The following is a 144,179-nucleotide window of genomic DNA, read 5'->3' as shown; positions in this document are numbered from 1 at the left end:
GAAGTTACAGACTAAATCCTCAAGAATGATTGAATCCAATTCTTGAGGGATGTTTACATGATCAAGCAAAACAAAAAAAATCCTGAGAAAGGGACCCCTGTTTCGCCAGCCAATCAGCCACTCTTTTCAATTCCTGCCAAACAAATTCAAATTTGACTTCACGGAATTTATTCACACAATCGCGGATTAGACGAACAATACCAATATGCTTCCAAGCCGGCTCCCAAACATCATTCAAGGCTTGAATTGCATATTTGGGATACACAAAGATAAAGATCTGCGGTTCTGTGCCCATGATATTATGAGCTTTGATCATCCAATTAGACTTAATTTCCGTAGCCTACGCCAAGAAAAAAAAAAAAAAAAAAAAAATAGGCTTGATTTCTGTTCATGATTCAAATAATAGGGACATATTATTGAATGGCCTTGATCAACAACAGAGACCAAAATGCAATCCGACAGTTCAAAAGGCTTCATTCCTTGGAGAAAATATACATAATTCTTCAAAATTAAATCTCAGAAAAAAGAAAAAGAAAACATCAAAATAGAGATACAACAATCAACTTAGCCAGAATTAGTCTCACAATTCCCACCACTAGTAAAGAATTCAGATTACTACTTACCTTGGCATCACAATTTCTATTGATCCCATCCAAGTTTTGTTCATTCTTCTTGAAATTCAGACACTATAGTCTGTTAGTGTATTATAAATCTTATATATTGTTTAATTTTAAGTTGTTCTCATTTTGAATAAAGTTGGAAGGTTGAACCCCTTTTGTTCTACTTGTTGATCTATGCTTTTAATGTTAATGGTAGGTATGTTCAAATTTACCAACGTTATTTTGGTGATCTGGGAAAAACTATAAGTTTCATGAACCTAAAATGGCAAAGATAAAATTTGGTAATAAACAAAACTCGCAGAAAATATCAGTTTTATTATTGAGATACGAGTCAAAAAGCATCAGTGGTTCCTAAACTCTTTCACGTCAATTCTGTTCAGCTAAATCATCTATTTTTTTTCTACATCTCCTCTTGTTGTTTTTTCATCTCTTCTAATAGATTCAAGAAATTAGTTTTCATGGTGGGTGCAACAAGTAGAGGAGCGCTTAAGTTGGTTGATCTGATGGTTCTCGTCATTATTTCAACTGAAATCAATTTGTTGTGGTGATTCCCACGGATAACACCAAATTTGTAGAGGCGAAATCGAGTTTTACCTTGATCAACTCAGTCCTACGGATCCAAAGTAGCTCCAAAGTCCTTCCTGTAAGCATTGATGTGGTACCTGCCAATAATCCTCAGATGCTCAAGTTAGAGTTGCAAAAATTACAGTAGTCAAGAAGCAAAAAGTTTGAACCCCCTTTCCTCCATTGATTACTATATTTATCGATCATTCATTCGAATCATGGTTTCCCCTTTAATCAGGATCCGATCATGATGAATTCCCTAATTTCAAGGATCCTAAATGGAATTTGAATCTCTGAGATTGAGTCCATGATTCTTGGGAGACCTCTTCTGAGATATCCAGACTTGATATGCGTAATATAGGATTATGCAGATATTCAAAGCAGGCCTGTATTGTTAAGTAGATCAGATTTCTATTTATGTTGTCTTGCCCTACCAGTCAAGTTAGACACCATTACCTTGGTTTACCTTACTACTAGTTAGGATTAGATTTACTAACTTACTCAAAGTACTACTTACTCAGTTAGGACACGTGTAGTGTTTAGATAACGTGCCAATATTACCTTCTACACCACAAATCCACAATTGCAACTTCTTAAAACAACGAGGAAATTGGTAAGCCTTCCATGAAACAGAAAGATGAGTAGAGACTATCCTTCTATGGTTCATGGCTTAGCTTAGATTTAAAAAGAATTTAAAAAAAAAAGAGAGGCTTATTTTACACCTCATTAAAGGTCACTATAGGGAATTACTTACAATTATCATTTTAAAGGATCCACGCCCATCAATGGGAGGATTCAACCTAACTCGGTCATAAAGAAGCGAAGTCGTATTTAGACTGAGTCCTATATTCGTATTGGACCACCTAAATTTGTTATATTCGAACTTGACCTCATCTCCATATTGTATAAAAATATGATTGGTGGTCATAGTGGATCACAAAATTTTAAAATAAAAAATAAAAATCTTTCTCTGCTTTAATAAAAAAAATATAAAATACATTAATAAAAAAAAATTAATATTTAAATCAACAAGTTTGGTAGTTGTCATTCTCGAAATGCCAACTTTTTTTTCCCCCAAAATTCTACAGGGCTATGGTGGTCAGGTGGTGTTTGGTCAATATGGTAACCCGTGTGCCATAACGATAATTGGTCAAGCTTACTTAACTCTTTAATTAAAAAGAGAGTTCAGATCTTAGGCACCCTGAGTGACGACTGATACCCTTCTCTTACACCTCAAGCACGTGCCACCCAAGTCACAATAAAAAAAAACTTTTAAAAAAATAATTATAAAAGTACCCACGAATTAATAAGAACAATCCATACATAATAAAATTATTGTCTTATATGAGTTAAAAAATTTTAGAATAAGATAATTTTTGGTGAGGATGATCTTTATGATAAGGAGATCATTATCACCAAAAATCAGTCCATTCCAAAATTTTTAACCCCATCAAAATAAGTTCAAGAATCGTAAATTATTCATTTTTTTTTTTTTGTAAACCAGTTTTGATGGGATTAAAAATTTCAGAATGGGCTGATTTTTGGTAGGATGATCTCCAAATCATAGAGATCATCCTCACAAAAAATCAGCTCATTCAGAAAATTTTAAACTAGATAAGACAAAAACATTGACTATGGTGTGGGTTGCCCTTATTAATTCATGGGACGCTTTTATAATTACCCTTTTTAAAATAAGAGATAATTTAAGCATAAATCCCTTAGGTCCTACGATTGCATGACGACAAAATAAGACATCACATTCATGGATCCAACGATTGTGTGTAGACAAGATATTTGTGAAAATTTGAGGTACTACTTCATCAGACATTGATAAGAAAATGGATCTCTTGAAACGTCTCTATATTGGAAGGATTTGAATTATGGATGCACTGCCATAAGCCATGTGACACCTCAATGCTCACTACTTGCCACTTGTCATTATTTCTTATGTATATTTTAGATCCAGAATCTAACGAGTCGTCTTCTACCATGTCCGCCCATAATTCCTTCGTGGTAAGTGTCATTTTTGTGACACGTTTCTTAGAGTGATGCTGGAGAAGCTCAACTAGCTTGTATCCACCAGTCTTTGTCATTATTCGTGTTACATGATGATCGCGACTAATAACCTGAGTAGATTCAATATTGGAAGAAAGGATTTTCTTACATTTCTCAATAGCGGCAGATACGATAGCATTGATGTTGCGAGATGTCATCGATGCTTTAGTTGATGTTCTTGCAGTTAATTGAAAGATGAGAGGTTTAGACTGTCCCACCGGGAGTGTCAGAAATTTGTCGATAATAAATTTCTACGGATCTACCTCGAGATTCGTGAAATATAATCGCAAATGATTTTATTGATTTTTGATGAAAAATAGATACAGATCTCAGTGTTTCCTTTGATTAATAGTCAAATACAAAATAGTGATGATGACGTATGTAGCTTTTCTTCTCTCCGAGCTTCGCACTTTATCGGCTGCGAATGATGCTTTGACGTTGTCTTTGCTTTGTGTTTGATCTTCTGTAGAGGTTTCTGTAGATTTTCTTATCTCCAGGCTTCGCGCTTTATCGGCTGAGAAGATTTTCTTGGTTTTCGGAGAAGGGCTTTATGCTTGATCTTTTCTTTAGTTGGAGTCCGGATCTCTAAAGAACCTTGTTTTGTCTCTAGAAGAGGGTTTGAGAGCTTCTTCTTCTCTAGAGGAAGAGCTTTTATCTTCTGAGATAAAGTGATCCAGATCCAATCTCAATGAGAGAGGCTCTTGTATTTATAGACTTAAAGGTATTTTAACTTTCCAATTATACCCAAACTTAAAGACATTTAATTGATTTATTTAAAAGGTTAAATTTGTCCAAATCCCATTTAAGGATTCTATGAATTATTAATGGGCCAAACTCATTTATTTGGGTATAAGACTCAATATTTAATGTGTGAATCACTTGATTTTTATTTAGATTATGGGCTTTATTTGCGAAAGCCCAAATCCAAATAATATGTGACCTGTAAAATGCATTTTCCATTTAATGGACTCAATTTGGATTTGAGGTTCATTAATAAAATTAGGAATTTTTTTTTATTTATAAATTTGTAAATGCCTTTTCAAAATTTTGGTGTTTATAGGAATGCTTTTATAATTACCCTTTTTAAAATAAGAGATAATTTAAGCATAAATCCCTTAGGTTCTACGATTGCATGAGGACAAAATAAGACATCACATTCATAGGTCCAACGATTGTGTATAGACAAGATATTTGAGAAAATTTGAGGTAACACTTCATCGGATATTGATAAGAAAATGGATCTCTTGAAACGTCTCTATATTGAAAGGATTTGAATTATGAATGCACTCCCATAAGCCATGTGACACCTCAACGCTCACTACTTACCACTTGTCATTATTTCTTATGTTTATTTCTTTCTTAAATTCTTTTTTTTTTTTCTTAATATTCACGTCTTACAAAAAGTTTAGAGTCCGGATAACCTGAAGCCGCCCTAAAGCGGACGCTCCCTGATGTGACAGTGCATAGAATCATAGATCTGTGTTCCCTCACAACACGATTTGAAAGAATAAACCATAGATCTACATTGGTCGATGACTTTCACTGTAGGGTCTCATTTCATTAGACTTCATCATTTGTACAGTGTCTCATTTCATTTGACTTCATCATTTGTCTATGGGTCTATGCTTTGTCATGTCAGAGAGTATACAAAGACTGTCAGTTTATCATTATTAAAAAATTTAGTACTAACTCATGGAGTTAGAGAAAAAAATATCGTAAGATGATACATGAAATTAAGTTTAATCAATCAGCGGAATCTTTCATGAAGGAATATCTCAAGAATTCCCTATAGTAGTGTGTTGAGTGGCCAACCAATATTTCCTAGAGAGAGGCAGTAATTAACTCTTCTAACTTAATCCCCAAACATCTAAGCATTCTTTAATTAGAATCTTCCTTTCAGAAAATAATTTTCCATCTTATAAAGAGTGGGTTAGATGAAGAGGATAAAAATGGCCCAACAGGAAGTGGATCCACAAAAGTTTTGAAATATTCTTTTGTCGAAACCATATGGGTCCACCTGTTGACATATAGTTGGCAACTCCTTAACTTGAGGCTATGGCTGATTGTGCCATTTAAAATTTCTTTCCGCTAGTGATATGATCTAATCAAGAACAAGGTAGTCGTAAACCAGAAATTGGAATAAGAATGATATTATGTTGCTTTGCCTCACAAAATTATTGGATTCCACTATATGATTTAGTAAATAATACACAATCCTGATAATGTAAGCACAACATCCAACGGTAATGATTTTATGCATATCCTAATCATGCATATCCTAATGATATTTATCTGGAGGATAATTTCCTATTGTTGGATTGTGTATTGTCATGTGTTATTTCTTGAGTCAATAGAACCTATATGGGTTGGGATCCATAGACTCACGAAAAGTGAACTTGAATATTCACACAATTCCGTTCCGGATCATCTATATATATGTGAAATCTTATGGTTGGGATGATAGATGTATCTCTAAAACATATTATGGATCTCTAAGATAAATCTCAATCATTGATCTAACATATAAACGGTTAGGATTGTGAGTGAACATGAGCTCACTTTTCATGAGTTTACAAGTCCTACCCATATATATATATATATATATAGGGTCCCGTTCGCCACCCTTAGTTTTACCACACACTTTAACAAACGCGTTTTGTCCTACATAGGTTAGAAGTTTCGGAATGAGCTGATTTTTGGTGAGGATGATCTCTATGGTGAGGAGATCATCCTCACCAAAAATCAGCTCATTCCAAAACTTCTAACCCCATCAAAATTGATTTACAAAAAATGGACGGTCCACGATTTTTCAACGTGTAAACATGGGGCTAAACATTTCGGAATGGGCTGATTTTTGGGGAGGATGATCTTCTAATCATAGAGATCATCCTCACCAAAAATCAGCTCATTCCAAAACTTCTAACCCATGTAGGACAAAAAACGTTTGTTAAAGTGTGTGGTAAAACTTAGGGTGCTGAACATTTCCCATATATTGGGGAGGATGATCTTCTAATCATAGAGATCATCCTCACCAAAAATCAGCTCATTCCAAAACTTCTAACCCATGTAGGACAAAAAACGTTTGTTAAAGTGTGTGGTAAAACTTAGGGTGCTGAACATTTCCCATATATATGGGAAATGTTCAGCACCCTAAGTTTTACCACACACTTTAACAAACGTTTTTTGTCCTACATGGGTTAGAAGTTTTGGAATGAGCTGATTTTTGGTGAGGATGATCTCTATGATTAGAAGATCATCCTCCCCAAAAATCAGCCCATTCCGAAATGTTTAGCCCCATGTTTACACGTTGAAAAATCGTGGACCGTCCATTTTTTGTAAATCAATTTTGATGGGGTTAGAAGTTTTGGAATGAGCTGATTTTTGGTGAGGATGATCTCCTCACCATAGAGATCATCCTCACCAAAAATCAGCTCATTCCGAAACTTCTAACCTATGTAGGACAAAACGCGTTTGTTAAAGTGTGTGGTAAAACTAAGGGTGGCGAACGGGACCCTATATATATATATATATATGGGTAGCGTTCAATGGCAAACTTTTTAGCAAATTTTTTGGCAAAACATTTTTCAAAACATGAGTTAGAGGTTTTTGGAATAGGCTGATTTTTGGTGAGGATGATCTCTACAGTGAGGAGATCATCATCACCAAAAATCAGCCCATTCCAAAACTTCTAACCCCATCAAAAACAGTTTACAAAAAATGGACGGTCCACAATTTTTCAGCTTGTAAACATGGGTTAGAAGTTTTGGAATGGGCTGATTTTTGGTGAGGATGATCTCCTCACCGTAGAGATCATCCTCACCAAAAATCAGCCCATTCCAAAACCTCTAACTCATGTTTGAAAAATGTTTTGCCAAAAAGTTTGCTAAAAAGTTGGCCATTGAACGCCCCTATATATATATATATATAGAGTCACGTTCAAGGGCCAACTTTTTGGCAAAACATTTTTCAAAACATGGGTTAGAGGTTTTGGAATGGGCTGATTTTTGGTGAGGATGATCTTTACGATGAGGAGATCATCATCACCAAAAATCAGCCCATTCCAAAACTTCTAATCCATGTTTACAAGTTGAAAAATCACGGATCGTCCATTTTTTGTAAACTATTTTTGATGGGGTTAAAAGCTTCGGAATAAGCTGATTTTTGGTGATGATGATCTCCTCACCGTAGAGATCATCCTCACCAAAAATCAGCCCATTCCAAAACTTCTAACTCATGTTTTGAAAAATGTTTTGCCAAAAAGTTGGCCATTGACACCACCCATATATATATATATATATATATATATATATGGGTCAGGTTCAAGGGCCATGTGAGAAAACATGTAAGAAAACTTTCGGCGGTAAATAAAATTTTAAAATATGGGTTAGAAATTTTAGATTGAGCTGATTTTTTGTGAGGATGATCTCTATGATGGGAAGATCATCCAAAAAAAAAAAAATCAGCCCAATCTGAAACTTCTAACCCCATTAAAAGTGATTTAGAATGTGGACTGTCGTTTTTTTTTCAATTTTTATCACTAATTTGTAAATCACTTTTGATGGATTTAGAGGTTTCTGATTGAGCTGATTTTTTGTGAGGATGATCTTCTCATCATAGTGACCATCCTTGCAAAAAATCAGCTCAATCCAAAACCTCTAACCCTTATTTTGAAAAACGAAAGTTTTCTTACATGTTTTCTCACATGGCCCTTGAACCTGACCCTCTCTCTCTCTCTCTATATATATATATATATATATATATATATATATATATATATATATATATATATATATATATATATATATATATATATATATATATATAAATGTTAGTGTAGCGTTAATTTTCCTGTAAGTTTTATCTTATCGACTTTGTCAGAAAAACATTTCAAATAATGAGTATTGAGATCGGAGTTGAACAATGAAAATGTAAAATCATTAAAGGACATAGTTTTATTTATTTATTAATTAGTTGTTTAGTCTTTTTAAGATTCAAATTTAAAATAGTTTATTTTATTTTGTTATATTAGTTTGAATGTAATAAATACCCAACAAGTATTATTACATTTGACGTTTTGATTGAATTTTATATTGATATTCTCTTTTTTAATAAACATTAATTTCTATTTGTTTTATTTGTTTTTCTTAAATTTTTAGTTATTATTATTCAATGATTATTGGTTCCTTTCATATCCTTAAATTAAGATTTTGAACCGAGTCATGAATCGTATTAAGATTCGAAATTTAGGGTGTGACATCTGACCTTCAAAAAATGGGCATGGACTCATGTGATCCAAAGATCAATTTGAATTAAGTAATTAACAAGTAAACTAAATAGATGGGGTCGTTCGCAATTAAAAATAACAATGATAATAATAATAAAATTCCATTATAAAAGAGTTGGGTTAAACCTACATCTATTTTCTAATCCCCTAATTGAGTCATATAGGATTATGTCGCACAATCAAACCGTTGGTACATGAGATTTTCTTCTAGCATGTTGATCATTGCCAAAAATTAGTCGATTTAGGTATTAGTAACCAATTTGAAACTAAGCTGAAGTAATAACTTAATTGGATTTGGTGTATCAAATTCAAGTAATCTAGTTCTGAGTTCATGAAAATCCAAATGAATTAGCATGCACAATTATTCATGCACACTTGGGGTTTTCGAGCAGCATCTCTTGCTGCAATTAAAACCATGCTGGGTTTGACTTGGGCAACCATAAATCAGGTTCTTAACACAAAATAGGACACTAATCCTAAGTCAGTTGATGGGGCAATCTACCAACATTACGTGAAAAAATGGATAAATTCAACGGCTAGGTCCATTGAATTTGCTTGGATTTAGCCAAATTGGACCGACCTTGACGTCAACTTTACCCCTGCTTTCACGTAGTGCAATTGGACCATATTTATCAAATTGTGATACGCTCTAGGCCCTATTGGGTCTGGTGAAATTATAATTCAAATTAAGGGTGTCAATGGATAGTAGAAAATTCGAAAATTTGGATATCGGATTCGAATTTGGATAGTTTTATACATTTGAATCCTTATTGTATACGGATTCGGATATTAACATTTCAAATCCGAGAATATCCAATTTGAAATAATATATATTATTTGATTTGATTTATTTATTATATACATAATATAATATATAATACATTTTTTTAATAATAAAAAATCATTTGGATAAGAAAAAATTATGGTTTTTCTAATATACAAAATTTTCAAATTCTAATCGAAAATTATCCGATATCTGATAGGATAATCGGATTTGAATTTGGATAGAATTTTAGAACATCCGTAAGATTTGAATTCAAATACCAGATAAAAATTTCTAATTCAAATTTGGATATTGTTATTTTTCAATCGATAAACATCCGTTGACAGCCCTAGTCGAAATGCAAGTTTCTATTTTGTTTAACCATAAATAGTCCCCCAAAACTAGTTCTCTAATAAAGGATAAACTTCTTGTCATAAATAGAATACTATATAGGGTCCATTTTCCATACAAATTATCTTAGGAGGTTCATTGTACTTTAGATAACTCAATCGGTCCATAATTTGATTTGATCTTGAGTAGAGGGTTTGGGCAACCCAGCTCAACATGAACCCAATGCTACATAAAAAATGGTATTTACAAGAAGTAGTTAATTTATATTTCGAAAATGAGAAAGTAGCCTGTTGGGCATTTATGAATTAAAATTTAATAAATATAAGCCTGATTTCAAGAATTTCTACTCAATTATATCAAAGTGCTTCAAACTTGGTATCTCTAGAAAGATAAAGAAGCATATAATTTAGGAAAAATCATTAAAAGAAAAAGTACTGAATTTTTTGTTCGGGAAAAGAGTGAAAAATACAAACTATACTAAAATCATTTTCTATTGTTCCCATAACAGATTTTACATAAAAATTATTATAAATTGTAAATAGATTGAAACAATGCAAGACCCAATTTCTAATTAGAGTAACTTCTAGAAATTTGTTCATATAAAAAATGGTTAAATTTGAGGGAAAACTTAGTGCAATTTCTACTACAATATAGTACCCCAAATTTCTGGTTCAAGTAAACTAAAGAAGGAACTTGGTGAATTAATTTGATTTAAAGCTACTAACAATCCTAACCACCCAAACTAAGTTTAATCAAGATAAAAAAAGGATTTAAATCAACTAAAAAACTTATTTATGATCTCGTACACCCAATAATAATAGAACAACATAATTCCTAATCATGCTTAATAAAATAGAATGAATCCTCCACTCAACTCTTCCATTGTTGTGTCGTCTCCCTCTATTGTATCTAAAACATTAAAAGCATGAGCTACAAAGCTTAATAGAAGTGACATAACACCCCTGCAGTACATATAACAATAATAAAAAGAAATCTAATAAGATGAATAGGGTAATAATGAAATAATGCAAACCAAATAATTCATCACATGAAAAAGAATAGTCACAGAACAATTTTCTTATCACCCATTTTATCAATTGTATCCCTGATTTAGCTAAATGATCAAAACATTCATTTTGACCATGTTATCCCCTGTCGAGCTAAATTGGAACTACCCCATTTAAAAGATCTTCCTCAAGGTCTTATGGGTATTGCATCCAAAGGGCCTATGCCTTCCACTACCATTTTTTCCTTGTAAACATACAAGACATTGTCTCTTATTCAATTAAAAATCATGAAAAGCATCCGTCTCCATCATGGAATCAACAAAATCATACTAATATCCACACACACAACATCATTCGATTTATAGTTTCACCAGAATTTTGTAACAAGGATTGTGGCTGACCTACAGTATATATAGCTATACATAGATTATTTCCTTCGTATCATTATTAAATTACATTAAGGGGTCAAATCCTTCCTTAATTAGTGATAATGCCCTCTACTTACGCTCTTCATCTTGACTTGGTGAAGCTAATTTTTCTTTTATAATTTTTAAAATTTTGAATTTTAAACAAACAAGGTTAGAACTCCACGATCTTTGTTAGGAGGATTACATTGATTCCTTTATTTTATGCCAAAAATAATTCCCACAATATATCTATAATTATGCTCATGGTTTTGGTTGGGTTAGATTCTCCACAATATTCTAAAATAATTTGAATGCCATAAAAATTAATTTATTTACTAATTGTGCCATCCATCAACGATAAAATAGATCCTACATGCCCTTTACTACCCCGATTTTGAAAATAATTACATAGGCCTTGGGCCTCAGAACTGAGTTTTTTTAGGCTTACCAAAAGAGTTGAAAAAAAAAATCCCAAATTTAGCTCAAGCCTTAGGGGGTGTTTGTTTAACGCTGATTTCAACACTTAATGCTGAATGCAATTCAGTTTCAACAATCAGCACATTTGTTTACTCCATATTTTTAGCACTTATTAGTAAAAAATAAGTGAAAAGCATTAAGTGAAGTTGGATCACTTAATTTTTTTGCTAAAGCGGTAAGCACCGGTCTTTTTCAACACGGACAAGTATGCCCTTATATTTGAAATGATATTACCTCTTATATCCTATGGATAATGATATAAGCACCCCACAAATTAATAAGGCAACCCACACCAATATTATTTCTCTCCTATTTTCTCTCTCATCTATGTATTTAAATAATATTAATTGAAATTAAAAAAATAATATTAATTCAAATTAAATGATATTAATTCAAATTAAATAATAATATTAATTCAAATTAAAAATAATAATATTAATTTAAATTAAAAAATAATATTAATTCAAATTAAAGAGAGAAATTTTCTCTTTCCTTTTTTATTTTTTTGGAATATTTAATATTTAAAGAAATATTTATATTTAATATTCTCTCTCTTTAATTTGAATTAATATTATTTTTTAATTTGAATTAAAAGAATTTAAAATTTACCTTTTAAATGATGTGAAGGAGAGAGAATTTGTTCGGCTAAGTTCCCAGAATGAATTTCATTAAATTTAATATTTTTTTAATAAATAATTTTTATTTTTGGATTTTATTAATAATTTCCCCTTAAACATATAACTGTTGAAAAGGATAATATAGTTAATTTACCAGTTTTCAGTATTAAGTAACAAACAGATTTATGTGATTACAGCGCTTAATTTGTATCAGTTTAGCACAACTCAGATCGATAAACAGACAATAATTTCAGTACTTAAATTCAACGCTTATACAATTTCAACAATTATAATCATTCAGCACTTATTTGTTCAGTATAACAAACAACACCTTAGTTGAGCTTGAGTTAATAAGCTTGGGCTTAATGCTCGGATTGAAGATTCTATCATTTCAAGCTACCATCCAATTCACCCAACTTATCCAAGTTGCACCCATGCTTTAATTTGGGGGTGAGATTTGGAGGTGGATTTCATTTTCCCGTAAGAATAAGTGGGATAGTGAAATTCAATAGAAAAATGAAATCCAACCTTCACAAGATTTTTGGACGAGGTTGAAAAATTATTTTCCTTTGAAAATGACCAAGCACTCAATAAAGAGATCATGATGGGCATCATCATCACACATCGTGTAATGTGAAGATAAACAAGTTAACCCAAGGATACCAAAATTCCCAAAATATAGTATGACCAATATACACTTCTACAGGATAGTTTTTTGCCCATTGCAATTTTAAAATAAAAAAATTGAAAACATCCCCTTGAACTTCCTATTTTCACAATGGCAAGTCAAAATAGGTTGGTTTTCAAGTGGATGTTTCCAAGTTTTATTTAAAAAATATATAAAAATTGATAAAAATGTGTTTCAATGCCATGTTTTAGAGGGTAAAGTTCAAAACTTCAAACCCAATGGTCCAAACGTTGATTTGTTATCGTTTTTAAAATTTTAAAAAATAATTATTTTTAATAATTAATTATTATTTTTAATACTTTTACTTATTAAGAAAGAGGGAGAAGAAGACATACAATAAAATTAGATATGTAATATTGAAAAAGAGTAGAAGAAGAAAAAGAAAAAATAAAAAATTAAATCATATTCTTAAGATATATTGTTTATATGATATAAATCTAAAGAAAAAGAGAGTGGGACCTACAATTATATTTTATAATATAAATATGATTTTGATAGTATATAGATTTTGACTCATTTTGATAGTAGATAGATTAGTTTATAAAACTTCCTACATTACATCCTCATGACAATCAATTATTGGATGCAACGTGTATCAATAATCCTTGACAACCATATTATTCTTTGCAGTGCGTGTCTTATCTAACAAATATCGTGTGGTCCACGTGCATATATGCACCAATTATGAGTGGTGTGTATAGGAAGACTTTATTTTCCTTCACTATTGGAACACCCGCCCTACCACTGCTGTTTGCACTGAAGTTAGGTACAACTGTAGTTTTTAAAATTCAAAAACTCAATTCGACTCGCCTAGCACGCCTATCGAGTGGAGTCAACTCATCTTTATTGAATGTATTAAGTATTTAAAAATAATTTTTATAACCCATAACTCGGCCCAAGCTTCTAACTTGACTAGGAAAACTTCCATGTACTCACCCAAGTTTTGAATTAACTTGGCGAGTTGTTTAAAAGGAGTTTCAAGGATGAGTCAACTCGAAATTCAATCAGAGTCTAATCGACTCAACCGGTTTTAAAACTAATAATGCAAAGTGGAGGGCAGAGGGTAGAGGTTAGTTCTTCAATGACGACAAGTTCGAAAATTTGGACAAACCTTCTTCCTGACATGACACGTTACTTTTTTTTTGTTTTTTTTTATAATTTATTTCAAACTCTTAATCTTTGTTAATATTTAATATACCCCCTCAAAGACACTACCTGTAATTCAAAGGAGAGGGTCTACCAAAATTTTGACGCGAGTTGGCTGTTTTAAAGTTTTTTCCATTTTTCTTGAACGAGAAACACACCCTTCACTTTGACAATGACAAAACATATCGAACCTTTCTTCAATAAACATTTTAGATATCTTTGAATTTTTAAATTCATGATAAGTACCTCTAAGATTTTTGTAATTATTTGAGATACCTCCTTATGTTATAAGTCCTTCTAAGCTCTAAGTTAGTAAGATTTCAACTCTTATTAAGGGTCGACCTCAACTTTTGTCACCCACTAGGGGCTAGTTGAGATGGTAAGGGCGACTAGATTTGCTCCCCAGGCCACATCTTCAAGTCTTTATATAATTTTCCACATAAAGTGGTATATTTACCTATTGTACATGTGCATATGATTGGTACGTGTGGCCTGTCAAAGCCAAAAAAAAAAAATACTTAGCTTGTGGCATCCAAAAACATTATCCGATGTCATAGGTTGTATAGGAAATAATTCTATGTACTTTGAAAAAAATTTAAAAAAAAATAGTATTTTTCACCATTCAATTTTAATTTTAAATTTGGGAGTTCTAGGGAAGTTCGATAGCCATCCATTTTCAAAACTTTCGATCAAGCCTAAAAAATGTATTTTGAACGTCTTTTTTGGGGATATGAGATCATCTATGAAATCTAGAGGGTTGTAGTGTTGGATTGTCAATGTGATAATCCATTTGAGCTAAAAGAGTCTTACTAAGACTTAAAATCTTACAAGTTGGCAAGGAAATAGTTTTAGCACATTACATGCATTTCCATCCAACTCTTAAATTTATGTCATATCCCTCCACATTTTTAATGAATATGAGTTTTTTTTTTTTTTTTTTTAATATTGGAAAATGTTGGAGTGATTGCTTAAGACAATACGTTTGACATTGAGTTGATGTGGAGGAGTGTAGGGAATCTTAAATGCATTGTATTGATAAGTCATTCTATCAAGACCCTTTTGTTTTTTGAATTATGAATGCAACCCGTAGAGGATAATAATGGTATGTTATCCAAAACATACATGTGTCCAAGCTGATTAAGTGGTACTTTGTGTAAGTCAATGCATCCAACCCTACCCAGCAATAGGACAGACCAAGGTAGAGATGTCTAACTTGGTTGGTAAGGTAGGACAACATTAGTGAAGACTTGACCTGCCTGGTAGGATAGGTCTGGTCTGAGTATCTGCGTAATATTGGTTTACGTGTATTAAGTCTTGAGATCTTCCTTAGAATCAAGGATTCAATCCCAAAGATCCCAATTCCGTTTAGGATCCTTACTGTTCAGGGATTCATCGTGATCACATCCCAATTAAAGAAGAAATCCTAATTCGAGGGAAGATCTATAAATAGAGAGATCAACAGAGACAATAGAGGTTTTTTTGACCTATCTAAGATAAAAAGAGTTTGTATTCTTGTTGTTCTTCTACAACTCTAACTTAAACGTTAGAGGGTCATTGGCGAGTACCACATTAGTGCTAACCAGAAGGACATGGAAGCAACTTTGGTTGAGTAAAACAGAGTCTATTAAGCCATCACCAGATTCCTCCTCTACAAATTTGGCGTCGTCCATGGGAATTGCCACAACAAATTAATTTCAGACAAACAATGGCAAGATCCACAAGATCAACTGAAGTTAATGCTCCTCCACCCATTATACCAGTAGCAGATGCCAATCTCTTGAATCTATTAAAAGGCTTGAGAAAGCAACATGAAGAGATGTAGAAGAAAATGGACGACTTGATAGAACATAATCGAATGTTGAATCGATGAATAGAAAACCAACAAAAAAAAGACAAGATCTTCTACCGCGAGATCCTTCACCTCCTACCGGAGGCAATCATGTTTCAAACTTAGATGACAACTCTTAATCGCAGGTTGTAATTAAGAATGAGGCTATTGAAGTTGTTATTGCTACAATAACTCGAGGTGAGCTTATGACAGGTTTGATCCAAGAGATGATCAGAGATATGATCCGGAAAGAGAATGAGACAATGAAGAGTGCAGATATAGGCCTGGTGGCTACGCAAGCCATTAGGAGAATTCAAAAGTCCCTCTTTACAATTGAGATCTTGTTTGAGGAGACTCCAAAGAAGTTTGTGCTGTCTCAGTTCAACCCCTGCCCAAGGACAAATGATTTAATTGAGCACTTATTCCACTTCTGATAGATGCTCACACTATGAAAGGTGAGTGAAGGCTTGATGTACAGGTTATTTTCTTTCTAGTTTGTAGGTGAATGCCCTGACTTTATTCCATAAGCTATCGAAAGGGACAATAGCTTCTTTTGATAAGCGTTGCACTGTCTTTGTGACATGTTACATCAATAATAGAAAAGTTGGCAAAGATGTGGATATTCTACTAAACATGAGGATGCAGCCTAGAGAAAACCTTAGAGAATTCACAAGGAGATTCAAGAAAGAAGTTATAGGCCTAGATAGCTTTGACGAGATGACTACAATGATAGCATTCAGGAACTCCTCGCCATCTAACTCGGGGTTTGTTCGAGCTGTAGATGATGATAAAATAAGAACAAAAGAAAACATTGGCAAGCAAGGGTCGAATTACAAAGACAACGTTAATCCAATGTATTTTTACTTCCAATCCAATTCAAGTTTATGTAACCGATTAAAAATAGTTTTTGAAAGAGATTTATCAAAAAATAAACTATTAAAAGAATGACTTCAAAAATACGATAGAGAAGTGTAGACCAATTGGATCCACATTCACAAACTTTATCAGTGAATTCTGGTTCTCTATTTATCTCGATCTACTAAAGAAAATTAATATTTGTGAATCGAAAAATCAAATAGTTATAATAGAAATAAGATCAAAAGTATGCGATAAATTAAGTCGAGATTATTAGATAAACATTAATTATTTTTTGTAAAGCATGATTTTTCTTGAACTTATTAAAGAAAGAAACCGTTAAAACTTTGAGAAACATTTAATGTTAGACCTAATAATAAATACCTAATATTATCACAATAAAATTATGAAGCTATTACGAGAATAGTAAAACATTAATAAATCTTACTCCAGCCTCCTCAATCGATCTAATGGAGATTTAGCCAACAGTCATCGCAAGAATAATAAAGTAAATAAAATATAAAAAAAAAAGTAGAAATGAGAGAAAGAAAATATATTTCATTGCCTTCTTTCAGTTAGGGCAACTCGCTAATGACCCTAAAAAGGAAAGATATGTGAGAGCTAGAGCAAAACGTTACATTATCCCTAGAACATTACACTATCCTTGTATGGACTCAAACAATCTCCCTACGTTTGGTTCGAATGATTCACAAAGGCTATAAAAGGTATGGATATTTTCAGTGTCAATCTAACCATACCACATTTGTGAAGGACTCCACAAAAGGAAAGTTAGCGATTATCATTGTGTATGTAGACGACATTATTCTGACAGGTGATCATGAGGAGGAGATTGGGCTGCTCAAATAATTCTTTGCCAAAGAATTTGAAATCAAGAACCTAGGGAATCTTAAGTATTTCCTCGGGATGAAAATTGGTCGGTCAAAAAAGGGTATATATGTTTCCCAACGTAAGTATGTCCTAGACATGTTAAGTGAAATATGAATGCTTGGTTGCAAGCCTGCTGAGACTCCCATGGATTCAACAATAAAATTAGAAGCCAATGATGGTAGTAGTCCTGTCAATAAAGGAAGATATCTATATCTTGTGGAAAAACTCATCTATCTCTCCCACACAAGACCTAACATATGCTTCTCTGTCAATGTGATTAGCCAGTTTATGAACTATCCAAGTGAAGAACATATGACTGTTGTTTACAGAGTGCTACGATATCTCAACATAACGCCCGATAAGGGATTATTCTTCTAAAAAACTCTTAAGAGGGATATCAAAATATTTTCAAATGCAGACTGGGCAAGATCTGTTACTGATTGACAATCAACTTCAGGATATTGTTCTTATGTATAGAAAACTTGGTTTATTTGAGGAGTAAGAAGCAATCTGTTGTAGCTTGCAGTAGTGCAGAAGCTAAATTCTGTGCTATGGCTCAAGGTATATGTGAAGGTATTTGGTTACATAGACTACTGTCAGAATTAAACATGCCCATAGAACACCCTATGAAGTTATTCTGTGACAATCAAGTAGCAATCAGTATTGCAAAGAATCTTGTTCATTATGACTAAACAAAACATGTGGGGATAGATCGACATTTCATTAAAGAGAAGATTGAAGAAAGAGTATTCATAGTTAGTTACACGCCGACACATTGTCAAACAACTAATATTATCACAAAGGCTCTCGCTAGATCCAACTTTGATAGCTTAACTGAAAAATTAGGAATGATAAATATCTACAATCCTACTTGAGGGGGAGTGATTGAATTCAAGCCTTAATTCTCATGCTCACCATATTTAACTTAGTTGTAATTATTTTTATTTCCTTAGTTGGTAGGATTGGATTGCCTACTTTCCCAGTTACTGCAATTACATTAATAATATTTCATTTATTAGCATGATTCTCTTCTGTATTAAGGTTAATTTCCGGAACGGACAGTTACTGTAATCTATATATTTGCTTCTCCTATTCATAATCAATAAGATGAATTATAAAATGAATTGAGTCTGTGCTCCTCTACTCTCTTCTTATTTTCTTCAAGTTGCACTACTACACCAAACGGAATAGGAGGCGCTCATGTTTTAATCTTTAACGTTGACTTTCAAGTAAAACGACGTTATCAAAGTTTAATTTTCGTGCAAAGTTGCCCAAAATTTTTATAAAGATATATAATGTCAGTTTTTCATAAAACTGGCATTATAAATTGTACTTAAAAGTTTATAATGTCAATTTTACGACAAACCAACGTTACAAAACTTTTTCTTTTCGTGGTTTTTTGCGCGAACTCTAGAAAGGTTTATAACAACAATTTTTACTTAAACCAACGTTATAAACATATTAATTATATTATATTATATTATATAGATATATAATTTTTCTAAAAATTGCCCATAAGGACACTTTTGTCATTTCAATTTATAAATTCATAGATACTCATTTTAGGATTTCTACGAAGGATTTTCAGTTTTTCTGAAAGAAAGATTGATTGTAACCCTAGTCACTTGTCAAAGTAGGCAATCTTACCGAATCACATTCATTCTATGTCACGCCTCTCTTTATTTCTAATTTGTGAATTTCTATTTTGATTGTTATATTGCCGATTCTTGCAATGATTTTTTTTTACACAATAAAATTTATATTTTAGTTTTTTGCTTTGGTATCTTAATCACCATCTGTCTGAGCTTCATCAATGTCTCATTTGCAAAACAAAAGAAAAAGCACCAACAACCGATTTTAACTCCATAAGAAGTGGTTTAAGGTAATGCATATGAGGTTCATCTATATATTTGCTTCTCCTATTCATGATCAATAAGATGAATTACTAATTCAACTAAACTCGAAGATAACCTCCACAATCCAAAAAATAAAGTTCTCCACTCCAAATTTAAAATTTAAAACTCAATTCCTTTAGTGCTCATCAAATATAACTTCAATCTCTATCTAGGCCTCTAATCATGCCCTCTGATCCCGCAATCTATAGCTCTTCATAGTTATTCTAACCTCTCCCCTTAAGGATCTAAAAACCTAAGGCTTGCGTAGCACAGATAAATTTCTCAGCCTGGGATAGGTGCTCAAAGTATATGGAGTAAATCATATATCCTTCATCTCAATTCTCACAAGGATTTTTATTAAGATATTTTATGTACTTTTATCTCAGCCCTAGGGATTTAATTCGTAAAACTCTAGTACCAAACTGTCACGCCCCAATTTCTGGAATCCATAAATTAGTCTATGATCCATTATCTCACCCGTGGTCCAAAATCCAAGGTGTGAAAATACATTTAAAATAACAATTAAATCAACAGTTTTCACTTATTTTTTCATTAATATTTAAATCATCAATATAACATGCTCTTCAAATGTAAGAGTTCTTTTTTTTCTTAAAAAAAAAAAAAAGAAGAACTAATCATATAATCACCCATAGCAAAATCATGAATATCTTCTAAAACTGAGAAATGCGAAACATCCTTTAATTTGAATTCTTCAATCCTTGCTGCCCTCATTCAATTAAATCCGGAATATTGAAAGGATAAGCCACAAAGTCCAAAAGAAAAACATAACATTCTTCTTCCAACGACTCAATTATAATATGAAATTAAGAGCACATGGTATAATAAAAAGAAGGGATTGACTAGTTGCACATCACCAATTACCATTTGCCCTTCATCACTTAAAAATTACCCTTTGCACTCCATTTGGATGATTACACTCCAAATAATTTTAAAATGTTGCACTCCTTTTTTTTTCCTTCTTCCTCGACCATGCTTACAAAAATTATTATTGGATAGAAATTTTTACAAGAAATACTTGGTCATTTTGGAACCATAAATGTTTTGAAGTTGTAGGTTTTGAAACCATTTTGCAAGAAATACATTAGTGTTCCCTTAAAAAGTTGTACGACTTGTGAAACAAACATAAACAAAAGAACAAATCATTGGTAGGAGAGTGACAAAGATTTTTTACAAAGAACTTTGCCAACAATTATTATAAAAGTGTATATGGACTTGACCTCTGCAATCCAACTATAATAGCAACATAAAAAATATTACACTAAATAAAACCACCATACAATAATACACTTGATCCTAATAGAAATTAAGCAACACATGTTCTTTTGCAGTGGAAGTTACATGGAAAGTTACATAATGACAAAAAATGGAGAACACGAGCAAAATCAATCACAAGAAAATAAAGAATGAGTAGAGTTCACGAGTAAAGTAAAGAATGAGTAAAGAATACACAGGATGATGAATAAGCCTAAACCCTGAAGGTTACGTATTGAAGTGAAATAAGTATGTTAAATTGTGATTTTTCTTTATATAAAAAAAAAGAATTTTTTAAGATTGGTGTGCAACTAGTGGATCCCTAAAAAAAGAGATATGATTCAAGCAATTTATCTTTCGACATGCAACAAAATTCACAATGATTTTCAATCACCCAATCCAGCCATTATATCCCCCGTATGGCTAAATTAACCACAACCCCACATTGCAGGGCCTTCCTCGAGGGTTTTAGGGTTTTACACCCAAAGGCCTACTCTCTATTTGCTCCACACATACATCAATTTCACATGATCACATGAAGTACCACTCATTCATCTCATGCTAATGCAATGGCTACAACTTATCATTTTATCAATTTTCACACATTTGATGTGCAAGAAAAGAATATCAACTTATATTAAATATCAACTTTCACATTATTCTTCCTTTTCCTCTTATACTAAAGAAACATAAATTATATATATATATATATATATATGGGGGGCGTTCAATGGCCAACTTTTTAGCAAACTTTTTGGCAAAACATTTTTTCAAAACATGAGTTAGAGGTTTTGGAATGGGCTGATTTTTGGTGAGGATGATCTCTATGGTGAGGAGATCATCATCACCAAAAATCAGCCCATTCCAAAACTTCTAACCCCATCAAAAACAGTTTACAAAAAATGGACGGTCCACGATTTTTCAGCTGGTAAACATTGTTTGAAGTTTTGGAATGGGCTGATTTTTGGTGAGGATGATCTCCTCACCGTAGAGATCATCCTCACCAAAAATCAGCCCATTCCAAAACCTCTAACCCATGTTTTGAAAAATGTTTTGCCAAAAAGTTTGCTAAAAAGTTGGCCCTTGAACGCCACCCATATATATATATATATATATATATGGGTGGCGTTCAAGGGCCAACTTTTAGCAAACTTTTTGGCAAAACATTTTTCAAAACATGGGTTAGAGGTTTTGGAATGGGCTGATTTTTGGTGAGGATGATCTCTACGGTGAGTAGATCATCCTCACCAAAAATCAGCCCATTCCAAAACTTCAAACAATGTTTACCAGCTGAAAAATCATGGACCGTCCATTTTTTGTAACTGTTTTTGATGGGGTTAGAAGTTTTGGAATGGGCTGATTTTTGGTGATGATGATCTCCTCACCGTAGAGATCATCCTCACCAAAAATCAGCCCATTCCAAAACCTCTAACCCATGTTTTGAAAAATGTTTTGCCAAAAAGTTTGCTAAAAAGTTGGCCCTTGAACGCCCCCCTATATATATATATCATAATTACTCAATTACATTACCAACTATCTACCATTATGAATCTTTAACATGCAAGCTAGTACTCTTTAACTCTTATTATTAATAAATCAAAAGAAAAAAAAAAAAGATTTTAAACCTACTAAAATTTTTAAATCAATTTCTTTTGAAGTCTCATTTTTCTTAATAGCATATTTCAGTTGTTAATTTTCTTCTAGTAATTTGAAGTTGAACAAATAGATAGAGAGATGTGAGTATGATGATGGAGATGAGAAATGAGAGAAATATGTGAAAACGAATAGATGGATAGAATAGGGGATCCTCTTTTTGATGGGTTAATTTCTTTGAATCAATTCAAAAGGGGAAAAAATCAAGGATTGCCATGTGTTCTTCTATAAGATTTCCTCCCTCAATTTTCAATTTTCAATTTATTTATTTTATGTGTTCCCCCATTCTTGCTTATAAAAATAGAAGAAGAAATAATTAAAAATAAGTCATGACATTCTCATTTGAAGGATATCAAATAAAAATTTCTTAAGAAGATTAAGCCCATTAGGAAAAAAGAAACTTTAAAGATAAGAAAGAATATTTCAATTTATTTTCAATTATTTTCTTCTCACACACTAATTAATGGTGAGATACCCCTATCTTTTAAAATTGTCTTTCAATCAGTATTAAATGAACTTTAAGATCTATATTAAAACCTTTAAGATATTCTTAACTATAAACATGACATGCTCATAAATTTCTTTATTATTAAGTCAGAAATATCTTTCAGGTTTAAATAACTAAAAAAATAATGATCTAGATTTATTGAGCTTTGGATTAGGAATTTTCACAAAGGATTTATTGGATATTTTTTCCATTTAAAAGATAAACTTTTTAAGTGATGTGTAGTTTGGATGTAAATGTTGTTCTTCGATCTTGAGAAAGTGATTTGAAATATTTAAGAATAAAAAGGTGTGGGTAAAATATACTAAGGGTATGTTTGATTGCACATGGAAAATAGGGTGGAAAATCAATTTATATGGAAAATGACATTTTTCAAGTGTTTGATTGCACATGGAAATGGAAATTCATTTTCCACCCTATTCAAAAAGTCCACTAAATCATAGATTTCACTTTCCCACCTATATGGGTGGGAAAATGAAATCCACCTATATTTTCCATTCTCAATTCTTCCCTACCACCACCATTACACTAATCTCACCGTCGTCGTCGTCGTCATCGCCGTCGTCGTTGGCTCCGTCTCCGACCACCTTCTCTCTTTTCTTTTTTTTTCGTCTCCTTCTTCTTCATCCCTCACCTCTTCCGCCACCACCACCACCACCACGACGTTCTCCCCCCATCTTCCTCGCTTATCTCCGTCGTCATCACCGTCGCCGTCATCGCCGCCATCGCCACCGTCGTTGCCACCACCTTCGTCACCACCCTCACCACATCCTTCCCTCTCCCTCTTCCTCGTCATCTTCTTCTTCCTCTCCTCCTCATCTCATCTTCTTCCTCATTTTCCTCTTCTTCTTTTTTTTTTTCCTCATAATTTTCCATGATTTTATCCAAGTGAAATCAAACAATGGAATTTGATTTTCCAACCCTATGTATTTTTCACAACTAATTTTCCATGGATTTCAAATTCCATGGAAAGTGACTTTCCATGCAATCAAACATACCCTAAGGGCATTTTGAAAAGTTTGTATTTTTATAAATAATATATTTTATAAGGGTTATTTTGAAATCTCATTATTAAAGTTACTAAATTTTTATGAGAATATTTTCTTCAATTCATATACTTTTTTATATTTAAAAATAAGGGCATTCTTTAATTTTAAATATTTGTTTTGATGAGGGATAATTTTATAATTTTAAGAGATTTTGGAAGATAGACTTTCTAGCGTCTACAGCACTTATGAATTTTCCGCGTCTAAATGTTTGTGGTACATATCATTTAACAATAATAAAACAAAAAAGTCACCGTCCATTAGAAATTGCTACCTACCACAGGGTTTATTAAGTAATTTCCTATATAATCATTGTATCGCATCTACTCAGCAGACCCAACTTTGCATTTATTGCAAAAAGTTTCTTAAGAGTTTTAAACCACATCAATTTGGCGTATTTAAAAACATGATCTGATCTGATATCATAGGATTATATAGAAAATAAAAAAATAAAAAATTAATAACTTAAAATAAAATTTAGAAAAAAAAGAGATAACTTTCACAGTTGAATTTGAGTTTGGAAATTTAGAAGCCATCCATTTCAATACTAAGGATGAAGCTAATAAAAATTTTAGTTTTTGAATATTTTTCTTTTTTTATTATGAGTGTTTTCATGAAACTTAGAAGGACATGTTATTGGAATTCTAATTTGATTATCCATGTCGGTCTATTGACTCCTTGCTAAGACTTATTAAAGTCTTACTAAGGTAATCATAGTAAAATGATTCATAAAAGAAAATAAGGTTTGTTGAAGTAACAAATTTGATAAAGTAGAGGTATTTTTGTAATAAAATTGTAAGAGGTTGGTCTACCTACCTACTAAAACTCTATATAAGTAGTCCTCGCTCCTCTCAAACCACAAAAAAAAAAAAAAGAAAAGCTCATCATCTCTCAGTCTTTCACGACTCTTCCTTTTATCTTTAGCTTTTCAAAATCCAAAGATGGCTCTTATCTTTCCACAATGTTCTTTAACTTCATCTCCCTTAACTCAATTAAACAAAGGAAACCTTCAACTTGTTAATGGAGGTCAGATGAGAGTATCTCTTTTGAAAAAGGGAGGAAATCGTCATCTTATAAGATGTGCGACTTCTCCATTAGTCGGAGGAGTTCCAGGTGCAGATATTGCTCCTGCAGATTATCCTGCAGTTAAAAGAAGCGATTTTCCAGTCGATTTTAAGTTTGGAGGCTCTACTTCTGCTGTTCAGGTTTATATTCATTTTCTCATGATTTCGGACCGCTAGTATTAAACCTCTATTGGAAGAGTACCCTTAAATCTTTTTTTTTTTTATATTTTTAAAGTGCTAATTTTTTAATTCAGCCTGACATAGTGACTCAAAAATTCACTGATGTGGCGTTGGCAAAGTACCGTCCCTTCGGATACACAACCCTGCGAAAAAAAATCTATGAATCTTTTGCACACGGACATGTCCATTAGTTTTTGAGTCAAGCTGTCAGATTGACTTAAAAAGTCATTATTATTTTTTTTTTTTTAAATTTCCTGTTATTGTGTCTTACGTGGCATGGGTTGAGGTGTGGGAGGAGAGTTTCAATATGATCTGGACTCTTATTGGAATACATATTTCATATAAAGTATAAGAGTCATGAAACTCAATTGACTACTTGACATGATAAATTTCGGAATCATAGATTTATGTTCCTCGGGATACGCATTTGCACTTTCTATAACAAAGTGTATCCTGATGGTACCATGATTCCCTAGGAGTAAAGATCTATGATTCCCAAACTTTTCACGTCAGATAGTCGATTGAGTTTCCCACGTTGGTCGGTAGTCAGATTATCACCACTCAAAGTATAAATCACTAATTTTATCCATAGATGCAGCAGACAAATTTTGGTTCGGCTGAGCAGGACAATACATGTGCTTTAAAAGAAATGGAATTAGCATACATTTTGAAGGACAGTGTCTGGTCTCCGAAATAAGTGACAGAAAGGACAAGGAAAAAAAAGATTTACCGGACAAACGCTGAGAATTTTATTACAAAGACTCCTTTACCTTATGAATCACTAGTATGATCATCTTAGTAAGATTTAAGGGTTGTTGGCTCACATGGACCGTCAAATTAGAAATTCTATTCCCGCATACTTGTAGATTCAATAAAACCCATATTAAAAAGGAAAACAAATCCTTATTTAATTTGATCTAAGCTGTTAAAAATGGATGGCTAATAAACTTTTAAATTCAATAATGAAAATTATTTGTTTTTTGAAATTATTTTGTCAAAGTTCTTAGAATTTTTTCCTTGGCACCGGATCATATTTTTGGATGTCATAAATTGATTTAGTTAGGATGAAGGCTGGGAGAAATTAGATAGTTCTAAGCCATCAACTCTAAGAATATTTAGAATTTCGACTGTCCTAGACCGTCAAAATTCAATTTCTAAAATTCGTGAGTCTTGGTCCATCAATTTTTTCTGTTGAAATTTTCAATTTTCACGTAGTGTTAGCTCAATGATAATACTTTGTGAAGGTTGCTCCCAAGGTCTTATGTTCAATCCCCTTGCATCCCTACTTATGCTACTATGGGTCTGCCCTTCTTATCTTGGTCTGGGTCTACCTTAATCCTACTAATCTTAAAAAAGAAAAAAAAAAAAAATTCTACTCTGCTTTCTTTGGTTATAATAGTAAAGATAACATGTGAGTTTGAAATAGTATTATTTTGGAGAGACTTTCGGCTCACAAAAAAGTAAAGTCAAGATTTCAAGTAATCTAAATCCACAATTGCCACTTCTTAAAAAGACAGGGAAATTGGCAGGCCTTCCATGAAACAGGCGGATGATTAGAGACTGTCATGTATGGTTCATGGCCTAGTTCAGATTTAAAAAGAATTAAAAAAAATATTATTTTACACCTCATTAAAGGTCACTATAGGGAGTTACATACGAGTATCATTCTAGAGGATCCATGCCAGTCCTGACTTGGTTGAGACCTAAGTCGGTCATAAAGAAGTGATGTTGTATTTAGATTCAGTCCTATAAAATTGGTTATATTCGAACATGCCCACATCTCCATATGGTAAGAAAAAATATGATTGGAAGTTACAGTGGCTCACAAAATTTTAAAAATTAAACAAATGATATTTTTCTGCTTTAATAAAAAAAATTATAAAATAAATTAATATTTAAATCAACGAGTTTTGTAGCCATCATTCTCAAACTCTTTGACCATGCCAATTTTTCTTCCCAAAAAATCTAGAGGGCGGTGGTCAGGTGGTGTTTAGTCAACTATGGCAACCCGCGATGATTAGGGAAGCTGACTAGCTCTTTAATTAGATAAGGAATTCAGATCTTATGCACCCAAATTGAGGTTTGAAATCCTTCTTTCACATCTCAACACGTGCCACGTAAGTCACAATTAAAAAAAAACTTTTGAAAGTGTAATTATAAAAATACCCTCACCAAGATAATTCACACCTAATTAAATTATTTTGTCTTATATGAGTTAAAATTTTAGAATGAGATGATTTTTGGTGAGGATGATCTTTAAGATGAGAAGATCATTATCATTAAAAATCAGCTCATTCCAAAATTTTTAACCCCATAAAAATAAGTTTAACAATCTAAAATCGTCTAATTTTTTGTAAATCAATTTTGATGGGATTAGAAGTCTTGGAATAGACTGATTTTTGATAAGGATGACAAAAAATCATCTCATTAAAAAATGTTTACACCATATTAGACAAAAACATTGATTTTGATGTGGCTTGCTTTTATTAATTTGTGAGGTACTTTTATAACTACCCTTCCTAAAAGGAGAGATAACTCTGGTCTTATGATTGCGTGAAGACAAAATGAGACATTAAATTCACGGGTCCTGCCATTCGTGAAGATAAAATATTTGTGAAAATTTGAGACATTACTCCATCAGACAAAGAGTTGAGATGGGACAATGGTGCTCGCCTCATTGCTAAGAAAATAGATCTCTTAAAACGTCTCCATAGAAGTCCATTTCAAATGTCAAGGAAATATTTTGTTTTTTCTTATTTCAGTCATATGTACGATAGATAACCTCAAACTTTACTTGTTGTTAGAAAAGTCCATGTTTATTAAATCAATTATTGAACCTTATTTTGTGGTTCTAAGGCTTTAATTTAAAATATACATATGAGTGGCGTTTGGAGGTCCTAAAGAGAGTCAAACATTTTTTCAAATTTTACCATAGAGATCATGCTCACAAAAAATCAGTTTATTCCAAAACTTCTAACCCCTATTTTGAAAAATGTTTGGCACAATGTTTGACCCTTTTTAAACTTCGGAACTAGGCCCGTATCTGGTCTTTGCTTGGATAAGTGAGGGTGTGCCCTCACAAGGGGGCCCAATATTGTAGTTTGAGATCCAAATTTATACCTAGAAGATGGTATTGGGCTCCATCACTCAATAAATACTAAAAACATCTAAATTCCCATGAAAATGATGTAGGTCCTCTCGTTCTTTTTTTCTTTCTCTCTCATATAATGCATGTATGTTCGCAAAGGTGTATTTTTAAAATTAAAATTTATGCATTATTAAAATTTTAGAATTATTTTAAAAAATATTGAATAGATGGTCTAATTTTTATGGTAAGTTATAATTTAATGTATTGCAAAATTCTTTTTTATAATTTAAAAATATTAATTAAGGTGATTTTGTAGATAACATAATAAAGGATATTTCTATAATTTAAAAGATTGTTATGAGATTCCTAGGATTGTAATTTTATTTATTTTTACGAAAATGACCTTGGTGATAGTAGGATTAAATGTAAAAATAACCAACCTTTTTTGTCTTTCAAATTTTGGTTTCAACAAACACATATTTGACCTTTTCTCATTATAACAGCAAAGTTATATATAAATTATTATGGATTCTTTTATTTGTTTTTTGGTGGTGTAGTCTGAAGGAGCAGCTGCCGTTGATGGGAGGACACCCAGCACTTGGGATTTTCTTCTTACACAAGGAGGACGTTAGTTACAAACCCTAGTCATCTTTTGTTCTAAAATGTCGGTCGAATTATATATCTAACTTTGATTTCCTTCTTTACAGACACCGATGGCCCTCTTTCCTACTACAACTATAAAGTAAGTATCTACTAACTATTATTATTTCATTTTATTTTATTTTTTAAAAAGATTGAGTGGGGGTGGGTGGGGCTATAAAGTAAGTATCTACTAAATTATTATTATTATTATTTTAAAAGATTAAAGTGGGGGTAGTGGGGTTGGCAGACCTCCAACCATGACTAACTATTCAAAGATAAAAAGTAGACACAATCAGGGTCCAATATGTTTTCTTTTCACTAACCACATATAAACAAATAATGGTTATTAAATAGTAAAAAATGGCGGGCGACAGCTATTTTCCAAACTTTTATATTATATGACAGCTGTTATTAGCGTTTTTATCTCCATTCTTTTACTGTGGATAAAATTAATACTGTAGGGATGCAAGTAAAAAACATTGGTTTTAAATTAAAAGAACATAAATAGCTGACAGAAATCACTATATAGGGGTTGCTAGTAGTAAAATTTGGTGTCGGAATAGAAGTTCTCGAATGTTAACTAGCTGACATAAATTATATTTAATTTTTAATACATCATATTGGTTGTGAAAAATCAATATTTGATGTTCTTCATAATAATCTTTACATAAATGTAAATAAAATTTAATCTTTAAATATAATATTTACTAATGGAAAATGACGTAGAGTCTCAACAAGAATCTTTTAATGTGCTATTTTTATTGCAAACCAAAATCAAAATTATAATTATATTATATTAAAGATCCAAAAAAGGAAATTCTTTATTCATCTAACTCTAAAATGATAGGTTCCAAATCGACCCTAAATAATTGGGTTTTGATTTGAGTCTATTCCATTTGATTCCAAATTCATCATATATACTATTAATCCCCTTCATGAAATTACAAAAGAGTCCTGATAATTTTGACATACTTTTTGGTGCATGCACTTGACACACACTGACGTGGAAGCACATAACTTATTTAAAAACAGAAAAGAGAGTGTCCCTTTGCTACCCATGGTGAAAAAAAGAAAATTTCAATTCTAATCACTTTGTGACATTAAAATCATGATTTGATGAAATATAGTCATAGAGGATAAAATCATATGAACTTTAAATAATAATAATAACAGAACAGTTATTTTCACCGTTGAATTTTATTTTTAAATTTGGGTGCTCAGTAGCCGTCCATTTTAAACACCTTGTATCAAATATATTTATATACATGAATAGTTTCATGACATCTAGATGGCTGTGTTGTTGGATTGTCAATGTGATAATCAGTGTGGGCCTAACAATCCTCTTTAAGATTTGAAATCTAAAAATAAATAAATATGTGGGCAAAGAACATACAAGAAAGAGAAATTTTTTCTAATTTTTTTTTTTAATAAGTTATGTGCTTCCACGTCAGTTTTTGTTAGGTACGAACGCCAAAAGTCCAAAGTCCGTCAAATTTCCAGCACTAATTACAAAACGACCATGAATCTTAATAAGATCTTTACTTTATGAAGGAAGGGCAAACAACAAAAAAAAATCAATAAATGGATAAAATCCTACCATCTCAAAAGTATATTATTTACTAGATGTGAAGAACTTAATACTGGCATTAATAACTTTATTATTTATTATAAATGCAGGAAGATGTGAAGTTGTTGAAGCAAATGGGAATGGATGTGTACCGATTCTCCATCTCTTGGAGCAGAGTATTGCCTGGTATGTTCTTCAACCAATTATCTTGTTGTAATAAAATTCTTAAATTACACTTTTACCCTTAGTTAAAAGAAAAACTATAGTAGTGATTATGAGTAATCTTTCTCAATAATTGATTAAAACCCGTGTCATGAAAATTAATAATCTATTTCAGTCCCTTCCCAAATAGTCCATTTGCATAACTTTCCTCATAGACACATAATTTTTCTGTTTTTTGAAATGGAGCCTCACTTCAACCCTATTTTCAACTCTATATTCTATAGTCAAATACGGTAATAAAAATTACAAATATATTTCCCATTAATTAACATGTTTGGCTTTCGGTCTTGCAGCGGGTAGGGGGGAAGTAAACCAAAAGGGTATCGAATTCTACAATAATCTCATAGATGAATTAATCGCAAATGGTAAGGATAAATAGTTCTTCATATTAATCGTAATTTGACGTGAATTTTTCTCCTTTTCGCTGTGATTTACTAAATTATTTCAAATTATTTTTTAGGGATACAACCATTCGTGACATTATTCCATTTGGACCTACCAGTAGTTTTGGCAAATGAATATAATGGCTTTTTGGATACAAGGATTGTGTATGTATCTCCTATTTTTAATTTATTCATCTTAAGGCATTTTATTTGATATTTTTAATTAAATTTATGTCTATTTCTTTGTCTATTTCCAGGGAAGATTATAAAAATTATTGTGACGTATGCTTCAAAAATTTTGGACAGAAAGTCAAATATTGGGGGACAATCAATGAACCAGATGTTTACGCCCAGTATGGGTATCTACAAGGACTTGTGGGAGAAAATGATGCTACCCGGTATCCTTACATTGTTGCCAAAAACATCATATTGGCCCATGCTACTGCTGTTAGACATTACAAAAACAATTATCAGGTAATTAATAAAATTTAATAGAAGAATGAAATTATATTTATAATTTTTATTGGAATTAAGGATATTTATTGATAACAAATTAGTCTAACTATGGATAAATTATAATTTTAAATAATTAAACACATGCTATGCTCATTATGATGATAATCTAGTGTCTTAAGGTAGACGTTAATTCAATGCTTCGTATATTATATTCGAATGAATTCTACTTCTCTACTTATTCAACTTAATTATTCATGATTCTTCCATTAAGGATATTCTTATACGTATTTGCTTATAGTGAGCTTAATATGTATAACTTGCTTAATTTACAATCTCCGGAAGGGGGCGGTTCATGGGACAACAATTGTAACAATGTTTTTTATTTTATATGACTTAGAAGTTTCGAAATGGGTTGATTTTTGGTGAATATGATCTTCTCACCATAGAGATCATCCTCACCAAAAATAATTTCAGTCCAAAACTTCTAATCCTATCAAAAGTGATTTACAAAAAAATAAACGGTTCACAACTCTTCAACTTGTAAATTGAGAGGAGATCATCCTCACCAAAAATCAGCTCATTGCAAAACTTCTAATCCCATCAAAAGTGATTTACAAGTAATTGTTGTCATAGATATTGTCACAATTGTTGTCCCATGAACCATACCCTTCAAGGAAATTAAAATAAATCATAGGCTGTATTTAAAATGATGTGTTATTTGCAATCGTATATTTCATTTTTCTTGTAAATGATGTGTTGTGTTTCCCTTTTTTAATTTGTCTTTTGTGACTGATTATTTTTCAGGCCACTCAAGGTGGAATAATCGGTATGACAGTGAGCCTTATATGGTTTGAGCCATTAGAGACGGGTTTGAAACTGGATAAAGAAGCAGCAAATAGAGCCTTCACCTTCCATACGGAATTGTTAGTGACTCTCTTATTATACTTCTAACTAAATAATTTGAATTGTCACATTTCATGCTTACTCAAATGGGTCTTTTTTAATAATAAATTCAACTCTAATGATAACCTTTATGTCCATTAACAATATTAATTAGGTTTGTGGAGCCATTTGTATTTGGAGATTACCCATTTACCCTTAAAAGTTTGGTGAGGGACAGACTTCCACAATTCACTGAAGACGAAAAAACATTGATTAAAGGAGCATATGATTTTGTTGGTGTCAATTACTACACTTCACAATATGCCCAATCCCTGCCATTCGATCCAAATGTGGCACCTGTTAGCATGGATTCGGACCAATATCTGATATCATCAGGTAATGCTAACTAATTGGCCTAATATATTCATTTTTCATATTTTTCTTCAGAAAATATTTTCTATTTTGCATCAGTTGCTCAGTTGAGACTATCTAATTTTTTTTTATCCTACTCTACGTGTGTGTGTGTGTGTGTGTATTTCTCACAGCGGACAAAGATGGGAAACCCATCGGCAAGGAAGTAAGGCTGATTACTGTTTCATAACATTTTTAAAGTTTTTGATTTCATTAATATTATAATCGCCTTCAGTAAGAAAGTTGGAATGAAAATTATAACTAGTGTCTAATTTCATAATTGTAATAATTTCATTACGTAGATCGCGGAAAATATTTACATGGCGCCTGCTGGGCTAAGAGATGGGCTCATAAAGCTGATGGAACAATACGGCAACCCTCCAATTTACATCACTGAGAATGGTTAGTTGATGATATATGGTTTATTGATCTACAAATCAAATAGTCTGGATTAGATTGAGAGATAGCTTAGTTACGAAAAGTGATCAACTTTAGACGAATTTATGATTCCTGCTCACTGTTCATATTAATTACCAAAATGTGAACAATAATGAATTCGGAGCTGATTGTTCACTTCAAACCAGCGAAATAGTCACTTTGTTCAGAATTTTTAACCAAAATGTGATTGTTCACGTTTTGGTAATTAAAATGAAAATTGGCTAGAATCGTAAATAACTCATTTTCAGCTCATGAAATAGTAATTCCCCCTTAAACTTATGTTTATGACTAGAGAAATTTCAATGGTAAATGCAGGGTGCGTTGATCTTCAGACACCTAATCACGTAGTAACCGATGATGGTTACCGAATCACATTCATTAGTAATCATCTCAAGGCAGTTAAAGATGCTATGAGGTAAGATCAAGACCCTTTTCCTTTTCATAGGATTCTTATATATTTTCTTCTATTAATGTTGAAGATCAAAATATTAATATGAATTTTTTGTTTGTTTTGTGTGTGTTATAGTTTGGGTGCGAACGTGAAATCGTACATCGTATGGTCTATGATAGACGTTGTGGAATTGGGAGGTGGCTATGATGTCCGCTTAGGGCTTAACTACACAAATTATGATAATTTCGAAAGAACCCCCAAAAACTCTGCAGAATGGATGGGAAAGTTCTTGGAGAAGCCCGTCGAAGCCAACACAAATTAGCTCGAAAACATTATCATGAGATGGAACGTAATGAGCTGTACTGGGGTCCCAAGGGTGACTCACTAGAGCTAGTTTCTTGTTCGTTTGTTACTTATTGAAAATAAAGTTGGCTTTAGTTATTTGCTGTCAAGTGGTTCTCAGAGTTGAACAATAATCACTCTCTCTCTCTCTCTCTCTCTCTCTCTCTCTCTCTCTCTCTCTATATATATATATATATATGTGTGTGTGTGTGTGTGTGTGTGTGAGGCGTTCAGCGCCTCACTGTTTAATAAACGGTTTCAAACCGTTGGATATGACGCAAACGGATGGGCAAGATTGAAAGTTGCATTTAAGTTATAATTTATCGATTTATTACAGTCCTTCAACTTTGCACTATTTAGTACTACCGCCCTATGTTCAATTAAAAAAAAACATAGAGTAGAACTCGCTCTCTCTCTCTCTCTCTCTCATCTCTCTCGCTGAAACTCTCTATCTCTCATTCTCTCTCGCTCTCACTCTAGCTGCAACTACCTCGCTGAAAGCCTCTCTCTCACTCTCTCATTCTATCTCGTTCGACATCTCTTCACTTCTTTATCTCTCTATATGGTACTGCATTAGTTATTTGAATTATTTGATTCTCTTTATTGATTTAATGGATTGAGATCCGAATTCAGGTTTAAGACCAAATAATGAGATTCTGTGTTTTTCTCTTTCTGTTTTTTTTCGCTAGATTTTGATATAAATTAGGGTTTTTGAATTGGATATGAGTTCGATTTGAACAGTTCAACTATTTATTCAGTTAATAACTATGATTCGACTTTTAAATTTGTGTTATTTGTGTGGAAGTGTTCCCACGTCTTAGGTTCGACTCTCTTAAAAATTGTCACAATTTTTTTGGAATTCCATTCAAATGAATGGATATTTTAGGTAAAGTTTTTCACTAAGTTTTTTTTTTCTCACTAAGGTAGTCCATCTCAACTATTCACTCCTCTTGCCTATTTTGATTAAGAATAGATAGATAAAATAGTTGTATGGGCATGTTGATGAAACAGTTGTCTTTAGAGGTGTCATGTAACTTATCTACTAATAATGAGTTATTTTAAACTTATTATTAGTGTAACTTATTTCATTAGTCATTTGAAGACACCCCAATTTGCATGGACCTATTGGAAAATTTTAAATTTTCTCGAATTGATTTCAATTAAGAACTTGAGCCTCTCAACGGGCCTGCATTATTACTTGGCATCATTTTCATACATAAATGTATCATGTCATATAGTTTGCATGTTCAACCTTGTCCCTAAGCCAATTTAATTTCATACTATTTCTCTAATCCAATAAATTGATACCTAACCTACATTCCTAATCATAGGCCAACCTAATTTCATATCCACTCTCCATTAACCAACCCATTATCCATAACCTAAGTCCATAAGCCAAATCCTACTGAACCAGCTTTCAAACCTATTCTTAATACCCAATGTTCATAACCCATTATTCATAAACTAAGTCCATCTCTAAACTCATTATCCATAAACTAAGTTTATCACCTAAGTCCAATATCAAATTCATTATCTCACTCCCCCTCAAAAGGTGACACATATTGATCTCTCATAAGCCCTTAATACCCAATGCTTAATCTAATTGGAGAGTCAACTCCTCCTTGTGAAAGTCCTAGAGTATCCTTCCCAAAGAGGGTGGTCAAACCGAAAAGGTTATTTGATCTTTGGTAATAATTTATAAAATTGAGCAAACTTTCAATCATACACTCAAAACGTGAGAATGTTCAAGTACATATATGGAACTCTTTCATTAATTCATTTAAAAATTATGCATCTACCCTTGCTTTATGAATTATTTACAAATGAACCAAGGTCTACTTTTCACCTACCATTTTACCTTTACATGTCACTCTCCTACACATCCTCCCAGAAGTATTTTTTTTCTCTCATTGGTTCATTTCAAAATATACATCCACCCCTTACTTTATTAGTTATTTACAAATGAATTAAGATCCATTTTTTACCTATCACTTCACCTTTACACATGTCACTCCCCTATTTACATTCCAAAAAGTACTTTTTGTTCTCTCACTTTATTTGCCAAAATACTAAAGATCAAATAGTATTTTTAGAGTTTGTTCACAAATGCCACATTTACCCTCATACAAATGAAAAATCTAAAAAGACATAACTTAAATCTCATGTTCATTCTCTTTATTTTTAGGGTTGGATCACTTTATCTCTCAAAAGTCCTCCAAAAATTCTATAAATACCCTCATTTTTTATGAACAATTTATGCTCTCAAGCCCCATTTCTCTACCCCAAACTCTATAAAATTTTCTACTCACCTCTCCAACTCTCTTATAACCCAACCTTCCAACTCCAGAACTCTTACCCATATCTCAACCTTCAAATCAAAAATCCTACAATCTCTAACCATTTACCATCAACCCAAACACTCAACTCTCAAAGTCCCCTCAAGACTCAAGCTCATTTAAGGAACCTCAAGGGACAAGGTAGGTTAGTTTAGGTTTATTTTTAAATCGCATCTTCTTCTTCTAAATCCTCTTTTTTATATTTTTAGAGATCCTTATGATGTAATGCATACCCTCCCTCATTTTCGATAGGTTAGACCAAGGTTTTATCAAAAGGGTAAGCCTTATTTTCCCTTGTTATATCATGCATCATGTTGTACACAATGCACATACTCACATATGTATGACAATGATGAAAAAATGTGTCACCTTCTTGATGGGGTGAAACACTAAGTTTCTAGTCATGCATATATGCATCAAGGTTGTAGCTACAAGGGAACACCATCATGGAGTCTCTCTAATGGCTCAAAACCAACATTCATATTCATCAAAGTAATGCGACTACATGGGTCATTCTCTTCCATAAGATATCCTTAATGTCCCATTGAAATCAAAACCCTTTCATAAGGGAACATTTTACTCAATGCATACACCACCCTTAGCATCCATTCACATGTATTTTATTGTTCATTTCCTTAAGTTTTTCAAAAAAAAATAGCAAAGCAAAGAAACCACCCTTAGTGGAGAGGATGAGGTGTCAAACACCTTTCTTATCCTCTAACTAGACCTCCTTACCTAGATCTTAGGTAGACATTGCCCTTTCCAACAAATGAGAGGCACTAAAATAGCACAAAAATCAATTTCAAAAATATTTCGGGTGCCCACTCATATCCATTTTAAAAAAGAATGATGGCGACTCCAAACAATGTAGCATAGAGGTTTTACATTGAATTTCTCATGTCTACATCATTTATTTGAAATATTGTATTTTTACAGGTATTTGTATACCTTTTACAGGTATTTTGGATGAAAAAATTTTATGTCCTTTTTTTGGGAGTAGACTTGGGATATACACAACGTGGAAAGAATGTCACAAGTATAAAAATAAATAAAAGGGTAGTTGTTTTAAAGTATTTCGCACATTTGAAGAAGTTGAGAGGCATCTATTGACTTACAATCAACTTCACTATGGAAACCCAACACAATTCCTTGAAGAAAGGCAAGGACAAGAGAAAAAATCACAAATCCTTTAAGAAAGTTAAGGGCCTACAAAAAGTTCGCATAACTGCGAATGTCAGTCGTTTTACATAATTTTTATTTTTGTTGTGTTTATGGTTGTGTTAATGATGTATAAATTTATCCAATAGAAGTTTGTTTATTAGTAGTGCTATTTAAAAGATTACATGTGGTTACTATTTTGTCATCCTTAACACAAATTGGACTATGGTTGAATGGATGATCTCGTCATGCTCACAAAATGGAAATATTTAGCTTTGCTATTTTTCTACCTTGCCATTTTAAGTCTTGTATTCTAACTTGGTGATTATGTTTAGCAATACCCCAGTTTGATAAATTCTAACTAGTGGCTTGAAAGGTTACTTTTTTTCTTTGTTCTTGCTTGTAGCTTAATACACAGGTTGTCCTTGCAAGCAAATGGCTCGTACTGACATATTTTAGATCGACTATCAAACAAATTTGGAGAACAAATACCATGCTTCCAATATTGTTTACAAACATCAACAAACTTGAAATCATATTTCACTACACATTTCACTTCTTTTCTTATTCACATTGAAAGCCTACTTAGATCATATGTCAAAAAATTGGGTCATATTGCTGGTTTTGAAAGACTATTTAGATCATATGTCAAAAAACTAATTAGATCACATTTCACCTGTTAGTTAATCCTTTTATAAAACTTGTTGGTTTCTTTTTCTTTTGGGAATTTTAATCGAATTATCTATCACTTTTTTTTATATGTTGAAATAGAGAGGGCACGGCTAATCAAGAAACTTGCAAAGATTAAGGAAGAATGGGGTCATATTGTTGAAGCTACTGATTTGATGCAAGAAAATGCTTCAGGGTCATATTGCTGCAGTTGCTGATTTGATGCAAGAAATTGCTTCAGGGTCATATTGCTACAGTTGCTGGTTTGATGCAAGAAATTGCTTCAGGGTCGTATTGCTGAAGTTGTTGATTTGGTGAAAGATTAAGGAATAATAGGGTTATAATGTTTTTGTAATATTGAGATTATTATTTGAGCCAAATCTTGTAATGTTTGAAGAGTGTATTTTAATCTTTAATATGGGTGTGATAAACAATTTAAGAAGTTGGGGTGTAATAAATAAAAGTTTTGGTGCCAATAGCAGCCATCTTTATATAATACATCTTAAAGGATATAGACATAATAATTAAGTCTTTTTTTCCTAAAACCCCTCTCTCTGTAGAGAATTATTGACTGAGAGTGAATAAGAATGTTGAAAGATTTTTTTTATAAAAAAAATAAGAGAAAAATATTATCCTTTCCTCTTGAGATCCACCAAATTCAATGGTGGGTGTGATAGAATAAAAAAAGTTGGGGTGCCAATATAAATTTTTTTATATAAATATGATGGGCAATGAGACAATCATTCCAATAGAAGCAATAGCAATTATAGTAGGCCTAGCCACAAATCTCACAAGCATCCTATAGACACCCAATTTTTGCATCTGCCTAATTCGACAATTCGTCACTCGGTTACTGTGAATTCCTAATGATGATCACAAAGAACTCGAAGACTTGTGAGTATTGTCCCTGATTTCCTTTTGTTTCCACTCTTTTCATTTCTCTTATTCGTTACGACTCGACATAGAAATTTACACACGTTTAGGATCGCTATACATCTCACCTGATTTAGCAAGCACGCACGCTTAGGCTCGCCACACAGTTCGATAACTTAGAGACCTCGCCACGCTAGGAAAATACGACTTTGAAACATAGAAATAATCACGTTAGAATTAAAAGAAATCTCATGCCAGAATTCGTAAACATTTGACAACATGACAAAAATACCCCTCATAAATTTTGGACCTCCGAAAGACCTTGAAAGTGCCTCCATTGAACTTAGAACATGATTTCGAGTCTAACGAGACCCAAACCGACGAAAACAGAAAAATTTAAGAAAAATCATAAAATGACCGAAATGCCCCTCAACCTTCAAATTCAACTTAGAGATTCCGATCCTTAGGAAAATGTAACAAGAATCAAATCTAATTAAAAATCCAATTTAAACTAAAATAAAATAAAATTAAAATAAAAATTAAACGATTCAAACAAAACAATTCTAAGCAATTCAAACTCAAATTTAAATTAAACAATTAAAACATATAATTTAATTCAAAATTAAACAATTAAAACCTAATTCAAAATTAAACAATTAAAAATTAAATTTTAATTCAAAATTAAACAATTAAAATCTAATTCAAAATTAAACAATTTAAACTAAAAAAATAATTCAAAATTAAACAATTAAAACTAAAAAATAATTCAAAATTAAACAATTAAAATTAAAAAAATAACTCACAATTAAACAATTAAATTAAAATTTTAATTCAAAATTAAACAATTAAAACGTAATTCAAAATTAAACAATCAAATTAAAATTAAACAATTAAATCTAATTCAAAATCCAAACAATCGAATAATTAAAAATCAAACGATCCAACAATTAAACAGTTAAAATTAAACCCTTAAACAATTAAAATTAAAATAAAGAAAATTAAAATTAAATAACTAAACATTTCAAATCAAACAACTAATCAAATCAAAATCAAAACAACCAACAAATCAGATTAAAATTGAATCAACCAATTAAATTAACACTAAAATTAATCGATAAAAAATTTTCGAACAAAAAATTGATTCATAAGACTCAAATCAAAACAATCAAAATTGACCAATCACAACTCGGAGATATCATGCTACGGGTAGCGGGGGATCACCCCACCACTATTCTCCCGTAGGAAGGGACGCGTAAAGAAAAAAAAAAGAAAGAAAATTTTTTAGAAAGAAAAAAAAAAAAAAAATGAAATTAGAAACTGACGTTCGATTTAAAAAAAGAGAACGTCTTCTCTCAAAAAGAGGCTGAAAAATTCTGGGGTGGCTAAACGTCTGTGGAGGGCTGTTTGCTTCTTCTTCGTTATATCTTCTTCTTCATCCTCTGCAAACCTGCAACCTCTGTTGGACAGTAAAGAAAGGAGAAAGAGAGAAAGTGAAGAAAGGCAATGGAGAAGGCTGGCTAGACAACTCTCCTTCTCTTCTTCATCTATCTACCCAGTCCATCTCATGTTCTTCTTCATAGCCCATCACAGCAAGCTCTTGACGTCTTCCTCTTCTCTTCTTCTTCCAACTCCTTCATCTTCTTCAACGTCTTCTTCTCTCAGGTTTTATTGGCCAACCAACATCCTCACCTCTCTCACGTTTTCAACCCATTACTGAATGCCTTATCCCTTGTTGCTCCATCTCCATTATATACTCCATAGCCTCATTACAACTTATCTCTCAACCCTCATCATTAACGCCCCAACAGACTTCTCTCTCTGATCTTTCCTCCACATTTTTCAGACAATGAACCTACTCTCTCTGTCTCCCATGTATTTCAACCATTAAACCTATTCTCTCCCTACTATGTTCATATCCTAACAGCCCTTTGCCGCCTTTTTTCTTCTTCCCAGTTAAGCCTACAACGTAGCCAGAACATCCTCCTTGCTGCCCGATCTTTCCGCACCACTACAACGCTTCACTCCTCCTCTCTACTCACAGCAGCGAATACTCGCAAGCCTTTGGATCAGACTTGAAGGAATCGACTCAGCATTATTTTATTCTACAGGTAAGTCGTTTTTTTTAAGTTTGTTTTTATGTATTTATTTTTTGTTTACTTTTACACGTCGATAGGATTAGAAGAATTTTGTTACGAATCTTTGTATATATTTTTCTTGTTTTTGCATAGTAATAAGATTAATAGAATATTTTTTATGCAATTTTTTATTTTTATTTATTTTTACATAGCAATAGGATTAATAGAATATATTTTCTATGCATTATTTTTTATTTTTATTTTTATTTCTTTTGCATATTGATAAGATTAATACAAATTTTTTATTTATTTATGCATTTTATTCTATGTTTTTTTTTTTTTTTTTTTTACCTTGATAGGGTTAGGAGAATCTTTTATTCTTTAGTTTTCTTACGCAGATTTCTAGGTGTTTTATTTTTTTATTTTTTTATTGTTGTTTTGCATGTTAGTAGAATTAGGGGATTTTTTCTTTAAATATCATGATCATTATGCTTGAGTTAGATTCGTACGATTTGTGATGATATTCAAGCTCATCTATTATTTTGAGAATTGGCCGAATATGATCTTTCCTCAAATTTTGAGATTGTGTATGCTTTGGTAATTGTGGATCTCCAATTTAATAAGTGTGATAACATAGATTCTCTGTTTTGATAAATTTTCAATTTGGTGATTTTTGACAAATCCATGATTTTCTAATTTGGGACTTCATTGTTTATATAATTCTCCTTTTTTGAGATTATTGTGGATTATTGGAAAACTCATATTTGAAAACTTTTTAATATGGGATTGCATAATTTCCTATTTTGGGAGAATATATTCATAAGTTTCTAATTCAGAAATTTCATATTTTATCAATTTCCCAATTTAGAAAATCCTGCATCCTTGTATTTAGAAGGTTCACATTCATGGAAATTTGGGAGTTTCAAATTTAGAAACTTACATTTTTAGAATGTTCCATTTTAGAAAATGTATATTTTTAAATTTTAATTTGGGAATTTGGTATATATCTTATGAATTCTAATTTAGGAAATTTTACGTTCCTAATTTGGAAATATTAAGTCTCAATTTGACAGGTTTCTATTTATAATATTCCTATTTATGATATTCTCATGATTTTTCCATTTGGACAGTTTGAGGAATAGTTGCAAGTGGAGTTTCTTAATTGATTTCAGGTCATGGAGCTAATTAGGGCTTTTTCAAACCCTTCCATATTTTGATGAATTCAAAGAAGGATCATGTAACAGTTGGGACAATTTTTAACCATGGGATTTTGTTGGAAAACCTGACATAATTGATGATGATGATTGGACTGTGACCTTGACTGTAATCTTTGTATGTTGACCATAGGATGTCTTTGGGTTGTAGTAGAGATCGATCATATTGATCGGGCGAGTTCGGTGCCTAACACCTTCCGAAACCCGTAATTTGACCCCTTACCTATCTCTTTGATCCACGGATCGACCCATTATCCATTTGGAGTTATTTATGGTTCCTAGACCTAAACTAGGTGGCGACTTCCTTCTTTTAAAGTCCCCCATTTAATAAATCGGACCCCTATCCACTATTTAGTGAAAAACGGGTCGAAGCGATTTTACCCATCTCTAGCATATTTTCACAACCACTGATCCTCGGCAATCATATATCATTATCTTTTATTCCAACACCCCAAATCAAAATTCAGTTAACCAATGGCAATCATATGTCATTAGCTTTTATGAGATTTACTATTTTTTACTGTCTTTAGATTGGTGATGGTATCAAGGACTCTATACTACTATATGAACTATAGTATTGTATGTGGTTGTTCTACTTTTGATGAGTTCCTACTCAAATCTTTTTTATTTTAATAAAGCAGTGTTGTGGGTTTGGCCATATTACTTGGTGACCTCACCTATTGAAATAACCTTGAGGAGACCACGAAGGAGGAGCTTAGGTCCATGATCGATGCTTTTGTAGATTGCAGAAATGTAGGATTGAGTAAATATTAAAATAAATTTTAATAAGTAAGATTCGTTCTATATGGACAAAGGTGATTCAACTTTTCCTTTGAATTGAAATCAAAACAGAATTTTAAAACAAATCAGAAGAATTACAAATAAGAAATGAATTAAAAACTAAATAAGAGTAAGAATAGAGATTGAAAACAATGTAAGAAGGCTTAGAGAGATCAAATTAGCTTTGCATGTCATCTTAATGCTGAATAATTCTCATTTTAACTCAATCCACGCAACAAATCATTGTTCGTGGATTGAAAGATAAATCGATTAATCACTTGAAGGTAATTAGAAAATAGTAATTATGAATCCTAAACTTATAAGAGATAATCCAACTTATATTTCGAATTCATTACAAAGTATGATTAAGCTTGAACTCATCTAAACAATAATCATCAAAGTTAGAATTAGAAATACAAATTGGATGATCTCACCTTAAGAGGCTTTATAAGAACACAATTAAAATATAAATAATGGAATTGAAATAACAATATTAAGATGAACTCGCTACGCAGTATCTATGTTGCAATTCGATTCCCTCTTGATGATCCTCCAATGGAGTTACAAAGAAATTTAAAGAACAAATATAAAAGAAAAACACTTTTAAGATCTCAATTTTAAAAATTCTTTCTCTCAAAAGAAAAAAATTAGAAAATTATAAAGAAATTAGGAAGAAGAAGAGGGATAAGAAGGACCCTTTCTATAAAGATTGAGGCTCTATTTATAAAGAAAAATGTATCTAGAAGAGTCCAAAAGTAGCCTTCAATTTTCATTTGCCCCTCCCCTCATCCTCACCCCTCCCCCCCCTCCCCCCCCCCCCCCGCCCCGCTCTTAAATTTTTTGTTGATGACAATGCCTCTTGACTGGCCTTCTCATTAACTGGAAATAACCTAAATATCTTTTTCTTCAACTTCTAATAAAATATCTCTGAATTTCTCTCTAAAACCATTCATTTTCAAGTTCTTCAACTATACAACTAACCATGGTAGTTAGGATCTTCAAGTTGTTTAATTTGAATTTTATGACGTGATCCCCACTACTTGATAAAGTAAGATTCTCTTGGAAATGTCAGGACTCCAAGGGAGTTTTTTTAATAAAAATGTAAGAGGTAATCTGCCATTATGATTTTTGCTAAGAAAACTCTACAATTCCTCCATCCACGGCTGCTAAGGATTTAATAAATAAAAAACTCACTTTTTCATGTAAGTTTTTTTGTTGAAAATTTAGATCTGTCCATGCTTCGATACTCTCAACACTCCTCTCAACTTTGATAACACTAACCCTTTTGATTTCTCTTCAATTCAACAAACTGCTCTATTGGGGATTTGAAATCTTGTGAACAGTTGCATCTGATCCAAACAAAGTCTTCTCTCTCATCTAGCATTCAAGCTCTCTGATGTATTAAGAAAGATGAGAGGGGAGGATAAGTTCGATTCTTCAAAATAATTGAGATGATAGGAAGGATGAGATCAAGGTTTCAAACAAACCAACAGTCTGGTACGAGTGGTCCATGCGGTTGAACCTTCGATTGGAAGAAAACCATCGATTTTGCCCCATTTATTGGTTCCTCATGAACCAAGCCCACAGTTTTAAAATTTTTGGTACCAGGTTCAACCGTCCTCGAAACACTGCTGAGGGATTTAATAAAGTTTCCTTTTTTTCTTTTTGGTTAAATTCCCAAATAATTACAAAAGTTTTCGGTATTTGTTGTTAATTACAAAACAGTAGATTGTTTATTTTAATTCTGAAAACCATAATTTATCATATTGGTTAAATTTGGAAAAAACAATTCTCTTCTATACTATTATGTTCTAATTCAGTAAAACAGTTGAAATTTTTTTTTTTTTATTATAAAATCTTTTTGTTTTTCACTTTAATTAAAATGTTATAATTTTGAAAACAGTAATTTATTTCCACTTTTTTTATTTTGATGACAGTGGTTCCAGACTCATAGGCTCGACTAGTAGGGATGAGGCAATTGGCTTCTTAGAGCATCATATCTCGCCCAAATCTCCTAGGCACATGTAATACCCCATAAACCACACATACTAGGTAAGAAAGGAAAAATTAATGTGGGTGGCCAATAAAGGGGGAGCTCTCCCTTTTTGGAGGGATGCCCTAACTACTGTACCATTTTTTGTAGTTAAAACAAACATACTCCTATGTTAAAAATATCTAAATTTTCAAGGCATGTTTTGATAAAGAGATTCTATTGCAACACCAACTTTTGCTAATGCCACCTCAATTCATATGTATATCACCAAAGAATTAGTAGCATAGTTTTAAATATCTTCTGAGATCGAGATGACTCATTCGATATGTGTTGGTATCTTTCACCAACGAGACAGATAGACAAGTAAAACGTATCGGATGAGATTTAAAACCATAGGTCATTTTTCTCACTGTTGAATGAGATGACTCAAGTATTGAAAAACTTGTCCGTGGCGACTTGGTCTCATTCATGGACAAGGCGAGACTGCAAAACGAGTTTTAAAATCATGATTAACATACACTTGAGGTGGCATTAGCAAAAGTCGGTGTGACAATAGTTTCTTTCTTTTTATAAAACAGCTCTATTTTAATTTTGATGGTTTTTATTTGGATAAATATTACTAAATAAACGACTGCTAATTGGGTTACGAGGAAGTTAGTCTGGAATAATGTCCTTTTGGACCTTTTTAGGCTCTCTATTAAACAGGCTGTCGTGATAAAAACAAATTTCCTGGAGATCTGTGACTGTCCTTATAGATATTAATTAGTATGCGATATATATATTTGTTTAGGAAAAATGCTGGAGTGACTGTGATATTCCCTGCATTTTGTACAGTGCTGATATGGAGGTATACATAGAACCATAGATCCTTTTCCTCAAGATACCAGTGAAAAAGATCTTGGTTCTGTGTACACCTTGTTTATTTGGTGGTGAGCCTCAACTACGTGGGGGGTCAAGGCCTAGATCTGATTTTTTTTTTTTTTTTTTTGTTTAGAAAAAAGATATAAAAAAAAATTAAAAAAACTTATTTTAAGCCTAATCAAAGGTTTTGAAGAGGGACACACTAAGCTCTAAATTTTTAATCAAGGGATTTTGTTATCTATATTCAATGTGGGATTCTCTTAGTAAAAGTTGGTGTGGAAATAGAAACACTCTTTATTTACGAGTTTGATACATGGGCGTTTGGCAAACAAGGTAGTAAGATTTGAAATCTTATTAGGTTGTCACACTAGCCTAACTTTTAATTAAAATACATCCAACATTTCTTAGGTGGCATCCATTACAAATTGTACGTCCTACACTCACTTCGTGCATTAGAGTACAGATAATCTGACTTAACCACACAACAATTCAATCCACTTACTTAATGTGACTGGCTTGGGAATAGTAGATGTGCTCTTATTGGATACAAAATTACAATTTCCCATTAAAAAAAATGCAGTTTTGTATCCCAAGAACAACACACAATTTGTGATCCTGTCACGTCAGGTAAGTCAATTGAGTATACCACATGCCTAAGTCAAAGTATCACGACTCCATTCATTAATATCTAGAGAAACATTTTCCTTACAGACTTTGTAAAGATTTTACCACATCAGCAATCCAACACCAAAGCCTCTCTTAGTGTCATTAAAAACTCAAATCCAAAAGAGATTTTTTATTTTTAAAAGACAGTTTCTTTTAAGCTTGATCAAAGGTTTTGAAAATGACCTTGATAATGGTAGTCCGGGGTTAAATGTAAATTTAGTGGCATTTGTCGTCTTTCAAATTTTGGTGTCAACAATCACCAATTTAAAAACTTGACCAAAAACTTGTTCAATTTTTATAGGAATTTAATACAATACTCCATTTTAAAAAGATGATCAAAACATCCATAATATAAAAATGCTAAACTAAAGAAATCTATGGTTCTTGTTCGTCGTGGATTAACATGCAAAATAAAATAAGAACAAATACAAAAACCTTGGCAAGCAAGGGTCGATCCATAGAGACAACGTTGATCCGACAATTTTTAACTTAAAATGATTAGAGATAAGGTAACTGATTTAAAACTAATTTAAAAGGATTAAAAATAGGAAAAATAGAAAAATAGAAATCACGACGTAAGAAGGTTTAGATTAGTTGAATCCACTAAGAACAATTTATCTCATCTGATTGTCCGCGTTTGATTTTTATCTCAATTTAATAAACAAATCTAATGTTATTGGATCAGAAGTTTGATCCCTTTTTAAACACAAATATAGATCTGAAGTTCGTGATTAATCATGAGAGACAAAATCATAAAAACAAAAAAATAAAAAGCTACATATGATTACTCTTAATAAAACATGATTTATCTAGAACTGATCTAAGTATAAATCATCAAAACTAAGAAAACCCTAAACTAGATTTAATAATTAGCTATTAAAACATCATCACATGTAAACATTGAAACACATATGCAAATAGAAACAAAATAATTAAGATAATCTTGCTCATGGTTTCATCGACCTCTCTAATAGAGGTGTAACCACAGATCATCGCAAGAATAGTAAAATCAGAGATTAAAGAGAAAATAAGAGGCTAGCAATGATAGAAGGGAGAAATAGTCTTCTTTTATTTATCTTGATCTGAAATTGACAGTATCTCCTTCCGATTACATAGCTTAAACTAAAAATAAAAAAAGTTGAAAACAGAAAAATGGAAGAGAGGTAGATCGAGATGATCTCAAAAGAGATGATATATTTTTGGCGCTTGTCTTGTTTCTATTTATAGGGACTATATTAGGGGTTTCATAGATTTAAAAAACTTCCATACAAAATTGAAAGCGCACTCAATCCATAGGTACAGATCTATTTTTTATTTTTTTGGGTGTCGCTACCTAGTTTTATTTTCTAAGAATCGAAACATGACTCTAACCGGACAAAAAGTACTGAACTACAAAAAAAATGGGTCTAAGATCACATTACGGGATTAGAAGCTCTTACGCACCAATCGCTCCCGGTGAACGCTAGTTTCCATTTTCTTCAAAAGTTTTACATTTCAAGAAAAAAAAATGGCCTACAAAATTAAATTATTTACCTAGATGATTACGACGATTGATTCCCTAAGAACTGGAGGAGAGCGTTCCCTGTGTGAATCTTTCCACTTTTGTTTTCGTCGTTAAATTCACTTCTAATCTCCCAAATGAGATTTTTTCCTCTTAGATCTAAAAATTTTATGATTTTTCAGGGTGTTTTTATAACTTTTGGGTATTTTCTAGGTGAAAAAATAGGATTTGGTGTTAGGTATGGACTTGAGACTTTAGATTTAGAGTTTTGGAAAGTTTTGAAAAAGTTTTTAGCCTATCTTTCCTATGATTTTTCTTGACCTACATATTTAAGTGGTAGAGGCTCTTTTTTATAAAAAAAAAATTTGGGAGATTAGAGTTTGATTAGGTCTCTTCAAGATAAAGTTAAGTTGTTTCAATTAGGATTTTAATTAGGATTTTGAATCTTACGTAGAATAAGAAATTTTTTAGTTTTTGGAGAACCACCCAATAGAGGGTTCCTTATTAAATTATATTTTTAATTCTTCGAGCCCCCGGTAGAGGCTTCTTTATTAAATATCATGTGGACCTCACTTAAATACATAGGCCACCACTTAAAATTTGACCCGTGGACTTAATTAATCAATTTTATTTATTTAAAATTTGTAAGTTAATTTATTAAGATTTCACTTTACATTAATTAATGTTTTAATTATTAGTTTCAGATTTTTGATTTATAAGATTTGAAAGATTATCATTTTACCATTAAAGAGGGCTTTTGAGTTGAGAGGTTAATTTTTGACATTTTAGAATCGATTTTTTATAAGGATTTTAATGAGAGTATTGGTTTTTGTTACTTATGGGTTTTCGACGTGAAATTATTCTAGACCCTATAAAGGCGTTTTCATAAGTTTATCGAATTTTATGAAGATTGACGAAAAGTTTATTTGATTTTAATTTGTTATTTTATGTGTTTGAAAGAGAGTTTTCCTAAGCATAATGTAGGCTCTAAGGATGTTTTGATGTAAGGGATATTTTAGTAATTTGATCATTTTGTAGTGATTTTTTTAGTAAAACTTCTTTTTGGCTGAAAATGATGATTTCTATGTTTTGAGTTATATTTTCCTAGTGTAGCGTGGTTTCTAAAATTTGCTTGAAATATCTCATCTGAATTTCTAAAACATATCTAATAGCAATAAAAAATATTGAAATATTCATCCATCATTGGGAACCGTCGAATTAGGTTAAGTAGTTAATTAATCGGGTAAGTGCGAAAATGGGGTGTCTACAATAATAATAACTTCAAACCTTAGTTTAACACACAACAATTTACACCATCATAAGTTTGCATGAATCCCGAGGCAATGCTTGCAAACTCACCGTAGCGCCATAGGGGTTCACTGCATCGCGGCCAATGTGAACCCAACGAGCCTAATCTTTGGTCTAGAACTTTATTTTGAGCTCTTGAGTGTAACGGACTCTTTTATCCATCTTGGTTCATTCTTCTGGATCTCATGACTTTGACCTATCACAAATAAGTAAGCGGATTTAGGTCATAAATCATAAATTATTTGAAAATAATAATAAACATGGACAATTATGAATTAAAGTCTCTGTAATTAGGATGTTAGCAATGGCTTTCTAGGCTTTGATTAGTTCTAACACATGTCACGTTGGAAGAGTATTTTGACTGTGGTATGTGGGGGAGTCAAATTATTATGACTCGTATATGAAAAATTGAAATCTTATAACGTCACATTTAAATGATTTATTTTAGACAATTGTCTCACTTGAAATCACTGCCCATTTGTCTTAATAGTATTAAATAAATGGTAGAGGATTGATCACATGGTGGTTAGATGTTATTAAATGAAAATAAATGTTAGCCTTGATTTGATGGTGGAGGACCCTACAGTGATAAACTACTACGGAAGGAAAAAATTTCCTACCACATAACATTGTAAGGACAACCACCAAGGGATATATCCATGTGTTTCAATCTCATGAGCCCAACACCTATCAATATTAATATGTAGCAAACAACAACTTGTTCCTCTTAATTACTAGGTCAGAAATATTTAAAGATTCACCAACTAAGGGTCCCAAATTACTGAACAATAGACAATAAGATATCAGTACTGCAAAATAATGAAAAGAAAGATTCACCTATAAAATAATGAATAATAGACGGTAAGATGTGGATATGGAAGTCTTGAAATCTGTGAAAATTGTCTGTTAATTGATATACCTACCACAATTCAATGAAATCCAATCAAATTAAAGTAGACATGCATTTTATCAAGCTTTTCTCTGTGCATGTTTCCGTTCAGGTAGGGTGTTGTCCTTAATATTTAGAATAATGATGAATGCAAGCGGTCTTGGTACGCAGTTGGGTACCTGGTTGACGTGGTAAGGGCACAGAGCCACACATCTTTTTTCTATGTATCCCGATGAAAACAATCTATGTGCCCTTGCCACGTTAGTTGCGTACCCAACCATATACCAAGACCACGTTCATTCATCACGACTTTTATATTTATGGTTTGAAACTTTGGGTTTCTTTCCCATCATAGAAATTAACTACCCAGTATTGTCCTAATTGGTTGGGAGAATAACAATTTATAAAAAAATGTTACAGTAACTTTGTAATACCCAAAGAAAAATATAATTAAGTATATAAATATAATTTATAGCATATAGATATAAATTTTATTTCTATCATTTTGTACACTTAAAATAATTTTTTTAAGGGTAAAAGGGTAATTTCACCTATAGATAGTTTAGTTAGTTTGAAAATATCATTTTCAAAAAAGTATTTCTCGTTTTACATGAGTTTGATAAACTCTTGAATTCGAAAAATCAGAATTTAATCGAAAAATAAGAATTGTTTTATATTAGGGACATAATCGTCATTTTCATTCAAGTAATTTGTATTTTTTGACATCCAAATTTCAAAATATTACTTCGGCCAAACTATAAAAGATGCTCAGAATATAATTTTACAAAATATATCAGATTTTCTAAATTTTAGGGGATAGGAAATTCTTGGACTATTTTTTCCTTCACGTATTTTTTATGACTTATTTATTTTCTATATAATTTTATATAATATTAAATTTATCATGATATATTATATAATAAAATTTTAAAATCAATGTGATTATATTTTGAAAATGATATTTTTGTCTTTTTACGTGAAATCGAACGAGAAGGGATTTTTCTGAAAATTTTCAAAAGTTAAAGGGTGCCTCAAAATATTATGTTTTGAATTTTAAATTGTTGTTAAATTGTGGGAAAGAAAATTGGATAGTTAATTGATGCTAATCCCATAAATTTGATAATTTTAAATTTGTAAAACTTTGTTATGCCACGTGTCGCTTCCTGTTACGTAAAACCCTATTTATTTTAATCAAAAAGTAATATGTGTTTTAATATCATTGGTTGATTACATTGAACTCTAAGATATTTTCATGTAGTTTAAAAAAATAATAATCAATGGCCATGATGAGGTAGAAAGTATTTTAACCTAAATAGGTGCAAATTATAAGATCAAGGTTACACCAATTTGTTGGGAATATAAGCTACTATTGGAGGATGAGAAAAACAAATTTTTGAACTTTGAAAAACCCCTATGCGTCTCCTAAATTCATTCTCACCTCACCCCACTCCAAAATATTTATAAAAACACCATTATTTGTTTAAAAAAAAAAATACCATTAGAGAACCCCCTAAAAGTTCTATCTGCTAAAGTCTTTTGCTCTTCGACGAAACACAAAAGTTCTTCATTTAATCAAGGTCTATTAGATCAAAATATTAGGTAGGTGTACATCTATATTTTTTCTTAATCTTTTCGTTATAATAGTATTCTCTTATTTTTTTTATGTTTTTGTGTATTTTTTCTTAATGTAAGAAGAATTGTGGATTTCTTCTTATATATCACTTATGGGAGAAAAATTCATTAATAATGAATAAACGATCATGGTAATAAGATTTGAAAAAGTGATGTTTTTGCATTGGTTTAACAGATTGTGTAGAGACCCCATTTTCGCACTAGCCTGATTAATCAACTCATCAACCTTATTACGACGATTCCCAATGATGGATAAATATTCTAATTTTTTTTATTTGTTACTAGATATGTTTTAGAAATTCTAATGAGGTATTTCAAGCAAATAAAACTTTAAAAATCACGTTGCGCTAAGAAAATATGACCCAAAAATATAGAAATCATCATTTTGAGGCAAAAAGAAGTTTTACGAGAAAAATCACTAAAAATGATCAAATTACCAAAATACCCCTGACATTAAAACATCTTTAAACCCTATATTACACTTAGCAAATTCTTTTCGAATATATAAAACAATAAATTAAAATCAAATAAACCATTTCGTCAATTTTAACAAAATTACCAAAATACCCTCATAGGGTCCATGATCATTTCAGGCCAAAAACCCATAAGTGATACAGATTGATACTCCCATTAAATTTCTTATGAAAAATTGATTTCAAAATATTCTAAAACATTAAAAAACGACCTTTCAACACAAAAGTCATTTTTCAAGGTAAAATAATAATTTTCCAATCTTAAAAATTTTAAAGGTCAAAATTAATAACTAAAACATTAATTAATGTAAAGTGAAATCTTAATAAATTGAATTAAAACTTTAAATAAATAAAATCAATTAATTAATCCCACGGATCAAATTTTAAGTGGTGGCCCATTTATTAAAGTGGGTCCCACATGATATTTATAAAAGACCCCTCCATCTAGGGTCACAAAGAATTAAAAATATAATTAGGGGGTTCTTCAAAATATTAAAAAAAATATTCTTTCATTGTACCTAAGAATTAAAAAACCCTAATTCAAAACCTTAATTAAACTTTAATGAGACCCAATCAAACTGAAAAACTCTACAACATTAATTAAACCCTAAACTCTATAAGAAGGGGCATTCACAACCTTAACTCGCAGGTCAAGAAAAATCCTAAAAAGAGAAGTCAAAAACTTTCCCCAACCTTCCCAAAATCATAAATTTGAAGTCCTAATTCCCTACCTAACACTCAAATATCATTTTTTACTTAAAAACACACAGAAACCTTCAAAGTACCTAGAATATCCAAAAAAATATTTAGATTTAGGAGGAGAATACCTCATCTTGAAAATCGAAAGTGAATCTAGTAACGGAGACAAAAGTAGGAAAACTCACACGATGAACGTTTTTCGTTAGTTCTAAGAGAATCAACCGTCACAATCACCAAGGTAAACTAATATTTTATTTACTTTATTGTTTAGGTTATTTTTTAGTAATGTAATTTTAAAAAAAAGTAAAAATCAACATTTGCTGGACATGATTGGTATCTAACACTTTCCAATCCCATAACATGATCTCCGAATCGTAGTTTCTTTTTTGTAGATCAGTATTGTTTATCTATTTAGAGTCATGATCCGATTCCTAAATCGTCAAACTAAGTGGCAACTCCCAATACACTAAAAAAATTATCCACAACCCGCGGATCGAAGGCCCTTTCAAATTGATAAAAAACTCTGATTGAGTAAGAAAAAGTTAGTGTCAAAGGGTGAAAAGCCTCAAATGTCCCACGGAGGGCCCCATGTTATGTGAGTGTATGACATAGTGCATGTATGCGTCGTGTTATGTAGGTAAGACTTTTGCATGAATTATCATTGCATAACATATTTTATTTATTTCATTAATTTTTATATATGTTATATAATAAAAGATTTATAATATTCTTCATTTACTTGGTATAATTATTTTCTCGATTGAATCATAAGGGAGTATAGTAGTACTTATAGAGATTTTTCTCACGTTGTTTATTCAAATTTTTTCAGATGCTCATCTCAAAGAAGTGACTTAGTCGGATTATTAAAAAAAATCATTTTTAAGTTTTTATTATTTCAATTTTATTTTATGTCAAAATAAATGGTGAAAACATTGATAAACACATGGTAGTTTATTTATTTAATTTTTATTTTATTTTATTTGTGAACTTTGTGTGATAAGTCATCCAAGAAGAATGTTAAGTTGATCTTATTAATTTCTTTAAATAATGGAAGGAGATTATGTTTTATTGCTATTTATTTATGAGTTTGGAGTATATTAGATATAAATTAAATTTCATTCAATAAATTATTAATTTTATAATATTTCACTATTGTGGTTTGATAGAGGTCGAAAATATATTTCTAAAATGTGCAAAATTATCGAAATCGGATGATTATTAAATTATATATATATATATATATATATATTTTTTAAATAAATCATTGGAATCTGAATTTCTGTTGTCTTTGCAAATGGATTCTGTTTTGGCCCATTTTTCTCTCAAAAATATTCTTTTTCTAGAAATTGTCAAAATACAAAACTTTTTGATTTATGTGTTAGCTTTCCAACCCCATGAACTGTTCACGAAAATACTATGCGTGTAGTCCACAGCGATCATTTTTTTTCAAAATGGGTATATTATGTTTACAATGGGACAATACACATTTATTAACTTTTTCTGAAATTTTCTCTCATATTTTCTTTTATAATGTGTAACTATTGTATTTTTATGAAAAATAGATTGAGTTGAAAATCAATGGTTTAGAGAATGCACCATATAGAGGGTCTTTGTAATTGAATAAAATTATACATTTAATATTATCAGTGTTTACTACTAGAATAGACTATATTATAGAGAGTTTTTTAAGTATTAATCATGAAATCCATTTTGTCAAAATCAATTTTTATTAATATCTTAAATAATTTATAATTTTCTAACCTTCAATATTCAGATCTACATCTTGACGCACGAGTTATGGGTAGAGTTGTGAACCCGAATTTTGGGGTGTTACAGACTTCCTACAATACTGCCCTCATCACTTCACTAACATGGTAGTGTGCACAAAATCATAGATGGTTTTCATCGAGATATGAGTGTTGTATCCCCAAGGAAAATCAACGATTCCCTTTATAGTGCTGTATAAAGTGTTGTAGGATGTTAGTATGACACAAGCTCCAATTTGTATTACTATTAATTAGATTGTTAAAATTAATTCCATAATTGGGATTATATTCAAATTGATTGTAGCCTACTGCTTAACCCAAATTAGAAGCTTGCATGTGTGTAGGGTGACAAGGGTTTTATTATTTTTTGAGTTGTGATAATCTGACTCCCCCACGTGGCATACTCAAAATGCTCCCCTAACGTGGCATGGGCTAGAACCATGGATTTTATGCCTCGGGGTACACATCCCCATAAATTTGTGCATTTGTGTGTCCCGATGACATAGATCTATGGTTTTAGCACATGCCACATCAGGAGAGTATTTTGAGTATACCACGTGGGGGAATCAAAAAATCATAACTCTTATTTTTAATGTGTAATGATTTTGTAACTCAACCTAACAAGGTAACTCAGTTAATGTATACCCGGTAAGAATTGTAGATTTTTCCCCTCAGGATATACAACTACGCATCCCCATAAAATATGTATAGTTGTGAATCTCGAGGGGAAAAAATATACGATTCTTAGACCTGCCACGTTAATGAGTTTTTGAGTTACCTTATCAGGTTAAGTTATAATATCAACACTCATTTTTAATAGTAGTAATAATATTTTTGTGATCAAGGCCTAGAAAGTTGTTTATATTCTTCTACCTCCTTTATTTTATTTTTCAATTTTTAGGTTTTTAATTTATTTTCTATTCAAGCTTTGTAATTGTAAGGAAATAATAACAATTTTATATCAAAATCAATAAAAGAAAATTATTTTCGCCTTCTCTTATCTCTAATCATTTATTTTCTTTTATCTCTGATTTTATGGTTTTTGCCTGTGGCTGGACCTCTATTAGAGAGGTCAATGAAGTCATGAGTAAGATCATCATAATCAGTTTATTAATTTATATTTGTGTTTCAATTTTTACATTTAATACTAATTTATTAAGTAGGGATCATCAGATCTGATTTGATTATTCATGATTTGATGGTTTATACTTAGATAAGTTCAAGCTAAATCATGTTAATTGGAATATCATGTTAATCTTTTGATTTTATCTTACTAACTTAAATCATAATTTTCTGAGTTTCTAATTGTGATTAATAGAATCACTCTCCGGTCCAACAACATTAGCTTTGTTAGTTGATTGAGATAAAAATAAACATTGATAAACCGATAAGATTACCTGCTTGTGGTGGATTTGACTAATCTTTACATTGTGATTTTATTTCTTATTGTTCTATTATTTTTAGTTTAGATTAAAATTCTTTCTGAATTGGTTTTAAAACTAGTTACCTTATCTTTAATTATTTTAAGTTAGCAATGATTGGATCAATATTTTCTCTGTGGATCAACCCTTGTTTGTCAAGATTTTTAATATTTTATTTTTATTAGTAATCTGCACCAAACAACTTCTTATCTAGCAAAACCTTCCCAACATTCTCAACATATAATATGACATTGTTTCTTATATTCTTTTACAATAATTGATAAGGTCCCAATTATTCAATTTTGGGACCACAATTGCACTAAGATTATTACCATTACATAAATGTTAGTTCCTTTAAATAATTGCAAAATTATTTTATTTATCCAAATTAATAGAGCTAATGATATATTAGTGTTAATTGTAGTGCACGTGGAAGCTAACAAATCGCGAAATAATTACGGTTACAATACACGAGCCGAAAGGAAGCATCCAGAAAAATCTCGATCGATTTGGGCGCCACGTCACCGCGCCGCGGCTAGGCATGACCGCGCCGTTGTCATCTCGAGGAATTTGTCCTCGAGATTTTCACAGAAGCTTCCAATTGCTTCGGTGGTTGTAACTGAATGGGTAGTTTGAAGCGAATCATTCGAAAAGTTGACCCAATTACCCGAATACAAATGTTATAAATTGGAGGGTTGATTTTAGAGAAGGGGTCTTCTCCTTGCTCTCTTCTTCTCTACTTTTTGATTTTTCCTCTCTTTAATTATCTGTAATTTTCTATTGAGAGATCTCTTGAGTGTAGTGAGAACATCAAGAGTGCTCAATTCTTTATCTTTGTAATTTGTTGGAGAGCTATAAATAAGGATTTTAGATTGATCATCATCTTCTTCACCCATGTTCTTCATTCTGTTATTAATTTCTGCAATATGAATCTTGCGATGATCGGCTAGACTCTCCGTAGAGAGGTCAAGAATGCCGGAGCAATTTCATCCTACTTATGTTGTTTTAAATTCTTTCTTTCTGCTTTATGTGTTAATTCTGAAATTCCTCTTAGAACAAGACTAGCAAGCTTATACATTCAAATCAAGCTTAGATGATTGTTACTTAGATAAGCTCAAGAACAATCATGCTATGTGAAGAATTGAAGTATAAGTCAGTTACACTTGTTTGAAGTTGGAATTTTCATGAATACTCTTTGGTTACCATCAATGTTTAACTCGATTTATCTTCCGATCCACGAGCAATGACTTGCTACGTGGATCGAGTTATAATTAGAACAAATCAGCATTTTGGATGAATTGCAAAGGTTGAATTGACCTCTCCACACCCTCTTTTCTCAATCTCTATTTGTAGTTTCAATTTCATTTACAAATTAGTTGTTAATTGCTTATCTATTTTAAACAAATCAATTTTGTTTTTAAGAAAAATCTGTTTTTCAATTCTGTTTTGGTGTGTTTATCCGAATGAGTTTTTGAATCCAAACTGTCCCTGTGGAACGAATTCGACTTGCTCAAAGTCTTAGTTCAAATCTTTATCTCTGCATCTCTATTGCAAGCTTTACAATCGATCAATAATTTTTAAAAATATTTTTAATTTTCTAAAATTGACATTTGATTTTACACTAATTTTAAAATATAATTTAATTATAGAGAGAATTCCCAAAATGAAGTACAAAAATTGATTAATTCCCAAAATGGTGCATTATTAAAATTATTTTCAAAAATGATAAACAACCATTTTCAGATATAAGTCTTTTTTTATCAAATCTATAAAAATTAAAATGAACAGTATTTTGATAATTTTTCATACCCAAAATGCCATTTTCTCTCTCTTTATTTTGAAACACTTTCCTTACTAACATAATAAGATTTTAAGCCTTACTTAGGGTTGTTTTGCTCAAATAGCATTTTGAGCAATCCGATACCACATCCCACTAAATTTCATTGAAAAACTTAGATTGAAAAAAAAAATCAATTTTTTTATATTTGTTTTGAGCTTGATTCAAAATTTTGAAAATGGACAAATAGCAAACTCCCAAACTTAAAATTAAAATTCAATGGTGAAAATAACTTTCAATTTTCTTTTTTTTGAAGTTCATAGAATTTTGTCCTCTACATTCTTGAATCATCAAATCATGGTTTTGAATATCAAAAAGTAAGATCAAGTACTTTATTTTCTTGGTCGATTCGTAGATGGCGACAAGCAACAATAGAGAAGAAGAAGAAGGTGGTTTGAAGAGGAAGCAAAAGAATTGTTTCTTCTTCAGACAACCTTGTGACATCCAAAAACACGATCCGATGCTTCAGGATTGCAAAGGATAAAATTCTACAAAATTTAAAAGAAAAAAATTCTAAAAACAGTTATTCCGTTGAATTTTAATTTTAAGTTTGGGAGTTCGTTGATCATCCTTACTCAAAAGCTTGGATCAAACTCTCAATTTAAGTTTGAGAGTTGAGACTACCTCAATTGAAAAAGGGAGGAAATTGTCATCTTATAAGATGTGCGGCTACTCCATTAGTGGCCAACGAAGGAGTTCCAGGTGCAGACATTACTCCTGCTGAATATCCTGCAGTAAAAAGAAGCGATTTTCCTATCGACTTTATGTTTGGAGGTTCTAGTTCTGCTGTTCAAGTTTGTACATCATTTCTTTGTACTTTAAAGTAAACGAAGGGCTTAAATGAAGTTTTTTTTTTCCCCATTTAAATTCTTCTTTAAAATAATGGTATCTACAATGTTTTAATTTTTATGGCTCCTATTTGAATAATAACACTATCTATTTTTGGTTATAAACAATTTTCTTGAGTTATGACTAAAATGACTTTGATTATATTAAATTTAAATGTTAAAGTAAGGGTATTTTTGAAATCCAAATTTTAGTGTCCAAGAACTTCTACTCTAAGGACCACTTAACTCAGTGGTAATACCTCGTGGAGGTTATTCCCAAGGTCTATGAGTTTGCCCTTCTTATCTTGTTCTAGGTCTACCTTAATCTTGCTAACCTTCATAAAAATAAAACCTTCTATTCCCCCTTCTCTTGTTATAATAGTAAAGATAACGTTTGAGTTTGAAATGGTATTATTTTGGAGAGACTTTCAGCTTACGAAAAAGTAAATTCAAGATTTCAAGTAATCTACATGACCAATTGCAAGAAGAGACGTTGTGTTGGAGTGACCTCAAGATTTTACCTCATAGCGCACATCTTGTTGTGATAGTGTGTAGGAAGCATAGATACTTTTTTATTGAGATAAAAGTCAAAAAGCATTAGTGGTTCCTGCACATTTTCACGTCAAGATGTGCAATGTGATGTACAATCATGAGGTCACTTCAATATTAGTCTTAGAAGAAACCTAATAAGGGTATTTTGATATTGGGGGATGTCCTTAGCCAACGTCCATTTGTGTGATTGATCAATCACGTAAAATATTGGATTGACTTTTGTTAACCAAAAAAAATTCCTACTGTGATTTGAGGGTCTCCATTATCTAAAGATGTGTGATTGCCCTTGAAGATTTATTAGTACATTTTTGGGATACAATTCTTTTAAGAATCCCAAACAGTGCAGTGCAACCGTATATTCAATGGTGAGGTCATGAATCATACATGTACATTTTTGGGATACAAGTTCTAAAGATGTGTTTTAATATATTTTTCTTTTGAAAAATAGTATGTTTAAAAAAAAAAAAATTCAATTAATACCACAAATACACAATTGCCACTTCTTAAAACAACAGGGTAATTGGCTGGCCTTCCATGAAACAGATGGATGATTAGAGACTGTCCATGTAAAAAAAAAATTATTTTACACTTTATTAAAGGTCACTATAGGGAGTTACATACAATTATCATTCTAGAGGATCCATGCCCATCGATGGGACGATTCAACCTGACTTGGTTGAGACCTAAGTCGGTCATAAAGAAGCGAAGTCGTATTTAGATTCAGTCCTATATTCCTATTTTCGGACTTGCCCTCATCTCCATATGGTATTAAAAATATGATTGGCGGTCAGAGTGGCTCGCAAAATTTTAAAAAATAAATAAATAATATTTTTCTACTTTAATAAAATAAATTAATAAAAAATTTAATATTTAAATCAACGAGTTTGGTAGCCGTCATTCTCAAAATCTTTGACCATCCCAACTTTTTTTTTTTTTTTTACAAAAAAAAAATCTAGAGGGTTATGGTTGTCAGGTGGTCAGATCTTATGCACCCAGATTGAGGATTGAAATCCTTTTTTCACGCCTTAACACATGCCACGTAAGTCACAATAAATAAAGAAAACTTTTAAAAAGATAATTATAAAAATAACCCCACGAGTTAATATGGCAATCCACACATAATCAAATTATTTTATCTTATATGAGTTAAAAATTTTAAAATAAGATGATTTTGAGTGAGAATGACCTTTATGATGAGACCATTATCACTAAAAATCAGTAATTTTGAAACTTTTAACCTTATCAAAATAAGTTTAACAATCGTAAATCATCTAATTGTTTGTAAATCAATTTTAATGAGGTTAAAAATTTCAGAATGGGCTGATTTTTTATAAGGATGATTTTTAGATCATAGAGATCATCTTCACAAAAAATTAACTCATTTAGAAATATTTACATCGTATAAGACAAAAACATTAATTGTGATGTGGGTCGCCCTTATTAATTTGAGGGATGCTTTTATAATTACCCTTCCTAAAAGGATTGATAACTTAGCCTTAAATCTCTCATGACAGAACACTCACGGGTCCTATGATTGCGTGAAGACAAAATGAGACATCACATTCATAAGTCCTACAATTGTGTGAAGATAAAATATTTGTGAAAATTTGAGGCACTACTCCATCGGACAAAAAGTTGAGATAGGACAATAGTGCTCGTCTCATTGCTAAGAAAATAGATCTCTTGAAACATCTTTATAGAAGTCCATTTCAAATGTCAAGGAAATATTTTGTTCTTTTCTTATTTCAGTCATATGTACGATACATAGCCTCAAACTTAACCTATTATTAGACAAGTCCATATTTATTATATCAATTATTGAAACCTATTTTGTGGTTCTAAGGCTTTGATTTAGAATATACATATGAGTGGCGTTTGGAGGTCGTAAAGAGAGTCAAACATTTTTGAAATTTTATTATAGAGATCATAGTCACAAAAAATCAGTCTATTCCAAAATTTCTAATAAATATTTAAAAAAATGTTTGACTCTCTTTAGATCTCCGAATTAGGCATGTATCTGATCTTTGCTAGGATAAGTGAGGGTGTGCCCTCACAAGAGGGCCCAATATAGTAATTTGAGATCCAAATTTATACCTAAAAGATGGTATTGGGTTCATCACTCAATAAATACTAAAAATATCTAAATTCCCATGAAAATGATGTAGGTCCTCTCTTTCTTGTTTCTTTCTCTCTCATATAATGCATGTATGTTCACCTAGATGTATTTTTAAAATTAGAATTTATGCAATATTAAAATTTTATAATTATTTTAAAAATATTAAATAGATGATCTAATTTTATATGGTAAGTTATAATTTAATGTATTGTAATTTTTTTTTTTTATAATTTTAAAATATTAATTAAGGTGATTTTGTAGATATTATAATAAAGGATATTTCTATAATTAAAAAAAAAATTAAACTAAGATTGTTATGAGATTCCTAGGATTATAATTTTATTTATTTTCAAGAAAATGACCTTGGTGATTTTAGGATTAAATATAAAAATAATCACCCTTTGTTGTCTTTCAAATTTTTGTATCAACAAACAAATGTTTGACCTTTTCTCATTATAATAGCAAAGTTATATATAAATTATTATGGATTTTTTTTATTTGTTTTTGGCGGTGCAGTCTGAACGATTTTTTTATTTCTTCTTTACAGACACCGATGGCCCTCTTTCCTACTTACAACTATAAAGTATCTACTAACTATTATTATTTTATTTTTATTTTTTAAACGATTGAGTGGGGGTGGGTGGGGGCAATAAAGTAAGTATCTACTAACTTTACCCTTTTTTTTTTTTTTATTGATTAAAGTAGGGGAGGTGGGGTTAGGCAGACCTCCAACCATTACTAACCATTCAAAGATAAAAAGTAGACACAATCAGGGTCCAATATGTTTTCTGTCACTAACCACATATAAACAGATAATGGTTATTAAATAGTAAAAAATGGCGGGAGACAGCTATTTTCCAAACTTTTATATTATATAATAGCTATTATTATTAGCGTTTTATCTCCATTCTTTTATTGTGGATAAAATTAATACTGTAGGGATGCAAGTAAAAACATTGGTTTTAAATTAAAAGAACATAAATAGTTGACAGAAATCACTATATAGTGGTTGCTATTAGTAAAATTTGGTGTCGGAATAGAAGTTCTCGAATATTAGCCAGCTGACATAAATTATATTTAATTTTTAGTACATCAAATTGGTTGTCAAAAATCAATATTTGATGTTGTTCATAATAATCTTTACATAAATGTAAATAAAATTTAATCTTTAAATAAAATATTTACTAATGGAAAATGACGAAGAGTCTCAACGAGAATTTTTTAATGTGTTATTTTTTTTGCAAACCAAAATCAAAATTAGAATTATATTATATTAAAGATCCAAAAAAGAAAAAAAATTTGTATTCATCTAACTCTGAAATGATAGGTTCCAAATTGACCCTATATAATTTGATTTTGATTTGAGTCTATTCCATTTGATTCCAAATTCATCATATATACTATTAATCTCTTTCATGAAATTACAAAAAAAGTGTTGATAATTTTAATATATTTATTGGTGCATACACTTGACATACAATGACGTGAAAGCACATAACTTATTAAAAAATAAAAAAGAGAAAAAGAGAGTATCCCTCTCCTCCCCATAGTGAAAAAAAAAACGAAAATTTCAAATCTGAGCATCTTGTGACATTCAAAATCATGATCCGATGAAATATAGTCGTAGAGGATAAAATTATATGAACTTTAAATAAATAAATAAAAATAATTATTTTTTATGATTGAATTTTATTTTTAAATTTGAGTACTCGGTAGTCATCCATTTTAAACACTTTAGATCAAACTTGAAAAATAATTATTTTTAATTTATTATTATTATTTTGAATATAAATATTTTCATGAAATCTAGATAAATATGTTGTTAGATTGTCAATATGATAATCAATATAGGCATAATTATCTTTTTTAAGATGAATATGTGAGGAAAAAACGGGTGAGAGAGAGAGGCTTTCTTTAATTTTTTTTAATAAATTATGATTTTTCAAGTCAGCGTGTGTCAGGAGGGCGTCAGAAGCGTGTCAAATTATGAGTGCTCATTACAAAACTACCACGAATCTTAATAAGATCTTTACTTGACGAAGGAAAGGCAAACGACAAAAAATAAAAATGAAAAGAAAAGAAAAGGGATAAAATCCTTCCGTCTAAAAAGAAAATTATTTACAATTTGACACCAATAATGTCAGTATTTACTTAGATGTGAAGTACCTGATACTGACATTAATAACTTTATTATAAATGCAGGAAGATGTGGTGCTGAAGCCGATTCTCCATCTCTTGGAGCAGAGTATTGCCTAGTATGTTCTTCAACTAACTATCTAGTTGTAATAAATATTTTAAATTACACTTTTACCCTTAGTTAAAAATAAAAAATTATAATAATTTAATAATTGATCAACCTGAGTTGAAATATAAATTTTAATAATGAACATTTTGGTCACCCAAAGTTCATTATTTGTGAGCAATCAGTAATCTTTCTCAATAATTGATCAAAACCTGTGTCATGAAAATTAATAATCTATTGCAGTACGTTCCCAAATAGTCCATTTGCAAAACTTACCTCATAAACACATAAAATATATTTTTTCTTTTTTTAAATGGAACCTCACCCTTCAACCCTATAAGCTATAGTCAAATACTATAATAAAAATTACAAATATATTCCCCATTAATTAACATGTTTGGCTTTGAGTCTTGCAGCTGCTGGTAGGGGGGAAGTAAACCAAAAGGGTATCAACTTTTACAACAATCTCATAGATGAATTAATTGCAAATGGTAAGGATAAATAGTTCTTCATATTAATGGTAATTTGAAGAGAATTTTTCTCCTTTTGTTGTGATTTACTAAATTATTTCAAATTATTTTTTAAGGATATTGTTCCATTTGGACCTACTGGTAGCTTTGGCAAATGAATATAATGGCTTTTTGGATAGAAAGATTGTGTATCTTCTATTTTTTAATTTGTTCATCTTGGAGTATTTGATTTGATATTTTTAATTAAATTTATGTCTATTTTCAGGGAAGATTACAAAAATGATTGTGAGGTTTGCTTCCAAAATTTTGGGCATAAAGTCAGATATTGGGGGGACAATTAATGAACCAGATGTTTACGTCCAATATGGGTATCTACAAGGACTTGTGGGAGAAAATGATGCTGCTCGATATCCTTACATTGTTGCCCAACACATCATATTGGCCCATGCTACTGCTGTTAGACATTACAAAAATAATTATCAGGTAATTAATTAAATTTGATAGAAGAATTAAATTATATTTATAATTTTTATTGGAATTAAGGATATTTATTAATAACAAATTAGTCTAACTATGGATAAATTATAATTTTAAATAACCAAACACATGCAATGCTCATTATGATGATAATCTAGTGTCTTAATGTAGACCTTAATTCAATGCTTCGTATGTAATGTTCGAATGAATTCTACTTCTCTATTTATTTAACTTAATTATTTATGATTCTTCCTTTACAGATACTGTCATACATATTTGCTTAGAGTGAGCTTAATATGTATGACCTTTTTAATTTACAATCCCGGGAAGGGGGTGGTTCATGGGACAACACATGTGACAACATCCATGAGAACGGATTTTGTTTTATATGACTTAGAAGTTTTGAAATGGGCTGATTTTTGGTGAAGATGATCTCCTCACCATAGAGATCATTGTCACAAAAAATAAGTCCATTTCAAAACTTCTAACCCTATCAAAAGTGATTTACAAAAAAAATAAACGGACCACTATTCTTCACCTTGTAAACTGGGAGGAGATCATCATCACAAAAAATCAGCTCATTGAGAAACTTCTAATCCCATCAAAAATGATTTACAAAAATTCGTTGTCATAGATATTGTCACAATTATTGTCCCATGAATTGTCCCTTATAAGGAAATTAAAATAAATCACAGGCTGTATTTAAAACGATATGTATTATTTGCAATCATATATTTCATTTTTCTTGTAAATGATTTATTGTGTTTCCCTTTATTAATTGGTCTTTTGTTATTGATAATTTTTCAGGCCACTCAAGGTGGAATATTGGTATGACAGTGAGCCTAATATGGTTTGAGCCATTAGAGACGGGATTGAAACCGGATAAAGAAGTAGCAAATAGAACCTTCACCTTCCATACCGAATTGTTAGTGACTCTCTAATTAAACTTCTAACTAAATAATTTGAATTGTCACATTTCATGCTTACTCAAATGGGTCTTTTTTAATAACAAATTTAGCTCTAATAATAACCTTAATGTCCATAAACAATGTCAATTGGGTTTGTGGAGCCATTTGTATATGGAGATAACCCATTTACCATTAAAAGTTTGGTGAGGGACAGACTTTCAGAATTTATTGAAGAAGAAAAAACATTGATTAAAGGAGCATATGATTTTGTTGGTGTCAATTACTACACTTTACAATATACGCAATCCCTACCATTCGATGCAAATGTGTCACCTATTAGCATGGATTCGGACCAATATCTGATAACATCAGGTAATCCTAACTAATTGGCCTAATATATTCATTTTTCATATTTTTCTTCAGAAAATATTTTCTATTTTGCATCAGTTGCACAGTTGAGATTAATCTATTTTTTTTGTCCTACTGTGTGTGTGTGTGTGTGTGTGTGTGTGTATTTCTCACAGCGAACAAAGATGGGAAATCCATCGGTGAGGAAGTAAAGCTGATTACTGTTTCATAACATTTTTAAAGTTTTTGATTTCATTAATATTATAATCGCCTTCAGCAAGGAAGTTAGTATGAAAATTATAACTAGTGCCTAATTTCATAATTGTAATAATTTCATTATGTAGATCGCGGAAGCTATTTACATGGTGCCCAATGGGCTAAGAGAAGGGCTCATAAAGTTGATGGAACAATACAGCAACCCTCCAATTTACATCACTGAGAATGGTTAGTCGATGATATTGATCCACAAATTAAATAGTTTGGATTAGATTTATGTTTATGACTAGAGAATTTTCAATGGTAAATGCAGGGGTCATTGATCTTCAAACACCTAATAGAGTAGCAACAGATGATGGTCAACTAATTACATTCATTAGTAATCATCTCAAGGCAGTTAAAGATGCTATGAGGTAAGATCAAGACCCTCGTCCTTTTCAGAGGATTCTTATATATTTTCTTCTATTAATGTTGAAGATCAAAGTATTTATATCTATATATCTATATATATATATATATATAGGGAAATGTTCAGCACCCTAAGTTTTACCACACATTTTAACAAACGTTTTTTGTCCTACATGGGTTAGAAGTTTTGGAATGAGTTGATTTTTGGTGAGGATGATCTCTATGATTAGAAGATCATCCTCCCCAAAAATCAGCCCATTTCGAAATGTTTAGCCCCATGTTTACACGTTGAAAAATCGTGGACCGTCCATTTTTTGTAAATCAATTTTGATGGGGTTAGAAGTTTTGGAATGAGCTGATTTTTGGTGAGGATGATCTCCTCACTATAGAGATCATCCTCACCAAAAATCAGCTCATTCCGAAACTTCTAACCCATGTAAGACAAAACGCGTTTGCTAAAGTGTGTGGTAAAACTAAGGGTGGCGAACGGGACCCATATATATATATATATATATATATATATAGATAGGGTCAGGATCAAGAGCCATATGAAAAAACATATATAAAAACAATGCAACGTTAATAATATTTTAAAATATTAGTTAGAAGTTTCAGATTGAGCTGATTTTTTGTGAGGATGATGTCTATGATGGGAAGATCTTCCGAAAAAAAAAATCAGTCCAATCTGAAACTTCTAACCCCATTAAAAGTGATTTAGAATGTGGACCGTCAATTTTTTGTCAACTTTTTTCAATAATTTGTAAATCACTTTTGATGGATTTAAAAGTTTCTGATTGAGCTGATTTTTTGTGAGGATGATCTTCTCATCATAGTGACCATCCTCGCAAAAAATCAGCTCAATCCAAAACCTCTAACCCATATTTTGGAAAACCATTGTTTTTTCATATGTTTTTACATATGGCCCTTGAACCGCCCCAATATATATATATATATATATATATATAGGGTCAGGTTCAAGGGCCATATGAGAAAACATATGTAAAAACTTTCGTTTTTAATAAAATTTTAAAATATGGGTTAGAAATTTTGGATTGAACTGATTTTTTGTGAGGATGATCTCTATGATGGGAAGATCATCCAAAAAAATATCATCCCAATCTGAAACTTCTAACCCTATTAAAAGTGATTTAGAATGTGGACCGTCGATTTTTTACCAATTTTTATCACTAATTTGTAAATCACTTTTGATGGATTTAGAAGTTTCTGATTGAGCTGATTTTTTGTGAGGATGATCTTTTCATCATAGTGACCATCCTTGCAAAAAATCCGCTCAATCCAAAACCTCTAACTCTTATCTTGAAAAACGAAAGTTTTTTCATATGTTTTCTCATATGGCCCTTGAACCGCCCCCATATATATATATATATATATATATATATATATATATATATATATATGGGAAATGTTCAGCAACAAACATTTTGACAAACATTTTGGCAAAACATTTTTGAAAATATGGGTTACAGGTTTTGGAATGGGCTGATTTTTGGTGAGGATGATCTCTACAGGGAATAGATCATCCTCACCAAAAATCAGCCCATTCCAAAACTTCTAACCCATCAAAAATGGTTTACAAAAAATGGACGGTTCACAATTTTTCAACCTGTTAACATGGGGCTAGAAGTTTTGGAATGGGCTGATTTTTGATGAGGATGATCTCCTCACCGTAGAGATCATCCTCACCAAAAATCAGCCCATTCCAAAACCTCTAACCCATGTTTTGAAAAATGTTTTGCCAAAATGTTTGTCAAAATGTTTGTTGCTGAAAGGGACCCTCTATATATATATATATATATATATATATATATATATATATATATATATATATGGGTCAAGTTCAAGGGCCATATGAGAAAACATATGTAAAAACAATGTAACATTAATAAAATTTTAAAATATGGGTTAAAAATTTCGGATTGAGCTGATTTTTTGTAAGGATGATCTTTATGATGAGAAGATCATCCAAAAAAAAAAAAAATTAGTCCAATCTGAAACTTCTAACCCTATTAAAAGTGATTTAGAATGTGAATTGTCGATTTTTTATCAATTTTTATCACTAATTTGTAAATCACTTTTGATGGATTTAGAAGTTTCTGATTGAGCTGATTTTTTGTGAGGATGATCTTCTCATCATAGTGACCATCTTGCAAAAAATCAGCTCAATCCAAAACCTCTAACTCTTATTTTGAAAGACCATTGTTTTTTCATATGTTTTTACATATGGCCCTTGAACCGCCCCCTATTTATATAGGAGAAGATCCATCAAAAGTTATTTACAAATTATTTACAAAAATTGATAAAAAATCAACGGTCCACATTCTAAATCACTTTTAATGGGGTTAAAAGTTTCAGATTGGACTATTTTTCTTTTTTTGGATGATCTTCTCATCATAGTGACCATCCTCACAAAAAATCAGCTCAATCTAAAACCTCTAACCCATATTTTGAAAAACCATTGTTTTTACATATGTTTTTCTATACATCCCTTAAACCACTCTCATATTATATATCTGGGTCAGGCTCAAGGGACATATGAGAAAACATATGTAAAAACAATGTTACATTAATTTGTGAGCCTATTGTCAAACGAACTATCATATGAACAATCCTTTCCATTGCTCTAGGCCAAGGCAGGTAAATCAAACAACTTTATGTTAACACCACCTTCCACGTAGGTGGGTTGTTGGGGGTGGGGGGAAGGGGTTTTAAGTAGGTGTAAATAGCACTTGAGACCTGATTGCTTAACGACACATGAAACAAATAATTGAACATCAATTATTGGGGGGTGTGGGGAGGAGGTTGGGTGTTGGGGGTGTGGGGAAGGCGTTTTAAGTATGTGTAAATAGCTCTTGAGATCTGATTGCTAAACGACACATGAAATAAATAATTGAACATCAATCACATGGATTTGTTGAATGTTGGATGTTGATGGATGGAAAAAAATATTGTTATTAACTTCATATTCAGAGTAGCTTGCACGAGTAGACCCCTCTGTGAGTAGATAAGATTGAAGTGTAGCTACTCGAAAAAAATATTATTATTGACTTCATATTCAGAGTAGCTTGAATGGTAGACCCCTCTGTGAGTAGATAAGATTGAAGTGTAGCTACTCGAAATAATCACACCTTGACTAAATAATTAACCAGTTGCCATCTCAACAAGACTTATATACTACAGATGAATTAGAAAGTTTCAAAGATTCGCCTATCTGTAATAGACTAGAAGTCATAAATAGACACACACATCAAAATTGGGGAAGCAGATTAGGAATGTGACTCTCATCCAGGACTTGAATTTTCACACATAAAATCAATTTAAGGGGAATTATAAAGACATCCTAATTATTCAGGACCACCTGTGTATAAAGAGGAACCCCATATTTTTTATTTTCGTGATTAGGACAACGTATTATATGAAACCAATCCATGATTCATGACAAGTATTGAACCCACACACCCATTTTTGGGCAAAGAAACCTACCGAATGGATTGATCCAAGAAACGAAAAAGTTTGATCATGGACCTCACACTAAATTTGATAGATGGGGCCACCAAAAGATTATAAAATAACTAAAATTAGGAAATTATTAATTTGAACTTTACACCAATGTTTTAAAATTCAGATTGGACCGACGATTCAACTTGGTCTGACTGGATTTCCTATAAAAATCAGTTCAGTTCTTAATGAGCTGATACTTAAATGAGAATAGACGGTTTTTTAAAGCCGGTGGTTCAACTGTCTAAACCATCGATTTTCAAGAACCGATTCTTGAAAAATTGAAAATTTCAATTGATTCTCTCTTGCAAAATTAGAAAATCTAGTCCCTAATTTACATGTTTAGATTTTTAATACTACATATAGAAATTTATCATAACTAAAATACTAACAAATAAAAACTAGATTTTTTAGTACCAAATAAATATAGAAACCTACCATGACTTAAATTTTAGCAAATAAAATCTATTAATCAACTAAACCAAATATTAGAGATCTTTAAATAACTAAAAAATATCCTTAACTAAATCAAAACTTTAACATTTTTTATTTTTTTATAAAATATAGATAAAACAATGAAATACTTTGAAGCATTGAAGAAAATGAAAGATTTGGGGAAAAAGAAAATTTCATATATTCTGTTTCTTAATTATTCATTTTGTTGATTTCAACATCAAGAAGTTCAATTTTTTTTTTTTATATTTTACTTTGATTTGATGGAAGTTGTTCATCAATATTTGTTGACAAAATATGTTACTGTTTTAGTATTCATGTAGATTTACAAATTGAAATTTAATTTTAAAATCTTATATTTTATTTATTCGTCATGAATATTTTATGAAAATGTAATGAGAAAACACATGATCAGTGTATATATAAAAATCGGCCCGATCGAATTGAACCTTGGTCGAACCCCAGTCCAACCAATTGACCAAAATTTCGGTTTGATTATTGGCTCGATTTTTAATACATTTCTTTACGCCATTGACTAAAGCCTATTAAGTTAGAAACGTAACTAGAAAGTCAATCCACCCTAAGCTTATAAGTACCAAAAACTAACTCATTTAGAAAATCTTGAAGATGATTTATTTTGGGGGAGGAGTTTTTTACTAAAAATTTGATAATGGAGATTTAGGTCATTTCTCGTTAGTCTATGAGAAAATAAGTAAGTCAAGGAAGCAATGGCATCAATTTAAAGGCATAGGGTATCTCAAATACATCCTGAACGCCTACATGCCCCCTTGACCTATAGTAGCAAGATTAATGCAAAATGACCTCTTGACCCTAACTCATCTTCAACCTGAAACCGGAAACCCTCTTCTCTTTCTAAAACCATCAATCTCTAATGTTGAGTCTATTAAGTCATTTCTCATTAGTCTATGAGAGAAGAACTAAGTCAAGGAAGCAATGTCATCAATTTAAAGGCATAGGGTACCTCAAATATACCCTGAACGCCAACATGTCTCCTTGACCTATGTCTTTTATACAGTCCTCTCTAGTAGTTAGATTAATGCAAAATGACCTTCTTACCCTGAGTCATCTTTAACTTGAAATCGAAAAACCCATTGATTTTTCTTTCTAATACCAACAATATTTAATGTTGAGTAGAATTTTTTTTACCTTAGTCTTCAACCTTAATATTAATCTACTTAAACTAGTTTAAACTTATAAATAAAGATAATATTTTTGAAGTAGATCGAAGATCAAATTTTTTGATAGAAAATTTTAGAATTTTCTCAAGGGATTAAGATGAGCTCAAAATAACAAATCGAAGATGTGGTTTAACATATTAAATTTAATGGATTAAGATGAGCTCAAAATAACAAATCGAAGATGTGGTTTAACATATTAAATTTAATTTAGTCCAATAATTGATGAGTTTGGAGATGACTTGTTTTAGGAAGAAAAATAAAAGGTATTTGGTTAAGGTTAGAATTTTTTTTTTTTTTTTTTGGAGGGGGGGTGTGGGTTTGTCTTAAAAAAGAATAATAAATTCAAAGGGGGAATATCATCAATTTGAAAATGGGGGTACCTAAATCATCTAAAATTATTTTTGTTGTGTGTTTGGGGGGGTAGGGCTTGCAAAAATTGGTTCGATATTGGATCACTACCACTCCAAACCGATTCGATCCGAATGGATTAATGAATATGTGAACCGGATCCGATCAGTTTCATTTCATTATTAATCTAAAATCAATCCGAACATATGCCTTATTTTCAAATGATCAATATTTATAAAAAAAAATTAAAAATTAAAAAATTTACTTTCCAACTACAAATATAAAGGAAAATAAAAAAGAGTAAAAAGTTCTATTTATATGTATTTATATGAACTTATGACTAATAAAAAACTATAAAACTATGTTCAGATCAAATTTTTTTCGGAGCGGATTTGGGTAGATCCGAAATCCTGATTTTTCATGTTTTTTAGGATTGGATCAATTCGAATTGTTTCAAACTGGTTCAGAAATCGGATATAGTTTGGATCATTGCCAGCACTAGCATGGTAAAGTAAGGGTGTCAATGGTTACCCAATTACCTAATGTACCTGAAAGTGATTAAACGGTTTTGGGTCCACATGAAAGATCCGAATAAATTTTTATTCGATTATGGGTAGTCATTTTAAGGACCTATTAAGAATCAGGTCTCCATGGGTAAATGGGTAAACATGGTATTTTTAATTAATTAAGGAGATGTTTATATTTATTATTTAATAGTATAATTAATTAATAGTAATTATTAATTATGGAGAGATGTTTAAATTTTTCAATATCTCCTCAAACAAGTAACTTAATTCTCAAGTCTCAATATTTTCTAAATACATGTCCATATTCTCTTCTTTCCTTCTCAAGTTTCAACTTCAAAGAACAACTGCACTCACATAGTCACAGTCTTACAGGTTAGATCTTCTCATATTTAATTTTTTTTTAAGATTAAAACAAGCCATTCAAAGTTCAAAAGTACAAAAAAAAAACAAAAAAAAAAATTGTCTACTAACTTAGTAAGGTTTCACCCTTACTAAGGCTCCTAGGACTCACCTTGTGATATCAAAAAACATAATCTGATGATTCAAGGTTGTAGAAGACAAATTCTATAAACTTTGAAAAAAAAAAAACTCATAAAGTTATTTTTTGTTAGCTACCATTCTCAAAACCTTGGATCAAGCCTAATAAAGGTTAGTAGCAAACGTTTTGTCCTATATGGGTTAAAAGTTTTGGAATGAGTTAATTTTTTGTGTGTGTAAAGGATGGTCTCTATGTAAGGAGATCATCCTCACAAAAAATCAGTCAATTCCATAACTTCTAACCCCATCAAAAGTGATTTACAAAGTAACGATCCATAATTCTTCAACTTGTAAACCACTTTTGAAAGGGTTAAAAGTTTCAGAATAAGTTGATTGTTTGTGAGGATGAAATCTATGGTTAGGAAATAATCCCTACAAAAAATTAGCCCATTTCGAAACTTCTAACCCATGGAAGAGAAAATGTTGGTTTTTTCATTGGTTGTTGAATTTGACCCACATATATATATGAGGGCATTCGGTTGACAATCTTCAGACGACAATGCTAGTTCACAAAATTTGTCTTATATGACTTAAAAGTTTTAGATTGGACTGATTTTTTGTAAGAATGATCTTTATAGCAACTTTAAACACCCTAAACCCTAAACAATATAGATCATCCTCACAAAAAATCATTCCAATTTGAAAATTCAAACCCCATCAAAAGTGATTTATAAATTTACAATAAAAATCAACAATCCACAATTCTTCAACTTTGTAAACCACTTTTGATAAGGTTAGAAGTTTCAGATTGGACTGATTTTTTTGTGAGTATGACACATAAAGTCATGATCCGTAGACACATAAAGCTACAATGTTTTTTCTCTTATATGGGGAAAAATGTTCGAAATGGGCTGATGTTCTATGAGGATGATCTCTATGGTGAGGGGATCATCCTTATAAAAAGTCAGCCCATTTCAAAACTTCTAACCCCATCAAAAGTGGTTTACAAAAAATAAGCGGTCCAAAATTCTTCAACTTACAAACATGAGGCTAGATGTTTTAGAATGGGCTGATTTTTGGCAAGGATGATCTTATCACCATAGAGATCATCCTCACAAAAAATCAACTTATTCTAAACCTTTTTTGCCTATATAAGACAAAACACGTAATAGCTTTATGTGTATATGGATCCTGATCCATATATATACATATATATGCATTTTGAAGGGATTCCCTTGAACATCTTTCAAAATCAAGCATACGTCCAACATTCTACCACAATGTCTTTCCATACTAAAGTTTTTGCTAATGACTTAAATATGAAATATTTCATGTTTGTTAATTATTTACTTTTAATTAAATATTTGTTGCTTCCAAGAAGGTTTATAAAATATTAAAAGTTCGGGTTGGTTATGTTTCTTGTTTAGTGAAACCAACCTAGGTCAGTTCAATTTTTATTTAAGCTCAAATTGAACCAAACCGAACCAAGTTGCATCCCTTGTTGGAATAGTTTGCACCCCTAGCTACTTAAAGAAACCCAGACTCCCTATGTAAATATCAAACTTATTATGGGTGACTTCTAATAATTAGACTTGCTAATTTTTTTTATAAGAGTTTCCTAATTATTTTTCATCAATTTTTGTTTTTCAAACCCCATTAACATTTATATAGGAAAAATTCTTTCCTCACTTAAAAGTCAATATTGGATTTCACATAATCATAGATCGACCAATCGCATGAATATGTGTGTATTGAGGGCATCTCCAAATTAAAATACTATCCCTATTAGGTTTCACACCATGACTTTTCTGTGGGAAAAATCTCTTTATTTAAAGGTTTTACTTTCCATATTTTGGTTTATAAAAGATGGTTTGAATATCAAATTAAGAAGTTTATTGATAATTCTAAGGATTTTTGGTGAATGGACTTGACGCAACCTAATGTGGAAGCACATAATATATTTAAAAAAAAAAAAAAAAATTCTCTTTCATGTTTATAGCGAAAAAAAAGAAATTTTCAGATCTAATCACCTTGTAACATTCAAAATCGTGTTATAGAGGATAAAATTATTTAAAGTTTAAAAATAAAATAACAAACAGTTATTCATTATTGAATTTTATTTTTAAATGTGGATACTCACTAGCCGTTCCTGGTAAACACCACGAATCAAAATTGAAAAATAATTTTTAAATTTTTTTTTTTTTCTAATGTAAATATTTTCATGAAATCTAGATTTGGGTTGTTGGATTGTAATCATGATCATCAATGTAGCCAACCAACTTTTTTTAGATTAAAAAAATAAGTATGTACACAGAAAAAAATTGTAAGAAAGAAATTTTCTGTTTTTTTTTTTTTTCCAAAAGTTATGTGTTTCAACGTCAGCGTGCGTTAAGTCCGTCCACCAAAATCTGTCATATTATTATGACCACTCAATTAAGAAAGCAACGAAGTATATGGTAAAAGTCGTGCTGGATACAATGCATCAGGGTAGAGGATTGAAATCCTCCTCCCACACCACACCACAACACGTGTCACATAAGTCTCAATCTTAAGGATTAATGCTAAAATATCTTGTTTTGAATCCATGTGAGTCTAATAGACCTTACTAAGTCAGTCATGTATAATTTTTTTACACACGTGCCTTTTGCATGTGCCACCTACCTCCTACCATTATATAAGAAAGAAAATCCCTCACAGAAAATCGTATCGATAAAAAGCTTCTCTCTCACTGTGTGATAGTCTTTCTAAATACAAAGATGGCCCTTCTCTCTTCACAATGTTCTTTAGCTTTTTCTTCCTTGAGTACTTACTCAAACAAAAGAAACCTTAACCTCATCCGTGGAGAAGAGATGAAAGTACCTCCTTTCAGAAAGGGAGTAAAACATCCTAAATTAGTTACTCCCGCTGTGAAACAAGGAGTTCCAGGTTCAACCGTTGTTCCTGCTGAATTTCCTGCAGTAAAAAGAAGCGATTTTCCTGTCGACTTTGTGTTTGGAGGCTCTACTTCTGCTGTTCAAGTTTGTATTTATTTTCTCATGCTTTTGACATTAAAATAAAGTTCTACATTTTTTTTTTATAGATATTTACGAAAAAGTCATCAACTTTTGACGAATTTACGATTCCGGATCACTGATTCATATTAATTATCAAAACGTGCAGGATAATGAATTCGGAGGTTTTTAAAGTGACTATTTGCAAAAGTTTGAAGTGACAATTTCACTTTAAACATGCGAAATAGTCATTTTGTTCTGAATTATTATTTTATTTTACAAAAACGTGATCTTTCAATGAACAGTGACCGAAATGGTAAATAACTCATTTTCAGCTCACGAGATAGGAATTCACCCAATTTTTTATGACTAAATTACACTTTGACCTCCTGTGCTTTGGCATAAATCCATGTTGATCCCCTAACATTTTGGTAATTGTACTTACCTCCCCTTTCATTGACTGTGTTAAAATTCCGATATTAGTTTACTATTTCACCCCCATTTATATTTTTTATTTAAAAAATATTTTTAAATGATAATTAAAAATCCCCCATCTAAGCATTCACCTTGCTCTAGAAGCACATATTTTACTGGGATATTTTTTTTTTTGGAAGATAAGTTGGGGGTTAGGCAGACCCTCGACCAGTTATATTAAATTAACAAAGAATATTACATTCTCAAGAAAGGTTGCCCAGTGGCGTCCTTCTCAATAATTTTACTCAAATCCCTAGACAAAAGGGGGAGGGGGGGGACCATTGAATTATATCAGAAGACAACATAAATGAAGCTAGGTGATCAGTAGCTCGGTTGGCCTCTCTATAGGTGTATTCGTAATTATGCCATTGAAACTTGATTGCTATGGTTTTGATATTTTATTGGGATATTTCTGTCAATAAAAAAGTAAACAATTTAAAAAGGGCAAAATGGTCATTAAAAAAAAAGGAATCATATTTTAACTGTTTGGTTGTTGACGATAAGTAGATGGAAGAGGGGTTAAGTGAGTCCCTTACATAATTATAAGGGAGTTAAGTGTAATTATCTAAACATTATAGGTTCAACATAAAATAATACCAAACTATAAAGTGTAAAAGTATAAATAGTAAATAAATGACTGTTTATTAGGTTATAAACTTATAATAGGTCAAGGCTAATTAAGTTTGATTTTTCGAAAAAAAAACTTTCCTTACTAACATAGTAAGACTTTAAATCTTATTAAGGAAAGTTTTGCTCAAATGTATTACCACTTTTTTAATTGCATGGAAAAACTTATATATAAAAAACAAATAAAAAATTTGCCTTCTCTCATTATAATATCAAAGCTATTATAGATGTTGATTTATTTATTTATTATTTTGGTGGTGCAGTCTGAAGGAGCAGCTGATGTTGACGGGAGAACTCCCAGCACCTGGGATTATATTCTTACACAACAAGGATGTGAGTCACAAACCCTATTCACATTATTTTTTTTATTTAGAAAATCATTGCAATTTTTTTTTTTTTTTATAAAAAAAAACGTGGTATCCCCGTAGATAGAGGACTAGACTGTAATCGGGCTTTGCCCCAACCTGTGCTTCCAGTTATATTTGATAGGATTAATCTAACGGCCCACGTTTAGCCCACAACACCGTGGGTCATTAATCCAAGCGCTTTAGACAGTGGACCAGACAGTAATTGGGCTCTGCACGATCCGTGCTACCAGTCATATCCGATAGACTAATCCAAGGGCCCACGCTGAGCCCACAACCCCGTGCACTATTTAATTCAAAGGTAGTGTCACGACAAGAGGAGCACACCCCTGCCGTTACGGCTTAGCCGCCACCCTGATGGTTTGAGTGATTTTTTGCTCACAGCCCAACAGCTGTTTGACATGTGACATGAATGACATCAGCAAGAAAGAGAGAGAGAGAGAGTCTCTCTCAGACACAGCTTTATCTTTTAAGATTTCAAATCTTAAAAAAAAGATTATTTGGCCACATTGATTAGGACATTGAAAATCCATCAACACAGTCTTCTCAATGTCATGAAAATTAAAAAATATATATTATTTTTTGACTTTATTTAAAATGTTAAAATGGACAAATACCGAATATCCAAATATAAAAATAAAATTCAGCGATAAAAAATAACTATTTAATTTTATTTTTTAAGGTTCATATAATTTTATCCTCTACAACGTCATTGCATAAGATCATGTTTTTGAATGTCACAAAGCAATCAAATTAGAAAATTTTCTTTTTTTCACAATGGGTAGGAGAGATTGCTGATGTCATTCATGCCACATGTCAACCAACAGTTGGCTGTGAGCAAAAAATACTCTAATGGACCTATTAACCTTTGTTTTGGGAAAATTACTTACAGGACTCTTGCGGAAGGGTTTCTTTCTAAATAGTCCCTAAGTTTAGTGTGTTAGCTAGATAGGACATTTAGTTAACTATTTATTTCTTAATAGTCCCTCATATTGTTGAGTTCATAATTTACTCAACGCCTTTCTTTTTTGTGTCGAGTTCACTACTTTTTGTTTATTGTCGAAATCAATGCTTTTTTTAAATATCGTTGAGTTCACTGTTTTTTAAAAATAAAAAATAAAAAGTGGTGAACTTGACACTAGTAAAACTCACCCATTTTTCATTTTCGGGTTTTTTTCAACTAAAATACATGAAAAGATCGACTAAAAACTTGAGATAACGACTTGTTTAAATGATTTCAACCCAAAAGAACTATTATTGATCGTTTTCACCCATAAACTAAGAAAAAAAATGAAAAAATCCCTACTTTTTTACATACATCTTCAAAATGTTTGAAAAAATCTTTAAAAGTAACTTCTTTTTTCTTAAATCCTACCTTTTTACATATATTTTTAAAATGTTTGAAAAAATCATTGAAAATGATTTCTTCTTTCTTAAATCCTTTATGACAGAATAGAGTCACAGAAACTTGATTGAGATGTCAAAAATCCAATTTTTATATGAAAACGATGAGTTCAAATGGTTAGGGCATTCAATCATGAGAAATGTGGGAGATGAAGTCTAGGGGCCGTTTAGAAAAAAAAAAAAGTTTACAAAATATCCTGCCAAGCAACTGCTGAAAACTTAGCAACTACTTAAAAAGAAGCTTCGTGAGGGTCCTTTAAGTAATTTTCCCTTTTGTTTTTCATCTTACTTGAGTTCCTAATATGTCCACTTAGTTTTCTAACTTTGACTTCTTTATCTACAGACACTGATGGCCCTCTTTCCTATGTCAACTATAAAGTATGTATATATAACTTTCCTGATTTCACATTTCTATTAATTTAATTCATTTGCTTGTTTTGCAAAAATAAGAATAATAAAACAAATGGTACCCTTAATAATAATGCTACATAACCTTATATATCTCCCCTTCGTCCCCGTTCTATCTTTGATCATAGAATGATTATTCTATTCTTTATTCTTCTTTGGATCATAATCCAATCAAAACTACTAGAGTTATCATATCATATAGAAAAAATTCCTTGATTCTTTAATTTTGATTAAATAGTAATAGTTCTGTTCATTGGTATATTACATTTGATACATTTGATTTGGATGAAATCTAAGCGGATGCAATATTTCCTATCGAACGAGTAGAAGGTCTACATTTTTTTAAGAACATGTTTTTTTATGTTATTTCGTACTGTACAATTCCTTTGTTTGTGGGATTATTTTCCTGCGAGAGGTAATAAGAAGTATTATAGAATGGATTGTTAACTATGTCTAGATGGCAAATAGATGAAAATTTTATTGATAAGAGAACTTCACTTCTAGCCAATATCTTATCACGAATGATTCCAACAACTTCAAGAGAAAAAGAGGCATTTACCTATTACTGAAATTGTGCTATTTGATTTTGTTTATCTATTTATCATTCTCAGTCTTATGAGAAAAGCACATGATTCAGGATAGAAAGAAAAAAGTTTATTTCAAATAAAGTTAGTTTTCAAAAAGAATCAAAAAGGGTAACTAAATAGTAACAATTAACGACCCCCAATTAGGGAGGCAACTATTTTCCAAAATTTTATATTATAAGAACCACATTACTAATGCAGCTCAAATGTTGAAAAAGTCTTGCTTCAAGCCCAACTATCTTCGGATATCATTGACTGTTCAATATATATATATATTAGGGGGCGGTTCAATGGTTTTTCAAAATATAGGTTAGAGGTTTTGGATTGAGCTGATTTTTAGCGAGGATGGTCACTATGATGAGAAGATCATCCTCATAAAAAATCAGCTCAATCTGAAACTTCTAAATCCATTAAAAGTGATTTACAAATTATTGACAAAAATTGATTAAAAAATCGATGATCCACATTCTAAATCACTTTTAATGGGGTTAGAAGTTTCAGATTGGACTGATTTTTTTTTTTCTGGATGATCTTCCCATCATAGAGATCATCCTCACAAAAAATCAGATCAATCTGAAACTTCTAACCCATATTTTTTAAATTTATTAATGTTACATTGATTTTACATATGTTTTTTCATATGTCCCTTGATCCTGACCCCGTATATTATTGAGGTATGATTTATCTTGAATATTTTTTATCATATATATTATTAACAACCCTCTATGAAACTTAGAAAACTACCATGAATCTTAGTAATATCTTTAGTTTATATTGTAAAGGAAAAATTTGATACAATCCTTCCTTACCAAACCGAAAATGGACATTAATTAATCGTTGACACCACTTTCATAGGGAAATTTTTTCTGAAATATGTGGCAGCGAGGATTGTACCCAATACTGACTTTATCACTTTATTGTAATTGCAGGAAGATGTGAAGTTGCTGAAGCAAATGGGAGTGGATGTGTATAGATTCTCCGTCTCTTGGAGCAGGATACTGCCTAGTATGTTCTTCAACTAGTATCTTGTGTAATAAAATTCTTAAATTGTCCTCTTTCCATTAATTAAATGAAAAACTATGGTAATGAACATGAGTGGAAAAAATATATAATTAATAAGGAACTTTAGAATTACTCAATTACTTTATTAGTCAAAGGGAAACACCCAACGCTTGCAATTTATCAGCAATTCCACCTTTGACTCGTCGTTAATGTGACATTTTAAAGCTCTTTTTACGTAGATGTGTTAATTATTTAACGGAACACCCAAATTGTCTATAGACCATAACGGAACACCCAAATTGTCAATAGACCATAGTTTATCTTGACGTTTAAGATAAACTGATCACTTTCAACATTCAAATATAAATCCTTTAAATCCTGCTCAATTGTCACTTCAATGTTTCATATAAATTATTGCCTCTTCTCTTGTATTTTTGTTTTTGTTAGGGAGCAGATCCTCTGTAGTACGTGTTCCCTGCGAATGAACTTTAAGTAACAGAGATTTATGTGTTAGAAAAGAAAACCTAAGGCCACAGCCTTGTAAGGATCAGAGTGTAGTCGTGTAGATGAGGTTTAAAATTCTTTTTTTTTAAATAACAAAATTTTAAGCCTGATAAAGGCTTTGAAATTGGACGGTCCTTGAACTCCAATTTTCTAACGAATGTGATTTTGAGTATATATGATGTGCCACTCTCTCAACCATTAAAAGTCACTAAGACAATTATATGATGATTCGCTCCCTTTTTGTTAATGGCCCCACCCTAATATTAAAGTCAATCATTTTGCATAGTTGCAAGATACATCATCATGTAATATTCTAACATAATCACTTGGCAGGGCACTACAATCAAGCAAAAGATAAAAATCTTTTTCAATAGCATCTTAGACATGACATTATTCTCCATTAATGAATTTCTTTGACTTTTTGGTGCTTGCAGAAGGAAGGGGGGAGGTAAATCCAAAGGGCATCGAATTCTACAACAATCTCATAAATGAATTACTTGCAAATGGTGAAATTAATTGTTCTTCTTATCAATAGTAATTTTACATGTATTTTTCTCCTGTTGTTAAGACTGATCATGACTAAAATATTTCAAATTTTTTCTTTTAGGAATACAGCCCTTCGTGACAATTTTCCATTTAGACTTACCGGTCGCTTTGGTTAACGAATATAATGGCTTTTTGGATGTCAACATTGTGTAAGTATCTCATTTTTTATTTATTTATCTTTCACTTTTTTTAAAATTCAAATTTATATGTATTTTGTTTTTCTGTTTTTAGGGAAGATTACAAAAACTTCTGTGACGTATGTTTCAAAAATTTTGGAGATAGAGTCAAATATTGGGGGACAATTAATGAGCCAGATGTTTACGCCCAACATGGTTATAAACCACTAATGTTGGGAACAGATGATCCTGCAAAAAATCCTTACATTGTTGCTAAAAACATCATATTAGCTCATGCTACTGCTGTTAGACATTACAAAGCAAATTACCAGGTAACAAATTAAATTTCATAGAAGAGTGAAATTAATTGTGTTTATGAATCAACTTCTCTATTTGTTCAATTTATTCATTTTCCAGTCATTTGAGTAGCTTTAAAGATATTGTTGTAGTTGCATTTAGCAATCTTAATGGGTATAAGCTTCACAAAAAAGTAAAAATAAATCATAAATCGTATTTAAAATTATGTGTGTTATTTACAATAATGAATTTCATTTTTGTTGGTCTTTCTGTGATCAACTATTTTTCAGGCTACTCAAGGTGGAATAATTGGTATGACGGTAAGCCTTATATGGATGGAGGCGTACAAAAAAGGCTCGAAAGTAGATAAAGAAGCAGCAGACAGGGCCTTTGCCTTCCATACAGATTTGTTAGTGACTCTCTATTCAAACTTCAGAATGAATATTTTGAATTATCACATTCAATTAAACTTAATCAAGTGTGTCGTTTTAATAAAAATTTAAAGTCTACTAACCTTTTTATTTAATTAGGTTTGTGGAACCATTTGTGTATGGAGACTACCCATTTATCATTAAAGCTTTGGTAAGGGACAGACTAACAGAATTCACAGCAGCAGAGAAAGAACTAATTAAAGGAGCATATGATTTTGTTGGAGTCAATTACTATACTGCAAGATATACCAGATCCCTACCAATAAGTCTAAATGATGCACCTGTTGACATGGATATGGATAAGGACCAATATCGGGATTTATTAGGTGATGCTATATATCTTGCTAACTGATATCCCTAATTACTTGTATTTTAAAAGAAAAAGTAGGTTTTTCTATTATGTTCTTGTGTTTGGACCTAATATATTTTTCATATTGTTTGTCTTTCTCACAGAGATTGGACCTGATGGAAAACATATTGGTGACGAAGTAAGAATGACTGTTAATTTCATAGTTTTTTAAAGATTTTGATTTCTTAATTAAAATAGCCGTCGGTAAGAAAGTTAGAATGAAAATTATAAGTAGTGTCTAATTTTGTAATTCTAATTATTTCATTATGTAGATTGCGGAGGAAATTTACAGTGTGCCAGATGGGCTAAGAGAAGGGCTATTAAAGCTGAAGGAACACTACGGCAACATTCCAATTTACATCACTGAGAATGGTTAGTTGATGATATTTGATTTATTGATCAACAAATCAAATAGTTTGGATTAGATTTATGTTTATGACTAGAGAATTTCCAATGGTAAATGCAGGGTGCGTTGATGTTCAGACACCTAATCACGTAGTAACAGATGATGGTTACCGAATCACGTTCATGAATACTCATCTCAAGGCGGTTAAAGATGCTATCAGGTAAGATCAAGACCCTTTTCCTTTTCAGAGAAATCTTATATATTTTCTTCTATTAACGTTGAAGATCAAAATATTATTATGATTTTTTTTTTGTCTGTGTGTGTTATAGTTTGGGTGCGAACGTGAAATCGTACATCCATTGGTCTATGATAGACGTTGTGGAATTGGGAGGTGGCTATAATGTCCGCTTGGGGCTTAACTACACAAATTATGATAACTTTGAAAGAACTCCCAAAAAATCTGCCGAATGGTTCAAAGAGTTCTTGAAGTAGAACCCCAGCTGAGCACTCTCTCTCTCTCTCTCTCTCTCCCTCTATTTCAGTAATAAGGTGTACTCTGATACCAATTTTCTCTCTCTTTCTGTGTGTGTCTGTTTTGAACTAAGAACATCAATGTGTATGGGAAGTAGTTTGTGGTTGTCTTGTTTATTAGCTTTCAAGACTGTTTCTCTCTGTGGCTTGTTGAAAATCATAAATTTAAGGGAAATAATCAGAGCAATACATAGTAGAATATGAGATTAACATATTTAAAAAATATTTCTTGAACCAGTGAATTTACCGTTTTAATACATTAAACCACTGGAAAATTATTTTTATACGGTAAACTAATCTTCAATCTATTTTTTTTTTTTTTGAGTTGTGACGAATGCACGTGGTAAATCATACACGGTTTTTTTATTTTTCCCGATAAGTGGGAGCTATGAAGTTAGAGACTAAATCCTCAAGAAGGATTGAATCCAATTCTTGAGGGATGCTTACATGATCAAGCAAAACAAAAAAATCCAGAGCAAGGGACCCCTGTTTTTCTAGCCAATCAGCCACCCTGTTCAATTCCCGCCAAACACATTCAGTTTGACTTCACGGAATTTATTCACACAATCGCAGATTAGACTAACAATACCAATATGCTTCCAAGCCAGCTCCCAAACATCATTCAAGGCTTGAATTGCAAATTTGGGATACACAAAGAAAAAGATCTGCGGTTGTGCCCTTGCCATATCAGCCATGTACAGCATGCATTAATCATTATTCTTGTTTTTTAGCCTAATACACTGTAGAAATTAGGGGTGACTTCTAATAATTAGACTTACTAATTTTTTATATTAGAGTTTCCTAATTATTTTTTCATCAATTTTTGTTATTCAAATCCCATTAACATTTATATAGGAAAAATTACTTCCTCACTTAAAAGTCAATATTGGATTTCAAATAATTGTAGATCGACCAATTACATAGATATATGTGTATTGAGGGCATCTCCAAATTAAAAAAACTATCCTTATTAGGTTTCATATGATGACTTTTCTGTGAGAAAAATCTCTCTTTATTTAAAGTTTTCTTTTCCATATTTAGATTTATAAAAGATTGTTTGAATATCAAATTAAGAAGAGTACTGATAATTTGAAGGATGGATATGACACACCTTGATATGGAAGCACATAACTTATTAAAATATATATATATATAGAAAAGAGAATTTCTCTTTCCTATCCATAGTGAAAAAAATAAACTTTAAAATTTGATTACCTTGTGATATTCAAAATCATTATCTGATGAAATGGGGTTGTAGAGGATAAAATTATTTGAAGTTAAAAAAAAAGAAGAAAAAAATAATTATTTTTCACCAACATATTTTATTTTTAAATGTGGGTGTTCAATATGACTGTCCGTTTTAAACACTATAGATCAAGTTTGAAAAACAGTTGTTTTATAATTTTAAAAATTTTTTAAATACGAATATTTTCATGAAATTTAGATTTCAGTGTTGTTGGATTGTAAAATGTGATAATCAACGTGGGCCCAACCATCCTTTTTAAGATTTGAAATTAAAGCAATAAATATGTGGGGGCAGAGAACGGGCAAGAGAGAAATTTTCTCTATTTTTTTCTCACTCATAAATTATGGGCTTCAACATAGGTGTGTCAACGTGAAGTCCGTCCACCAAAAGTCTGTCATATATTATGGGCACTCAATTAAGAAAAGGAAAATCCTTAGGGGACTTCGTTTTTCACTGTGTTTCTCACTGCATTAATGTGAGAGTCATAAATTCTTTCATCGAGATACGAATAAAATTAATCTACGGTTATGTGACTACCTCCACGTCAGAAATGTGAGAGTCAAATTTTATGCACGTCGTCAGTTATAGTCATATAAAAAGAGTCTGGATTCTATGCAAGCAGGGTGGAGGATTGAAATCCTCCTCCCACGCCACAATACCTGCCACATAAGCCCTAATCCTACGTGGCATATGCTAAGGTGTGGGAGGAGGGCTTCAGTCTTCCACCCTGGTGGATACCATCTGAATTCATATAAAAATATCCAAATTGCTGAAAGAGTGGATCTATATTCAAATTTTAAATTGTAGGTCTGCAAACCACGAGGCGTTGAAAAGATGCTCATTATCTTTTATCTTTTATAATCAATCGTCCTTCGTGCCTCACATGGATGAATATTATTTTTACTATTATGGATCGAGTGAAGCAAGTGGCCATATTTTAATACATTAACACACATGGAGCTTCTCCATCCTTATCTTTATCTTTATTATTATAACGAGGGGTTTTGTTAAAGTGTGTCCTAAATGCATTAAAGTGTGCCTTCTGCATATGCCACCTACTATTATATTATAATTGTGTATTACTTGCCTTCTTCATCTATATAAGAAAGAAAATCCCTCACAAAACATCGTATCGATAAAAAGCTCATCTCTTAAAGCTTTTCTCTCTTTCTCTCTCCCTCACTGTGTGATAGTCTTTCTAATTACAAACATGGCCCTTCTCTCTTCACAATGTTCTTTAGCTTTTTCTTCCTTGAGTACTTACTCAAACAAAAGAAACCTTAACCTCATTCGTGGAGAAGAGATGAAAGTACCTCATTTCAGAAAGGGAGTAAAACATCCTAAATTAGCTACTCCCGCTGTGAGACAAGAAGTTCCAGGTTCTACCGTTGTTCCTGCTGAATTTCCTGCAGTAAAAAGAAGCGATTTTCCAGTCGATTTTAAGTTTGGAGGCTCTACTTCTGCTGTTCAGGTTTGTATTTATTTTCTCATGCTTTTAACATTAAAATAACAGAAATTTACCAAAACGGTAAGCTGTAGTAAGTAATTTCGAAAATGGTTATTTTACCGTTTTCAGAATTAATATTTTTTACCAAAACGGTAAAAACAGTAAAATATAATTTTTTTAAACCCAAAAAGCCCTTTTTTGTTTTACATATGTATTTATCATTTTAACCTTAGATATAAATTAAAATCTAACTAAATCTTTCTCTTCTTTTTAATCTTCCCAACACTAAATAGAAATATGAAAGAGGAGAGGATTTTTTTTTGTAATTTTAGTAAAAAAATAAAAAAGAGTATTTTCGGTAAAAAAAAAATTATATTTTACTGTTTTGGTTAAAAATATTAATTTCGAAAACGGTAAAATTACCGTTTTCAAAATTAATTACTACATTTTACCATTTTGGTAAATAGTCGAAATTGATGCATGTTTTGGTAAATTTGCCTTAAAATAAAGTTCTAAATTTTTTTAACGAAAAAGTCATCAGCTTTTGACAAATTTACAATTCTGGATCATTGAATTTTTTTTTTTTAATTTTACAAAAACGTGATTTTTCAATGAAAAGTGACCAGAATCATAAATAACTCATTTTCAACTCACAAAATAGTAATTCATCCAATCTTTGTATATACTAAATTACACTTTGACCCCCTGACATTTTGATAATTGCACTTACCTCACCTTTTTAAATGGATTACCACTTTTTAAATTGCATGGTAATATATATATATGAGGTCGGTCCAAGGGCCATATGTAAAAACATATGAAAAAACAATGGTTTTTCAAAATAAGGTTTAGAGGTTTTGGATTGAGCTGATTTTTTGCAAGGATGGTCACTATGATGAAAAGATCATCCTCACAAAAAATCAGCTCAATCAGAAACTTCTAAATCCATCAAAAGTGATTTACAAATTAGTGACAAAAATTAGACTGATTTTTTTTTTTTTCAGATGATCTTCTCATCATAGAGATCATCCTCACAAAAAATCAGCTCAATCCGAAATTTCTAACCCATATTTTAAAATTTTATTAATGTTACATTGTTTTTACACATGTTTTCTCATATGGCCCTTGAACCTGACCCTATATATATATATATATATATATATAGGGAAATGTTCAGCAACAAACATTTTGACAAACATTTTGGCAAAACATTTTTCAAAACATGGGTTAGAGGTTTTGGAATGGGCTGATTTTTGGTGAGGATGATCTCTACGGTGAGGAGATCATCATCACCAAAAATCAGCCCATTCCAAAACTTCTAACCCCATCAAAATGATTTACAAAAAATGGACGATCCACGATTTTTCAACTTGTAAACTGGGGCTAGAAGTTTTTTTTTTTTTCAGATGATCTGCTCATCATAGAGATCATCCTCACAAAAAATCAGCTCAATCCGAAATTTCTAACCCATATTTTAAAATTTTATTAATGTTACATTGTTTTTACACATGTTTTCTCATATGGCCCTTGAACCTGACCCTATATATATATATATATAAAGGGTCCCTTTCAGCAACAAACATTTTGGCAAACATTTTGGCAAAACATTTTTCAAAACATGGGTTAGAGGTTTTGGAATGGGCTGATTTTTGATGAGCATGATCTCTATGGTGAGGAGATCATCCTCATAAAAAAATCAGCCCATTCCAAAACTTCTAACCCCATGTTTACAAGTTGGGAAATCGTGGACCGTCAATTTTTTGTAAGCCATTTTTGATGGGTAAGAGGTTTTGGAATGGGCTGATTTTTGGTGATGATGATCTCCTCACCGTAGAGATCATCCTCACCAAAAATCAGCCCATTCCAAAACCTCTAACCCATATTTTGAAAAATGTTTTGCCAAAATGTTTGTCAAAATGTTTGTTGCTGAACATTTCCCATATATAAATTGCCTTCTCACCCATTTTGTCTTCTCTCATTATAATAGCTTTGTCTTCTCTCATTACAATATCAAAGCTATTATTGATGTTGATTTTTTTATTTTTTATTTTGTGGGTTCAGTCAGAAGGAGCAGCTGCAGTTGATGGGAGAACACCCAGCACCTGGGATTATCTTCTTACACAACAAGGATGTGAGTCACAAACCCTATTCACATTTTTTTTTAGTTAGAAAATCATTGCACTTTGTTTTTTTAAACTTGGTATCCCGTAGATAGCGGACCAGACTGTAATCGGGATTTGCCCGACCTGAGCTTCCAGTCATATTTGACAGGATTAATCCAACGGCCCATGTTTGGCCCACAACACTGTGGGCCATAAATCCAAGAGCTTTAGACAGTGGACCAGACAGTAATTGGGCTCTGCCCGACCCGTGCTATCAGTAACTTCTCATAGACTAATCCAAGGGCCCACGGTGAGCCCACAACCCCGTGCTCCGTTTAATCCACAAGGGATTGTTACCCAGTTTTGAACTCACGACAAGGGGGAGCACAACCCTGTCGTTACGTCTTAGCCGCCACACTGATGGTTTGCCCGCACCTCTTCTGTGCACAGATTTATCTTTTAAGATTTCAAATCTTAAAAAAAGGTTATTGGGCCACATCGATTATGACGTTGAAAACCCGACAAGATAGTCTTCTAGATTTCATGAAATTTTAAAAAAAAAATTATTTTTTGAACTTGATCCAAAGTGTTGAGAATGGACGACGACTGAGCACCCAAATATAAAAATAAAATTCAGCGATGAAAAATAACTATTTAAATTTTTTTTTAAAGTTCATATAATTTTGTCCTCTATAACCCCATTGCATCAGATCATGTTTTTGAATGTCACAAGGCGATCAAATTAGAAATTTTTTTTTTTTTGACAATGGGTAGGAGAGAGAAACCTCATTGTTGATGTCATTCATTCTACATGTCACTTTAGTGTGTTAGCTTGACAAGGCATTAACCATGTGAGCAAAAAAATCACTTTTATGGGCCTATTAACCTTTTATTTTGGAAAAATTACTTAAAAGACCCTTGCGGAAGGGTTTCTTTCTAAATAATCCCTACATTTAGTGTGTTAGCTTGACAAGGCATTTAGTAAATTTTTTATTTCTTAATAGTCCCTCGTACTATCGAGTTCATAATTTTTACTGTCAAATTCGACACTTTTCTTTTTGGTGTGGACTTCACATTTTTTACTGTCGAGTTCACCACTTTTTGTTTATTATCAAAATCGATGCTTTTTTGTATTATTGTCAAGTTCACTATTTTATTTTATTTTTTTTTAACTAAAAAGTGGTGAACTTAACACAAGTAAAACTCACCTATTTTTCATTTTCGGGTTTTTTTCGACTAAAAATACATGAAAAGATTGACTAAAAACTTGAGATAACGACTTGTTTAAGTGATTTCAACCTAGCCATTATTGATCAATTTTCATCCAAAAACTAAGAAAAAAAATGAAAAAATCCCCTACTTTTATACATACATATTCAAAATGTTTGAAAAAATCCTTGAAAATGACTTCTTCTTCTTTCTTAAATCCTTTCTAGCAGAATAGAGTCTCATAAATTTGATTGAGATGTCAAAAATCCAATTTTTGGATGAAAATGATGAGTTCAAATGGTTAGGGTATTCAAACATGAGAAATGTGGGAGATGAGGTCTAGGGACCATTTAGAAAGAAAAATGTTTACAAAATGTCCAGCCAAGTAACTATTGAAAACTTAGCGACTGTTTAAAGAGAAGCTTCGCAAGGGTCCTTTAAGTAATTTTCCCTTTTGTGTCTCATCTTATTTGAGTTCCTAAAATGTTCGCTTAGTTATCTAATTTTGACTTCTTTTTTCTACAGACACTGATGGCCCTCTTTCCTACGTCAACTACAAAGTAAGTATATATAACTTTCTTGATTTCATATTTCTATTAATTTAATTCATTTGTTTGTTTTGCAAAAATTAAAATAAAAATAAAAATAATAAAACAAATGGTACCCTTAATAATAATGCTACAAATAACCTTATATATCTTCCCTTAGTCCCCGTTCTATCTTTGATCATAGAATGATTATTCTCTTCTTTATTCCTCTTTGGATCATAATCCAATCAAAACTACTAGAGTTATCATATCATATAGAAAAAATTCCTTGATTCTTTAACTTCGATTAAATAGTATAGTTTTGTTCATTGGTATGCTACATTTGATACATTTGATTTGAATGAAATCCAAGCGGATGCAATATTTCCTACCGAACAAGTGGAAGGTCCGCATTTTTTTTAGAACGAGTTTTTTTATTTTATTTTGTACTGTACAATTCCTTTGTTTGTTGGATTATTTTCCGGTGAGAGGAAATTAGAAGAATTATAGAATGGATTGTTAACTATGCCTAGATCACAAATAAATTAAATTTTTATTGATAAGACCTCTTCAATTGTAGGCAATATCTTGTTACGAGCAATTCCAACAACTTCAAGAGAAAAAAAATGCATTTACTTATTATTGAGATGGTGCGATTTGATTCTGGTTATTTATTTATCATTCTCGGTCTTACGAGAAAGGCACATGATTAGGGATAGAAAGAAAAAAGTTCATTTCAAATAAAGTTAATTTTCAAAAAAAAAAAAAAAAGGTGTTACTAAATAGTAACAATTAATGACCCCCTAGTAACGAGGCAACTATTTTCCAAAATTTTATATTATAAGAACCACATTACTAATGCAGCTCAAATGTTGAAAAAGTCTTGCTTCAACCCCAACTATCTTCGGATACCATTGACTGTTCAACCAAAATATTGATATTCTGTACAATTTAATATATATATATATATATATATATATATATTATTGAGGTATGATTTATCTTGAATTTTTTATCATATATATTATGAACAACCCTCTATGAAAGTTAGAAAACTACCATGAATCTTGGTAATATCTTTAGTTTATATTGTGAAGGAAAAGTTTGATACAATCCTTCCCTCCCAAACCGAAAATGGACATCAATTAATCGTTGACACCACTGTCATAAGCATATTTTTTTCTGAAATATGTGCAGAGATGATTCTACCAAATACTAACTTTATCACTTTATTGTAATTGCAGGAAGATGTGAAGTTGCTGAAGCAAATGGGAGTGGATGTGTATAGATTCTCCGTCTCTTGGAGCAGGATACTGCCTAGTATGTTCTTCAACTAGTATCTTGTGTGATAAAATTATTAAATTGTCCTTTTTCCCTTAATTAAAAGAAAAGCAATGGTAATGAACATGAGTGGAAAAAATATATAATTAATAAGGAACTTTAGAGTAACTCAATTACTTTATTTGTCAAATTAGGAAAACACCCAAGGCTTGTAATTTATCAGCAATTCCACCTTTGACTCGTCGTTAATGTGACATTTTAAAGCTCTTTTTACGTAGATGTGTTAATTATTTAACGGACCCCCAAATTGTCTATAGAACATAGTTTATTCTTGATGTTTAAGATAAACTGATCACTTTCAACATTCAAATATAAATCCTTTAAATCCTGCTCAATAGTCACTCCAATGTTTCATATAAATTACTGCCTCTTCTCTTGTATTTTTGTTTTTGTTGGGGAGCGGATCCTCTGTAGTACGTGTTCCCTGTTAATGAACTTTAAGTAACAAAGATTTATGTGTTAGAAAAGAAAATCTAAGGCCACAACCTTGTAAGGATCAGAGTGTAGTCCTGTAGATGAGGTTTAAATATATATATCTATATATATATGGGAAATGTTCAGCAACAAACATTTTGGCAAAACATTTTTCAAAATATGGGTTAGAGGTTTTGGAATGGGCTGATTTTTGGTGAGGATGATCTCTACGGTGAGAAGATCATCATCACCAAAAATCAGCCCATTCCAAAACTTCTAACCCATCAAAAATGGTTTACAAAAATGGACGGTCCACGAGTTTTCAACTTGTAAACATGGGGCTAGAAGTTTTGGAATAGGCTGATTTTTGGTGAGGATGATCTCCTCACCGTAGAGATCATCCTCACCAAAAATAAGCCCATTCCAAAACCTCTAACCCATGTTTTGAAAAATGTTTTGCCAAAATGTTTGCTAAAATGTTTGTTGCTGAAAGGGACCCTATATATATATATATATATATATTTTTTTTTTTTAAATAACAAAATTTTAAGCCTGATAAAGGCTTTGAAATTGGACGGTCCTTGAACTGCAATTTTCTAACGAATGTGATTTTGAGTATATATGATGTGCCAGGGGCGGAGCTAGGATTTTGTTTTCGTGGGGGCAAATTACAAATAGAAAAATTTTCTGATTTTCTATGGGGGCAAAGCAGTAGAATGTTAAAATTTTTTGTGGGGGCAAATTACAAATAAAAAAATTTTCAAAACTTCTGCGGGGGCAAAGCAGTAGAATGTTAAAAAAAATTTTAAAATTATTAATACCTCCCTATAAATTTTAGAAATTCTTGTGGGGGCAATTGCCCCCACTGTAAATCCGCCCCTGTGATGTGCCACTCTCTCAACCATTAAAAGTTACTAAGACAATTATATTATGATCTACTCCCTTTTTGTTTACGGCCCCAACCTAATCTTAAACTCAATCATTTTACGTGGTTGCACGATACATCATCATGTAATATTCTAACATAATCTCTTGGCAAGGCATTACAATCGAACAAAAGATAAAAAATCTTTTTCAATAGCTCTTCTTTTTCCAAATAGTATCTTAGACATGACAGTATTCTCCATTAATGAATTTCTTTGACTTTTGATGCTTGCAGAAGGAAAGGGGGAGGTAAATCCAAAGGGCATCGAATTCTACAACAATCTCATAAATGAATTACTTGCAAATGGTGAAATTAATTGTTCTTTTTATCAATAGTAATTTTAGTGTATTTTTCTCTGTTGTTAAGATTGATCATGAGTAAAATATTTCAAATTATTTTTTTAGGAATACAGCCCTTCGTGACAATTTTCCATTTAGACTTGCCGGTAGCTTTGGTTAACGAATATAATGGCTTTTTGGATGTCAAGATTGTGTAAGTATCTCGTTTTTTATTTATTTATCTTAAATCAGTTTCTTTCACTTTTTTTTTTTAAATTCAAATTTATATGTATTTTGTTTTTCTGTTTTTAGGGAAGATTTCAAAAACTTCTGTGACGTATGCTTCAAAAATTTTGGAGATAGAGTCAAATATTGGGGGACAATTAATGAGCCAGACGTTTACGCCCAACATGGTTATAAACCACTAATGTTGGGAACAGATGATCCTGCAAGAAATCCTTACATTGTTACTAAAAACATCATATTAGCCCATGCTACTGCTGTTAGACATTACAAAGCAAATTACCAGGTAAAAAATTAAATTTCATAGAAGAATGAAATTAATTGTGTTTATAATCAACTTATCTATTTATTCAATTTATTCATTCTCCGTTGTCATTTGAGTAGCTTCAAAGATATTGTTGTAGTTGCATTTAACAATCTTAATAGGTATAAGCTTCACAAAAAAATAAAAATAAATCATATATCGTATTTTAAATTATGTGTGTTATTTACAATAATGAATTTCATTTTTGTTGTAAATGACTATTGTGTTTTCCTCTATTGGTCTTTCTGTGATAAATTATTTTTCAGGCTACTCAAGGTGGAATAATTGGTATGACGGTAAGCCTTATATGGATGGAGCCGTACACAGAAGACTCGAAAATAGATAAAGAAGCAGCAGATAGAGCCTTTGCCTTCCATACAGATTTGTTAGTGACTCTATTCAAATTTCGAAATGAATATTTTGAATTAGCACATTCAAGCTTACTGATCAAGTGTGTCATTTTAATAAAAATTTAAAGTCTACTAACCTTTTTTATTTAATAACAACGTTAATTAGGTTTGTGGAACCATTTGTGTACGGAGATTACCCTTTTATAGTTAAAAGTTTGGTGAGGGACAGACTTCCAGAATTCACACCAGAAGAGAAAGTACTAATTACAGGAGCATATGATTTTGTTGGAATCAATTACTATACTTCAAGATATACCAGATCCCTACCGATAAGTTCAAATGATGTACCTGTTGACATGGATAAGGACCAATATCTGGATTTATTAGGTGATGCTATATATCTAGCTAACTGATATCCCTAATTACTTGCATTTTTCAAAAAAGTAGTTTTTTTATTAATGTTCTTGTGTTTGGTTTCGAAATGGTGGCCTAGTTGAGATTACCTAATATATTTTTCATACTGTTTGTTTTTCTCACAGTGGAGAAAGATGGAAAAGCTATTGGTGACGAAGTAAGAAATGACTGTTAATTTCATAGTTTTTTAAAGATTTTGATTTCTTAATTAAAGTAGCCATTGGTACGAAAGTTAGTATGAAAATTATAACTAGTGTCTAATTTTGTAATTCTAATTATTTCATTATGTAGATTGCCGATGAAATTTACAGTGCGCCGGATGGGCTAAGAGAAGGGCTATTAAAGCTGATGGAACACTACGGCAACCCTCCAATATACATCACTGAGAATGGTTAGTTGATGATATATGATTTATTGATCCACAAATCAAATAGTTTGGATTAGATTTATGTTTATGACTAGAGAATTTTCAATGGTAAATGCAGGGTGCGTTGATCTTCAGACACCTGATAGAGTAGTAACAGATGATGGTCACCGAATCACGTTCATTAGTACTCATCTCAAGGCAGTTAAAGATGCTATGAGGTAAGCTCAAAACCCTTGAATGAATTTCTTTAGTAGCCCATTGATGGAACCTTCGGATAGGCCAAGAAAATATATAATGAATTCTTATATATTAATCTTCTACTGATGTTAAGGATAAAAATATTAACTAAATAATGTTTTCTTTTTTTTTTTTCTGGATAGTTTGGGCTCGAATGTGAAATCGTACATTGTATGGTCTATGATAGACGTTGTAGAATTGGGAGGTGGCTATGATGTCCGCTTGGGGCTTAATTACACAAATTATGATAACTTTGAAAGAACTCCCAAAAAATCTGCCGAATGGTACACAGAGTTCTTGAAGAAGAACCCCAAAAGCCAAGAGTCCTCGAAGAAGAATAGCAAAGACAAAAGCCGTTGAGCACTCTCTCTCTCTAGCTCTATTTCAGTAATAAGGTGTACTCTGATACCAATTTTCTCTCTCTCTCTCTCTCTCTCTCTCTCTCTGTGAGTGTGTCTGTTTTGAACTAAGAACCGCAATGTGTAAGGGTCACAAGCCCAAGTTTGTTGTAGTCTGTTTATTGCTTTTTCACAATAAAGCTGGTTTTAGTTATTAGCTTCCAAGTCTGTTTCTCTGTGTGGCTTGTTGAAAATCATAAATTTAAGGGAAATAATCAGAACAATACATAGTGAAATATGAGACTAACATACTTAAAAAATAGAATAATTTACCAAAACGGTAGAGATTTTGAAATTATTTACCAAAACGGTACACTATAGTAAATAATTAGGAAAACGGTAAATTTACCGTTTTTGGAATTAATTTTTTTTACCAAAACGGTAAAAACAGTAAAATATATATATATTTTTTACCGAAAATACCCTTTTTTTGTTTTACATATGTATTTACAATTTTAACCTTAAAAAAATGAAAATCCAACTAAAAAGATTCACTCTCTTTCGGTAATCCAACACAATCATATGTATTTACAATTTTTTTTTTACCGAAATCAATTTTATTTTCGTAATTTCAGTCAAAAAATAAAAAAAGGGTATTTTCGGTAAAAAAAAAATATATTTTACTGTTTTTACCGTTTTGGTAAAAAAAATTAATTCCGAAAATGATAAATTTACCATTTTCGAAATTATTTGCTATAGTGTACCGTTTTGATAAATATTCGAAATGTTGTGCATGTTTTGGTAAATCTGCCTAAAAAATATTTCATGAACCAGTGAATTTACCGTTTTAATCATAGTTGATAAAATTTACCAACTGGAGATTGTTTTTCTTGACCATGGTATTCTCTTATAGACAACTGAAAAACCTTGATCTTACTTCACGAAACCAATACTCCATGGTAAATTATTTTAATACGTTAAACCGATCTTCAATCTATTGTTTTTGAGTTGTGATGAATGCACGCGGTAAATCATACACGGTTTTTTTTTTTATCGATAAGCAGGAGCTATGAAGGGGCCCACCCTTATTGTAAGAAGGCTAATCCCGAAGGAAGTTACAGACTAAATCCTCAAGAATGATTGAATCCAATTCTTGAGGGATGTTTACATGATCAAGCAAAACAAAAAAAATCCTGAGAAAGGGACGCCTGTTTCGCCAGCCAATCAGCCACTCTGTTCTATTCCTGCCAAACAAATTCAAATTTGAGTTCACGGAGTTTATTCTCACAATCGCGGTTTAGACAAACAATAACGATCGGCCGTGTACAGTCCTTGTATGATTTACAGCGTGCATTAACCATTATTCTTGTTTTTTAGCCTAATACACTGTAGAAAGTAGGGGTGCAACTTGATTCGCTTTGGTTTGGGTTGAGGTCAAATTGGAATTGAACCGACATAAGTCGGTTCTACTAAATAAGAACTAGAACCGAATCAAATTCTATTGGAACCAAACCAACCCAAACGAACTAAGGTCAGTTTGATTCAGTTCTATGGGTTTGCCAATATTCTATAAATTGTAAGTACCATTTTTTAATAAAAAAATAATATAATAAACATAAAATTTCATACAATAAATCAGTAATCTATCCATAAAAAGTCATAAAAAAATCAGTAGTTTATCTATAAAAGATCATTAATCTATATCCTAACTCCTAAAATAATTCATAATATATATATAGCATAAGGGTTCGGTTCTATACGCTTGATTCGAGATTCGAACCAAATTGATCAGTTCTCCATTTTTGTAACTCGGAACCGAACCACAACTTGTTCCAAACCAAACCAAACCACTCCAAAGCTATCGGTTTGGTTCAGTTCTTGGTTTGAACCAGACCAATTTACACCCCTAGTAGAAACCCTTAATTTTCTATCCAAAATCCCTCTTCATCTACTCGAAAACTTCTATCGTGTTATTGGTAGTTTTTCATGGTTGATTCCTAACAACTATTGGATTGGATTTATTGATCTACAATTTGTTACTCAAATCTAACATCTATATAATTTATTTATTTATAATAAGTCTCGAAAGATAAGTTATCTGAATTAAAGATGCAAGGAAACGATTTTAAAAGGAAAACATCATTCTTTGTTCAGTGTTTGATAATATAACGCCTTTTTTGGTACACGTCCCTGACGTATTTGCTTGCAGCCCAACAGACGTTTGACATATGGCGTGAATGACATCAGAAATAGAGAGAAAGCTTATCTCTCTTGCCCACACCTCCTTTGCCCACATATTTATTTTATAAGATTTGAAATCTTAATAAGAGTCGTTGGGCCCACATTGATTATCACATTAACAATCCAACAGCACAACTTTTTAGATTTCATGAAAATATTTATATATATATATATATATATATATATTTGCTTTTGAGCTTAATCCAAGGTGTTAAAACTAGAAGACCACTGACCACCCAAATTTAATAAAATTCAATGGTGAAAAGTAACTATTTTTTTCTAGGTTATATAATTTTGTCCTCTACAAGTCCATTGCTTCAGATCATGTTTTTTATTGTCATAAGGTAATCAAATCAGAAAGTTTTCTTTTTTCATTATGGGCAAAAGAGAGAAAGGGGTGTCAGTGGCGTGTGCCAAAAAGTTGTTATATTATTAAAATTCTTCTTTGTTTATGAAAATAATATGTAGACATCCCAATTTGATTGAACAAGCCCAAGAGTTCGTTCGAATCAAGTATCGATGATTAAATCGAGAGAATTTTGATATATTAAGTGGACCCAGATCAAACCAATCAAAAAACTAGATTTAACATATAAAAAATTGATTTTGTCCTGGCCGTACCTACCAAACGGCTAATCATGGAAATAACTTGGCTGTTTGGTACAAATGGCAAAGCCATTTTTTCTTCGAACAATAACTTTGGTGATGCTTATGTTTTATTTGCCTTGGCTGTACCTAGCATTCTTCCAATTCAGTTAGGTTTAGAGAACGCATGTACGCACAAGATTCTTTAAAGGAAATGGCTCCTTTAACCTCTCTCTTAATAACTTATTCTCCAAGAAATCCCTCTTAATCCCACTTTTACCCATGCTAAAACTTTCATAATTCCTTTCACTTACTCATTCTCCTAATTTTGATTCAAGGTCTTGTTTGGTCTCTATTTAAGGTCAATTATCTCATCTAGCCTTGGTTTGTTAAGACTCATCAAAGACAAATCCCTCTTCTAACCTTTTAACATTTTTTTTTAAATTCAAAGGAATTTCATGTAAATGACCACTTTCCAAATCTTATGACCATTTTGTCCACCCTAGAGAAGTCTCTAAAATTTTTGCCCAATGACCTTGTATCCCTAGTTTGTTAGAGAGTTAGCCTAAGGAAGTGACCAAAAATGATAGAAAGCCTCCACCTAATTACATGTCATTTTACTTAGATCTCTCACAATTGACCCAAATCATAAGGTCTAAGACCATTCTACCCCTTACTAAGAATTCTCTAGAACTTTAGATGCAAAAACTATCTTATCCCATGATCATCAAGATTGGTGTGACTCTACAAGAGGTTAAAGGCCATCAAGGCCTACGTTAGAAGGTGGAATTGATGTTTTTCATGAAGGTTTTTTCTAAAATATTTGGGTAATCAAGATTTTATGATAAATTTACCCTCAAGAATCTCCCAAATTCCTATAAATAGGAGATTCTTCCAAGGAAAATGGAAGAGCTCATTTGATGATCCAAAATTCTATCCAAATTTCTCTAAGCCTTTCTATTATCTCAAAATCCCTAGAAATCAAATCTAAGAAGAAGAAGAAAGAGGACAAAAAAAAAACCAAGGTTCTTATGAACGTATATTCAACCTTTAGAGCTAATAAAATCAATTAAAAAAATAAACAAAAATTTCATGTGTAAGATTTGGTTCCAACATGGTTTTGTTCAGTCCATGAATATCACTTAAGAACCAAATTAACAAACAAAGTTTCCCAAGAAAACACACAAATTTGTTTTGAAGCTTTGAATGGTGGAATCCAAGTGAACTCTCACCAAAGTTCTTGGCTCACAAAAAAATCCAGCAAGCTCCTACTTCTAGTAGGGACTTGCTCATCATCTTAATTTGCTCATTTTCCAAAACAAAACTATATTCAAGTTTTCCTTAAGTTTTTCTATAATATCTTCTACTTTCAAACTTAAAAAAATTAGTTTTAAAACTTCATTTATAATCATATTAGTAATCATCTTTGGATGGGATGGACAAGATACCTAACATCTTCCTTATCCCTCAACCGAACTACCTTACTTAAAATCTCTAGGTAGACCTTTACCTATCTATTTGGATACGAGAATCACTACAAGCCAAGAAAAATGAATTTTTAAACCTATTTTATGGTGTCCATTCACACTTTAATAGAATGATGGCAACTCCAAAATCCAAGTAGATGAGCTCAAACCTTTGCAAGGTTTTGAAGCCCACGCATCTACACAATAAATTTGTAGCTTAGATGAGGTGTTGGGCTTAAAAAAGTTTATTATATGAATCCAGGTCTAGTTTTCGTATTCATATCCGATCCTTCTTAGAATGATCTGTGATAACATCACCAAATGTAGTCTCTGAATTAAGTTCTACCATGACCAGTATGTGCTGAGTTTGGATAGTAAATTAGGCCCATTTAGTTTTCGAGCTAGATTGGGCTGGACCTTCTTCATGTTTAGGGTTGGGGTTGGGTTAGAGAGTTAGGCTAGTCAGGTACCCGCCATTTTTTACTTTTTATTTTTGCTAAGTAAGCAAAGAGTGTATTGAAAAAGGGAAAGAGAAAACATCTTATCTCGAATGTTTCCTCTTTTTCACCCTTTAGATGCTGACCCCACTATGATTCCTTGGTGGATATCTTTTTATAATCTACCTTATTTTTTCTATGAAGAAAGTAACATCATTTCCCTGGCCTTCGTGGTGGGGGAGGTCCTTGTTGTGGATCAAGCTACTAGAAAATTGATAAGGTCTCTATAATTTGATTTTGGGATCGTAATTTTCCGAATTCTACTACATTTTAAATGTTAGCTCCTGTAAATAATTGCAAAATTAAATTGTTTCTCTAAATTAATGAAGCTAATGAAATATTATTGCTAATTGTAGATAAATAAAGCGCATGTGGAAGTTACCAAACGACATAACGAAGTCGGTTACAATGTGCGAGCAAAAAGGAGAAAATTGATCGAAAATGAGCAGCAAAAGCTACCACGTCACCACACCGAGGTGTCTCCTTAGTGCGCGCAGTGATCTAGAGCCATCTTGCCTTGAGATTCGTACTGAATACTCCAGATGCTTCTGCCGTTGTAAGTAACTAATCCTCTCGAATCGAATCAACCGAAAATTCAACCCAATAACCCGGTTATGAATGTTATAAATTACAGAGTTGATTTCAAAGAAAGGGATTATTTTTATTTTCTCTTAAGTGTAAATTCTCTGCAAATTTCTGCAGTTTCTTTGGTTCTTTGAGAGAACTCTTGATTGTAGTTAGAACATCAAGAACGATTGAATTAGTTTCCCCTATTAGTTCTTATTGTAATTCTTTTAAGAGGCCATTAAAGAAGGAATCAAGTTACAGCTCTGTTTTACACTATTTTCTCTGTTTATTATTATTTTATTATTTTTTGCAATTATGAACATTGCAATGAGTAGCTAAACTCTCCTTAGAAAGGTCAAGAATACCAGAGCAAGTTCCTCCTTCTAATGTAGTTTTAATTCTATATTCTTGTTTTACAAGTTAATTATTATGAAAATTCTTCTATGATTAGATAATCTTAACTTACATTTCTGATTCAAACTTTGATAGTCATTACTTAGATAAGTTCAATAACAACTATGCCCTGTGAAGAATTTAAATATAAGTTAGACAATCTCAATTAAATCAGGATTTTCATGAACAACCTTTGGTTACCTTCGATTATTAAACTGCTCCACCTTCCGATCCATGAGCAATGACTTGCTACATGGATTGAATTATTCTTAGAATTAATTGCAATATGGATGGTTTGCAAAGGCTGAATTGACTTCTCTAAGCACCTTTTCTTATATGTTCAATCTCTATTTTCTGTTTTAATTTCAATTACAAGTTAATTTCCATTTTCTATTGTGTTACAAATATGCTTTGTTTTCAATCAATCTGTTTTGGTTTACAATGATCGGTTGTAAAACTTGATATATATATATATATAAATGTAGAGATAGAGATGTAAAATAAGACTTTGGGTAAGTCAAATTCGTTCCACAGGGACAATAAAGATTCAAAGATTCATTCGAATTAAAACCATAACAGAGTTTTGAAACAGATTGATTTAAAAACAAACCAGATTTGTTGCACAAATAAGATGAAAATCAACTTGTAAATTGAAATCTAAATAGAAAATAGAGATTGAAAATATAAGAAAGAAGCTTAGAGAATTCAAGTCTATCATTGCAAGTCATCCAAAATGCTATTTAATTCTAAATATGACTCAATCCACCTAGCAAGTCATTGCTCGTGGATCGGAAGATGATTCGATGTAACCATTGATTGGAACCCAAAAGTGTCCATGAAGATATTTGATCTAGGAAAGATTATCCGACTTATACTTCCATTCACCACAGAACATGAGTGTTCTTGAGCTTATCTAAGTAACACTCATGAAAGTTGAAATAGAAGTGTAAGTTAGATGATCTTATCATCAAGAGTTTCACAGAATTAATATGTAAAATAGAAATAACGAATTGAAACAACATTAATAGAGTGAACTTGCTCCGACATTCTTGACTTCTCTAATGAGAGTTTAGCCGATCATCGCAAGGATTATAATTGCAGAAAATAAAAGAAAAGAGAAGATGGGTGAAGAAGAAGATGCACTTTAATCCTTCTTTAATAACTCTCAAAAGAACTACAATAACAAATAAAAAAAATAATTGATCATCTCACTACTACACAAACTCTCTCTAAAAGAAAAATCAGGAAAAATACAGAGAAATTAGGGAGAAGAAGAGGGTCAAGAGGGACCCAAGAGGGGATCCCTTCTCTGAAATCAACCTTCCAATTTATAATATTCGTATTCGAATAATCGGGTTGATTTGACGGATGACTTGATCCGAAGGACTCATTTAATTACAACCACCGAAGCTTCTCGAACATCTCATGCAAATCTTGAGGACAAATTCCTCGAGATCATCGCGGAGCACCTAAGCCCAACCGCAGCGCAGTGACGTGGCACCCTTTTTCAGCTCATTTTCGATCATTTTTCTCCTTTTTGCACACACATTGTAACCGACTTTGTTAATCGTTTGGCAACTTTCACGTGCGTTTTATTTATCTGCATTTAGCAATAATATCTCATTAGTTCTATTAATTTGGATAAATAATTTAATTTTGTAATTATTTATGGGAACTAACAATTACATGATGATAATCTTAGTGTAATTACGGTCCCAAAATCGAATAATTGGGACCTTATCACACCCCCAAACCTCAATTTTGCTAGTCCTGAACAAAACTTAAATCTAAACAACTCCTCTTTCGTAAGGTTCCCGACTGCATTTAGCTTATGCAGTAAGCCATTAAACCCCTAGGTTACCCCTAGTGGACGAGTTTGACTTGTGAGGGTTTGCAGTGAATATACCCACAAAATTCTAACACTTTACAAAACTATTAAAATCAAAATCAATGTATGTAAAGTGAGCATAACGACATTTCATAAATCAGTCAAAGGTCATTTATGTTTAAACAAAGTTCTAAATTTTTATTTCTCATTTTCAAAAAATTTGAAAGATAACTTGAGTGCTTGTGCGATTTTCTGATTTTTTTTTCTTTTTAAAAACATCTTTTTAAGAACAAGATTTCACCTCCTAACTGCTAAGAATAGTCGGTTCTACGTAAGTTCTAACTCGAAACTAAGCATCCTGTCTGGGATTGTGAGAGGTGTGGAAATTCACTTTGATACCTCTAAGGGGCTTTATTTGTGATATTCCAGTTTACTCATATTTTTACCATTGACGACTTTCACCTTATTGCACTATTTGATCTCATTAGACTCTTTTTTCATTTTTGCAGTTCTAACCATCTTTTGACATTTTTCTCGCATTTTCTACTTCTTTTTTCGATTTTATCACACCTCACTATTTTCTAGTGTTCTTTTTACAAAAAACAGGTAACCATTTTCAAAGTACCCAGTCTAATCCTATGGTTGCTGTCCAAGTGATATTAACTCCAGTTCTGTTTTTCTTCTAACAAGTCAACCAAGGGACAAAGAAGTCATAGTTCACTAGACTAGGTTTCCCCTAACACTTTAGACAGAGAAGAGGGTCAACTTTTGTTCTATAAAATCTTATCTTTCCAAATATTTAATCAGAAGTAAATTTTTAAAGTAATTCTTTCATAATTTTCTTAATGAGGAATAACAAAAAAGAACTTATGATCAAAAGTTAAGACATGAGCCTGAGATTTAAAATTCATATGTAAAAAGTATATACAAAGATTTTGAAGAAAAATATTTCGAAAGTGTTGAATATTTTTGAAAATTTTTTTTCAACATGAAATTAAACTAGTAATGAAATAAACATGAAACTAAACTACTAATGAAATGCAATACAATTGTAAGCTAATTTAATACCCCAAACCTAAAGGACATATTGTCCTCAATATGCAAGTAGTAAGGAAAAATAAAAAGGTTAGATCACACCTGAAACGGATTGGACATTAATGTGCAAAGTCTTGTTACAACTAATCTGAAAAGAATGAAAGTTATAACAATGATAATTTTTGAAGCAGTTTTTTTTTTGCATGAAAGAAATTCTTCATAACATAGAAAAACAATTGATCCTCTCACTACTACGCAAACTCTCTCTAAAAGAAAAATCAAGAAAAATACAGAGAAATTAGGGAGAAGAAGAGGGTCAAGAGGGACCCAAGAGGGGAACCCTTCTCTGAAATCAACCTTCTAATTTATAACATTTGTATTCGGGTTGATATGGCGGATGATTTGATCCGAAGGACCCATTCAGTTACAACCACCGAAGCTTCTCGAACATTTCATGCAAATCTCGAGGACAAATTCCTCTAGATCACCGCGGAGCACCTAAGCCCAACTGCGACGCGGTGACGTGGCACCCTTTTCAGCTCATTTTCGATCATTTTTCTCCTTTTTGCACGCACATTGTAACCGACTTTATTAATCGTTTGGCAACTTTCACGTGCGCTTTATTTATCTGCATTTAACAATAATATCTCGTTAGTTCTATTAATTTGGATAAATAATTTAATTTTGTAATTATTTATGGGAACTAACAATTATATGATGATAATCTTAGTGTAATTACGGTCCCAAAATCGAATCATTGGGATTTTATCATACAACTTGAAGTTTGAGTGAATCCCAACTGTCCCTGTGGAACGAATCCCACTTACCGAAATTCATATTTTAATCTCTATCTTTGCAATTTACACATCAAGTTGCAACGATTAGAAATCATTGCATTTTTTTATTTTTAAACGTGGTATCCAAGTAGATAGCGAACCAGACTGTAATTGGTCTTTGACCTACCAATGCTTCCAGTCACATCCTATGGGACTAATCCAAGGGCCATGGTGAGACCACAACCCCGTGCACCAATTAATCCACAAGGGGAGTTACCCAATTTTAAATTCACGACAAGGGGGAACACACTCTTGTCGCTACGTCTTAATTGCCACCTTGATGGGCTTGAGTATTTTTTGCTCACTACACAACAATTGTTTGACATGTGGCATGAATGACATCAGCAATAGAGAGAAAGTTTATCTCATGCCCGCATGTCCTCTACCCAGAGATTTATTTTTTAAGATTTCAAATCTTAGAAAGGGTTGTTGGGCCCACATTGATTATCACATTGACAATCCAACAACACAGTTGTTTAGATTCATGAAAATATTCATGTTAGAAAAAAAATATATATTAAAAAAAGTTGTTTTTCAAATTTGATTCAAGGTGTTGAAAATGGACGGCTACCAAGCACCTAAATTTAAAAATAAAATAAAACAATGAAAAATAACTATTTTTTAATTTTCTTTTTTAAGTTCATATAATTTTGTCCTCTACAACCCCATTGCATCGGGTCATGTTTTTGAATGTCACAAGGTAATCAAATAAAAAAAAATTCTTCTTTTCACAATAGACACTTATTGCTAATGTTATTTGCGTCACATATCAAACAACTGTTGGTTTGTGAGTAAAAAAATCACTCTGATTGGCCTATTAACCTTTTGTTGTTGGAAAATTACTTAAAGGACCCTTGTAGAAGTAACTCAACCGACTCGAATCAATAAATTCAATCAGATTGAATTCAGATATAATTTTAATAAAAGTAAAATGGTTCGGATATGAGCTTAACTAGTATGATCCGATTGGATCTGACTAAAAAATTCAAATATGAATATGGACACACTCATATCCGACCCGTATTAAATCCTAAAAGAGGGTTCTACTTTTGAAGTGGGCTGCCCGCTTTAAAGTCGGACTCGTAATTATTAACTTGAAAAGCAAAGTTGTTGGGGGTGCGGAGAAGGGGTTTTAAGTATGTGTAAATAGCACTTCAGATCTGCTTGTTAAACTATACATGAAACAAATAATTGAACATCAATCACACGGATGTGGAATGTTGGATGTTGATGGATAGAAAAAAATATTATCATTGAATTGATATTCGGAGTAGCTTGCATGAGTAGACCCCTCTGTGAGTAGATAAGATTTGAAGTGTAGCTCCTCGAAATAATTACACCTAGAATAAATAATTAACGAGTAGCCATCTCAACAAGACTTATGTACTACAGATGACTTGGAAAGTTTCAAAGATTCACCTATTTGTAGTAAAATTTTCAGTCCTCCACCCTGCAGGTGCACCCCATCTGGATTCATATAAAAATATTCAAATTTTGGAAAGCGTGGATCCACTTTCAACTTTTAAATTATCCAGTGCTATTATATTATCTTTTATTATCAATCATCGTGATGTCAGGAATGTGCAAGCTGGGATTTTTTTTTTTTCATTATTGCTTCGTGCTGCACATGATGAATATAATAATATGTTATTTTTACTATTATACATCAAGTGAAGCAAGTGGCCATATTTTAATACATTAATACTCATGGAGCTTTTCCATCCTTATCTTTATCTTTATTATTATAACGAGGGATTTTGTTAAGGTGTGCCTTAAGTGCGTTAAATACATCCTGGGAATAAATATTTTGGACTATTTTTATTTTTTTAGGATAACGAAAGGGATACGGGCCAGCTTGCACACACCAAACTAGTCCTTACGCCCCGCACCTAAGCTTTGCCCACTACGTGCAGCAGTGAGATTCGAACTTGAGACCAAAGAAGGAGCAAACCCCTTGATCCCAAGTCTGTACCATTCAACTACCCCCTCGGTGGTTATTTGAGACTATTTTTGGTATAATATTTCTTTTCAAATAATACTAAACTGACTATAAAAAAAACCTACTCAAATACATTCAACTAATGTGGATGGACGGAATCACAATTTTTTCCCTTCTGTATCTCAAAGAAAAAATATATGATTCTATGCATTTTCCATGTCAATTAAGTGTATTTGAGGTTTTTTTTTTTTTTTTAAAGTTGGGCAAGGCCCTTATTTTAGGGTAGTATTGGTACAAAAATCAACCCCGCAATATATTTAATGCACTTTAATGTGTGCACTTTGGGTACATGTTAACAAAACCCAATGAGAGATGGCAGACTAATACTCGTTAGACACCATAATTAATTTGAATTGCCAAAAGTGCCCCTTTTTATATTTAAATGTAATGTACTCAGAGTCATTTGGTAAAAAACCAATAAAATTATAATCTAATATTGTATAATCATGTTGCTTAGTTTTCAAAATTACAAAAATATATTTTCAACTCTGTAATCTTCAAAAACCTTTTAATCAATATTTTGAATAACAAATAAGGCCTTTTGATACATCTTTACTATTATAGTGAGAGGAGGTGGAGTAGAAGTGATTTAACACCAAATTTTGGATCCTACAAATGCCCCTTACCATTATATTTAAACATAATGTAATTATGGTCATTTTGGTAAAAAAAATCAAGGAAAAGGCAGCCCCGACCATGATCAAGTTGGTTAGTTTTGAAATTTTCTTATGAATCTGAGTCTTTCCATGAATTGAACTTGGCCATGGTAATCCATGCATGGTTTTAAAACTCGGTTTCACGTCTCGTCTCGTCTATGTCAGATATCGACTCATCTCGGACGAGTTTTTACGATTCCGACTCACCGATCATTTTAATTATCAAAACGAATTATAACATTTTCATTAAAAAAAAAAATCAAAATGATAATAAATTCGACGGTTTTAAAGTGACTATTTCCAAAGAGTCACTTTAAACTTGCTAAATTGTCACTTTAAAAACCTCCGAATCCGTTAGGTTCACATTTTGGTAATTAAAATGAACAGTGAGCTGGATTTTTAAATTCGTCAAAAGTTGATCACTTTTTGTAAATATCCCAAGATTGATTGCATTCAATTTTTAAATTGGGCCCACAACAGCACTAGGTCTGCAAAACACCAGTTATTCAAAGATGCTCCTCAATTATGAAGTGTTATTATACTTCATGACCCCATGCCTCACATCAGCATATATTATATGAGTCGTGATAATATGACTCGTCAGGAGGCATACTCAAATGACTCCATGACGTGAAAAGTAGATCTATATGCCTCAGGATACATGATTGGAGTTCCCCAATATATTAATAAAAGTGTATCCCAATGGAACCACGTATCCAAGGCATATAGACCTATGTTTCTCGAACTTGTCCACTTCATGGAGTCATTTGAGTATGTCACCTGGCGAGTCATATTATCAAAACTCATATTATATGCCATCTGTGGTAAGTACTCTATAATGCAAAAGTACTAATCTCTATATCATTTATAGAGGCATTTTCGAAAAAGTAATCATTTTTTTGATGAATTCATGATTCCGACTCACTATTCATTTTAATTACCAAAATGTGAATGATAATTTAACAAATTCGAAGATTTTTAAAGTGACTATTTTGCTTTAAATCTAAGAAATAGTCACTTTGTTCTGAATTTAATTTTAACGAGAAAACGTGATTGTTCACGTTTTCATAATTAAAATGAACTATGGGCCGTAATCGTAAATAACTTTCATCTCCCGAAATAGTAATTCACCCTCATCTATATAACATGGCCCCCTCCTAAGCATTAACTCAGTTATCGTATCTGAATCAATTGAAAGCTCATCATAGTGTCTCTTAATATGGCCATTCTCTTCTCACAATGTTCCTCACCTTTTTCTCCCTTGTCTTTCTCAAACAAAGGAAAGCTTAGCCTCGTTCATGGAGGCCATAATATGAGAGTAACTTCTCACCGAAAGAGGGGAGAACGTCTTATTATAAGATGTGAGACTGCAGTTACTACCGACGGTGCAACCATTGCTCCTGCTGATTATCCTTTGGTACAAAGAAGTGATTTTCCAATTGATTTTAAGTTTGGGGCCTCTACTTCTGCTCTTCAGGTTTGCATTTATCATCTCATGATTCAAACATTAAAACAAAGGATATAAATGCTGTTTCCCTTAACCCTTTCTTTATTTCTTTTTAGAATAATGATGAATCCCCGTGGTTTTTTGTACGTGGCTGACGTGGCAAGGGCACTGAACTACAGATCTTTTACCTGTGTATCCCAAAGATAAAGATCTATAATTCTGTGCCCTTGCCATGCCAGTCGCATACTAAAAATCGCGTGCAACTCTTCTTTTTATTCTTGGGAAATAATGGCATCTATGGTTTCAGACATTGCTGACATGCAGGGGTGGATTTAGGGTGGGGGCTGTGGGGGCACTTGCCCCCACACGAGTTCTCAAATTGTATGGATTAACGTGTTATTGCAATAAATTTTAGCTGTGGGTAAAGAAATCTGCCACCATTGCCCCCACAAATTTTTTTTTTCTCTTAATTGCCCCCACAACTATTTTTTTCACTCTTAATTGTTCCCACAAAATTTTTTCTACTCTTGGTTGCCCCCACATGACCAAAATCCTAGCTCCGCCTCTGCTGCATGGATGTGTTTATAGAACCATAGATAGCTTTTCATTGAGATACGAATGAGAATTATATATGGTTCTGGGCACACCAATGTCCCAAACGATGACAATTTCAATGTTACTCTAGCACGACTCATTTTACGGGGCAGTTATTGTGGGTTATAATGTTGTTAGTTTGAAATGAAGCCGTGTTTGATGGGAAGGCTTCAAGAGATTGTGTGAAGTCATGCATGCATTCCACTACTCGATCTTTAGTTCTAAATGACCTAAAACTCATATTCTTATCATCTGGTCCAAAAAATAAATAAATTAATCCCCTTTTTTCTTCACAAAAATCAGTTTTGTTTTCTCTAAAATTGGATCTTCAAGCTCTTCAACCTCTGTCAATATTTTTGATCAATTCAACCTTATCTTGAATCTATCATATATATTTTAACCCTTCAAAGAAAATGTTAGATCTTTCTTTGTAAAATTTCATTGTTTTCGACTTCCAAAAAGAAAATCTTATTTGATTTTTTTTTCCAAAATTGTCCTCGATCTTCAAGCTCTTCAACTTGTATGCGGTAAATCATTTTCAGTCTTGATAAAATGACTCGGTAGGTGGCATACTCAATACACTCACTGGCGTGACAAGTTCAGAACCGTAGATCTGTACACCTTGATACACACGATTGCACTTCCCCATTAAAAAAAAATGTATCCCGAGGGAGGCAGGTATCTTGAGGCGGAAAGATCTATGGTTTCCAAACTTGTCCATGTCAGTGAGTCAATTGAGTATGCCACCTGGCAAGTCATTTATCAGGACTCATTTGTTTTTAATCCATTCAAATCAAACTTAATTATCTTCACTCCATCGTTTTAAACTTAGTAATAACACTCATGTTCTAAAGGAAATAACTTTGAAACGGGCAGCCCGCTATAAAATTTTGATAAAACCCTCTCCATTGAATTACACGCAGCATTTTCAGGAGCAATTTCAATTTTTGGCAGAATTGAAATAAATTCTAAAGGCTGTGTGTCTTGTATCAAGGAGGGTTCCTTCAAATTTTGAAGCACCTGCCAACTTCAAAGTGGGACTCTGTTTAGAATAATTACATGAAATGTCGTACCAATCATAGAAGAACAAAACTAATCTTTAGGAAATCTGTTTTTCCTCATGCATTAGTTCATGGAGTCCGGATCCTATACGCCTAGAGTGGAGGATTGAAACCCTCCAGGTACAAAAGATATTTAAGGCATTAACTCCTGGCATGTGTTGGGTTGTGGGAAGAGGTTTCAATCCTCCATCATGGGTTCAAACTAATTAATAACATCCATCATCCAACTCCCTTTTACCGTTCTAATTAAGGCTTTACTCAAAATCAAATCGCCAATAAATCAAGTTTTGACTCGAAATCAAGACCTCTCTATGGTGAAAAGATCATCTTTATTAAAAATCAGTCCATTCCAAAACTTTTAATCCCATCAAAAGTGATTTGCAAAAAATCAACAATCCACAATTATTCAACTTGTAAACACGGGAGCTAGAAGTTTCAGAATGGACTGATCTTTGATGAAAATGATCTCCTCACCATAGAGATCATCCTCACTAAAAATCAGCTCATTCCAAAACTTCTAACCCATATAACACAAAACACGTAGGGCAAAACGTACGGTGCCGTGTGTGTGTGTGTTTATCAAGCAAAGTATTGTACTTTTTTTATTGGTAAGTTAGGATTGACTGGACCCCCTTTTTAATAAATTAACGAGAATAATTACATTTTAAGTCATCATACATAATTCTCGACAGCTCTTGAGGAATAGAAAGGTTATCCTCAATCATTACATAGTCTCTAATAGTCGATCCCAAATGGGCTAGGAGATCTACTACTCTGTTGGTTTCTCTCAAGTGAAAATCAAAAGTGCACGAATCAAACAAAGACGAGAAAAGTTGATTTTCTCTTACGAAGTCTCAATATTTCCATGAAGGACAAACTTTGGGAGACCCAATTTATCTCCAATAAACTCCTTGCGAGCCTCTATACATATACATTTTGAGTGGAGATATTTTGTTTTATTGTCTTTTCTTTTTTATGTGATGCAGTCAGAAGGACCAGCTGATATAGGAGGAAGGGGACCTAGCACATGGGATCATTTTATTAGTCCAAACGACGCAAAATGTGCCTCATAACCCCTATTCCAACTCTCTTTCATCTTATTTTTATGAAATATGTGCCTAATTATCTAACTTTGATTTCCTTGTATACAGTCGAGAGCGCCGCTCTTTCGTACATCCACTATAGAGTAAGTGACAAATACACTAGCTATCTGAAGATAACGTACATTAGAGCATCTCCAATGCATGCTATTTCAGGCATATAGTAATGTCAATTTTGGCATGACCAGCCAAAACCATGCTCCAACACATGTTCTAAAAGCTGTCTCAAATAAGAAATATGTTATATCCTATGCCAAATTTGACATTTGATTTAGCATATCTAAAAATATAGAAAAGTATCTTTCGGGTTAGAAAAATATCCTTTATATTATTTTTTTCTACCAAACCATCATTCAAAGCATAAAAAAGTGTCCTTTGGATTTATTTATTTATACCAAATTGTCATCTAAAGCATAGCAATGGCATTTTTTTGATACCAAACATAGAAGAGGCATGTGCAAAATATTATATTTTTCATTTTATTATTTCAAAAAATGAAACTGAGAGAGAGAGACAAATATAGCATTACTATTAGAGTTGGTCTTAGCCTTGTACATTATCTCTAACCAACAATACTTAGTTGATAGGCAATATATGTTTTTTTTTTTTTAAATAAATAATAAAAAGGAAAAAATATTTTTCAACTGTTTGATCGATGTCAATTATTACTTGCATTCTATTCCCATTATTTTACCAAGGATAAAAATCTAAAGATGATACTCAATTCTAAAATTAGAGTTAGGGAAACATCAAATTAGATTATTTGATTAAGGATGTAGGTAAGAACTTTTCGTTTAAGTAAAAGAATAAAATAGGAATAAGAATTTTTGTAGTTGATAAACAATTTAGTTTCCTCTATAAAAGAACATGAGATGCACAATAAATACCCAAAATTATTTATTTTAATTGAAGCAAACGGATAAATAATGCACCAGCCGGGAAACGGCTAAATTACCATATTGTTCTGCTCTATTGTAAATATATGTAGAGATCGACCACTGTAATTAAGGAGAACACACAACATAAAAACGCATGGTTCAATAAGATTGTGTACTTCCACGAACAATGATGAGATCCCTTCAATATTTCGTGCAAAACATGGTTACAATCTCTAAATCTTACTTCCTCCAAGTAAAATTGAAAATCTCCCTGATAAAAATTGTAAAACGAGTTTATTATTAATTTATAACTTGTACAAAGATGTAATTTCCTCTACAAAAAGAAAATGTAATTTGAGGACCAACGGAGTTGCTCTCATCCATTATGCCCAACATTATACAAGGCACAAACATCACAACATTATTCAACATGTGCACTTGTCACACACGACAAAAGGAATTTGGCAAATGAACGCTACCCTATATATAGGGTGAATTACTATTCTGTGAGCAAAAAATGAGTTATTTACGATTCCAGCTCATTGTTTATTTTAATTACCAAATCATGAACAATCATATTTTCTTTAAAAAAATTCAGACCGAAGTGACTATTTCACAGGTTTAAAGTGACAATTTCGCAACTTTAAAAAGAAATTATCACTTTAAACCTGCAAAATAGTCACTTTAAAAACCTCTGAATTCGTTATTATTCACGTTTTGATAATTAAGATGAACACTGAGTGAGAATTGTAAATTCGTCAAAAGTTGACCACTTTTTTGTAAATATCTCTTATATGTATATGGTGTTGTTATAATCATGCAGTATCGCATCTAATTTTTGTCTACATCATCATTAGTTGCAAAAAAAAATATTCGATATGCTTTACAATAAATTTTATATAAAAAGAAAACAATATTTAATATTTAAATAAAATATTTACCAATGGAAAATGTGGTAAAAATATCAATAGAAACTTTTTAATGGGGCTGTTTTTATTGCAAACCACAACTAAATTAGGATTAAATTATTTTAAAAATCATAAATTAGAATATAAAAAAACTTAATCCATCAAATCTTGCAAGATATATAGGTTCCAAAATGTCCCCAATTAGGTCTGAGTCAGATCCCTTTGGGAGCCCCCATGGTGTGGTTGCTTGCAGTAAAGTGGTATGATAACCTTTTATCTTTAGACAACTTGAAGGTTGATATATCCCGAAAAAAAAATTGTTCATATGCTGCTTAAGCCTTTGCCATTACATCAGCTCTAGTATTTATAGGTGCGGAAGAATGAAATAAGGATTATCATCCTATGAAGGTTAGAAAATTTTATGATCATAAAAGAATATAAAGACTGGGGTGATGCTCTTTCAAATAAATTACAAAATTACCATGAATATTCATTAGATCCTTACACCTTTGTTGATGGACCAAACCCTTCCATCCAAAAGAAAATAGTCATTAATTACACTTGACACGGATGTCATAAGGACATTTTTCTTGAATATGTCATTTTTTTTCTACTAGTAGTTGCCCGTGTCATAGACATGGTCATCTTTTTTTGGGTTAAGGTGGTAAAAGAAAAAAAAAAAATTATAAGAGTATTATTGAAAAATGAGTAGAAATGTAAAGGCAATAAAATTCAAGAGGTATCATTGAAAAAAGAAGAGAAGGGGAAAGAGAATAAGTTAGAGGGATATTATTGAAAAATGGATAGAAGAGATAAGTCAATAAAGTTGATAGGATATTATTGAAAAAGGAAGAGAGAAAATAATAAAATTAAAATATCCCTCGGGATACATGCACGAAAAAATCTGAATCATTCTTTACTGGGGATAAACGTTGGGGAAAGTTTTATTATATAGATATTTAAAAAATAGAGTACAAAATGGAAGCCCTTAATCCTAGAACAAGCAACAAGGAGTCTAGATCAAGGATAACATTCAAGCCGGACAGATCAATCAAATTGATTACTTCCATTAATAACCCTGAGGGGTTGGCTCAATGGCAATTTCGGACTACTAAGCAATTAATGCTTATAGGTCATGAGTGTGATACTCAGTATGAGCATTAATTTCTCAGGAGCCACCCCTCACTTTCTTGGTGTGTGTGATGTGCGGGCGTTGCGCGTGCCCCAGGACTAATCCTTGGACAAGACCATGATCTATGGATTGGGCAAAAGCCCATATACGGGCCTGGTCTGCTGTCCTCAGGGATGGTCCATTATCAAAAAAAAGTTTGCATCCAACTAAATTATCATTTATTACTTTATCATAATTGCAGGATGATGTGCAGTTGCTGAAGAAAATGGGAATGGATTTTTACAGATTCTCCATTTCTTGGAGCAGAATACTTCCTAGTATGTTTTTCAACCTACTATTTAATTTGGTGTGATGAAATTCATAACCTTTCAAGCAATACTATGGTAATGATCATGACTGGAAATATTATAATTAAATAATAAATTTCAGCGTCACCCAATTTCTTTATTGGTCAAATTAGAAAATTACATTAAATACTTGTTATTTAAGATTTTCAGCTCCAGACATGTTAAACCATAACCAACTCGTTTTTTTTTCCCAAAATATTATAGTTTCCCCTAGAAAAATAATAATTGTGAAATTGGATAAAAAAAGTAACCTGAAAAGGAAGAGTTGGTTCAGTGTACAGTACCTTTTGCAAAAAGAATACAAAGCATAGACATAGTATATGTTGATGATGGGTTTTTCGAGAGATACTATTGCCACACCAAATTTTGATAAGGCCACACCAATTCCAATGTAAATCACCAAAGAATTGCTTTTAAACATATTGACTAGACCCTAGAGAAGACTTAAATTTATAGGTGTCAACCTATTTTTAACTGGTTCAGGGTCATCCATGATTGCCCCATTCCAAGAGATGTTTGGATTTTTTAAACAATCTTATTTTAAGAGGCAAAAATAATGTGTTCTATGAATATTTGGTTCACATCAGCAAATAATTTAGCTAATTAAGGATTAGTAAACAGTCTCATTTATGTCAATTAAACCTGTCTAGAAATGTTGAAACCAGATGCTAAGAGGGTTTAAAAATGGTAAATATTTACATTTCTAAAGGCAGGCAGGTATGGGTCCTGGAAATCATAATCAACCCCAACAAATGGGAAATTGGATTGAAAAAAAATATATATTTATTTAAATAATATTTGTAAATGTAGAATACTATAGCCTTACTATCATAGAATTAATGGAAAAAATATCCTCCATTACTCAGTATATTTGACTTTGGGGCTTGCAGAGGGTAAGGGAGAGATAAATGAAGAGGGTATCAAATTCTACAACAATCTCATAAACGAATTGCTCGCAAATGGTAAGAACAAATTCTTCTTTAATTTAATTTTACTTGTATTTTCTACCTTTGTTATGACTAATAAAGCTTTTTAAATTTATTTTTTAGGAATACAGCCCTTCGTGACATTGTTCCATTTCGATTTACCCCAAGCTTTGAAGAATGAGTATAATGGATTTTTGGATAGAAAGATTGTGTAAGTGTCTCCTTTTCTTATTTGTTAGTCTTTGATAATTTATTTCACATTGATTATTTTAAATTCACGATTGTTGTGTATTTTCCTTTTTCTGCTTCTAGGGAAGATTTCAAAAGTTATTGCGACCTATGCTTCAAAACTTTTGGAGACAGGGTCAAATTTTGGGGCACAATCAATGAGCCAGATGTTTATGCAAAATATGGATACATACAGGGAATTTCAATAGAGAATGATGAAGCAAGGCTTCCTTACATCTGTGCTCATAACATCTTATTAGCCCATGCCACCGTTGTTAGACATTACAAAGAAAATTATCAGGTAACAAATTAAATATAATACAACAATCATATTGCATTTATTTTTTATAAAAATTTAAGGGTATTTTAGATAACAATAGATACAATCTTTGACATGAAATAAACTCTAACTCATAACAGATTAATTTAACAACAATAACGGAACACATCCAATAATTAACAATGACCTGGTTTCGTAATGTGGACGCTATTACAATGCATCCTGTCCTGATATTCTAATAAAACCTACAGCTCTATTTATTCAACTTATTCATTCTCCAATTGACATTCTAATAACCATAAAGATATTTTAAAGATAACCTAGTAACCTACATCTCTATTTATAAAATCGGGAGTTGTAAAAATACGTCAATCGCCCTAAAAATAAAATAAAAAAAACTCATAAGAAAATATTACATAATTCCCTTTTTAGTAACCCTAAAAGGGAAACATAATACAAGACAATTACACAAGAGTATAGTGGCCTGAACCCCGCCAATAAAAGAAAAGAAAAACTACTAATTATGGATCATTGCACTCATAATGATTTCTTGTGCCTCTCTATTAGTCATGCTGTTACCAATTATTTTCAGGCTACTCAAGGTGGAAAAATTGGTATTTCAATGAGCCTTTTATGGTATGAACCATATACGGATTCTAAGCAAGATAGAGAAGCTGCAAGGAGAGCCTTTGCTTTTCATGCAGAATGGTTAGTGACTCTCTGATCAAACTTATAACTGAATATTTCGGATTATCACATTTCATGCTTACTCTAATGGGTCATATTCTAATACTAATGCCAAATCTAATGAGTTTTTCATTTATTAATAATTTTAATTAGGTTTCTGGAGCCATTAGTGTACGGAGATTACCCATTTATTATGAAAAGTTTGGTGAGGGATAGACTTCCAGAATTCACAACAGCAGAGAAAGAATTGGTTAAAGGGGCTTATGATTTTTTTGGTGTCAATTACTATACTTCAAGATATGCGAAATCCCTACCAATAACTGCAGATAGTGAACCAGTGAGTGTGCATTTTGACAGTTATGTGGATGTCAGAGGTATGCTAATTAATTTACTTAGGAATCATGCAAAATTTGCTTTTTCTAAAGTGACAATCTTGGTGATATTTTTTTTTTTTCCAAAGTGAAAATCTCGGTAAAAGAGATTGCCACTTGAAAATCTGCGATCTCGTTGTTCACGTTTTGGGAATTAAAATGATTAGTGAGCCAGAATCGGAATTTCCTCAAAAGTTGATCACGTTTTGGGAAATTTCCAGAAAATATTTTCTATTTTATCTTTTTGTGAAAGAAGAACAAGAAGATTGCTTTAAAAAAAAGATTGGTTGATTTTTTATCTTATAATTTGGTTGGTGTGCTTGGTTTCGCATTGGTTGCTCAATTGAGATTATCTTCTCTTTTTTCTTAATCTCTGTGTGTGTGTGTCTTTCCCACAGCGGACAAAGATGGAAAACCCATGGGCGAGGAAGTAAGGCCGATCACTGTTTCATTACATTTTCAAAGTGCTTAATTCTTTCACTATAGAATAACCTTCAATAAGAAAATTAATATGAAAATAATTAGTTTCTATATTTGGTAATTTCAATTATCTCATTATACATGTACGTAGGTCCATGAAGGCATTTTCATGATACCAGATGGGCTAAGAGATGGACTGATAGTTCTGAAGCAAGACTACCTTAACCCTGACATCTACATCACTGAGAATGGTTAGTTTTAGTTGAGCACAATGTGATAAACTCTTTTTTTTTTTTTTCTGTTTTTTCTTTTTTTCTTTTTTCTTTTCTTGATTGATAAGTTGGGGTTAAAGGGTCCCTCCCTAGAACATTACATCATTGAGAATAATTACAGCAAAGATCTTCTAATAAGATTCTTTATAACTCCTGTGGAATACAAGACGATACCTCAAATCATCTCCATAAGATGCCATTTTTGCTGAAATGTCGACAGCTCTGTTGGCTTCCCTCCAATAAAACTCAAAACCATGGTTTGAATTTCCTTCACTATCTCAAGATATCTCTATGAAGTCTCAATGTGATACACACTTTGATGATGATTTGTTGATCTAATAATCACCAGTCTTGATTCGGACTAATTTTATGTTTCTGACTATCTAATTTTCAATGGTATGGTAAATGTAGGGTGCGTTGATGTACACAGAGAACCGGGTGCTACAATAGAAATTGATGATGACAAACTAATAGAGGATGATCATCGAATCAAGTTCATTGGTCACCATCTCAAAGCACTTCAAGAAGCATTGAGGTAAGTTTGAACCTTTCAGATGGGCCATTAATAATGCAATAAAAGAGACATCATCTCTATTATTCTCCTTATGTTGAGGATAAAATTAGAGAGCTTCAATTAACCACAAAACATCGCAACTTATGTCCAAATTCTGGTTTCAGTACACAATTCATTTTAATTATCAAAACATGCTTTTTACTTGAATTCATCACTTTTATATTCAGCGAATTCATTGATAAATTACAAGTGAGGTCGTTGATAAGGCAAAATTATTGGTATTTTGTCAATGAGTTCGTAGATTATAAAAGTGACAAATTCACTGTAAAAGCATTTTTTGGGAAATAAAATGAACAGTATACCGAAACCGGAATTCCGTCATATATTGGGTGCACGAAATGGAGATTCACCCTATATCAAAAGGGTTGGTATGTTGTAAGTGAAGTTGGTGTGCCAATAAAAGCTCCTTAAAATTATTAATCCAAGTTTCATTTTTGTATAATAGGGAGGGTGTAAACGTGAAATCGTACATGGTATGGTCTCTAATTGATGTTGTGGAATTGTCCGGCCACTATACTGTCCGCTTGGGGCTTAATCACACAAATTACGAAACCTTCATTAGAACCCCCAAAAATTCTGCTATGTGGTTCTCCAAGTTCTTGAAGAAGTCCATCCATGCCAACAACACCAATTAGCTCTTTCTCTCTCCTAGGCTGTTATAGTAGTGATAATGTAATAAGGTGTTCTCGGTATGTGTGTACTGAACCAATGAACTTAAAGTCTATGGGTTCAAGCCAAAGTGTGACTCAGGTTCGTTATTCTCTGTTTGTTAATTATTTAGAATGAAACTGGTTTTGGTTATTAGCTGCCAAGTGGTTCTCAGAGTTCTTGATGAAGTACATCGAATCCTATGACACCAATCAGCTCTCTCTCTCTCTCTCTCTCTCTCTGATTGGCAAGCAAGAATTCCGCCACTCTTACCATCGTAATAGAATATAAATCTTATAAGTTGTCCAAATAATAATTGGTATTGCAGTGAATATAGCTTTTTTCGCTAAATGAGCAATAGTGTATTGATTGTAAGAAAATGTACAAAGATATACTAATAAGATCCGAACACAATGGTGAACTATAGCTCATAACTGCATACTTGGGTATGAATCTGCCACCATATTTTTCTCCCTCCAAATATGTTTCACCTACCAAATCAAAGATGAAAGCTTGTGGTGGTTTGTGGAGCCTAATAGTACTGGTCAACAAAGAGGTACTGTAAATCAACGCCGGTATTTTCGTGATTTCACTAATATGATGTAAAATCCTAGCTAGACTTCATGGGGTATTTATATTTCTCGTTTCTGGTGAAAGGTTGCAATATGTAATTACAAGTTCTCTTTTCATAGTGCAATAGGTGTGATCCGTGGACGAACCTCAATCTTGAGGGATCCAAGTAAAATCTTTGTGCTTCTTTGTGTGATTGCATCTTATGTTTTGTTTATTTTTCAATTTGATTTCTTCGTTGGTTTGCACCTATTTTCTTAACAATTGGTACCAGAGGTAAGTTTTTTAGTTCGAGTGGGAACAATAACCAAATAGAAGGTTAGAATCAAGAAGTTCAATGGCTTGAATTTCAGACTTGAAAGATGCGAATCGAGGATGTTCTTTATCAAAATGACCTTTATCATCCTTTGGGAGGAAAAGTGAAAAAATTCATGAACATGACAAATGAAGACTAGGAAATTCTCGACAAAAAAACCCTGGGTACCATTCGATTATCTCTCGCTTCGTCTGTGGTTTTCAGTATCTCTAAGGAGAAGACTACACCTGATTTGATGGCTGTTTTGTCAAGAATGTATGAGAAACCCTCCACCTCAAAAAACATTTTCTTGATGAAAATGTTATTCAATATGAAGATGGTTGATGATAGTAGCGTAGATGAGCATCGCAAATGCAATTGTTAGGATTATATTGGAAGATAAAATCAGGGTCCAACTATTTTATCTGGATGACCAGAAAGTTGGGATAGTCTGGTAATGGTTGTGATGCAATTCTTCTGGTTTTGGTAAATTGAAGTTTGATGGTATTGTTGGTGTCATCTTAAACGATGAATCTCGTAGAAAAATCTCGAGATCAACTGATACTTCAAGGAATACCTTGAATGCTAATGAAAGAAAAATGAAGTCTAATAAGGAAAACCAAGGAAATGTCGATCAAATTTGAAAAAAGTCAAGTCTAGAACATCACAGGTAAAAAGAGATGGTTGTGGAATTGTGGAAAGAATGATCATTTCAAAAAGGACTGCAAAATTGTCGAAAAACCTGTAGGGATCAAAAAATCAAGGAGGTAAAAAATATGTTAATCAATTGCATTCACATAATACAATTTTTGAGGAGTCACTACACTGCATTATGAAGCCCTGGTAGTGATGTTAGAGGTTAGAAATTTAGATCTAAGGAGGATTTTTGTGGATGCCGGGAATGTGATTGATATCCTTTTCTTGGAAGCTACAAAAAAATTGGAGTAGTATAAGAGTGTAGACACCCCATTTTTGCATTTGCCTAATTCGACAATTCGTCACCCGGTTACCGTGAATTCCTAATGATGATCACAAAGAACTCGAAGCCTTGTGAGTACTATCCCTGATTCCCTCCATTTTCAATCTTTTCATCTCCCCTACTCGTTACGACTCGACATAGAAATTTACGCACGCTTAGGATCGCTACACCCTACACTCGATTTAGCAAGCACGTATATTTAGATTCGTTACACAGTTCGATAACCTAGAAACCTCGTTACGCTAGGAAAATATGACTTTGAAACTTAGAAATAATCACGTCAGAATTGAAAGAAACCTCACGTTAAAATTCATAAAAATCTACAAAAATCGATAAAATGACGAAAATACCCTTCATGAATTTCGGACTTCCGAAAGACTTCGAAAATACCTCCATTGCACTCAGAACATGATTTCGAGTCTAACGAAACCCAAATCAATAAAAACAGATAAATTTATTTGAAATCATAAAAATGACCGAAATGCCCCTCGACCTCTAAACTCAACTTAGAGATCTCGATTCTTAGGAAAATGTAATAAAAATCGAAATCAAATTTTAAATCTAATTTAATAAAAATTAAAATCAAATTAAAAATTAAACAATTAAAATTAAAATCAAGTAGCAATTAAAATTAAATAATTAAACAATTAAGATTAAAATCAAACAACCGATCAAATTAAAATCAAAATGCAATCGATAAATTAAATCCAAATTGAAATCAAGATAAAATCGACGAACGAATTAAAATTGAAATCGAACTCTCACCGACCAATTAAATTAAAAGTAAAAATCAACCACAAGTCAAAGCGATCGACAAAACTAATAAATCAAGTGGTCGATTAAAACTCAAACTAAAAACTGAAATCAAATTTAAACCAATAAAATTTAAAACAAATTTTTTAAATCAAAACAACCAAAAATTCCAATTAACCAATCATCAAAATTAAACTCAAATCTAATCAACAAATTTAAAATCCAAAATTAATCCAATCCAAAATCAAGCTCGATCGATAAAATCAAATTGAAATAAAAATTTAATAATTAAAATTTAAATTCGAAATAAAACACAAACTCAAATTTAAACAAGAAGGAAATTTTGAAACGTCAAATCAAAATTCAAAACCAAAAACCTTAAATAATTGACCAATCAAAACGAATAAAAATCCAATCGATCGTGTAAAACGAATCCAATCGACAAGAAATAAAAAATCAAAGCTAAAACCAATCAACCATAGGGGACTATCATACTAAGAGTAGCGGGAATCCCCACCATCATTCTCCAATTTGAAAAAAAGGAGAAAGAAAAGAAAAAATTAGAAAGAAAAAAAACTGAAATAGAAATACGTTGCTATTTAAAGAGAGACGTTTCTCTCTTAGAAAGAGGCTGAACAAACGGCTGTTTCTTCCTTCACGACTTCTTCTTTTTCCTAGACGTCCTCTTCTCTTCTTCTTCTCCAAGGTAGCTGCTCAAGGGGCTGAACACGGCTAGCTCCTCCTCTCTTCCTTGGCTGCTCTCCTTGAACTCTCTCTCACAGACGTCTTCTTCTTTAGAGCTCTCAACGTCCTTGGCTGCTATCCTTAAACTCTCCTCTCCCCCATTAAACCAGTGACAACTACTTCACCTTGCTGCCCCCATCCTCCCCTACAATCCCTGCAACGTTTTCTTGCTCCCCCATATTTTTTTCAGCAAGGTTTCTCTCTATTTTCGTCTCCATAGCAGCCACAATAGCACAACCCCCTACAACTCACTTCCCTCTCACGTCCCTCACCTCCATTACAGCTCCCTACAACACCTCTCTTTCTCTTCATAGCAGCCACAACAGCAGCACAGCGAGCTGCCCGAAAATCCAACGCCCCAATACTCTTTTTCTCTCCCTCACAGCAGCCATCCTCTCTCTGTGTTCATTACGGCCAACGTGACCCATCCAACCTTGCTGTAGCCATCTCTTTCATTCTCAGTCATCACCTCTCTCACGTTCTGCCCAGCAGCCTCTTCTAGTCATCTCTTTCAATCGAAGTTCCAGCAATCATCCTTCAGCCATTATCCCCTTCGTGATACACGGATAGTCACGAGCTTTGGAGGTCCTATCTGAAGGAATCGGCCCTCATCGTCTGTCTCTATAGGTAAGTTTGGTTTCTTTTTTATTTTTTAGTTTACATCTTTATTTTATGTCAATAGGGTTAGGAAGATATTTATTTCTCTATTTTTTTAGGTTTTTTTTATATTTTTTATATAGGTAGGACTAGGAAGGTATTTTTTTTTTATGTAGTGTTTTTATATTTTTCATATCGATAAGGTTATGATATTTTCTTTTTATATTCTTCTCTATGTTTTTTTGCATTTTTTATTATTAGGAGAATTTTCTCTTTTATATTATTTTTCACTATTTATTCGTCTTTGTATATTAATAGGGTTAGCCAATATTCATTGTGTGTATATATATATATATATATATATATATTTTTTTTTTTTTGTGCATATTAATAGGTTAGGGAAATATTTTTAGGTCTGATATTGCTTGTTTTTATTTGTTAGTCTTTATTTTATTTTATTTTTTTTCGCATATTGATAGGATTATAGGATTTTTTTTTTATCATGGTTATTATAATCAAGTTGGATGTGCATGATCTATGATGATGTTCGAGTTCTTTGTATTATTTTAATATCTTTCCATGTGATCAACGTACTCCTTGAATTGATAGCTATGCATGTTATTGAATGATAACTATTTTGGAAAGATCGAAAATCATGAATACATGTCCGTTTGATTATTTTGAGAATTGGTTGAATATGGGATTCTTTATTATTATTTTGTTAATTTCCAATTTGAGGATTCATCGTAAATTCATAATTCCCTGATTTGGAAACTCCTATTTGTAATCCCATTGGAAAATTTATATTTGGAATTTTCTGATATAGAAATTGCATAATTGTCTATTTAAGGAAGGAATATATTTATAAATTCTTATTTTAGGAATTTCACATCTTGTCAATTTCTAATTGAGATGATTTTGCAATTTCGTATTTAGAAAGTTCATGGATTTAGAAGTTTCTAACTCAAAATTGTGATCTTTGGGAAATTTCTATTATGGGAATATTCCATTTTTTAAGAAATTTCTAATTTCAAAATTCAACACATATATTTTTGAATTCTAATTTGGAAAACTTCATATTCCAATTTGGAGATCCTAAGCTCTAATTTGACAATTTCCATTTTGGACAGTTTGAGAAATATATGCAAGTGAGATCTCTTAATTGATTTTTACATCATGGAGCTAATCAGGACTTTTTCAAACCCTTCCATGTTTTATGGAATTCAAGGAATAATCATGTAATTGGGACAATTTTAGCCATAGGATTTATTTAGAAAATCCCACATAAATTGATGATGATGATTGGACTGTGACCTTGACTGTAGTCTTTGTATGTTGACCGTAAGATGATTTTGGATCGTAGTAGAGACTGATCATGTTGATCGGGCAAGTTCGGTGCCTAACACCTTCCGAAACCCGTAATCTGACCCCTTACCCATCTCTCTGATCCGTGGATCGACCCATATCCATTTGGAGTTAATTTTGGTTCCTAGACCTAAACTAGGTGGCGACTCCCATTTCTCAAAAGTCCCCCATTAATAAATCGGACCCCTATCCACTATTTAGTGAAGGCGGGTTGAGGCGATTTCAAAGAGCCTCGAGCCAGCACAAGCAACTGTGTTCGGATTCAACAGAGCTCCGACCATTCCAGTCAGAGAAATAACATTACCAGTCACTACGGGGCCCAATGTAGTCATGGCGAGATTCATAGTAATAGAAGTAGACTCAGTTTACAATACGATACTAGAAAGAAGGTGGATATAGTCCTGTTAACGTACCATCAGGTGATATAGTTTTCGAGCAAAATGGGGCAAATGGACATCAAAAGGGACCAGGAAATGTCACAAAGGTGTTTTACAACAACATAGAAGGCAAGGTAGGTATCCGAAGTAGTGTCAGGGGTGAAAAGGATGGATGGTCCCTCTATAGAACCCCAACAATAGCAATTATAGAAGGAGCCGCAATAAGAGTAGGTATCTCTGATTGAAAAAGTAAAAGAGGTTGGCCTTGAGAAGGATGAACAACAAACAACCAATATTGAAACCTCTTTATCTAAAGATGAGGGAGAGGAGTTATTACAGTATCTAAGGCCAACAAAAATGTTTTCGCATGGTCATTCAAAGATATGCCAAGTGTAGATTCTCGTATGATGAGTCATCGACGAAATGTGGATCCAACAACCCGACCAATCTGGCAGAAATTGAGGAGACTATCCCCACTCTTAAGGTAGGGGGTAAATGAAGAAATCAATAAATTGATAAAGGTTGGATTTATTCGAGAAGTCAAGTATCTAGAATGGATAGCGAAGATAATGGTAGTACTAAGGAAAGACAGAAGAGTCAAAGTTTGCATAGCCTTCACTAACCTGAACAAGGTTTGTCCAAAAGACAGGTTTCCATTGCAGAGGATCGATAGGGTAGTAGATGCCACCTCAGGAAACGAGAAAATGTCTTTAATAGATGGTTATTCAGGATACAACTTGATACCTCTAGCCCCCAAGGATCAAGAGAAGACGTCTTTCATAATAAAGCAGATGTTATTTTATTGCCAACTCATGTTGTTCGGACTGAAAATGCATGGACGACCTATTAGAGGCTAGTCACTAAGATGTTCAAGTACCTAATCGGGAGAACGATAGAGGTCTACATTGATGACATGTTGGTGAAGAACAGGCAAGGAAGAGATCATCTCAGGGTCTTCAAGAAAACGTTTGTACGGCTTAGGAAGCTAAACTCGAAGAAATGCAAATTCGGTGTCTTATCAGGGAAATTTCTCTATTATATGGTCACGCAAAGGGGAATAGAGGCAAACCCAGACCAAATACGATTTCTAATCGAGATACCGAGCCTAAGAAGTTTAAAGTAGGTACAAACTCCTATAGGAAGGATCGTGGCTCTGAACAAGTTCATTTCTAGGCTCTAAACCATTGTTTAGATTACTAAAGAAGGAAAAGAGTTGTGACTAGTCCGAGAATGTGAAACAGCATTCCAAAACCTAAAGAAGTAAATAGGGGAGCCACCCATAATCAGCACAACTAAGGAAGGTGAGGAGTTCGGGATCTATCTGGCGGTTACATTACTCTCGGTTAGCTCAATATTATTTCAAGTGGATTTGGTACGAGAGTATCCCATATACTTCATTAGGACAACCTCGATCAGTCAAAGGTAAAATATAATAGAAAGAGAAAGTTTGCCTTAGTTTACTCAGCTTAGAAGCTCTGTCCGTATTTTCAGTCACACTGAGTCCGAGTAGTAACGGATTATCCCCTGGGGAATGTGTTGCAAAGAACGAACAAGTCTAAGAGAATAACAAAATGGGTAGTGATTCCCAGAAAGCATGACTTGTAGTTTGAAAGGCGAACGACACTAAAGGGACAAGTGCTAGCAAACTTCATGGCAGACTTCCCAATCAAAGATCTGAATAGGGAAGAAGATGAGGATACAGTAGTAGAGGAAGTAGGGGATCTTAGCGCATATGATGCATACTCGAGGTAAAGAATATTTATAGATAGGTCTTCAAACTACAACAGCTCAGGAATCGGGATAGTTTTTGTGACACCAACCAGTGACAGATTGGAGAGGATGTTGAAGCTCGGGTATGGGGCTTCAAACTATGAGATGGAGTATGAGGTAGTCATAAATGGGCTAAAAATGTCAAGGGAGCTGAAGTTCAACAAGCTGTTAGTGTTCACTAACTCCCAGCTGATAGTCAACCAGTATAACAGGGAGTATCAGACAAGGGATGAATTAGTGGTAAGGTGTCTCGTTGTGTTGAAAAAGGAATTGGGTAGATTCATCGAGGTAAAGATCAACAGAATCCCAAGAGATGAAAATACACATGCCGAATCATTAGCTTATGTATCCTCGATGCTCGGAAATTCAATCTCACAAATGGTGCCAATAGAATATCAACAGAGGCTAGGCATTGATTTGTCAGTATAAGAGTGTATGCAAATTGACCAAATCCCTAGCTGGATGGATGAGTACATTAGCAGGGCCTTCTTCCTGAGGATAAGAAGAAGGCGAGGAATTTCCTCTACAATGTAGGACGGTACACAGTGGTTGGAAGTGAATTGTACGAAATATCATTTTGGCCTCACTTCAACTATCCCTTTTACGGTTTTACCCTCCTGAGCTTGAGCTGTAGTGTTCTTCCCAAATATTGTAGAGCCACTAAGCCAATTAAGTGAAAGAGAGAGAGAGAGAGAGTGAGAGAAACTCCTTCAAATCTTTGGGATGGTAATTACTCAATTAAAATTAAAATTAAAAGAAAAAAAAATATTTTATTCACAATAAATAAATTATAAATGTCTCTAAGATCTAATGATCTAATAATGCGTTCTGTATTATAATTCCTTTCAAATAATACCAAAAAATAAAAAATCTTTGGAACTCAAACCATTCCCTCAGTATTTTTTTTTCTTGTGACCCGAATATAGCAAAAAACCGCAGCAAAAATCGTAGACACAAGGCCTCCAATGATGACACCTCCACCAGCAACTGATTTATCAGACGAATGATGATGCGTTTCCGACCGTCCGATCCCAGGCGCTTTTGCAATTTCTTCTCCATCTTCTGATGTTCTTTCACTTGAACCAGGTGACTCCGCCCCAAAACCAACACCACCCCTTTGAGGCTCGACCACGGTCCCAACCTTTGGTGGTGCATTCGGTTCAGAGTCTTCAAGTCCACGACCCATTGCCAGGACCATCAAAACCTCAGCTAAGATCAAACAAAAGAGAAAAATCCAAGCCATTTGTTGGTCTTGTTTATATCGTTGCTTGCTTGGACTCTTCAAGTCATCTGTTTAAGAAAGAAATCCAATCAAATGTGGTTCATTATATATAGAGGAAAGGTTGGTGAGGTCTTTTATGTAATTAAGTATAATGTTTGGGGGTTTTGTAAGTTTTATTACTCAAATATCCATGAGATTTGTGGTTGAAAGTAGAAAGAAGTTTCCAAGTCTGAAGGCTTTTTGGGTTTTGAAAGTTTTATTACTAAAATACCCATGAGATTTGTGGTTGAAAGTTGAAAGAAGTTTCCAAACCAAACACTGCGTTTATGGACAAGTATTTACATATTAATGCATATTCAAAACTATCCATCAACTATATGAAAAATTGTTTTATTTGTTGGGTTGGTTGTCTAAGATGACCATACAATATAAGTTGAAGTATTATCTTCTACAGTCCATGAACCTTTTTTGTTCTTAGGTGTAGAACTGAAATAGAACTAGCTTAGAGATTCGGGTTTCATAGCTTCAATTGGAGGCATTATTCCAAAGCTTGAAGATAAAGAAGGGTAAGTGCAGTAAAAGCAAACCTTGAGTCTACTTGGTTGAATCATAACTTAAACTCAAGCTGAATCACAATTTAAATGAGTAAACTGAAGTAGATGGACCAAAAAAGTACTAAGGAGAGAATAAAATATGGTTGCACCAAACAATAAGCACAAACTTGTTTGCAGTGAACTTTGTTGACGCCAACACACATTTTTGTGTCATTGTTACATAGCAGAAAACAAAAAACAAGAACCCAAAGAGGTGTTTATCAATTAAAACAACTACAAATAGCAACGAAAAATTAAAAATAAAAGAATACACTATGGAGTCCATAAAATTGAATTTCCCAACAAAAAAAGTGATACTCTCAAAAAGAAAATTGGACCAAACAACAGAAACAAAGAAACAAATAAGTATAACTATCTAAACCCATAAAAAAAGAAAGAAACCAAGCCTTACCCTTATAGTTGCTACCCTCTTGCATGCTTCATTTTCCATTTCAACACTATAACAATAAAAAAGTAAGAAACTTCAATTGTATAAATCAAATGATTGGATTTTGGGTATGCTACTAAGTAAAATGTGGTCTGAGATGTACTTTCCTTTTGTATGTTCTCTTCCCCTGCAAAATAAGATGCTAATGAGCGTCCACTTGGAAGCGGACATGCAATTGGAATTCTAGAACTTTTGACATGAAAATTCTAATTCCTGACATTGGAAGTTTTCTTGTCTGACTATACTTGAAATTTGAAGGAAATTCCTAATGAATTTCAATTGGGTTGTTTGGATACTCAACATAGTTGATTTCCACGTTATTTCCAGGTTCTAACATAGACCTCAAGGAAAAACAACGTGAGAAACAATTAGGGTAAAGAAGCCACAAAGTAGAGAAAGGTAATCCAATCACATTAAAAACAAACAATTGGATCCGGCAAGCCATTTCAAAGTAACTTACACATGTATGAGAGCCATGTTTGAGCTGAAAAGTTCAGGTGGGATGGGACCAGAGAGTAGATTCTTTCTGAAATGAATGTCAATAATTCAAACCAGCCTGAATCTTACATGCCAATGCCGCTGATCTTAAGAAGTTCTTCTCTTGTTCTTGGAATTCTCTTGCTGATCCGCTGCAATGTGTCATTTCAAAAGGGGAAAAAAGAGAGGAACTTGTCAGGACAAATGTAACATGGGTTTGTATCACAATATTTGCCAATGTATATTGAATGAAATTGATGTATTTATGGTTATAGCTAAGATGAAGGTCAAAGTTTTATTTTTTTTTTTTTTTTGCCCCATTTAATCTTGGCTAAGACACTCATGTATTGTTTCATACCAGAATCATAATTCAAGTAGTTAAAAATCCCTGTTTTGTAAGAATGTGTTGTTTATGACACAATTCATAAGCAAATTTTCAGCTTAGTTGATCATCGAAAACTATTCAATGTAATTTATAATGTTCTTTAGTATCGAGACTATCATTTTTTTTCTTTATTGCAAAACAAGGTGTATTCTAATGGGGGTAAGAATGAAGAGATGTAAAACCACACTAAAATAAAAGAACATCTTCTATAACAATGAATGTTCGTACCTAGCTGCAAGTCCAACACACACTGTGGAAACATCAGGTCTAATATGCTTCATGGTATCAAATATAGCTATACCTAAAAGGGTAGATGATGCAAGTTAGATGAAAAATGGAACTATTAATATTCTCAGCATTTCCAATTACACTGAATACAAGAATATGTTACCAGCTGTAATAAATCCTCCACAATGTATTATTCTCTAAGAATTCAGCTCCATTAATGACCAAAAAACTACTAAAAAGAATTTCACGATTCATCCAAAAGAAATTAAGAAAATCTTACATGCTGAAATAGCTAACTAACAATACTCTGGAAGCGCTCTTGTACCATAGATGGCGGCCCTTGACCTCCTTGCATGTAAGAAGGGAAGAACGGTGAAGATAGAATTGGCAAATCATCCCTAAAATAAGAATCAATTAAACAAATCAAACACTCTGCTGATAGGAAAGAAAAAAAAAAGTCATTGAACAATAAATCTTGCAAAAGAGCTGAGATAAAGTTAACAACCTAAACCTTATAGACTAAATCCCTTGCCCAGAACTTCGTTCTTGTGCCTGAATTCCATCAGAATAGATTGCTATTTTAATGCTCGGGATCGTGTGTAGATAGATATTGTTGTGGAGTATATAACTCAAATTGGGTCTAAAGTTTAGTATGCACGATCATCTTGGGACAAGTTGATATCCTTGATTTGATTTTTTGTAACATGATACACTATAAAATACTAAACTAGACATCAGTGACTTCACACACACACAAACACAAAATGAAGTGAATACTTGCCTATCAAGATGACAAACTGGACCCTTAACAGCCTTATACAGAGCTAGTTCATAGTGTAACCCAAACAAAGGCGCCATGTTTTGGAAGTGGCCTTGACATTGGAGGTACCTTTCATATTCTTTACTCCTTTTGATCAAGAGTAGGAGGAAACTCATTGGTACAATAAAAATCATCAGAGAACTAACACAAGGTTTATCAAGTAGAACACACTAACTCCTTTTATGCATCCATAGATCTAATTTGACTACTATTAAAGAAACCAAACAATACAATAGAAGAAATTACGTGCACCTTCAGATTTGGTAGACTTCCAAATGTCCAAAGATCAATCTGTGTGTATAAGAACCTTGTAGTAGTTACCTAAAGGCAAAAAAAATATGCACATAAATATTTTGTACATACTTAAGCCAAGTGACTCGGAAGCGTTGATACCTCAAGGCCTAGCATGTACAACAAACCTTGAATCATATTATGACCGTTCTAAGATTTCAGTAAGAAATCTAAAGAGGAACTCATGCATATAAATATTTTAAGCATTTATGGACATAAGAAATACCTCAAGTGGCTTCAACTTGATCCTTAGTGAAAGAGAGACTAATCGGAATGGAGGACCGTGAAAGAGTTAGACCTTGAGAAAGAACCAATACGTGAGTCTGCAAACCCATGGCATAAATGCCTCTTAAGAGGTTTTCTTGCAAAATCCATAAGAACAAAAATAAATATTAAAAATAGTATCCGAACATAGTCAATACTTCAATAGAAAATGGAGAAAGAACAAATGATTGCAAAAGAACTCACAATTCCCTTATCTTGGAATCATATTGACAAGCATCAAAACGTGATCCTTCTGGTGCCAATCCAGCACAACTACACAAAGTGGGTGAAGTTTAGACAAAATTTAGCTTGTACAAACATATCATCCTAGTAGTTATGATGTATCAAAAATTATAAATGTGCTATGCAAATTAATTATCGAATATCCAAAACCAAGAAAGATAACAACGATTTAAAACAATCAAATGATAGACTAGAATCAAGGGATTAGAAAAGATACAATGGCTTGAAATTCATCAGGGACATCAACTGCAACCCAGGTTTCTTGGTCAAGAACTGCCTTGATCTTTGTCATCTACAATGCCCAATCAAGTTGTTACAACACAATAACAGCAAGCAGAACTCTTACATGAACTGAAAAACATTTAATCTCAGTATTTTGAATCATCTCAGCAACCACCGAGACCAAGATGACTCTGACAGTATGTAGACTAATATTAGATGCTAAAATCACAAAATCTCATTTCATATGGCTCACAAATATTTAAATTCTTAAAAATCAATTAAATATATAACCGTTCTATACTGGTCAACTTGGTTGAGTTTTTCAAATTCTTGGACAAGATGACTAGTGTTTTGGACCAGTCATCAGGATGGCTGATTCATAGTGGAAATCTTGCTCGGATGCCTCAAAGTCAAAGATCACTGGTCTAAGTTGTCTCCAAAAAGTTGGATCATGGATTATGATCTATACTAAGTCTTCTATAGAATTGTACCAACCACACATAACGAAATTCTTCAAAAATTAAAATAAAATTCAGATCGAAGAAGAATCTGAATTAAAATAAATATACCTGACTTTAAAAATTAAATTAAAATTCAGACCGAATAATAAAATTACATACCTTTCAATTTGAATAATCCCAAATGTTGTCAAAGAGAGATCGAAAAAGATGTTTCAGATTTTGGGGGAGTTCTCCTCCGACTGATAGAGAGATAGAGAAGTTTCAGATTTTGGGGGTTTTGGAGTTCTCCGACTGTGAGAGAGAGAGAGAGAGATATGAAGCCAACGAATTAAAGAAGGAAGAGATTGAGAGGTCGAGCCACAGAGAGAGTTCAATCGAGAGATGAGATCGACTGAGAGAGAGAGATGAGATCGAGAGAGAGAGAGTTCGATCGAGAGATGAGATCGACTAAGAGAGAGATCGATAGAGATGAGATCTAGACAGAGAGATTGAGACAGAGAGATCGAGAGATGAGATCGACCGAGAGAGCGATTGAGAGAGATCGAGAGAGAGAGAGTTTGATCGAGAGATGAGATCGACTGAGAGAGCGATCGAGAGAGAGATCAGGAGAGGAGAGATCGAGAGGGAGCGGCTGTGAAAGAGAGAGAGAGGGAGAGTTCGTTCCAATCAAATGAAACGGCGATAGGGGCGTTTAAACTACGAATAAAACGGCTTTAGAATGTAAAACGGCTTAATACTGTTTTTAAATAAAAACGGCTTAATGCCGTTTTAGACGTCTGTTCCTATTTGGTAATTTTTTTTGTAGTGGAAACTGAGGACGGTGGTGTTGGGAGACAGCAACTTTCTGTAAAGGATCTTCACACTTCTTTCTATGTGAGTCAAATCCACACCTAAGTGTGACCATGTGAGGAGAGGACACCTGCTCGTTCCATTTTAATCTGGTTAGAGAGATGTTATTGTGCTTCCATGGAGCATTTAAATTGGTGCTTCCTACATATGTCAGGAGCAAGGCTTTCAATAGATTGAGTCTGGATCTGACATGGGACTAATCCGACATAAATTGGATTTTTATAGGATCTCAACATTAGAATCATGACCCAATAATAATTGGATCCAACTCTTGCAAAATCTAAACCAAATTTTATATATTTAGGTTAAATATAAAATCACATATCGCATTTCTTAACGTGAAAGTGTACGAGAATCATATATGTGTTTCATTGAGATTTCTCCACTTTCACGTTAAGAATTACAATATGAGATGATTCCAGCTTGAAGTCACTCCAACACAGTTCTAAATATAATTTAGATACATTCTTGATCAGACCCAAATCCTTATCGGAATCCAAATATTCGATCTGGATCTTGAGTTATAAGAACGGTTAGAATCTATGGCCTGATTCATATCTCTAATTAGGAGGAGAACTATTGCATGTGGTGACCCTCAAAATAAGAGGCTTGCAACAAGTCGAAGAAAACTAATCACAAGTGAATCTGGTTTATACATATTGGTCCAATATATATAAAAATTATGTCCACGTGTTTATGAAAGGATGTAGATAACATCATCATTGAAACTCTAATGGGTATTTTATTATTACTCTCGTCATAAAGACAGATCAGAGTAAGCTGACTGACATCATCATTGTAAATTGCACTCGTGTTTTTTGGCTTGTAACGCAATGTCTTGTTGGCTTGAATATTCCGCTCATCTTAAATGTAAGCTAAAAGGCAAGATTGAGTGAGTGATTCTTTTTTTTTTTTTTTTTTTTTTTCTTGTTTTTTCTCACAGCCCAGCATCGATTTGTCTTTGACATGTGGCGAAGATCCTCTGATCATGACTCGGCAAGTGCACAAAACCTTAGATCTCCTTTTGTATCCCAAAGAAAAAGACATATGATTCTTTACACTTGTCCCATCCATATGAGTGAAAAATTTTTAATAAGAAAATCTTGAATACTACAATCTTTCAGAATTCACAAAAAAAGTCTTGCTAACCAGTACCATCAAGCTCCATAAAAAATAACAGTGATCACCATGGTTTGTTGGGCATGCATCTACATTAGTATCTTTAAATGTTATTGATAGATGTCTCACATAATCCCACCAAATTTGGGGGGGGGGGGGGGGGGGGGGGGGGAATGTTTGTTAATATTGACACTATATAGTAATTTAAGTCTATATAGTAATTTAAGTTTGTACAGTTCTCGGTGGCTTAGTGTTTTTTCAATCTGGAGGACACAATCTTTTTCTAGTGAACAAAACATGTCCGGGCAAGCATCTAGTTATAGGTATTTCATGTGCGAGGGACTGACTCATTATGATGGGTGGGACCAAGTTTGTTGTTGTATGGTGGCAATGTTAAGCTGTATTAGGACAATGACTTATGAACTAACCAAGCAAGTTGTCATGAGGTATGGTTTAGTTGTGAAATAATCGCAACAGCAAAGAAGACAAAAAAAAAAGAATAAACACAAGGATTTTTGTGATTTGGCAGTGTGCTTACGTCTACATAATAAAACAAGAACAACGACTATTTTCTCTCGAATTTTACAGCCCTAGAAATCTTTATTTACAAAACACATTTTTCTCTCCAAAAATAGAACAATCACTATCTTCCCTATGCTATCCTCAACAAGGATTCTAATTAAGGAAGTCTTATCCAAAACAGATTACAAGGAAACAAAAGAGAGAATTAGATCAACTACAATATTTCACACTTGTTATTGCATGGTATACAATTTCCTTTAATTGATTGGAATCACAAACAAGTTCACTTGATGTAATTATAGGTAACTAGAAATGATGTCATCCAAGTCAACTCAAAAAACTTACCTAAATGACATCGCGTAAACTCCTTTACTCTGCTAAAATTATTAATGACTTGATTATTGGAATGTGATACAATGGATAATTTGCTAAGAAATAAAAATAAAGTTACAAGACTAATCTTTGAGAAAGTAAAAGCGAATTAATCAGAACATAGTAGTCACTAGTATATGGTGAGCCATGCATCCTTAACAGCTATAACCCCACAAAATGAGACTGATTGGTGCACCAGCACAATAGCCACAATTTGATCAGAGTAGCTTAATAGAAAAGCTCAAACATAATATCCACAATTTGATCAGAGTAGCTTAATAGAAAAGCTAAAACATAATATTAATCCATCATGTTTTCTTACATCTATAATAAATTAGGTGAGAAGATCCAAAGAAAAACTTATTCATCTTTTTTTGTACACAACATACACCACACCACACGGAAAATAAAATTTTACTAACCGAAAAGTTAAATCAAGATTTCACAGGATCTGGATGAACCCATATGAATTGAGGGTACCCCCAATTTACAAAACCATCCTATTAGCTAGGTTTCATGTGATTGTTCATCTGGGATTCTATTAAACCCTAGATTAACTTTTTTGTGAGCAAAAAATCTCCCACTCCACACCACCTCTTAATATCGTGCTTCATCACTTGTGGTGGTCACATTCTGGTGGAGCAACAGGAAACCTATTCGAGTCAGTACAATAATCATAAACGAGATGGTTGGCCCGAACCCATAGCAGTTGATGTCTCTAGTGCAGGCTCAACTCTGACATCATGGGTTGGTCCCACCAGTATTTCCTCTCAATGCCACTACATCTCCGTGAATTTTCCACCATTGTGATCGTGATGGGACACTCACAGCCATCGATCTCAAACCCCTTGTAGGATGATAAGAAGGGGGCATGGTCCCAATTTGTCTTGACCTGACCACCTTGCGTGGCCCAATCGTCGGCATTCCATATGGAGCTGTACACACCCATTGCTTGGTCCTTTGGAAATGGGACCACTTGTTTCTTCTTGTTTGTGAACACCCGTATGGGTGTCTCGTCCACTAGAAAGCTGTAAAGAGTACCAAATTACAAATTGAAGTAAGAAACCGAGTATTGATTTAAGTGAGATATTGCAAAAATCTAATTTCTCTCCCTAAATTTCTTTTGTTGTACTAAGTTGGTTGTGGGCACATCCGTTCAACTTAGCAGCTTAGGATCTGATTTTACAGAAGCCAACTCCAGTTCCATAAGCTGTCTTCTTGAAAAAGTAGAAGCTCAGAGCTAGAAAAATTACATTCAGCAGAAACTTGTTTGTTACAGAAGTATTATGTTCGTTTAAAGCTTTTTATTATTAGATTCTGATAAAATGACCAAAATATCCTTAATGTTGATAATACACCAAAAATGACTAGAAATACCTTAATAAATATATATATATAATTTATATTAAAAAATTTTAGAAATAATTATTTTCAATTTAAATAAATTTATAAATTTTATAATTCTATCAAAATTTCGATAATATCTCCTCTTAAAAATAGACATATAAAATTTTCCTACTAAAGAAAATATATACATAATACACAATCCACCCTTCAAATAATTATGAATGGTGTTTTAATAATAAAGTAGTGATGATGAATGACTTTTAGTCTTGATAGTAAAGATGAAAGGTATTTTGGTAGTAATCCCATTTTGAAAGATGAAGGATATTTTGGTAATCTCTTTTTATTTTTTAAGTTAAAATTTGGTTAAAATTTTGATTAAAGATGAAGGCTATTTTGGTAACTATATTTGAGCCGTCTTACATTTTTAACTTTGCGCAAAAGCCATTTGAAGAAGTTCATCTTGGATAACTTCTATTAAGAGCTGTTTTGGACTTCATTTGAAATCCATGGGAGCAAAAAAAAAAAAAATCAAATGAACATCATTCATTTAGTTTTTTTGACTTAAAAGCCCAAAAAAAAAAAAAAACTAGCCACTGAAGCTCAAACAAATAGACCCTTAGCCTCTTGACTTAAAAAGTACACTAATGTTAGAGTGACACAAATATGGACAAAGGGGGGACACAAAATAAGTGATGGCGTGCACATAACTGTAGATGCTTTTAACTCGTATCTCACTGAAAAGTATCTACGATTATGTGCTCGCCACCACGTCATTGTATCACCCGTGTCCCCCTTTGCATGTGTCACCTGTGTCACCTCGACACAACTCTAAAAGGTAATAGAAGGGTAACTTAGGCATACCCTTAGTGACAAGAATACAACCCAGCACGAATATAATGGCTTGAAAATTTTCTAGCCCAAGACAAATTTTGTGGGTCCTTAATTTTCTCAATGGGCAAGATCATACCGGCTTAGTAGGCCCAATTGATAGTCAATCCTAAATATCAAGCTGTTTAGATAAGTGTTTAAAAGACAATGGTATTTAAGTCGGTTTGAATTAGTCTTCTACGGAAGACCATGGTTAGGGAGTATATATTCACCAAAACAAGGAATATGTCTAAGGGTCCCGTTCCCCACCCTAAGCTTTACCCCCACACTTTAACAAACGTGTTTTGTCCTACATGGGTTAGAAGTTTTGGAATAGGCTGATTTTTGGTGAGGATGATCTCTATCGTGAGGAGATCATCCTCACCAAAAATCAGCCCATTCCAAAACTTCTAACCCCATCAAAAATGATTTACAAAATATGGACAGTCCACGATTTTTCAACTTGTAAACATGGGGCTAAAAATTTTAGAACGAGCTGATTTTTGGTGAGAATGAGCTTCTAATCATAGAGATCATCCTCACCAAAAATCAGCCAATTCCAAAACTTCTAACCCATGTAGGACAAAACACGCTTGTTAAAGTGTAGGACAAAACATTTTAGGGTGTTGAACATTTCCCTATGTCTAAATTACACTAATAAAAACGTACTGAAATTCTAAAATGCGCTGGTATGCTTGTACTAGCGCAAAATAGCAAAAATACGAGAGCGAAGAAAGCCATGGGCAGTGGAAGGGGTTTGTTTATTATGAACACGACATGATGCTGGTTCCAGAGGATATAGTATGAGTGGAAATCCTTCGTTGGGTCGAACCAGAGACTCAGTCTTTGCTCCCTGTTTCCTACTCCATTAATGTACACGTTTGTCTGCACCAGATATGGCTCACTCGTTGTGTTTCCCAAGAACTCAAAGTCGAATTCGTTGTGATTTGGACCTTCAGATGACATCTGTACCTCCTCATTTAAAACCCAAACAAAGAAATAAATAAATCAAAATTGAATCAAAATAGATGTTTTTCACAATGAAACTATTAATAAGTTTTTTTTGTTTTTAAATCTTCTATTAACATACCAATTTTTACTAACAACATATCAAACTATCTATAGAGACTAAAGGGTTTGTTTAACATGTGCTCTAAAAGCACTTGTTAAACTGCATTAAATGCACCTTGCAAATAAGCATTTGAGGGTATTTTTGGTAAAACAAAATCTTTTGAGGGTATTTTTTTATAGGAAATTCAATTTTGAAAATATATTTATTTCGCTTTAACGTGTGCTCTTACATTAATAAGACAATAGTGGATCCCATTCCAATTACAATTTTGTGGGTATGCATGTTCCAATTGAGCTACAATGGTGTATGATTCATATTACTCCACTACTCAACTATAGTGGAACCCACATTATCCACTTTATTATCTTCCCTCTTCACCTTTTTGATTAGTATTCTTTTTTTTCTCACAGTCAGACAATCATTTGACATGTGGTACAAATGATATCACCAATAAAGGGGAAATTTCTCTCTTGGCCTTGGTGGAAAATGGAATTTCTTTTATCGGATTACTTTTTGGCATTCAAACACATGATCTGATGTCATAAGGTTGCAAAGGACAAAATTCTATGAATTTTAGAAAAATGGGAAAAATAAAAATAAAAAAACCCTTTATTTTTCACAATTGACTTTTAATTTTAAGTTTGGGTACTCAGTAGCCATCTATTTTCAATTCCCTAGATTAAGCTCAAAAAGCCATATTTTTTAATATGAGTTTTTTCATAAAATTTGTGATAATCAATGTGGGCTCAATGACCCATTTTAAGATCTTAAATCATAAAATTAAAATTTATGGGCAGACTTGCTAGGAGATTAGAAAGTTTCTCTCTATTGGTGATGTCATTTGTGCCACATATCAAATAGCTGATGGGCTATGAGCAAAAAATCATGAATAATGATAAAATGAAACCTCCCCCCCTCCCCTCCCTTTGGAAAAACTATCCTAACATGATTGTGCATAGAACCATAAATTTTCTCAAGATACGCAATTGTACATATTTTATCAAGATGTGCGATTGTGTATCCCAAGGAAAAATCTATGATTCTATGCACAACCATCTCAAGAGAGTTTTTTTTTTTTTTTTTTTTTGGGGGGGGGGGGGGGGGGTGGTTGTCAAAGGGTGAATTTGGAAATCACAACTCAAAAAATCATCCCCCTTCAACTCATTCTCTTTCATCTGCCACCACCACCACACTTTCAACGATATCTCTCCAATTTATACCCTTCTACCTATAATATCTTTCCACGTTTACCCTTAAATCCAAAAAGATGTCCATGCTAACTCCACTATGTATTTAATTATAGGATTCTAATAACGTGTGCCCTTTGAGTACACGTTAATGAGCAACAAATACACTTTGAAAATTGGAATATGAGGGTACTTCGATAAAAAGTAAATTTTTAAGGGCATTTATTGCACTTTAATGTAAGGGTGCAACTTGGTCCGGTTCAAATTAAGAATCGAACCAAGCCGATAGTTTTGGGTCGGTTTGGTACGATTTCGAACAAGTTGCAGTTCTGTTATGGTTTTAGAAAAGGCTTTTATAGAATCGAACCAAACCTTATATCATAAATAAATAAATAAATTTATTTACTTATTATGAATTATTTTAAGAGTAAGAAATAAATTAATGACTTCTTTAGAGATAAATTAATAATTTTTTTTATCAATCTATTAATGATTTATTATATAAAATAATTTGTTTATTATTTATTTTTTATTAAAAAATGTGGTTTGCCCTGCTTTAGCGTCTGCCTAAGGGCACATGTTAACAACGCCCAATTATAGAAGATTGGTGTGTTGTAAGTAGAAGTTGGTGTGCCAATATAATCTATATAAAAAAATTAAAGGAGATTTTTCTTACATAGAAGGCAGTAACAGTTCCAGCAGAGTCTCCTTCTATAAGCTTGATTTGAATTGTTGTTTTTCCAAACAAATATTTGCTTTTTGAAGCAAACCCAGCTCCTGTAAAATCGACAAGATAGTTTCAAATTTTCCATAAAAACAGGGGATAAGAGAAACAACAAAACAAGTCATCCTGTAATGATTTACCAGAGTAGCTATCGAGCTTGAGCTTAAGCTGCTCTCCCTCGTAGATTACATGATCTAAAGCCCAGCTTGGGTGGAACAGCTCATCGAACCTAGCCGAACTCACTAAACCCACGAAAACAAACGCATAGAAGCTCAAAAACAGAAACTTTACAGACGAAGAAGCCGCCATTACTGAGAGAGAGCTTCAAAGAAAGAGACACTCGGCTTCAAGCTCTAAGCTTAGCCGAAGCTTCTATTCTGCAATTGCAAATATTCAGCCGAAGCTTTAAATGGAAATGTTCAGCACCCTAATATTTACCCTACGTTTTGTCCTACATGGGTTAGAGATCATCCTCATAAAAAATCAGCGCATTTTGATATTTCTAGCCCCATGTTTGCAATTTGAAGAATTGTTGACCATCTATTTTTTGTAATCCATTTTTGATGAGGTTAGACGTTTCGAAATGGGCTGATTTTTTATGAGGACGATCTCCTCACCGAAAATTAGCCAATTCCAAAACTTCTAACTCATGTAGGACAAAACACGTAGGGTAAATAGTAGGGTGCCGAACATGCCCCTCTTTAAATTTGTTAAAAAAAATTAAAGAGAAAGAAATTTGGTGCGAGATAAGAAAATGTGCTGTACCAACTAATCGTCCCCCATTTTTATTTCTTTCTTCTCCAAAACGAGTGAAAGAGACGACTGACATTTTTCTTTCTTTCTTCTCCAAAATCAGTAAAAGAGGCGACTCTCTCTTTTTCTCACTTTTTTTTTTTTTTATTATAATTTTTTACTTGGAAAATTTAGTCTTGTCCCCTCAATTTTTTTATTGGAAGAACATTAGTAACATTGTAGATCTCATAATTTTGGTTATTCATAATTGTCTACTAATGAAGATCTCATCATATCTTTGTCTTATCTACATATATATAAATATTCTCGTAACTTTTATTTATTCATGATTGTCTACATATATAGATCTCTATGTTATCTAGTAGATACCCGAGAATTGAACAAAATAAAGATTGACCGAGGCTTGTGTTGAACACAATGTCCTTAAGACAATTTTGTTCCCGTAACTTGGTGCCCACAGATCAATGAACCATTGTTTTCCAAGATACAAAGATCACACGTGCAAATGCAGCACTTCAATCTACACATCTAGCGAACCGATTGCTAAGTTTGTACTCTCAAAGAATACAGACGAGAAATCAGAATACAAGCAAGTTAAAATAATAGAAAAGAGAAAATTTTTGAATGAGAAAAACTAATGTCGAAATGACCTATTTATAGAATATTAAGAGACATGGTGTCTTTTGGAAAAGAAGGTTCTAAGAGACATAATGTCTTTTGGAAAAGGAAAGATGTCTCTTAAGAGACAATCTAAAATCAAAAGATGTGTCCCAAAAAGATGAACATTATAGGAAATCAAGAAGTGTTCTAACTGAACGGTGATCGGAATTAAGGGGCATGCCCCTTCAAAAGAACTAAGTCAAAGCCCAACACATAAATTAGCAAAAGGGTCTGTCGCGCACACCCTTGTGAAGTCAAATTGTCGAAATATACAGCCCTCTGAGTGTGGATCATGTGCCCGCACATGCATTAAGGATTTTTTGGACCAATGTATTAAATCCTTCTTGAGTTCATATGTCCCTTGTGCGCGTGCAAGAATTTATTCAAGTCTCTCTCTCATATTTACTTAAGTGACATGAGAAGTTTTATATAAGAACTAGACAATTTTCTTATTCTTATCCGGTGTGAGTCAAAGCCCAACTCTTCCTTTTATTCTGTGGAAATAGTTTCGGACATTACTGATGTGGATGTGTCTACAGAACCATAGATAGCTTTTCATTGAGATATGAATGAGAATTATATATGGTTATGCGCACACCAATGTCCCAAACGTGACAATTTCAATGTTACTCATAGCACTTTACGGGGCAGTTATTGTGGGCTATAATATAACGAAGGTTTCATTATAGTATAATATAATGAAATGAAGCCGTGTTTGATGGGAAGGCTTCAAGAGATTATGTGAAGTCATGCGTGCATTTCACTACTCGAGCTTTAAAGGCGGATTCGTAATTATTAACTTGAAAAGCAAAGTTGTCGGGGGGGGGGTTTACAGTATGTGTAAATAGCACTTGAGATCTGATTGCTAAATGACACATGAAATAAATAATTGAACGTCAATCACATGGATTTGTTGAATGTTGGATGTTGATGGATGGAAAAAAATATTATTATTGACTTCATATTCAGAGTAGCTTGCATAAGTAGACCCCTCTGTGAGTAGGTAAGTTTGAAGTGTAGCTACTCGAAATAATCACACCTTGACCAAAAAATTAACCAGTCGCCTTCTCGACAAGACTTATATACTACAGATGAATTAGAAACTTTCAAAGATTCACCTATCTGTAATATACTAAAAGTCATAAATAGCACACATCAAAATTGGGGACACAGATTAGGAATGTGTCTCTCATCCTGGACTCGAATTTTCACACATAAAATCAATTTAAGGGGAATTATAGAGACATCCTAATTATTCAGGACCACCTGTGTATAAAGAGGAACCCCATATTTTTTATTTTCGTGATTAGGACAACTTATTAAATGAAACCAATCCATGATAAGTTTACATGATTCATGACAAGTATTGAACCCACACACCCATTTTTGGGCAAAGAAACCTACCGAATAGATTGATCCAAGAAACAAAAAAGTTCCATCATGGACGTCACACTAAATTTGATAGATGGGGCAACCAAAAGATTATAAAATAACTAAAATTAGAAAATTATTAATTTGAACTTTACACCAATGTTTTAAAATTCAGATTGGACTGACGATTCAACTTGCTCTGACTGAATTTCCTATAAAAATCAGTTCAGTTCTTAATGAGCCGATACTTAAGTGAGAATAGACGGTTTTTTAATGCCGGTGGTTCAATTGTCTAAACCGTCGATTTTCAAGAACCGG

At 32.4% G+C, this 144,179-nt stretch overlaps 4 protein-coding genes across 15 annotated transcripts; 2 read left to right on the top strand and 2 right to left on the bottom strand.

The window, feature by feature from the left end:
- Positions 1-24,777: 24,777 nt before the first annotated feature.
- On the top strand, positions 24,778-96,152 carry LOC147387347 (uncharacterized). Its single transcript, XM_086421564.1, has 26 exons — positions 24,778-25,126; positions 77,577-77,646; positions 79,426-79,460; positions 81,004-81,079; positions 82,015-82,086; positions 82,188-82,275; positions 82,358-82,574; positions 82,830-82,948; positions 83,070-83,296; positions 83,424-83,458; positions 83,592-83,691; positions 83,786-83,885; positions 83,995-84,153; positions 86,520-86,913; positions 88,951-89,020; positions 90,726-90,760; positions 91,972-92,047; positions 93,642-93,713; positions 93,812-93,899; positions 93,998-94,214; positions 94,499-94,617; positions 94,749-94,969; positions 95,122-95,153; positions 95,288-95,387; positions 95,482-95,581; positions 95,744-96,152. The coding sequence occupies exons 1-26, from the start codon at positions 24,863-24,865 to the stop codon at positions 95,958-95,960; spliced, it is 3,303 nt and encodes a 1,100-aa protein (XP_086277690.1). The 5' UTR covers positions 24,778-24,862; the 3' UTR covers positions 95,961-96,152.
- Positions 96,153-115,343: 19,191 nt separating this feature from the next.
- On the top strand, positions 115,344-120,103 carry LOC147387346 (furostanol glycoside 26-O-beta-glucosidase-like). The gene is made up of 10 exons (XM_086421913.1): positions 115,344-115,478; positions 116,399-116,470; positions 116,558-116,645; positions 116,747-116,963; positions 117,535-117,650; positions 117,783-118,003; positions 118,399-118,430; positions 118,572-118,671; positions 119,104-119,227; positions 119,712-120,103. Exons 1-10 carry the CDS (start codon positions 115,427-115,429, stop codon positions 119,899-119,901), a joined length of 1,212 nt encoding a protein of 403 aa, XP_086278039.1. The 5' UTR covers positions 115,344-115,426; the 3' UTR covers positions 119,902-120,103.
- A 7,978-nt stretch (positions 120,104-128,081) lies between these two features.
- On the bottom strand, positions 128,082-133,700 carry LOC147387345 (uncharacterized). 12 transcript variants are annotated; one of them, XM_086420880.1, is made up of 10 exons: positions 133,178-133,698; positions 132,553-132,627; positions 132,297-132,365; positions 132,055-132,151; positions 131,223-131,858; positions 130,998-131,115; positions 130,718-130,790; positions 130,088-130,256; positions 129,592-129,754; positions 128,082-128,654 (listed from the first exon to the last, which is right to left on the bottom strand). In XM_086420880.1, the coding sequence occupies exons 9-10, from the start codon at positions 129,614-129,616 to the stop codon at positions 128,245-128,247; spliced, it is 435 nt and encodes a 144-aa protein (XP_086277006.1). In that variant the 5' UTR covers positions 129,617-129,754; positions 130,088-130,256; positions 130,718-130,790; positions 130,998-131,115; positions 131,223-131,858; positions 132,055-132,151; positions 132,297-132,365; positions 132,553-132,627; positions 133,178-133,698; the 3' UTR covers positions 128,082-128,244. The 12 variants fall into 12 exon arrangements, with proteins under 12 accessions (XP_086277006.1, XP_086277008.1, XP_086277003.1 ...); XM_086420882.1 differs by having other exon boundaries at positions 129,592-129,637; XM_086420877.1 differs by having other exon boundaries at positions 129,592-130,256; positions 131,223-131,269; positions 131,790-131,858.
- A 2,510-nt stretch (positions 133,701-136,210) lies between these two features.
- On the bottom strand, positions 136,211-141,488 carry LOC147387344 (xyloglucan endotransglucosylase protein 6-like). The gene is made up of 4 exons (XM_086421070.1): positions 141,218-141,488; positions 141,030-141,130; positions 138,867-139,060; positions 136,211-136,908 (listed from the first exon to the last, which is right to left on the bottom strand). The coding sequence occupies exons 1-4, from the start codon at positions 141,384-141,386 to the stop codon at positions 136,599-136,601; spliced, it is 774 nt and encodes a 257-aa protein (XP_086277196.1). The 5' UTR covers positions 141,387-141,488; the 3' UTR covers positions 136,211-136,598.
- Between the last annotated feature and the right edge of the window lie 2,691 nt (positions 141,489-144,179).

This window comes from Akebia trifoliata, chromosome 13 (genome assembly GCF_017979445.1).
Source record: "Akebia trifoliata isolate Shusen 1 chromosome 13, ASM1797944v1, whole genome shotgun sequence".
NCBI lineage: Eukaryota > Viridiplantae > Streptophyta > Magnoliopsida > Ranunculales > Lardizabalaceae > Akebia > Akebia trifoliata.
Note: the sequence above shows the minus strand (reverse complement) of the source record. Positions and strands in the feature narration are given on the sequence as shown.

Coding starts and splice junctions, on each gene's coding strand:
- LOC147387347 (XM_086421564.1), top strand. CDS start 24,863: ATGGCTCTTATCTTTCCACAATGTTCTTTAACTTCATCTCCCTTAACT. Junction 93,714..93,811: donor AAATGAATTACTTGCAAATG/GTGAAATTAATT, acceptor TTATTTTTTTAG/GAATACAGCCCTTCGTGACA. Junction 94,618..94,748: donor TTTGCCTTCCATACAGATTT/GTTAGTGACTCT, acceptor AACGTTAATTAG/GTTTGTGGAACCATTTGTGT.
- LOC147387346 (XM_086421913.1), top strand. CDS start 115,427: ATGGGAATGGATTTTTACAGATTCTCCATTTCTTGGAGCAGAATACTT. Junction 116,646..116,746: donor TTTTTGGATAGAAAGATTGT/GTAAGTGTCTCC, acceptor TTCTGCTTCTAG/GGAAGATTTCAAAAGTTATT. Junction 118,431..118,571: donor GAAAACCCATGGGCGAGGAA/GTAAGGCCGATC, acceptor ACATGTACGTAG/GTCCATGAAGGCATTTTCAT.
- LOC147387345 (XM_086420883.1), bottom strand. CDS start 129,616: ATGCAAGAGGGTAGCAACTATAAGG. Junction 128,655..129,591: donor AGAGGGTAGCAACTATAAGG/GTAAGGCTTGGT, acceptor TTTCTTAAACAG/ATGACTTGAAGAGTCCAAGC.
- LOC147387344 (XM_086421070.1), bottom strand. CDS start 141,386: ATGGCGGCTTCTTCGTCTGTAAAGTTTCTGTTTTTGAGCTTCTATGCG. Junction 139,061..141,029: donor GAACTGTTACTGCCTTCTAT/GTAAGAAAAATC, acceptor GAGGAGGTACAG/ATGTCATCTGAAGGTCCAAA. Junction 136,909..138,866: donor TGGAACCAGCATCATGTCGT/GTTCATAATAAA, acceptor TACTCTTTACAG/CTTTCTAGTGGACGAGACAC.